Genomic DNA, 119,714 nt, shown 5'->3' with positions numbered 1-119,714 from the left:
ACAAATGTAGTGAAGCTCCTCATGAAGATGGACTTCAGGGCTATTGACATCTTTGCTCTGATACCTCCTTTTGGGACCTCCACCTTTGATATCAGCTTTGGTCGGCCGGAGGGCTTGGAGCTCTTTTGGTCGAATTATGAGCTGATAAAGGAGGAGCCCGGCTGACGAGGGTTTGCCATGGAGGCAATTTCTCGCCAAAGTGGGCCGAAGAAAGTGACCGTTTTAACATGTAATGAGTCTCTTTCTGGCATCGACATAATGACCTGGTTGAGCCGGTACGGCGAGGTTGTGGAGGTCCCTAAGAAGAACCGGGACGATTTTGGCATCTGGGTCAGGAGGCTGGACCTTCATGGCAAAGTTGAAGCGTTCAGGGGGCACTGTCACCCACATCCCTTCCAAAGCTTTCCTGGCAAGGGATTGGATTTTGGTCTTCTATCAGGGGCAGCCGAAGGTCTGACACAGGTGCGGTGATCCTCGCCACTTCAGCGCGGGCTGCAAGGTGCAGAAATGTGCCTTGTGTGGCGAGGTGGATCACCTCGCCGCATCTCGTGGTGTCATTCGATGTCACCTGTGTGGTGATCTAGGTCACCCATTCAGCCGCTGCCCTCGTTCCTTCTCTAATGCCATGGCCGGCAGGGCGGAGGGGAGGGAAGCCGCAAGGAAGTTCTTGGCGGTGCAACCTCTGCAGAGGTTGGAGGTGGCAGTGGGGGAGGAGCTGAGGGGCCGATAAGGAATTGCAGGGATAGGGGCCCCTCTTACCAGCGGAGGCAGGCAAGGCGTCAGGAGGGCAGGGGGCAGGAAGAGCCTCGGGAAACTGGGGTAATGGCTGCCCCCTCCTCTGAGGCGACGGCCCATGTCACTGAGGCCCCGGGGGGGAGGAAGCGGTGAATGAGGAGATCAGACAGATGGAGAATAAGGAGGTGGCTGATCTCTCAGATGCCTCCCAATATGAAAGTTTTGATGAGGATGGAGGGGAACAGCCAAAAGAAAAGGGTGACAAGGGTACAAAGAGTGCTAAAAGTAAAAAAAAGAAGAAAAAGAAGGGAGATGGAAAATCTCCCTCCCTGACCAGATGCCTAAGGAAGGTCCCACCGACTCCCCTCTGATCCCCCTGTCTAACCGGTTACAAGCCCTTGATGACCCTGCTGAGACGGGGGTGAGGTTCTGGAGGTAACATCGGGAGGGTCTTTGGGAGGGGGCGAAGTCCCTTCTCCAGAGGGTGTGTCTTCTTCAGGAGGTGGGGCCAACCCTGGGTCCGGAGATGAGAAAGAGGTGGTAGGGATGGATACCGCTGTCTCTCTGAAAAGAGGGGGGCTTCATCGTCCGGAGATAAACGGGCTAGTAAAATGGGTGGGGGGAAGAAAAAGACCATCTAACTCAATCACTCATGATGGCAGCACCCACCCCGTTGACTCTGGCGACCATTAATGTCGCTAGTATAAAGTCTGATGTGGCTAGATTTGCAGCCTTTGATTTTCTCACCCGATTTAAGGCTGACATTTTGTTTTTGCAGGAGACCAGACTTACGGATGTGGGGGCCCTACGCAAGGCGGAGAGCGAGTGGAAGTGCGGGTCCTCGTACTGGTCTCTTGCGGCTGAGCCGTATAGTGGGGTGGCAGTCCTATTTAAGACTGCATCGGTTGAATGCCGGAGAGTTATCGAGGTAGAAATGAGGAGGAGCCTGGTCTAAAGGTACTGTCACACTTAGCGATGCACCAGCGATCCCGACCAGCAATATGATGCGGTCAGGATCGCTGGTGCATCGCTAAGTGGTCGGTAGTGAGCTGCCACACAGGCAGATCTCACCAGCGACATAGCAGCGGTCGGGGTCGCTACTTACCTGTCAGACGAGGCGATCCTGATGTCCTCCCGCCCTCGTCCACGCGTCGCTCGTCGGCGCCACAGGAAGCCCAGCAGGAAGCTGACGACGAGTAACGGCCCAGGACGTTCTCGCGCGATCAGCGATAACCAGCGGGGGAGGCGGTTGGAGGTAAGTATCCCACATACCGATATCGCTAGCAATATCGCTATAACGTCACAAAATCCACTGACGTTATAGCAATATTGCTAGCGACATCGCTTAGTGTGACAGGCCCTTTAGACATCTTCATGAGGGGACTCATTAACATCAATTGTCCACAGTCAAAGTGGGACCATAAATGTCTCTTCCTGAAGATAGGGCTTAATCTTTTTACGAGCCGGCAGGTGGTCTTTGGAGGTGACTTTAATACTGTCACAAGGCTTCGTGATAGGGGAGGCTCCATTGACCGGCTGGCTTATGATAGTAATACTCTTAATAGCATAGCCAGTGACGCTTGCCTGATGGATGTCCACATCCGGCACACCCCCAGGTAACAGTGGTTTCACCTCTCATAGAGGTAGCTGCAGGTCTAGGATAGACAGGTGTTTTTTTTGAAGGAGGAAGCCATCTCTTCAGCAGTGCCTGTTGTTGAGGTGGAGTTCTCCGATCACTGACTGATTTCTTTTTCTCTGAATGTTTCAGAAACCCCTCGGATAGGAAAAGGACTATGGAAGCTGAATTCGTCCCTCTTGGAAAAAGCAGAGATAAGACAATCCTTTAAGGACTTTCTTTAGAGCCAGGTACCGCTTTTGGATCTCTGTAACGATAAGTGGGAGATGTTCAAGGAACGGGTTGCGAGTTTCTTCCGCCAGCTCTCGAGCCTCAGGAGCCTGAGCAGGTACCGCCTGTATCAGGAACTGAGGAGGAAACTCGAAAAGCTCGTCTCGACTGGGGATGACCGTGAGGAAATCTTCAGAGTGAAGTCTTTACTCAAGAGGTGTCAGTACGATGGGCACACAATCTTTGGTTTTTGAGAGGGATTTCGGGAGGTACTGCTCGCCCGACCCCTACAGAAACTGTAAGATGTCAGTGTGTTGTAAGGTGGTGACAGGTTTGGTCGACAGTAAGAGTTCCCTGAACAGATGCAAATCAGGGATCCTGGAGGTTATCAGATCTTTCTACTCACACCTCTTGGGGAAGAGGGATCTGGATCGGAACGTGATGTCGGCTTTCCTGGCTGAAGCCATCCCTGAGCCAGGGGATGTCCCCTCGCTTCACGTTTTGACAGAGGCAATCAGGGAAGAGGAAGTGTGACTGGCCATTGATGGGCTTCGGCCTAAGAAATCGCCAGGTCTGGATGGCTTAACATCCGAGTTTTATAAGACCTTCAGGGACTCCTTGGTCGCCCTCTTGACTGAGGTGTTTAACGAGTGTCTCTCCTCGGGCACTCTTTCCCGGTCAATGAGGCAGTCGGCCCTGATTATCCTGTCAAAGGGTAAGGACTCGTCCCGTATTGAGAATTGGCGTCCCATAGCGCTTCTTAATATGTACCAGAAGGTTCTGGCAAAGGTGCTGTTCAAACGGCTGGTGAAGTTTTCACCCCGGCTCCTTTCGGGGCCCCAGCATTGCTCTGTTCCAGGCCGCAGCACTTTTAGTGCTGTGCTCGGTGTCCGAGAGTTAGTGGAGCAGGGTAAGGCGGGTCACTGGAAGGGGTATTTGCTGTCTTTAGACCAAGTGACGGCTTTTGATCGGGTGAATCATGAGTACCTCTGGTCCGTCCTTCTGAGGTACGGTCTGTCTGGGGGGTCTGTGAATTGGCTAAAGATCGTGTATGAAGGGGCAGAGACCTTCCGGCTCGTGAATGGTTGGTCTGGCCGCCCTTTTGAGGTTGGGTCTGGGGTCCGCCAGGGCTGTCTGTTGAACCCGCTGTTATACGTGTTCGCGATAGATGCCCTTTTAAGGAGGATTGAGCGCGGGCCGTTGGCGGGAGTCAGGATGGACCAGGCGGCCCCATAAGCTACTCTGAGCGTGGTAGCGTATGCCGATGACGTCTCCATTTTCGTGTCCTCGGGTGAGGAGCCGGAGTGGGTCATGTCTGAGGTTGGTTGCTACTCGGAGGGTTCTGGGTCCAGAATCAATCAGGAAAAGTGTGAGTCTCTGGCTGGGAGGGGGAGACCCTAGTTTTGGTCTCCCGGACACTCTTCCAGAGCCCCAGGCATCGGCAAAAATTCTAGGCATCAAATTTGACCCGGGGGACTACCCCCAGCAAAAATGGGAGGGCAGACTTAAGATCGCCGCCCAGAAGATGGACCAATGGAAGGGTTGGTCTTTGACCCTGAGGGAAAGGGTTAGCCTGGTTAAGGGTTTTTTGCTTCCATTGTTAATATACCTGGGCAGTGTTTGCATGTTGCCAGAGCCGCTCTGGACATGGGTCTACAGCCTGTTTTTCCAGATGTTATGGGGAAATAGGCTGAACCTAGTCAAGCGGGAGGTCACATATCGCACAAGGAGACTAGGAGGGTTGGGTATGGTCAACCCAGTGGTGTTTTTAGTAAACACTTTTGTCAAGACTAACATCGCCAACCTCTGGTCAGAGAGGGCTCCTCCATGGGTATTCTCCTGCAGGGGATGGCTTTGGTCCTTCTTCCAGGAATGGGAGGTAGGAGGGCATGTGAAGGACCTACGCACACCGCATGGACATCTCCCGGCTTACGCTACCCCGGTTCTGAAGGTAGTCCGCCGGTGGGGTCTGGGAATGTGGGAGATCAGGACCATGTTGAGGAAATTCCTTGACAGGAGGGTCCTGTTGACCCATTTCCAGAAGCCTCTGGTGCTCAAAGTTTGCCCAAGTCGGGATCTGGAGGGCGGGCTGAGGTTATTGAATTCTACACGGGTCCCCTTGAAGTTTTGGGACTTGGCTTGGCGCTGCTTCTGAGGGAAACTGTATGTAAGGGACAATCTGAAGTGTAGGAACTCCGTAGATCGGGGTTGTCCCCGTGAGGAGTGTTGCCACACGCTGGAAAGCATGGAGCACTTCCTCCTTCAGTGTCCTTTTAATACAGGGGTCTGCAACAGGTTGGGTGCTTCCATAGGTTGGCCTCGGCTGGCACACCTTTCCTATGCGGAGTGGGCGTATGGGCCATTCAGATCCTTGGGTGGCCGAGATCGGGGCACTTTATTTTTAGTCAGTTTAGTCATCAGGTTTTACACGTGGAACACACGGTGCTTAGTGTCAACTCAGCAGAAAATCCTCCCCCCGGGACGAGGTTGTTAGGAGCATTCTGGGTGGCCAGGTGAAGGTGCGCTCTCTGGAGTATGACAGGCTGGGTGCAGCGAGGGCCTCTCTTCTCTGGAGAGGGTTCTCATTTAATGTACCCTAGGGCTTAGATAAGCAGGTAAGTGGTAGGGACAGGCAGATAGCTTCAGTAGGGACAGGGACAGCCGAGGGACAATTAGGTAGGCACATGGTGAGTTAGGTAGGCAGTAGGGTCAGGGAGGGAGAGACAGGGAAAGGTGGGTAGATAAATAGGGGCAGATGTCTAGACAGGTACAGACAGCTGGTAGAGTAAGGATTGTTAGGATAGAAGCCTGTCATCTCCGGTTTCCTGGTGGCGGGCTGAGGGCTTTTCACTATCAGGTTTTTGTTTTGCAGAAGTGAAATACTGATATAGGGCTTACAGGCACCAATCCTGGCTCTGGGTAAGTGTTGTAATATAGAGAGTGATGTAGCATTGTATTGTAGGGTGATGATCCTGTGGCTTACAGGGTTAATGCACCTGTCTTGTAAGCAGGAGGTCAAGAGTTCCTCAGTGAGCTTATTTTTGTATTGTGTGTTGTTTTTTTTTTTGTTTATGGTAGGGGGGGTTGGTGGTGGATTTGTTATAGTTGTATTTGCTGTGTTAAAAAAAAAATTAAACAAACAAAAACAAAACAAAAAAAATGTGTGGTTTATGGTTTAGATAGATGTGTTTTCAGCCAGGTGGCTTTTATGTTTCTTTTTGGGTGATGGACCAGTTTTCTTTGTCAGGTTTGGTGTGAAGTGTGTGTGTGCGCGCATGTATTAATAGAATGTTTCTTCTCTCCTTGGGTGATTTAACCTGGGGAGGAGGAGATCTGGAGGAATCAAAAAGTGAAAAGACGAGTAAAGTACAGAAAACAGCATAAGAGAGAAAGATGATGGAGGAAGCTTCTCTGAGAAAGAAGACAGAGTTTGATTTTTGTTTGTTTTTGGGAGGGTTGTTTTGGCTGGGGGCAGTTATGCTGGACTCAGACTTTGCTTTGGACTGGGGGGGTAACGTTGGACTCGGACGGTTGCTTTTGCTGGGGTTTGATTTTTGCTATTTATTGATTGCAAGTTTTGTATTTTTATAATAAAAGAGTTCACTACATACAGATTTATACAGCCACCACTAGAGGGGGCTCACTACATACAGATTTATACAGCCACCACTAGAGGGAGTGTATTACATACAGATTTATACAGTCACCACTAGAGGGAGCTCACTACATACAGATTTATACAGTCACCACTAGAGGGAGCTCACTACATACAGATTTATACAGTCACCACTAGAGGGAGCTCACTACATACAGATTTATACAGTCACCACTAGAGGGAGCTCACTACATACAGATTTATACAGTCACCACTAGGGGGAGCTCACTGCATACAGATTTATACAGCCACCACTAGAGGGAGCACACTACATAGAGATTTATACAGTCACCACTAGAGGGAGCTCACTACATACAGATTTATACCGCAACCATTAGAGGGAGCTCACTACATACAGATTTAAACAATCACAAATATAGAGAAATCACTAAATATTTATTTATACAGCCGCCACTAGAGGGAGCTCACTACATATAGATTTATACAGCCACCACTAGAAAGAGCTCACTACATACAGATTTATACATTGACCACTAGATGGAGCTCACTACATACAGATTTATACAGCTGTGAAGTACAGTATTCAGATGTACGGGATATCTTGTTCTTCAGACTCCATTTTTGTGCTTGCGACGCCATTTTGTTGTTTACAAGATACATTTTGTAATTAGGTGAAAGTTCGCAGCTGTTATGAAACTAGACTGTTCTAGCTTGTACAAGATATGAGATATGAGACCCTAAAAGAATGTGCTATTGTTCTATTCTCTACGTCACGTAACTAGGGACATATTTCGGTTTTCTTGCAATATTATTGGCTTACAAAGGGAAATGAAGTTATTGGTAGTTGAGAACTTTGCATAATTAAGCAAAATATTATAGAAAGTGACTAAAATAAAGGGGCTCAGTGATCTGCCTGGATCCTCTGGTACAGAGACCCTCGTCTCCATGTGGTCATTCCCAGTTGCTAGCAACGCCCTATGAACTAATTTGGAAATCACTGGATCAACCGTGAAGGGTTAATTTAGCCCTCCCTAAACAGCTTGGCGCCCAACGGGGGGCCCCCGAATGGGGACGCCTCTGCCCCGGAGGACAACAAGACAAAGGACCCTCGGAGTGGACACGGGTGCTGGAAAATTGGGACTGATCATGCCCCACGACAACTACGGTAGGTTGGCAGTTATACTGTTCAGACTGACCGTTGGTGTGGTTTTCCTGTGCTTGTTGCTGCAAAGAGGATCTGAGGTTTGTCCCCGTGGTGGGGTGATTCATGGGTGGAATCATATAGAGGTGCAGACCCGTTGGGGGCTCAGTGCTCGAACCGTACCTCATAAGGGACGGACACCCCGGATTGACCAGTGATTGTGGCTCTCTTTATAGTCAAAATATTCTGAAATCCTGAATTCACTGTTAGTAATAAGGCGTGGTGAAGTGATCGAAGACTGGGTAGGATACGTAACTCAGGTATGTGTGTATATATATATATATATATATATATATATATATATATATATATATATATATATATATAACCAGAGGGGTCTGGAGGGATAGTCTGTGACGCCCTCCTCCTTTCACTGAGTACCGCGAATTTTGGGCTTCCCAGAGGGGGTTGACCCGGTGGAACAAACTGAGACGGCCGCTCCAGTATTGTGCACAACTGAAGCAAGGATATTTAGCTCTAAATGAGAGAATCCGTGGAAGGAAAAGAAGAATTTTGTGGCTTGGCACATGAATTGTGTGACGAAGGTGTTAGGAAGAACAGAGGAAGTGAATTCTGATTGTTTCTCTTACTGCTATGTTGAAAAAGAAAAAATTGTCTATTATGACAGGGACGGGATGTATTGTGGTAGAAGAAAGTGACTGTGGTGTGAGGAAGTGATTGATTAAGAAGGAACTAAGATTGATACTAATGTGTCAGGCAGACAAATAGTTAAAAGTGATGATTTGACAGAAGAGGTCTCCCTGCTAGATGACAATTGTACAAGGAGACCGAGAGTCGCAGCCCCCACCTTTTCTTTGTTAAATGCTCACGGTATCTATTATCAGCCACCGCTGCCAGCCTCAGTCCCCGCAATGCCTAAAATTGCTAGTGGTTATGAGTATCCAGAGAGGAAAAAAAAAGTTTTCAGAATAATTTAACCCATCTTTTCAGCAGAGCGAGGAAAAAAAAAACAAAAACCTAGTAGCTGCTCCAGCCCCCACCATCGCGCTCAGTGCGGCTGCGAGCACACACTTTGTCCCTTATCAGTGTGCCCTTCAGCCCATACAGAAAACTCTGGCCCCCCCCTCAGACTTCAGCTCCTAACCCTATGATTGAGAACCTTACTCCTCAGCCCCTCCCTGCCAATGCTGGCGCTGTGCCAGACTCAGATACTTTCAGAGAGTTTGTCATACAGGCCGCTGTTTTAATCGGGGTAGATGGCAGACCCAATTGATATACTTTTACAAAACCCCATTCAACCCTTCCCCGAGGTTACTGTTCAGTTCGTAATTTCTCCCATATGTCCAGTAAATTTACTAGGGGCAGATTTATTATCACAGTTCCGCTCCAGAATACAATTCCAAGATGATGGTCAGATGGTTCTTATGTTATATAATCCCTATGTAGATGAAGATGAAGACAGTGAGGAAATCTGTATTTTGCATGCCTTTCCCAGTTATGCCACAAGGGGCACAAAACAGTCCCAACCAGTTTGCAAAAAAAAATAAAACTATGAGCGAGTGTCTTTTGCCATTGCTGCCATTGTTAGCCTCCTTAAGTATCTGGCAGCACTGAACTGTCAGGTTTCGGCCTCGAGACTTCGGTTCTGACTTGGTCAAGTGATATTCTTGGGTCACTGTCTCCTTCAGGGTGCCAGACACCTCGCAGAAGAAAGAAAAATAGCTGTCAGCTCCCTTCCTTTCCCAAAAGATGAAACTGAACTCCAGCGTTTTCTTATGCACTTTTTGTTGTCAGTGGATACCGGATGCATCCCGCATAATGCAACCCCTTTACAACGCCTTGAAAGATGTATAATGAATTATAAGGAAAGATGGCAGTGATGAGGATTACCTCCAATATGATTGTTCCCAACTTCTGACTGAAGAAACAGCTACTCCACCAAATGTCAGTAGTGAGAATCCACTCTCAAATCCTGATCTGGTGTTATACACGGATGGTTCAAGATATGCTGACGAGTTTGGTAGATTCCACACGGGATATGCCGTTACCACAGAGGACACTGTAGTGCATGCAGCTGCGCTCCCGCCCTCACAGTCAGCACAAGAAGCAGAACTTCAGGCTCTGTCTACTGCATGTACTTTGGCCAAGAACAGACGGGCTAATATATACACGGACTCACGGTATGCATTTGGTATTGCTCACGATTTTGGGGCTCTATGGGCCAATCGAGGGTTTATTACTACTGCCGGAACTCCAATGAAAAATGCTGAAGCTGTTAAAACCCTCATTGACTCGATCAAATTACCTACTCAGGTGGCCATTATCAAAGTTAAGGTGCACGGTCCTAGGACCAGTCCACAGACTGTTGGCAACACATTTGCGGATATGCAAGCAAAAGCTGCCGCTCTCTTACCCGTTGAACCAACCATACCAACTATGGTGACCACACGCTCTCAGCGTAAACAGTTACAAGAAGCACTGACCCTACAAGAACCTGATGATCTACAACAGACTGAAGTTTTCTGTCGGACCCCGCGAGACCGCTTAATGACGATGCAGAGAATGTCTCCAAAGGAAGAGGTGAAGCAATGGAAGATTGATGGGGCACGTATGGATAATGGTCTCTGGAAAAAGGACCAACTTGTGTGTCTCCCTAAGCGGATGTACCCTGCTATTGCCACATGGGCACATGGACCTACACAGAGGAAAAAAATCAGGCCCTCGCACTGGTGCAAAAATTCTACTGGGCCCCGGGAATTTCCACAGTTTTGACAGCGCTCAACCTTTCCTGTAATATCTGTCAAACTTGTAATCCCGGTCAACTTCAATGTGTACCCCCGAAGCGTCTTGCTAAGCCGACTATCCTTTCCAAAGGTTCCAGGTGGACCATATCACGTTGCCTAAGCGCTGGAAGGTATGAATACTGTTTGGTTGTTGTTGACATGTTCTCCAGTAGGCCAGAAGCATTCCCTGTTACCAACATGACTGAAAGAACCACAGCGAAGAAAACTGGTGATGGAAGTTATATGCAGATATGGGGTTCCAGAAGTTGTTGAAAGTGATCAAGGCCCGGCCTTTTCTTCTCATGTGTACCAAGAAGTTCTGACAATGCTTGGATCCACTGTAGCCCTCCATACTCCGTACCACCCACAATCCAGTGGGGAAGTTGAGAGGCTGAACGGCACAAAGAAGGGACAATTGACCAAAATGATGCAGGAGACTACGGCTCCATGGCCAGAGCTCCTACCCATTGTACTATACCACATTCGTACTACCCCTATTGTAAAGCATGGCCTGTCCCCATATGAGATATTGTTTGGTGCTAGGACCCCAGTTGCAAATTTCCAGCCCCAGCAGTTATCAGAAGAAACTGATCGTGTTGTTCAATGTGTTATTCAGCTTAGTGAAAATCTTGCTAACACCCATGCTCTAGTTTCCTTTTCTTTTTCAGATTCAGCAGAAACCGACTCCTGTTATAATCTGAAGCCTGGTGATTTGGTAGTCGTGAAAAGGCATGTCAGGAAGCACGGACTAGAACCCTTGCATGACGGTCCCTATCAAGTTCTCCTCATCACCCAACCAGCCAATAGCAAATAAAGGGGGCATAATGTTTTGGTTTTTCGCATTTTCCATATTATTATTGGTATAAGTTAAAGTTAGAAGATATTCAAAGACTCAGAGATCAATATGATAAAGACAATGATCGTAATAAGGACAGTTGGTGGTCAGACACCTTCTCCTTTCTCAATCCAGCCAACTGGTTTAAGGGAATTGGGGGCTGGATAGCTGGGATCTTACAGAGCTTGTTACACATTACTGCCTGTATCCTTGCTGTATATGTGATACTAAAACTTGTTCTTTGGTGTATTTCTGTATGTATTAGGAAATTCTGCACTAAGACAGCTAATGATGACACCAAAGGCGTCGTTGCCCCTGCTCTTCTCTGCACCGATCTCAAAAGGCTACTTGATGAAGATGTTGAAGCCAAGCACATGGCTACCTACAAAAGATCTCCACCACCGTTATCAAAAATTGTTATTAGTGAACTGCAGTATACAGGGGGAATGGGTGCGCCGCGACAGCCATAACTGATAACACGGCATCAGTCATGTGAAGACCAGTACCCCTCGAGCTTATGGCTTGGGATAGCACCTCTGATGCTGCATATGTGTTAACAAAATTTATCTAGGGGGATTGTGAAGTACAGTATTCAGATGTACGGGATATCTTGTTCTTCAGACTCCATTTTTGTGCTTGCGACGCCATTTTGTTGTTTACAAGATAAATTTTGTAATTAGGTGAAAGTGCACAGCTGTTATGAAACTAGACTGTTCTAGCTTGTACAAGATATGAGATATGAGACCCTAAAAGAATGTGCTATTGTTCTATTCTCTACGTCACGTAACTAGGGACATATTCCGGTTTTCTTGCAATATTATTGGCTTACAAAGGGAAATGAAGTTATTGGTAGTTGAGAACTTTGCATTATTATGCAAAATACTATAAAAAGTGACTAAAATAAAGGGGCTCAGTGATCTGCCTGGATCCTCCTGTACAGAGACCCTCGTCTCCGTGTGGTCATTGCCAGTTGCTAGCAACGCCCTATGAACAAATTTGGAAATCACTGGATCAACCGTGAAGGGTTAATTTAGCCCTCCCTAAATATCTCCCTCAACACAGCCACCACTAGAGGGAGCTCACTAAATATAGATTTATACAGTCGCCAAGAGCGAACTCACTAAATATATATTTATACAGCCACCACTAGAGGGAGCTCACTACATACAGATTTATGCAGTCACCACTAGGGGGAGCTCATTACATACAGATTTTTATACAGTCACCACTAGAGGGAGCTCATTACATATAATAGATTTATACAGTCGCCAAGAGAGAGCTCACTAAATATATATTTATACAGCCAACACTAGAGGGAGCTCATTCAAAATATATTTATACAGCCGCCAATAGAGAGAGCTCACTATATACAGATTTATACATTGACCACTAGAGGGAGCACACTATATAAAGATTTATACAGCCACCATGAGAGGGAGCTCACTCCATACAGATTTATACAGTTCTTAGATTATACCACAAATAAAAAAAACATAAGTAGTTTGATATATATTCACCTTTTGCAGAACTACAACTCCCAGCATGCCTTTTCAGGACACCATTCACCTACAGCTCCTGTGATCCAATCTTCCTTTCTTTTGATTAGAGGATATTTCTTCTCCACATTTGTGGACCTTCTTTCAATCCTGGAGTCCGCAGGCTGTGGTTGGATTCCGTGACTTCCTGTCTTGGTGATTACTATGCGACTGCATAAAGTGTCATGTATGGAAGTACTCACAGGAAGTTACTGTACAACAGACTGCCTTCTCCATCCTGCACAGACTTCTTCCTTTCAACAATGTACAATGATGGAGGATAGAAACAAAGCTCCAATTCCCCCAAAGTCCATAGACTGAATGGAGCAGCAGGTGAAAAACCAGTAATCACTTCACAGCTATAATAAGCATTTTATTTCCATAGCGCCAACGTATTCCGCAGCACTGTACATTTTAGAGGGGACTTGTGCAGACAATAAGGACATTACAGAATAACAATGACATAACTCATATCAAGAGGCGTGAAGGTCCGGCTGCTGCAAGCTGTAATCTATGAGGGACTACATACACGGAAGGTGGATGGTAACAATTGCTTTCATTGTACAGTGCAGTCATCAATGTAATAGGGGATTCACATTACGCTGCATGAACCAGTCACCGGCCAGTGTGCGTACACAGGGGTACTAAGTGCATTGGGGATGTGAGAACAGAGGATACAGGGGTCCTGATTTAGAAAAACTTTTTGTATGAGCAAGCAGAGATAGTCAGATAAGTATGTTGAGGCAATCGGCCAGTCTGAATAAATGCATTTTTAGGCAAAGTTTAATACTGTGGATATTAGGGATTAATCGAATTGTCCGGGGTAGTGTATTCCAGAGAATTGGCGCAGCACGTAAGAAGTCTTGGAGACGGGAGGTTCTGATTATTGAGGATGTTAATCTTAGGTGATTAGCAGAATGAGACCACGGGTAGGGTGGTAGACTGAGACGAGGAGATGTAGGATGGAGCTCTTTGTGGGTGAGAGTGATAAGTTTATATTGAATGCTGCAGTGGATGGGTAACCAGTGCAACAGCTGGCACATAGTGGAGGCATCGGTGTAATGGTTGGTGAGGAATATGATCCTGGCTATAGCATTCAGGACGGATTGGAGAGGGGAGAGTTTAGTAAGGAGACCGATTAGTAAAGAGTTACAATAGTCCAGATGAGAATGAATACGAATTACTGTAAGAGTTTTTGCAGAGTCAAAGTAAGAAAAGGTCAAATTCTACAAATGTTTTTGAGGTGTAGATAACAAGAATGAGCCAGCGATCGGAGGTGACACCTAGAGATGAATTATGAAAGAACCATGCTTCTCAGGGTTAAGTGTCTTATCTTCCTCTAGAAGTCATCCCCGTTTGGACCTCCCACTAGGAAGTTATGACCCATCCTAGATATTGGGAATTATTTCAGCTAGGAGTTCATGGGAGATTTCAGTCCAACCCAGAGGGGCGGTGAGAAATATGGGAGGGGGCGAGCTAGGGGTAAAAAGCTAGCTACACACATTTAGCCAGTGTCATTATTCTGCCAAACGGAAGTTGCGTCATGTCATGCGTGGAGACGGACTCAAAACTAAGAAAGTACCTGTGGACCTGAGCACTTCCCTGGGGTCCACATGCTATAAGAAACGGTAACGTGACATACAGCTTACTGCTATCCCATACCTGTATCTGTACTTCTCGCTGTAATATCTGTATATTACTCTGTATATATTTGTAGTATCTAGTGCGCCTTTCGGCAATTAAAATATCAGTTAATTTTGGGCTGCTCTTTTATCTCGAAACCCGATTTCCCACATCCGTGAGTCAGGCTAGTACTTATACTCTACCTAGGGTTGGTTTCTGACCCAATTTAAGCTTGATAACAGGTCAGGCTTATATCTAACTAGGACCTAAAGGAGGATACCGTTCTGGTGTTTTTGGGGGATCTTGGCAATGACGGACCAGAGGTTTATATATACTGTTAGGTCCATATATATTTGGACAATAACAGAGAACATTTTTCTAATTTTGGTTCTAGACATTACCACAATGAATTTTAAACAAAACAATTCAGATGCAGTTGAAGTTCAGACTTTCAGCTTTCATTTGAGGGTATCCACATTAAAATTGGATGAAGGGTTTAGGAGTTTCAGCTCCTTAGCATGTGCCACACTGTTTTTAAAGGGACCAAAAGTAATTGGACAGATTAAATAATTGTAAATAAAATGTTCATTTCTAGTACTTAGCTGAAAACCCTTTGTTGTCAATGACTGCCTGAAGTCTTGAACTCATGGACATCACCAGACGCTGTGTTTCCTCCTTTTTGATGCTCTGTCAGGCCTTCACTGCGGTGGTTTTCAGTTGCTGTTTGGTTGTGGGCCTTTCTGTCTGAAGTTTAGTCTTTAACAAGTGAAATGCATGCTCAATTGGGTTGAGATCAGGAGACTGACTTGGCCATTCAAGAATATTCCACTTCTTTGCTTTAATAAACTCCTGGGTTGCTTTGGCTTTATGTTTTGGGTCATTGTCCATCTGTAGTATGAAACGACGACCGATCAGTTTGGCTGCATTTGGCTGGATCTGAGCACACAGTATGGCTCTGAATAGCTCAGAATTCATTCGGCTGCTTCTGTCCTGTGTCACATCATCAATAAACACTAGTTACCCAGTGCCACTGGCCGCCATGCATGCCCAAGCCATCACACTGCCTCCGCCATGTTTTACAGATGATGTGGTATGATTTGGATCATGAGCTGTACCACGCCTTCGCCATACTTTTTTCTTTCCATCATTCTGGTAGAGGTTGATCTTGGTTTCATCTGTCCATAGAATGTCCTTCCAGAACTGTGCTGGCTTTTTTAGATGTTTTTTAGCAAAGTCCAGTCTAGCCTTTTGATTCTTGATGCTTATGAGTGGCTTGCACCGTGCAGTGACCCCTCTGTATTTACTTTCATGCAGTCTTCTCTTTATGGTAGATTTGGATATTGATACGCCTGCCTCCTGGAGAGTGTTGGTCACTTGGTTGGCTGTTGTGAAGGGGTTTCTCTTCACCATGGAGATTATTCTGCGATCATCCACCACTGTTGTCTTCCGTGGGCGCCCAGGTCTTTTTGCATTGATGAGGTCACCAGTGCTTGCTTTCTTTCTTTCTCAGGATGTACCAAACTGTAGATTTTGCGGCTCCTAATGTTGTAGCAATTTCTCGGATGGGTTTTTTCTGTTTTTGCAGCTTAAGGATGGCTTGTTTCACCTGCATGGAGAGCTCCTTTGACCGCTTGTTTCCTTCACAGCAAAACCTTCCAAATGCCAGCACCACACCTCAAATCAACTCCAGGCCTTTTATCTGCTTAATTGAGAATGACATAACGAAGGGATTGCCCACACCTGTCCATGAAACAGTCTTGGAGTCAATTGTCCAATTACTTTTGGTCCCTTTAAAAACAGGGTGGCACATGTTAAGGAGCTGAAACTCCTAAACCCTTCATCCAATGTTAATGTGGATACCCTCAAATGAAAGCTGAAAGTCTGAACTTCAACTGCATCTGAATTGTTTTGCTTAAAATTCATTGTGGTAATGTCTAGAACCAAAATTAGAAAAATGTTGTCTCTGTCCAAATATATATGGACCCAACTGTATTCTTCCACCACATTGGATTTTCTCAACATACGTTGAGCAAATCTGGAACACCGCTGTAGAAAATGTGTTTGCAGCGTGTGCAAGGGTTGTCGCCATCTGTGCAGAGTTGTTCTATGTGTAGGAGGTGCAGCTTCATCCACGGCACTTTGCAGTATTTCATTATGATGTTTCAGTGTAGTCAGGACATGAGAGGGAGGCGATTATGGCCAATGAGGACTGCAAATTATTCATAAGTTTCTGCGTGCTAACAGCGCATATAGTCCTATAACTGTAGAAAGGAGGTGTCACGAGTGGGGGTGACAGTCACTGACAGCGGAGGAGGCGACTTAGTGAAGTCACACACAGAGCAGAGCGGGAAGAAGATCAAGTCCAGAGTATTTTCATCTTCACGAGTAGGGAGTTAGTAAGTGGTAAAAGGCCGAAGGAGGAGAGATAAAAGGTGAGGGGAAGAGGGGATCACCAATGGGGATGTTACTTTGTATGTAGTGAGCTCCCTCTAGTGGTGGCTGTATAAATCAGTATATATTGACCTACCCCTAGTGGTGGCTGTATAGTATTGCACTTCCTCTTTTGGTGGCTGTATAAATCTGTATGTAGTGAGCTCACCCTAGTGGTGGTTGTATAAATCTACTGTATATGTATGCAACCACCACTAGAAGCTCACTACATTTATATGGAGTGAACTCCCTCTAGTGGAGGCTGTATAAATCTGTATGCAGTGAGCTCCCTCTAGTGGTGGCTGTATAAATCTGTAGGTAGTGCTCTCCCTCTAGTGGTTGCGGTATAAATCTGTAGGTAGTGCTTTCCCTCTAGTGGTGGCTGTATAAATCTGTAAGTAGTGATGTCCCCCTAGTTTTGGGTGCAGGCAGTGTTTTTTAGCACATAATTCTACAATTATTTCCATACTACTATTACTCTGTATGAAAGGTGCCAAAAACTATCCCCAATACAATCAGAACAGAATTCAATGTGTCTTCCTATATAACTATATTCCTGGTCATCCTACAGGCAGCACACAAGGGGTTAAAGATTAGCTTCAGCACTATTGGACAAACGATAATTTGGTAAAATAATGAAATGATAATGTCTCAGTAATACATGAAATAAGTCCAGCGCTCCCCCGAGGCCGCTGATTCCTCAGATTTTAATTCTTGGGGTATGTTCACACTGCGTCTTCTATTTTGACGTTTTCCAGCCTTGCAAGAAATAGCCGGCGTCGGTCTCTAATGGCACCGGCGAAATTCCGCTGTCAATCGCGCTCCATTTATACCATTAAAGGAGACCACAATCTACACAATATACAGCAATCCTGAGAGACTGCGGTATACAAAAAAACTGGACGATCACAAGTTCAAATCCCCCAAGGTGACGAACAACATAAAAAGAAAAAAAGTTGTTAAAAAAATATATAATATATATAAAAATATTTTCCCCAGTAAAAATAAAGCAAAATAATAAATGTGTCTGGTGTCCTGCATCCAGAAAAGTCCAATATTTAAAATATAAAAGTAATTCACCTGATTGGTAACTGGCTAACTGCCATAAGAAAAAAAAAAAAAAATAAAAACAGAATTTTTTTTTTAGTCACCTCAATGATGCTAAATAATGAAACATAAGCGATAAAGAATATAACAAGGAAATAAACACAAAAACATGAAAAATTGCCTGATCCTGAAGGTTTTTAGAATGGCAGAGACGCAGTGTGAACGTACCCCAAGTCTAAACGCTAAATCTCCTTTTTATATCTGACTCCGTGCAGATCAGCAGGCGACGCGTCCTCCGGTGACTTTACACCGGATCCTGAGGACAGATCATCTAAGTTGCAGAAAGCAGCCAAGCAGACCGGTGAGACATAACGCCAGGTTACACAAGAAGGGTTGTTCTACTTCCCAGAGAAAAAGGGAAATTGCTGCCAGATCGTCCTGTCCTGAACAAGACGGCTCGAACGCATTGGCGTAGACTCAATACAGTGGATGCAGGCGCGAGATTTAAAGCTCGAACAAGAAGAAACACACAAATGGGATAGATCTGCGGACTGGTCACCAAGTCAAAAGTGGCCACATCTAGCACTTATATTATTCCCGCTGCTCCCCCCCAAATATTCCATTTTTTTTTTTTTAAATCCACTATGTTTCCAGAGATATGGGCCTTTTTTTAATTAAGTGCTATGTTTTACAGGCTGTACATGGGGGTGTGGCTAACATAGTAATTATGCAGAAGTCTAAAGTCCCGCCCCCGAGGAACCTTGTGAGTGCTGACCCCTTTAAAGGTCTTCAACTCTGGAACCATATAGTAGAAAAAAAGGAGGAGGAATAGTCAGGGGAGCAGCAGGAACAAATTAAAAGAAAAAACTGGCCACTTTATAAAACCTCTACTAAAATAGTCTGATTATTAGTTATTTCGCATCAGCCGCTTTTTCTTCATAGGTCCTTGAGAACACAAAGGTTTGGCCTTTTCTGAAGTAAAAAGAAAAACATTTTTTTAAAACCCTTTATGACAAAAGTTTTTGCATTTTCCTTCCCCATCGTCCAAGAGCCGTTGTAACATTCTTGTTTTGTATTTTCCCGCTGACAAAAGCAAAAATAAAAAATAAATTTACATATATATTACGTTGATACCAAATATATGAGAAAGAGTTAACAATACATTTATTTTTTTTTAAAACGCCTACTCAACCTTTTACCTGTTAGTCTGCTTAGGGGAATTGAACCTGCCCGTGCTGTGTACCAGGGTATCGCTGTATAGAGGATAAATCACCGTCTTCCATGATGTGCGGCCACAGACTTGTCATAACGGAGACCATGTGAGAGGAACGGGGGTCAATGGGTGTCATACAAACCCATCAGCTCTCTGCGATTGCTTTGCGGAGAAGCCCATGGCCAAATCACAATTGACAGCAGCAGGTTTAACATCAAACTTGGAGAAACGCACTTCGTCAGATTCTTGGCCATAGTCTTTAAGCAAGGGGATATTGGATAAAATTCATTTTAATTCCTTGAGAAATATTATTTCCGAATGTTCTTTTCCCCATTGGTCCAGGACCTTCACCCTACAAATTGACTCTGGATTCGGTCCTTCTGAATCAGAGGGATATAGGGGTGAACTCTTGTGTATTTCCAGGCTTGTGGTGGACCCAATCATTCAGAAGAGTCAAAATGGAGTCGATAAACTCCATAACTACCTTTCTCACAGATCAAGCCTTCATAGCTACGACACAATGGAGGAATCCATATTCCCATTCTCGAGTGCTCCGGAAATTCTTAGGGATAGCAGTGAATCGGTAGCTCACTACCAGCCCTCATTTCTCACCCGTCGGCCTGTCAGCTCCCAGAAAGTGATTGTGATTCTCTCTGTATACAAGGCGATTTTCACAGATCCTCTCCCTCTGAATTTCTCATGAATCACGGGTTTGTAATATATTCATTGAGAATTAACATTCTTGGGTTTCATCACAGACTCCAGAAAGAACCCAAAAAGCTGAAATCAGAGCTGAGAAACACGCTTCAACGTCTTCGCCTTGCAGTCCGGTCTGCAAAGGAGGTGTTGGAACTGTTTACCTCCTCAGTAGACGCTGTCCCTTAAGCTCTGCAGTCAGGGATTTTGTGTCGCTGGTGAAGATGCCTCCTTCGCGGTTTGGATCAATGGATGTGCCAAAGATCTCTCATGGTGGCCGAGCTGAAAGTTGATTTTTGTGGCCGGAGTCTGCAATTCTGGGCTCTGAGGGTCCCCACATCGGATACATTCAGGGTTGAACTACCCTCATAGACATTCCAGTTCATTGCTTAGAAAATTCGGGAGGAGAGTCCATGATGTCTTTCCCGACCGTCTTCTTCTGGAGACGATTCACCGGCCATATCCCGCTCACCTTCTTATTGTGCTTTGTTTTCAGAGAGGATGAATCTTCAGGTTATTTCTACCATTCTGCTTTTATTTTATTCTCGCTGCTCCTCCTGAAGATTCCGCTTTTTCCTTTTTTAAATCCACCATTTTCATTCAGCGCAAATTTGTAGGCATCGTGTGTGTGAACGGCAATGACGGATGTCAGGGATTGACTGCAGCATGTCATCTGCAGTGTTCGGAGCTGTAACAGGCAGATATCGGCTGCTGATCACAACTACATATATACATCGGACCTGACGTACTTCTACGGCCGGATGTTTAATGCTGCAGATTCAGTGTCCCTATGACAACACTTCCTTCCCTATCCACTGCTTTTGATCCAGATACTTCTGATACTGCTGGGTTTTCATATCAGGGGGCATTTTTAGTACAGAGACTCCAGACAAGTCGAAAGGAGAGAAAACTATTTATACAACAGTCAGTAGTCACAGAAAGAAGAAAGGGGAGTCCCCAGGATTGACTAAAAAAAACAAAGTCCCAGACGATTCATGTCCTGCGTTGACCGCGTGGCCTCCCATCACCCACACTAGGAGCGTTCAGTCCAGACACCGGCGCTAATACTTGTGCAAAGCTGGTAGGGATGTATTGGACCCATCACAAAAGGGATCCTTCTACTGTAGGAAAAGGAAGTGCATCCATGATCTCGTCGCCGGCCACCCTCGCTCCGGCCACGAGGGGCATCCTGGGACGGGGGGGCTTCCATTATAAAAAGTCACTTCTGCGAAATCCGCAAATCTGTCGGGGTCAGGAATCTTGCAGAATAATTACGGTTCACTATGGAGCGTTTTTTTTTTTTTTTTTGCAATGACAGCCCCCTCCCTCGCCCGCCGTCCAGTGAGGGCACTATCTAACAGAAAGCTCTGCCCAAAGCAGGTGGCAGAGGGTGGTAAGAGGAGAAAGATAACCAGTTTATGGGGCTAAAACCAAAAAAATAAAACATCTATGATGCTAGCTGACCTCCTGCTTCACCTCAATGGTGGGCAAAGGGAATCCGGGGGTGAAAGTCAAAGTGGCTGGGCAAGGAGGGCAGGGCGGGCACAGTCCAGGGACTCGCTTTCTGGTACAGTTTGTGCAGATGTAATCCTCGTTCTCGGCCATTTCGGAAGATACACCGACACAGACCTGGTGAAACCACTCGTCACAGCCGCCGTCGCACTGCACCCAGTCCACCTGCGGGACAGAGAAGGACACTTCGTTGTAAAAACAGCAACCCAAAAGGCAGGACGCGCGTCGGGAGCTCAGGATCCATCCTTAGGAGGATAGTCCAGAGACCGGGCCAAGATGGCAACACTGAAGACATTGGAACTCAGCATAGACTGGGTCTGTACATCCTGTACGTATATATGTGACCGATGCAGCCAATCACTAACTGCAGTAGTGACAGCAAGCGATTGGCTGCAGCTATGATATGGCTAAAAGAGGGAGTACAGAGGCAGGTGGAGCAGCAGGAGGAGAGATCTTTTGCTACATGCTGGACTTTTTTTTTTCCTTCTTCTTGCATTTAAAAATGCTTTCCAACTTTTTGAAACATTTTCAATTTATTCTTCACTATTTTCAAGATCTCTCTTTGCTGCCAGTGAATGGAAAAATTCTTGTGTTCAGGGGCTGAAATCCTATCTGGACTTAAAGGGGTCTCTGACGCCACTCACCTGAGCATTGAGATACGTCTGCTAAGAGATGGGCAGGACCGGGTGCTGTCCCGCCAAGTAATCCCGATGCACAAGTGGGTGGTGGCGGAGATCCCATTTAATACTTCACACACTTGAGAGTTTGTTCAAGTTGTATCCAGACTGATACATTGAAACGAACCCTCCGGACTCATAAGCGGTAGAACATATCTCTTCTGTCCTGAGGATGGTTTCTGTCAGAACTCAGTCTTGTTTCTATTCTCTGACAACTAGCAGAGGATCAGAGCAACAAAATGCTGCAAAATTGGAAGTTCTCGATCAAACCCCCCCCCTGCCCGGATGCAGAGCACGTCCGCCCTCACCTTGTCCTTGCAGGGGCGCTGACAGTTCTGAGCGGCACATATGGCGTTCTCGTCATCCGAGTCTTCAGCTCCTGACCAGTCGTACTTGGAGGGGATGTCCAGCACCTTCTTCTCTCGCTTCTTCTCGGTGATCTCTTTGCCGAGCTCCACTTTGGCAGCCGCAGCCTTCTCCTTCTTCCTCTTGCGCTCCTCCTCCTTGGCCAGCCTCTTGGCGAGCTTGCTAAGTTCCTTGGCCTTGTCGTGTCCCAGCTTCAGCTTCTTCTTTTTGGTCTTGTCCAGTTTCTTCAGCTCCTTGGACCGTTGCTTTCCCTCGAACAGCAGCTCTGCCCGCTCCAACTTCCGTTTGCGCTTCTTCTCAGAAGAATCCCGACTTTTCAGTTTCAGCGGCTTCTCATCCAGGCTGTCATCCTGTGGAAGACGCAACAGTAAAGATTAAGGTCCGAACCGGGAATGGTGGCGAGGGCTGGACAGTGTGAAGTCTTACCTCCATGACATGCAGGAAGCGTTCCTCTGATGGTGGATGTGTTGCCTGTAGTATTCGCCAGATATGCTGCGTCTCATCCAGAGAAACTTCCAGAAGATCTCCCAACATCATTAGGTCCTCCAGCTGACACTTTGCACCAGGGGACAGCTCCAGTACAGGGGGCTCCAGGCTACGAGGCACCAGAGGGGTCTTCCTCGGTTGCTTTCGAGGAGCTCCTGAAGCTAATGGACAAGAAAAAGCAAAATCAAAGTGGGGCCAGCGGAAGGGAGGGCCGCGAGGAGCCGTCGAAAGGAAGGGAGGGCCGCGAGGGACCGTGGAAAGGAAGGGAGGGCCGCGAGGGACTGTTGAAAGGAAGGGAGGGCCGCGAGGGACTGTTGAAAGGAAGGGAGGGCCGCGAGGGACCGTTGAAAGGAAGGGAGGGCCGCGAGGGACCGTGGAAAGGAAGGGAGGGGCGAGAGGGACCGTGGAAAAGAAGGGAGCGCCACGAGGGGCTGACGAAAGGAAGGGAGGGTGCGAGGGACCGTCGAAAAGAAGAGAGGGAGGGAGCAAGGGACCGTCGAAAGGAAGGGAGGGAGGGCGCGAGGGGCCCGTTGTAAGGAGTAGGGTGCAAGGGGCCGTTGTAAAGAGGAGGGCGGAAGGGGCTGTCGTAAAGAGGAGGATACAAAGGGCCGTCATAAGGAGGAGCATGCGAAGGGCCTGTGAAGGGCACAAAGGGCCAGTGAAGGGGGTGTTACAATGAAACAAACCCTCTGCTGTGCTAGGAGCCAGAGGAATATGGCAGCTGCCACCCACTGCTGTTTCTGACAGGGCTGGGGTATGACTTGGGTCACCACAGTACAACCTGTGTCTGCCTGGACCCTCCTTACTTTGCATGCAGCTCTTGGAGGCGAAGGAGTACGCGTGCTCCGCGCAGAAGGACGGGGTGGTCCACATGTGACTGACGACTTCTTCTGACTTGATGGGGATCTCCTCGTCACAGAACAGGTTGGGTTCTAAACTGCTGGACGACTTCACACTGCCGGTGTCCTGGGGAGCAGGAGAGAGGATCAGGGCCCTGATAAATCCACCATCCTAAACATGAGCGCCGTCTGCAATGTTCAAAAATCTGTCACCCCAGGACACAGTGACGGTCGGCGTGCCAATACTATATAATCCTTGTCTGAACGTAGAGTGGAAATATAAAGCTAAACATACAGTAGACACTCCACAAAGAAGAGCAGGAATATTCCACGAAGCCACGCTGCCGGCTATAGTCCCACCCCAGACCATTACTCACATACAATGCTGCGTCGCCCCAAACTGCAGTCCGCGCATAAAATATTTCTCCAGGGGACTTGGCCCCTAGAAAAAGTGACATCAGTAATGGATATTTAGTGTTGCAGTTGCACAAAAATTCCCTTTTAATCCATATACCAGTGTGGATGCGGCACACTCTGATGCCTCCACGTGCATGGCCAGTGTGGATGCGGCACGCTCCGATGCCACCACGTGCGTGGCCAGTGTGGATGCGGCACGCTCCGATGCCACCACGTGCGTGGCCAGTGTGGATGCGGCACGCTCCGATGCCACGTGCGTGGCCAGTGTGGATGCGGCACGCTCCGATGCCTCCACGTGCGTGGCCAGTGTGGATGCGGCACGCTCCGATGCCTCCACGTGCGTGGCCAGTGTGGATGCGGCACGCTCCGATGCCTCCACGTGCGTGGCCAGTGTGGATGCGGCACGCTCCGATGCCTCCACGTGCGTGGCCAGTGTGGATGCGGCACGCTCCGATGCCTCCACGTGCGTGGCCAGTGTGGATGCGGCACGCTCCGATGCCTCCACGTGCGTGGCCAGTGTGGATGCGGCACGCTCCGATGCCTCCACGTGCGTGGCCAGTGTGGATGCGGCACGCTCCGATGCCTCCACGTGCGTGGCCAGTGTGGATGCGGCACGCTCCAATGCCTCCACGTGCGTGGCCAGTGTGGATGCGGCATGCTCCAATGCCTCCACGTGCGTGGCCAGTGTGGATGCGGCATACTCCAATGCCTCCACGTGCGTGGCCAGTGTGGATGCGTCACGCGCCAATGCCTCCACATGCGTGGCCAGTGTTGATGTGTCACGCGCCAATGCCTCCACGTGTGTGGCCAGTGTGGATGCGGCACGCTCCAATGCCTCCACGTGTGTGGCCAGTATGGATGCGGCACGCTCCAATGCCTCCACGTGTGTGGCCAGTATGGATGCGGCACGCTCCAATGCCTCCACGTGTGTGGCCAGTGTGGATGCGGCACGCTCCAATGCCTCCACGTGTGTGGCCAGTATGGATGCGGCACGCTCCAATGCCTCCACGTGTGTGGCCAGTGTGGATGCGGCACGCTCCAATGCCTCCACGTGTGTGGCCAGTATGGATGCGGCACGCTCCAATGCCTCCACGTGTGTGGCCAGTATGGATGCGGCACGCTCTGATCGCCCTATTGACACGGCGTTTTTTTTTGTTTTTGCACTTTTTATCTTTTTTTCCTCTCCATACAAGAGCCACAACTTTTTTTTACTTTTAATTTTCTACCGACAGTCATATGACACTTTCATTTTCGTGGGACGGGTTGTGGTTCTGACACCGTTCACTTTACCAGATAATGTGCTAGAAAAAGAGAAAAAAAAATCCCAAGTGCAGAAAAATAGTGAAAAAAAAACAAAACTATTTTGTCATTTTGGGTTTTCATTGTACAACGTTCTTTGTGTGACTCTCCAGCTCGGTGGCGATTGCACTGAATCCAAATTTAGAGTGCTTTTTTTTTTTTTTTTTTTTTAAAGTGGCAAAAAAGAAAAAACAGACATTTAGAAAAAAAATAAATAAATAGAAAAAAAAATATATTGGCACTGGGTCAGGAAGAGGTTAAGCGTGATGTCCAAAATTTTTAATAAGCAAAAAAATGGAAAATATTAACGGTAAATCTCCTGCAGTTCCTCTGATCCCGTCGGTCTTTGTGAACAGTGTCAACAAAGAGCCCGTAACCGCAGCAGCCGATCTCTGGTGTTAGCAGCGATGGTCGCACAGTTGGCACCTAAATATTGAAGCCAGTGACTGGGTGCAGCGGTACACAAGATCGGCATGTGATCACTGCAGGATTGCCATAGAGACAGGGATTTACTTTAATACATTGTGCCCATTAAAAACAAAAACAAAAAATCTTAAAAAACCCTTTAAATAGTAGAGGATTCTGGGAAAGGTGAAATCAGAGGCCGGGGTGAGCGGCGCTAGTGACGTGCCGGCTGCGCACAGGACGTGTCTACAGCACCAGCTGATGGCACGTACCCGTGCCGCTCACCCCCAGAAGCATACGCGCTGGACAACCCCTTTAAGTCACGGCATTTCCTTCAGTCATTACCATGCTGCTCGCTACCTTTACATCATAACCGTACGTCTCCCTGATGTCCTCGTCGGAGTCTGTCTCCTCATCGTCGTAGTCTAGAGGAGGTTGTGGAGACGAGGCCATGCTGGACATCCCCCGACTGAAGGAGCCTTGCTGGAATATGGGCAGGTGACCCTGAAAGGGCGAAAGAAAGATGCCAGAGAAGCTGCTGACCGCCCCGACTGGTGGCAGCGGTGTTACTAGTGCTCACCTGAAGGTCGGGATTGGCAGCAGCTTTCTGCAGCTCGGCACTGATGATCTTCTCCGTCTTCTCCCGTGCCGCCTGCTCCACCATCCTCTGGCTCAGTACGGATAGTTTGGCCAGGGCACAAGACAATTCTTGTGTGGCCAGCGCTTGCCGTGCCCGGTCCTGCCAGCTCATGGCGCGTTCCGTCAGGCACTGCAATGCTTCGCCCTCCGGCAACCGCACCGGCAGTTTCTGTAGTGACACCAGAAGCGACAGGATGGTCTCCAGCCGCGGCCGGCGGGATCGCATGCACTGCGTGCACAGGAACTTCACCTCCTTGGATTGCCAGTTGGCGCCTTTTTTCTGGGAGCTGGTTTTGGGCAGGGGCACGCATGTGCTGTGGAACCAGTCCTTGCACAGCTCGCACTGCAGCATGAAACCGCTGGCGGCTTTGCGGCATATGCAGAACCGAACCTCCTCAATACGATCCACCATTGCCATCTTGGCCAAATTACTGGCCCGCAAGGAGCGCATGGAATCCACCTCCTTGTGCTCCAGATCCTTAAATAACGCGACCTGTGCGAGAAGGAAAATCAGGGTCACGTCGACGGCTTCTTTTACCGCCCCCCAGTGCCGACATGTAAGGGTTAATGGGTGCTCATTATACGCGATCATTAATATTGGACGTCAGGATGGTCCCGACACCATAATATCTAGATCCCATTACCACAGAGGCCGCGTCCCGAGCGTCTTCCTGCAACTCCTCCAGTTCGCTCAGAGACTCCAGGTCCAGGTCCTTCTCCTCCAGCAGTGCCTTCACCTTCTTCCTTTTATTCCGCCCGCTGCCGTAAACGCCGATGTCACTGCGGGGGCTGAGGACCTGTGGGGGACAAGAGCGGGGAGCCCAGTCAGTCAACAGGGGCCGCAACATAATTTATAATGTCATCCACATGACAGTACACACTTACTCAAAATGAAAAAGAAAAAAAAAAAATGCACAAGAAAATGCAAAAATGAAAAAAAACAACCCCAAATGTATACCTGTAAAATCACAATACACACATACACAAAAAAGTTTTAAAAAAAAAGAACACGTATAATAAGATGTAACAAACACATATAAACACCCCACACAAAATATAAAACATACAAAATGGCTAAATAAAGCCAAATAAAAAATTTACACAAGAACCATAAAACACACACACAAAACACAATTTATACATGAAAAAATATCACACAAAACAAACATGTAGATAAAAATATACATACAGCCCCCACACAAAATTTATACATTCAAAATCGCAAAAAAACCCAAACATACATACAATAGAAAACATACATATAAAACACAGAAAAAAAAAATACAAAAACATACCTACGCACAAAACACAATAAGAACCACACACAACATACAAAAATCTCCAAAAAAACAACACACAGAAAATGAAAACACAAAAAACCTAGACGAACTCAGACAAAAACACAGATAAACCCACAAGAAAAATACAAAAGAAAGGCAGAAAAAAAACAAAACTAAAGAAAAAACTGTAAAACAAAAACACACAAAATTAAACAAAAATCCACAGAAAAACATATAACGTGTAAAATAAATAAAAAAGTAGAAAGAAATCACCAGGACATGGGGATGTCTGCCACAGGAACAGAATACAGCCCCCTCCCACTTGTGTGACTTGTCATATGGGGGGGGGGGGGGTCTCCGCTCACTCCCACATTGGGAGGCGGATGTTGATGATCAGGTGACTCCAGCAGGAGCGGGCCGGGACCCTCGCAGAGAACATGTCCTGTCCGACTCCTGCCGATCTCCAGAAGCAGATGTGGGGGTCTCCTGGGCAGTAGGGGGGCTGCTATATGAGCAGTAATGTGCAGCTGGCCCCAATCACTGACAGACACAACGTGGAGGTGATCCACCGATCATAATGCGGCGGTGTACCCAGACAAACATGACAAGATGGATACACGCTGTGAACTCTATGGAGGGTCCTCACCTGCAGTAAGGTGTAGCTGGAGTTCTTCTTCAGGAAGGTCCGGCCAGTGCGTTCCCTCCAGGCTCGCGATGCTGCGACCTGGGATTCCAGCTGCGGGAGGGCATCTAGGCGCACAGGGATCGGCCGGCCCTTGCTCAGCAGGCACTCCAGGTGCTCCAGGTAGGCGTAGTGACTGCCGCTCTGGAGACAGAAGAAGATGACGCATTATTAGGTCTATGACTGCCAGCACGGACGGCACTAGAATACACGGCAGGAAGACACTACCTGAATGGCTTCCACTTTGGAGGTCCAGTCCTTGGCTCTCTGCAGAGCCTCCTTCAGAGCCAGCACGTTGGGCAGATAGGCCTGGATGTTCTTTGCCTCGGCTAGGATGCCCTCGAGGCTGGGCACACTGTGATGCGGCCTAGGACGCATGGGGAGATCATTATACATCAACTGTCCTGAATCTAAAATGAGCAAGACGTAAAGCGCAGCTGCCATGAATAGACGCCACCAGTCACCTACCTCGCCTGCAGACAGGCTTTCGCTTTCTCTTCCCACCTCTCGGACACTGTCAGTAACTCCTGAAGTTCGGCCATTGCTTTCTCTACGGCGTGGTGAGGAGCCAGTCCCACCCCCGAATCGATCGACTTCTTCATCACATCCAGAGTGACTTTATGGGGGTCGGAGAGAGTCTGGCGCACCTCATCCAGCCACCGTGCCTGCAGCAACTCTTGTTTCAGTCGCGGCAGCTCCGGGAGCTCTACGTACAGGTTGGATCCCATGTCTATGAGAGCTTGTAGCTTGCTAGAGTCTGGGATTTCGTCAGACATGGCCTCCTGGGCACGCTCGTGGAATTCCTCCACGTCATCCAGCAGGTTCTGGGGACACAGATGTGGACAGGATGGATGTAAAGGCCATAATGGGGGAAGGTGCTGCAGGAGGAGAGTGCTGGAAGCCAGAATCAGTCCTCCTGCACACTTCTGCTAATGTTCATGCTGCTGACCCATGCTGTCAATCAACACGAGCGCACTGCCCACGAGGAGCCGGAAGACAGAGCAGTGGCTGCTGAGCAGGCGATGGGCCCAGAGGTACACAGAAGTGCTTACCTTCACCTGCCGGGCCTGGGTGATGATGCACGGCAGGCTGAACAGCTGCTGGACGAAGACCTTCAGCTCCTCCGTCGTGAGCTTGGTGCGAGTTTTCCCAGAGTCTTGGCTCAGCTTACTGGAAAAGCAAAACAGATGTCAGACACATTACCTTTATCTGCTAACTACAACTCCCAGCATGCCCTGACCGCAACAGAGGCTGTAGTTTTGCAACAGATGGAAAGCAACTCTTTGCAGATCACTGGCCAGTGATCGGCTGCATTGGTCACAAATACCAACATGATGTCAGACATGCAGCAAAGACCAGCAGGACTAGAGGTTAGTACTGCTATTTATGTGGCGCTGCCCCGTGCGGCCGCTCACCTGTGCTTCTGCTTTTTGGCTAGGAGCAGCTGAGCCACAGAGGCGCAGGTCTCGGCCTCTTTCACGGCGTCTCGGAGCCTTCGATAAAGATCATTCTCTGGGAACTTCCTGTCCTCAGCGTCTTCCAACATAACCTTCAACTCGATGATGTCTGCAGAGGAGACGATAATCACCAATCACTTCCGTGAGCAGCAATAAAACCCCACAGAGCATGAGTGTAAGATCACAGAGACTCGCCTTTCTTGTGGTTCAGGCTGGCGGTCAGCGCGTCCGTCACCCGGCCGACCCATGTGTCGTAGGACTGAGCACGCATCTTCACCCCATACAGCAGAGCCGGGAAATCCTGAAGAGAATATCGGTACCTGGGATCAAGAACACAGGAGGTCAAATACGTCACCACTGATCTCTGATGATCGATAGAAGGCATTCTCAGCGATGTCACCGCTGATCTCTAGTAACGGATAAGAGGCATTCTCAGTGATGTCACGTCATCTCTGGTGACGGATAGGAGGCATTCTCAGCGATGTCACCGCTGATCTCTGGTGACGGATAGGAGGCATTCTCCAGTGATGTCACCTCTGATCTCTAGTGATGATAGGAGACATTCTCCGTGATGTCACTGCTATCTCTAGTGATGGATAGGAGACATTCTCAGTGATGTCACCGCTGATCTCTGGTGATGGATAGGAGGCATTCTCAGTGATGTCACCGCTGATCTCTGGTGATGGATCGGAGGCATTCTCAGTGATGTCACCTCTGATCTCTGGTGATGATAGGAGACATTCTCAGTGATGTCACCGCTGATCTCTGGTGACAGATAGGAGGCATTCTCAGCGATGTCACCGCTGATTTCTAGTAACGGATAAGAGGCATTCTCAGCGATGTCACCGCTGATCTCTGGTGATGGAATGGTGGCATTTATTGATCAGCAAGTATACTCGTTGCTCGGGTGGTCTCCGAGTATTTTGGCATGCTCAGAGATTTCGTCACCTCAGCTGCAGGATTTGCGACTGCTAGACAGGTTGAATACATGTGTGGAATGCCTGTTTGTTAGGGAATTCCTACATGTATTAAGCCTGTCTACAAGTCGCAAATCATGCAGCTGAGACGAGGAAAACTAAATCTCCAAGCACGCCAAAATACTCGGAGATAACCCGAGCATACTCGGGGAGACCCGAGCAACGATGCTACTCGCCCATCACTAGTGGCATTCTCAGCGATGTCACCGCTGATCTCGGATGAGTACCCTCGTTCCTCCTCACCTGAGACACTTGCTCTGCACAGGGCAGGCACAGAGCTCCTCCACATGGTGCAGGCAGACGAGCCGGTCAGAGCTGCAGCTGCAGGTTAGGGCAGACAGGAAGCAGGTTGTCCTGCAGGAGGAGCACTGCCGCTCGTCGTCTGGAACAAGCTCGAACACTTCTTCTTCTGACTGCTCGATCCCCTGTGAGACACAGCGACAGCTCTCAGATCTGCAGACCATCCGATCCCCATGCAGGCAGACGCCGGCCCTTACCATCTGCACGGCCTTGTCCCGCATCCTGCTCTCATCCTCAATCATCACCGCCATCTCCTTGCACACGGTGGCTGCCAGGCCGACATCCAAGCACTCGGGGTCTGCGGCCATCTTGAATATGAGCTCCTCGTGAGAAAACACGCAGTGCCGTCTCAGCCTGCGGTAATGATTCACACATTGACGACCAATGGGAAGCTGCATTAAAAAAAAATAAATAAGTTTTGGGGTGACATATGGAGAAATATCAGTAATAACGCCGTCCGGTGAGCGCACCCAGTCCGCTGTGCAGAAATTCACTGCCTCCGCAAAATTGTATCCTTGGTTGAAGCCAGAGTGATACGCTCGGGGGAAGGTGACCACAAACTCCCCCGCACATTGGTTCGTCCTGTAAACCTGGGGACAAAAGTATAAATCCCAGTCAGTCTCATGGCAGAATATGGGGGGGGGTCAGGAGTGGGTTCTAATGGTGCAGTGGGTGTGCCCATCTCTGGCGGCCAGTAAGGGTACATGATGGGGGACCCCGGGGGCCCAGCGCTGCACTCACCGGCACACCATGCTCCATCAGGATGTTGGGGTTCATGATGGTGACCAGTTGGTGTAAAAGGTCAGGCTGCGTCTCGAACAGTTCAGGCGCCAGTTCCCTCATGACGTCCTCCAGCTGCTCGGCAGCGTGAGAGGGGACCCCATACCATGTCTTAGGTTCTCCCCTAAGGACAGAGAACAATAACTTGTCACACAAGCCGAACCAACCGTCGCCGTACACCTTCCCAAACCCAAGGGGACACATGAAACCCACCAGTGCAGGTAATTAATGGAGTAACTCCAGTGGTCCTCGATGTGCCAGCAGAATGAGGAAAAGCACATGCCCACGTAGAGCCAGGGCACCTTCATGCCGGAGATGTCCACATTGATGTGGGTGAGGACCGACTGATCCAGGACCGGCATGTTATTCAGGTTCCAGCCGCACTGTGCGTAATCCTGCCAAGGGAGAAACGACGGGTTAACAGACATCCCACCGGCAGAACAGCGAGTGCAGCTCTGGGGTAATCTCACCTCTTCATCGGGTGTCAGTTTCCGCCGACCATCGAGTGTTGGGAAGCCGCTCCCAAAATCTCTGGAGGAAATGTCGGCTCCGTACTCCACAATCACGTCCTCCTCTATGGAGCTCACCAGGCGCCAGAACTCCTTCTCCACCAGCTCGGTGGGCACCATCTGCCGAGGATGTAAAGTTACGGCCCACATTTGACTCACAAAATCTGACACATAACAGAGAGGGGTCTACACTCACGTGCACCGGCATATTGAAGTAGTCAGACTTGAAATTGTCGGCCATCTCTCCGAAGCTCTGCAGTGTATATTCCCTGACTGCCTGCTCAAATCCGAAGGCTTCCCGGGGCTTGCTGCACTCCTGTGCAGAAAAGGAAAAGAAAAATACAATCTGCAGGAACCTAAGACGTTAAATGGTCACAATCTGCAGCCGATTACAGAGAGGACCATCAGTACATTATCGGAGCTGTTTAATTCTGCCTCCCGCTTGCGGTGGGTGTTGCAGAGAATCTGGGACCTCACAAAACGGGAAGTGAAGGTACAGAATTACCTCTGCGATGCATTTTGGGCAGCGCCAATCTCCTTTGGGGACCTCTGGGAGCGGTGGGATGAGGCAGAAAGTGTGATAACTATCGTCACAGCCGTCACACAGCAGCAACTTCTCCTCACAGTCTCCCCGGCCGCAGAACAGGCAGATGTAGAGGTCCACCTGCAGGGGGCGCACAAATAGAAACACATTACAAAAGGCAAAAGTTGGGGTTACTCCATGGCAGCTGGAGTGGCGTCCTGCACACATCCTCCACCAGAACTGGGTGCTGGTGTACAGGGGCCTCTGAGGTCTGCAAGGTGCAACGCACATCATAACATTGTGGGAGGGACAACAGTCACAAGACCAGAAAGATGGCAAGACCTTGGTACAGCCGACATGGAGTAAAGATGTGGACGCCGGACCAGGGTGGTCATCTCTAGTAACGAGGGCGTAGTCTGTGTGCAGGATACTTACGAAATTGACGGACAGAGCCCCCTTCCGCTGCCTCATCTGCATCCCGAAAGCGTCCAGCTTTGAAGTCTTCCTCTTCTTCAAAAGTTCATCTAAAACAGCGAGAGGCAAAGAAAGAAAAAAAAAAAATTATTATATATATATATATATATATATATATATATATATATATATATATATATACATACATACACACACACGAATATATATATACACATACACACACACACATATACACACACACAAACATATATAACACACACACATATATATTATATACACACACACACACACACGTCAAGACAACTAGCACGAGTGACCATGAAACGTGGCATATACCAAGGTGATGCACTGTCCTGCTGTTCTGCATAGGCTTGAACCCCCTCAGTCAGATAATTATAGAGTCTGGCTATGGATACAAGTTCAAGGGTGGAAGCGCCATCAGCCGCCTCCCCTACATGGATGACATAAAGCTGTATGCGAAAAACCAACGAGACATCAATTCACTGATCCACCTGACAAGGATCTACAGTGAAGACATCGGGATGTCCTTTGGACTGGAGAAGTGCGGCCGGTTGGCAATAAAGAGAGGCAAGGTAGTCAAGACCAATGGAGTGGAATTGCCAACAGGGCATATAGCAGATGTACAGACATGCTACAAATACCTCAGCATCCCACAGGGATACAGTAACCATGATGAGGAGGCACAGGTCCTGAAGAGCAAGCTCAATGGGAAGAATAAAATCCGCGCCATCAATACATATGCCCTACCAGTTCACAGATACCCTGCTGGCATAGTGTGCAGGCCAAAAGAAGAGATGGAAGCTGCAGATGTGAAGACACGAAAGCTCCTCACAATGCATGGAGGTCTCCACCCTAAGTCTAGCACCCAAAGATTGTATACCAACAGAAAGGAGGGTGGTCGAGGCTTGAGAAGCAGCCAAGCCACCATCATGGATGAAACAAGGAGTATCCAGGAATACATCAGAAGAATGGCGCCAGAAGATGAGATGCTGAGAGAAAGCCTAATGCAGCAACAACAACAGATCTGGAAGGAAGAACAGGAACATGAAGCGCCATGGCAAGACAAGCCGCTGCATGGGAAGTAACATGGACAGATAATGGAGGTGGCTGACCTGGAGAAATCCTACCAATGGCTGGAGAAAGCTGGACTCCGAGACAGCACAGAGGCGCTAATCATAGCGGCACAAGAGCAAGCACTAAGTACCAGATCCATAGAAGCAGTAGTCTACCACACAAGACAAGACCCAAGGTGCAGACTATGCAAAGAAAACGTCCAACACACAGTGGCAGGATGCAAAATGCAAGAACAGTGTATACCGAACGCCACAACCAAGTAGCGGGAATTGTATACAGGAACATCTGCACTGCATATGGGCCAAGCCCCCCTAAGTCCAGGTGGGAGACCCCAGAGAAAGTGATGGAGAATGAAGGGGCAAGAATACTGTGGGACTTCCAAGATCCAGACGGATAAGTAGGTGTTGGCTAACCAACCAGACATTGTGATAGTAGACGAGGATCAGAAGACAGCAATCACTGGTCAACACAAAAAAATCATCAGCAAAGGTAATCTGTTTTATGGAGTTTGATGTGCTGGTTCCAAAAATAGGCTTAGTTCTGCTCTATGACACAAAGTTTCTAAGACAGAAGTATTTTTGCTATTACGTTATTTCTACATTTTCAATGTATGTGGTTTTTCCTCTGTTATTCCCATTTCTTTGCTTGTCTTACTTAATTGTGAATTTTCTATGTGTGGTTCTTTTACACCAAAAGGACAAGCATGTTCCATCACTCATGATATTATAAAGATGTACCAGATGTAGTTTAAGTGTCCACTTGGTGATCGAGACGAAAGCTGGGCCCCTCATGTGATCTGCTCAAGATGTTCAAACGGTCTTCGTGACTGGTTGAATATGAGGACAGTGACTATGCCATTTGCTGTTCCCATGAATTGGAGAGAACCCAAAAACCACAGTGATGGCTGCTACTTTTGTTTTGTCAAACTGAAGGGCTTTTCCACAAAGTACAAACATAAGATGAATCACCCTGAATTTGAATCTGCGATAAGGCCAGTTCCCCATGATGATACCTTGCCAGTTCCTGAAGTAGAATATGAAGACTATGGAGCTGAAGCTACTGGCGAAGACACGGAGACCTCAAGTCAAGATGAGTATGTACCTGATGGAGCAGCCGGAACGCTTTACTCAACATGAATTAAATGATCTCATCAGAGACCTTACACTGTCAAAAGACAAAGCTGAACTTCTTGCATCTAGGTTGAAACAGAACAATCTTCTTCATGAAGATGTCAAAGTGTTATTACTGAAAGACGTAACACTTTAACACAAGCATTGACCTCTAAGTTGTAAGAATGGCTACAACAGATCCCAGGTGCAACATCTGAGCTCTCTGTCCAGAAAAGTGCAATGCTGGGAACAAGGAAGATCCTGCGCAGAACTCTCAAACGCCCAGGCCTCTGGTAGAGGACCCAAGAATGCGGAAGGACAACAAAGACCATCCCAGTGGGGGGTGAGAAGGAAGTGTGTGATCTATGTGATTATTGTTATGCTGTAATGTTTATTGTCCGTACAAATCCCCTCTGAAATGTAAAGTGCTGCGGAATATGTCAGCGCTATAGAAATACAATTTATTATTATTATTATTAGTAAGTGTGTATATATATATATATATATATATATATATATATATATATATATATATATATAAAATCTGGGACACCAGGGCTGTTGAGTAAAGTGATAGCAAGTGTAAGCAAACTCAGCCTTGTGAGAGACACAGACCCCCGCAGCCCTCATTACCTTCATCATACTCCAGCATCACAATAAAGGGAAGAGCTCCCTCTGCTGGACACTGTGCCTCACTACACTACAGCAATGCTCCAGACCTGATCCATCCCATTCCCTTCAGTGATTGGACAGACATCTTATTTTGTACCCCGCTGTATTCTGCACGGTGTGGGCGCCATCCTACCAGCTCTGTCTTTAACGCTGTCGCCAACTCCGATCACCCTGGGAGCCGCCCCGAAGGCATGAAGCTTCTTCACCTCCGGACTTTTACTGATCTCCACCGACTCCTGAAATACAATAATACGGCTTCAGCAAAGGGTTCAACGAAGCGTTACACCGTGACCTGCAGACCAATAACAGGTGAAATTCTGCACTTCCAGGAGCTGTAACTTTATCATTTTCCAGTCCCCATGTTTGGTCTCGGTTTATGTGAGACGAGTTGTGCATATGACGACGGTGTTCACTTCACAAAAAAATGGAGTAAAAAAGTAAAAACTGGGGAAAAAAATTTCTGAGTGAGGTGACAAAAAAAAAAAAAAAGTTTAATTTCATTGCATTGATGGTCGGCTCAAGGTCAGGACTAACGAAGAGGCAGAAAACAGGCAACTGCAAAGGCAACATGGCTCCTCTGTGACAAGAGATGAAAACCTCGGTAAGATTAAAGACACAAATGTCGGCACCTCAGACTTGATTCGCTTTGACCTCTTCAGGGGCACATTCGTCTTCTCGGTCCTCGCGGAGTCTTTGGTGTCCTCACAAGGTTCTGCCACCTCCACCTTTTCCTCAACTTTCAAGCTTGGTTTCTGGATGCCCTGAGGGGACAAGGGGTGAAGTCCACGGTCAAAGGAGGTTGGAGGAACAGGAGAAGGCGCTTTAAGGGGTCCAAGTGTGACTTACCATGAGGCTGATCCCTGACTGGAAGAGCTCGTAGGGGTAGAGGATCCGCTCATAGTGCGTCTTTAGGAGAGACCCCGTGCCCTTCCCGGACACGTACCCCAGGCGACTGCCCACTTTTGACCATTTCTTCTCCTTGCTGATGATGTCGAAGCCCCCTTCACTGGAGACCACCTGCAGCGACGGAGAAGAGAAGGGACAAGAGAGATCACTCAAGACTGATCATATTACAAATGCAGTGCTTTCCACCATACAACAGCGGATTGGGGGCCTGGGACCATATACACACAGTTAATTTCGGAGCTGTCCTCACCTTGCTCAGTGCATACAGATCCAACAGCCGGCGATCCACCACTGGGATCCGGAGCGTGGATCCCTGCAGCTCCCAGAACTTGGCCAACTGATCTAGGAAGTCGAGCTTCACGCGGGTCATGGCCTGGGGACGAAGACGTGAAAGAGTGACTACAGGGGAAAGTGCAGAGAAGACGACACAAGACCGGACCCCCGGTGGGCCCTCACCTCCAGCTCGTTCAGACGTTGCACCCGGGGAGTGAAACCGAAGCTTTTCACATCGCAGGCGAATGGCGGCTGCCAGTCCTGGAAAGAGATGAAAAAGTCAGCAACACCGATGACGCCCCGATCCCCAGAGAGGAAAAAGTCAGCAACGCCGATGACGCCCCGATCTCCAGAGGAAAAAAAGTCAGCAACGCCGATGACACCCCGATCTCCAGAGAAAAAGTCAGCAACGCCGATGACGCCCCGATCTCCAGAGAAAAAGTCAGCAACGCCGATGACGCCCCGATCTCCAGAGAAAAATAGTCAGCAACGCCGATGACGCCCCGATCTCCAGAGAAAAAAGTCAGCAACGCCGATGACACCTCGATCTCCAGAGAGGAAAAAGTCAGCAACGCCGATGACACCCCGATCTCCCGAGAAAAAAGTCAGCAACGCCGATGACACCCCGATCTCCAGAGAAAAAAAGTCAGCAACGCCGATGACACCCCGATCTCCAGAGAAAAAAAGTCAGCAACGCAGATGACACCACGATCTCCAGAGAAAAAAGTCAGCAATGCCGATGACGCCCCGATCTCCAGAGAAAAAAAAAAAGCCAGCAATGCCGATGACACCCCGATCTCCAGAGAAAAAAAGCCAGCAACGCCGATGACACCCCGATCTCCAGAGAAAAAAAGCCAGCAACGCCGATGACACCCCGATCTCCAGAGAAAAAAAGCCAGCAACGCCGATGACACCCCGATCTCCAGAGAAAAAAAGCCAGCAACGCCGATGACACCCCGATCTCCAGAGAAAAAAAGCCAGCAACGCCGATGACACCCCGATCTCCAGAGAAAAAAAGCCAGCAACGCCGATGACACCCCGATCTCCAGAGAAAAAAAGCCAGCAACGCCGATGACACCCCGATCTCCAGAGAAAAAAAGCCAGCAACGCCGATGACACCCCGATCTCCAGAGAAAAAAAGCCAGCAACGCCGATGACACCCCGATCGCCAGAGAAAAAAAGCCAGCAACGCCGATGACACCCCGATCTCTAGAGAAAAAATGCCAGCAACGCCGATGACACCCCGATCTCCAGAGAAAAAAAGCCAGCAACGCCGATGACACCCTGATCTCCAGAGAAAAAAAAAGTCTGCAACGCCGATGACACCCCGATCTCCAGAGAAAAAAAAGTCAGCAACGCCAATGACACCCCGATCTCCAGAGAAAAATAGTCAGCAACGCCGATGACACCCCGATCTCCAGAGAAAAAAAAGTCAGCAACGCCGATGACGCCCCGATCCCGATCTCCAGAGAAAAAAAGTCAGCAACGCCGATGACACCCCGATCTCCAGAGAAAAAAAAGTCAGCAACGCCGATGACACCCCGATCTCCAGAGAAAAATAGTCAGCAACGCAGATGACACCCCGATCTCCAGAGAAAAAAAAGTCAGCAACGCCGATGACGCCCCGATCCCGATCTCCAGAGAGGAAAAAAGCCAGCAAGGCCGATGACACCCCGATCCCGATCTCCAGAGAGGAAAAAAGCCAGCAACGCCGATGACACCCCGATCTCCAGGACGCGAATGTGGGCAGCAGGCATAAAGTGCCTGAGATTAAGAGAGATCCAATCACAGCGATCACATGGCCGCCGGCCCTTTATACAGGTGAGGGGCAAGATGTATAAAAAGGGACACAACCCAAAAGTGCAGGAGCAGCTGCTATCAGTCACACATGGATGTAATGATTAATGGGGTCTCTACACTTCCTGTCATTGGAGTTTATGAAGGGTCACTACACTTAGTATCATCAGATCCCCCCGATGTCAGTAGGACGGAGCGACATCTCCTCCACAACCTGGAGACCATTCTGCTCATCCAGCGCTCGTCCGGTCCCCACAATAAGTCCACAGATTTAAGGGACAAACGTTCCCCCGATACTTCAGCTTTTCTGTTACATTTCAGCCTGGTTTTAGGTTTTCCTCCAGCTTTTATTTTGCCAAATTGTCACAACCTTCCTGGACTGTGAGCAGCTGATACAACGTGTCCGGGGGTCTCGGGAAATATTTACATTTCTTGTATTTTATGACGATGTTTCTGAACCAAACGTCACAGATCCGATCAGATCCTCTGGGCTTATTCCGTAATGGACATTTTATTCATATTTTCTTTCTTTTCTCTCGTCCACGTTCCCGTTCCCTCGCTGTTTGCTCCTCGCTTTATATGTCGTCCATGTTTCTTCCTTTATGTAACTGTTTGGCTTCGCAGGTGACGACATTTTTATTCCTTTTTTGCAGATATTTTCCGTGCAGTTTACACCCGGAGGACACGTTTCTAGGGATGATTTCTGGTTGGGGAGATTATAGACCGGGGGGGGGATGGAGGGGGATTTGGTTGGGTCTCTCGGGGTTAATCCTGCGCCGTCGCTGAGCCTGATGCAAATGCTTCACCTGCTACACAAATGTGCGGGACAGGAGGTGGGGGGCTGCGCGCCTCTTACCTTGGGGGGGCGGATTTTGCATATTCCCGTCCTCTCAGCGATGGATCGGATGCGTCCGATGAAGCTCAGGGGGTCGGAGAATTCCTCCCAGCTCGGCTCAAACACCGGGCACTCCGGAGGGGGCACAAACTCGCTGTACGCAGCCATGTCGGGGGCAACACAGACGCGCGGGATGATGCCGGGCCTGAACCCTGGGATTAACCCCTCATCCCCGAGCAGGAGAAACCCGGAAACGTAGGGGAAGGGTCGCACCCACAATAGTTTGTGACACCCCAAAGTCAATGTCCCCACCACATTAATCTTCTGTCACCCGGAGACACTACAAGCAGCTAATCTGACAACCAGGACATCGCGAGATCACGCCTGACAACCAGAACACACCCAGGTCCCTGCCTCAATCAGCACTGACAACCAGGTGATCTCTAATAACGAGACCGCTGGATACATTAAGGCATTAGTCCTGACAGCCGGGGCACCAAAAAACTGACAACCGGGGGAACAATATCCTATCCTGACAACCGGGGGAACAATAACGTACGTAATGACCCATCGTGACAACCCGCAGACTGAGATCACCACAAGGAACCCTCCAACATATGTCCTGACAACCAGAGAAAAAATAACTGGAAAAAACTGACAACCAGAGAACAGAGGCCGAGTCCTGACAACCAGGGCACAGAGGCCGAGTCCTGACAACCAGGGCACAGAGGCCGAGTCCTGACAACCAGGGCACAGAGGCCGAGTCCTGACAACCAGGGCACAGAGGCCGAGTCCTGACAACCAGGGCACAGAGGCCGAGTCCTGACAACCAGGGCACAGAGGCCGAGTCCTGACAACCAGAGAACAGAGGCCGAGTCCTGACAACCAGAGAACAGAGGCCGAGTCCTGACAACCAGGGCACAGAGGCCGAGTCCTGACAACCAGGGCACAGAGGCCGAGTCCTGACAACCAGGGCACAGAGGCCGAGTCCTGACAACCAGAGAACAGAGGCCGAGTCCTGACAACCAGAGAACAGAGGCCGAGTCCTGACAACCAGGGCACAGAGGCCGAGTCCTGACAACCAGGGCACAGAGGCCGAGTCCTGACAACCAGAGAACAGAGGCCGAGTCCTGACAACCAGAGAACAGAGGCCGAGTCCTGACAACCAGAGAACAGAGGCCGAGTCCTGACAACCAGAGAACAGAGGCCGAATCCTGACAACCAGAGAACAGAGGCCGAGTCCTGACAACCAGAGAACAGAGGCCGAGTCCTGACAACCAGAGAACAGAGGCCGAGTCCTGACAACCAGAGAACAGAGGCCGAGTCCTGACAACCAGAGAACAGAGGCCGAGTCCTGACAACCAGAGAACAGAGGCCGAGTCCTGACAACCAGGACACAGAGGCCGAGTCCTGACAACCAGGGCACAGAGGCCGAGTCCTGACAACCAGGGCACAGAGGCCGAGTCCTGACAACCAGGGCACAGAGGCCGAGTCCTGACAACCAGGACACAGAGGCCGAGTCCTGACAACCAGGGAACAGACGATCCCTCCTGACAACCAGGTGCCCCCGGGGCTCCGCTCCTGGCCGCAGGGCCCCTCCAGGCCTCCTCTTCTCCCCGGGGCCCGGCTCCTGGGGCCCCTCCTACCCCGGTGCCGCCGTGCGGATCCCCCGGGGCCCGGTACGTTCCGCCCTCGCCTCCCCGGAGCTCCGGGAGTGATGACCGGCGGTCACAGCAGCCTCCGCACCTCCTGGCCTGATGCCTCCGTCTCCGGGCTACATACACCGGTTTGTTTTGCTCTCAGTCCTAGGCCGGAAGTTCGGGTCACCGGAAACCGGAACTGTCCACCTCCGCCAGTCGGGGGCAGGTAGTGCGCGGCGGATGTGATGGCGGCTGAGCCCGGTGATGAGATTCGTGCAGATTTCAGACGGCGCCGGGGAAGATTCTCACACAGCGATAACGATGCTTCACCGGGCGGAGGGATCTGCGGTGTGATATCCCTCCGCGTCATCCTGCACTGTACTACCAGATGTGACCAGCAGATGGCGGCGGTATCAATCAGTGTCAACCTGCGCTGCCATACCAGATGTGACCAGTAGAGGGCGGACGGTATCACTCTGCGTCATTCTAAAATGCAGTGCCAGATGTGACCAGCAGATGGCGGGGGTATCACTCCCTGTCAACCTGCGCTGAAATACCAGATGTGACCAGCAGAGGTCGGTAATACTGTGCGTCATCCTAAACTGTAGTATCAGATGAACCAGCAGAGGGAGCCGGTATCACATCTTGGACGCCTGTGGCAACCTCGTATCCAGCAGAGGATGGGAGGATGGAGGATGGCACCACAGAGGATGAGAGAATGGTACCACAGAGGATGGGAGGATGGCACCGCAGAGGATGAGAGAATGGCACCTCAGAGGATGAGAGGATGGTACCACAGAGGATGAGAGAATGGTACCACAGAGGATGAGAGAATGGTACCACAGAGGATGAGAGAATGGTACCACAGAGGATGAGAGAATGGTACCACAGAGGATGGGAGGATGGCACCGCAGAGGATGAGAGAATGGCACCTCAGAGGATGAGAGAATGGCACCGCAGAGGATGAGAGGATGGTACCACAGAGGATGAGAGAATGGTACCACAGAGGATGAGAGAATGGTACCACAGAGGATGAGAGAATGGTACCACAGAGGATGAGAGAATGGTACCACAGAGGATGGGAGGATGGCACCGCAGAGGATGAGAGAATGGCACCTCAGAGGATGAGAGAATGGCACCGCAGAGGATGAGAGGATGGTACCACAGAGGATGAGAGAATGGTACCACAGAGGATGAGAGAATGGTACCACAGAGGATGAGAGAATGGTACCACAGAGGATGAGAGAATGGTACCGCAGAGGATGAGAGGATGGCACCGCAGAGGATGAGAGAATGGCACCGCAGAGGATGGGAGGATGGCACCGCAGAGGATGAGAGAATGGCACCGCAGAGGATGAGAGAATGGCACCGCAGAGGATGGGAGGATGGCACCACAGAGGATGAGAGAATGGCACCGCAGAGGATGGTACCACAGAGGATGGGAGGATGGCACCACAGAGGATGGGAGGATGGCACCGCAGAGGATGAGAGAATGGCACCGCAGAGGATGAGAGGATGGCACCGCAGAGGATGAGAGAATGGCACCGCAGAGGATGGTACCACAGAGGATGGGAGGATGGCACCACAGAGGATGGGAGGATGGCACCGCAGAGGATGAGAGAATGGCAACGCAGAGGATGAGAGAATGGCACCACAGAGGATGAGAGGATGGGACCGTAGAGGATGAGAGAATGGCACCGCAGAGGATGGTACCACAGAGGATGGGAGGATGTCACCGCAGAGGATGCGAGAATGGCACCGCAGAGGATGGTACCACAGAGGATGGGAGGATGGCACCGCAGAGGATGAGAGGATGGCACCGCAGAGGATGAGAGAATGGCACCGCAGAGGATGGTACCACAGAGGATGGGAGGATGGCACCGCAGAGGATGAGAGGATGGCACCGCAGAGGATGGTACCACAGAGGATGGGAGGATGGAACCGCAGAGGATGAGAGGATGGCACCGCAGAGGATGGTACCACAGAGGATGGGAGGATGGCACCTCAGAGGATGGCACCGCAGAGGATGAGAGAATGGCACCGCAGAGGATGAGAGGATGGCACCGCAGAGGATGAGAGGATGGCACCGCAGAGGATGAGAGGATGGCACCGCAGAGGATGGGAGGATGGCACCACAGAGGATGGCACCCCAGAGGATGGGAGGATGGCACCGCAGAGGATGGGAGGTTGGCACCGCAGAGGATGAGAGGATGGCACCACAGAGGATGGGAGGATGGCACCACAGAGGATGGTACCACAGAGGATGAGAGGATGGCACCGCAGAGGATGGGAGGATGGCACCGCAGAGGATGGTACCACAGAGGATGGGAGGATGGCACCACAGAGGATGGGAGGATGGTACCACAGAGGATGGGAGGATGGCACCACAGAGGATGAGAGAATGGCACCGCAGAGGATGGGAGGATGGCACCGCAGAGGATGGGAGGATGGCACCGCAGAGGATGGGAGGATGGCACCACAGAGGATGGGAGGATGGATGGCACCACAGAGGATGGGAGGATGGCACCGCAGAGGATGAGAGAATGGCACCGCAGAGGATGAGAGAATGGTACCGCAGAGGATGAGAGAATGGCACCGCAGAGGATGGCACCGCAGAGGATGAGAGAATGGCACCGCAGAGGATGGTACCACAGAGGATGGCACCACAGAGGATGGGAGGATGGCACCGCAGAGGATGAGAGAATGGCAACGCAGAGGATGAGGGAATGGCACCACAGAGGATGAGAGGATGGCACCGCAGAGGATGAGAGAATGGCACCGCAGAGGATGGTACCACAGAGGATGGGAGGATGGCACCGCAGAGGATGAGAGAATGGCACCGCAGAGGATGGTACCACAGAGGATGGGAGGATGGCACCGCAGAGGATGAGAGGATGGCACCGCAGAGGATGAGAGGATGGCACCGCAGAGGATGAGAGAGTGGCACCGCAGAGGATGGTACCACAGAGGATGGGAGGATGGCACCGCAGAGGATGAGAGGATGGCACCGCAGAGGATGGTACCACAGAGGATGGGAGGATGGCACCGCAGAGGATGAGAGGATGGCACCAGAGAGGATGGTACCACAGAGGATGGGAGGATGGCACCTCAGAGGATGGCACCGCAGAGGATGAGAGGATGGCACCGCAGAGGATGAGAGGATGGCACCGCAGAGGATGAGAGGATGGCACCGCAGAGGATGAGAGGATGGCACCGCAGAGGATGAGAGGATGGCATCGCAGAGGATGGGAGGATGGCACCACAGAGGATGGCACCCCAGAGGATGGGAGGATGGCACCGCAGAAGATGGGAGGTTGGCACCGCAGAGGATGAGAGGATGGCACCGCAGAGGATGGGAGGATGGCACCACAGAGGATGGTACCACAGAGGATGAGAGGATGGCACCGCAGAGGATGGGAGGATGGCACCGCAGAGGATGGTACCACAGAGGATGGTAGGATGGCACCACAGAGGATGGCACCGCAGAGGATGGGAGGATGGCACCGCAGAGGATGGTACCACAGAGGATGGGAGGATGGCACCGCAGAGGATGAGAGGATGGCACCGCAGAGGATGAGAGGATGGCACCGCAGAGGATGAGAGGATGGCACCGCAGAGGATGACAGGATGGCACCGCAGAGGATGGGAGGTTGGCACCGCAGAGGATGAGAGGATGGCACCACAGAGGATGGCACCCCAGAGGATGGGAGGATGGCACTGCAGAGGATGAGAGAATGGCACCTCAGAGGATGAGAGAATGGCACCGCAGAGGATGGGAGGATGGCACCACAGAGGATGGGAGGATGGATGGCACCACAGAGGATGGGAGGATGGCACCGCAGAGGATGAGAGAATGGCACCGCAGAGGATGGCACCACAGAGGATGAGAGGATGGCACCGCAGAGGATGGTACCACAGAGGATGGCACCACAGAGGATGGGAGGATGGCACCGCAGAGGATGAGAGAATGGCACCGCAGAGGATGAGAGAATGGCACCACAGAGGATGGGAGGATGGCACCACAGAGGATGGGAGGATGGCACCACAGAGGATGGGAGGATGGCACCACAGAGGATGAGAGAATGGCACCGCAGAGGATGGGAGGATGGCACCACAGAGGATGGGAGGATGGATGGCACCACAGAGGATGGGAGGATGGCACCGCAGAGGATGAGAGAATGGCACCGCAGAGGATGGCACCGCAGAGGATGAGAGGATGGCACCGCAGAGGATGAGAGAATGGCACCGCAGAGGATGGTACCACAGAGGATGGGAGGATGGCACCACAGAGGATGGCACCGCAGAGGATGAGAGAATGGCACCGCAGAGGATGAGAGAATGGCACCACAGAGGATGAGAGGATGGGACCGCAGAGGATGAGAGAATGGCACCGCAGAGGATGGTACCACAGAGGATGGGAGGATGGCACCGCAGAGGATGAGAATGGCACCGCAGAGCATGAGAGGATGGCACCGCAGAGGATGGCACCGCAGAGGATGAGAGGATGGCACCACAGAGGATGAGAGAATGGCACCGCAGAGGATGGTACCACAGAAGATGGGAGGATGGCACCACAGAGGATGGGAGTATGGCACCGCAGAGGATGAGAGAATGGCACCGCAGAGGATGAGAGAATGGCACCGCAGAGGATGGCACCGCAGAGGATGAGAGGATGGCACCGCAGAGGATGAGAGAATGGCACTGCAGAGGATGGTACCACAGAGGATGGCACCGCAGAGGATGAGAGAATGGCACCACAGAGGATGGGAGGATGGCACCACAGAGGATGGGAGGATGGCACCACAGAGGATGGCACCACAGAGGATGGGAGGATGGCACCACAGAGGATGAGAGAATGGCACCGCAGAGGATGGGAGGATGGCACCGCAGAGGATGGGAGGATGGCACCGCAGAGGATGGGAGGATGGCACTGCAGAGGATGGGAGGATGGATGGCACCACAGAGGATGGGAGGATGGCACCGCAGAGGATGAGAGAATGGCACCGCAGAGGATGAGAGAATGGTACCGCAGAGGATGAGAGAATGGCACCGCAGAGGATGGCACCGCAGAGGATGAGAGAATGGCACCGCAGAGGATGGTACCACAGAGGATGGGAGGATGGCACCGCAGAGGATGAGAGAATGGCAACGCAGAGGATGAGAGAATGGCACCACAGAGGATGAGAGGATGGGACCGCAAAGGATGAGAGAATGGCACCGCAGAGGATGGTACCACAGAGGATGGGAGGATGGCACCGCAGAGGATGAGAATGGCACCGCAGAGGATGAGAGGATGGCACCCCAGAGGATGGGAGGATGGCACCCCAGAGGATGGAAGGATGGCACCGCAGAGGATGGCACCGCAGAGGATGAGAGGATGGCACCGCAGAGGATTAGAGAATGGCACCGCAGAGGATGGTACCACAGAGGTTGAGAGGATGGCACCACAGAGGATGGGAGTATGGCACCGCAGAGAATGAGAGAATGGCACCGCAGAGGATGAGAGAATGGCACCGCAGAGGATGAGAGAATGGCACCGCAGAGGATGAGAGGATGGCACCACAGAGGATGAGAGAATGGCACCACAGAGAATGGCACCGCAGAGGATGGCACCACAGAGGATAATAATAATAATAAATTTTATTTTTATAGCTCCGACATATTCCGCAGCACTTTACATTTCAGAGGGGATTTGTACAGACAATAGACATTACAGCATAACAATAATCACATACAGTAGATTATAACAAATACCAAGAGGAGTGAGGGCCCTGCTCGCAAGCTTACAGTCTATGAGGAAAGAGGGAGACACGAAAGGTGGGTGGTAACAGTTGCTCTGATTGTATGGACCAGCCATAATGTTAAGTGTGTAACAGTACAGACACAGAGGGCTGATGGATGCATAAAGCATGTGGGAACATGATGCTGGGAACCTGGTTATGGTAAAACTTTTGGCTCTGCCACACAGGGATAGGTTAGGTTAATGTGTTGAGGCGATAGGCCAGTCTGAATAAATGCATTTTCAGGACACGCTTAAAATTGTGGGGATTGGGGACTAATCGTATTGACCTGGGAAGTGCATTCCAAAGAATTGGCGCGGCACGTGTAAAGTCTTAGAGACGGGAGTGGGAGGTTCTGACTATTGAGGATACTAACCTCAGGTCATCAGCAGAACGGAGGGCGTGGGTAGGGTGGTATACTGAAACAAGGGAGGAGATGTAGGGTGGTGCTGAGCCATGGAGGGCTTTGTGGGTGAGGGTAATAAGTTTATACTGAATTCTGGAGTGGATGGGTAGCCAGTGTAATGACTGGCACAAGGTAGAGGCATCGGTGTAACGATTGGTGAGGAATATGATCCTGGCTGCAGCATTCAAGACAGATTGGAGAGGGGAGAGTTTGGTAAGAGGGAGACCGATTAGAAGAGAGTTACAATAGTCGAGACGAGAATGAATAAGAGAAACAGTAAGAGTTTTTGCAGAGTCAAAAGTAAGAAAAGGTCGAATTCTAGAAATGTTTTTGAGGTGCAGATGACAAGAGCGAGCCAGTGATCGAATGTGGGGGGGCAAAGGAAAGCTCGGAATCAAGTATGACCCCAAGACAGCGGGCATGTAGCTGGGGAGTAATAGTGGAACCACACACAGAAAAAGCAATGTCGGGTATAGGTACATTAGTAGAGGGAGGAAACACAAGGAGTTCAGTCATTGACAGGTTCAGTTTCAGATATAGTGAGGACATGATATTAGACACAGCGTTTAGACAATCGCCGGTGTTTTCTAGAAAGGCTGGTGTGATGTCAGGAGAAGAAGCGTATAATTGGGTGTCATCAGCATAGAGATGGTACTGGAAACCAAATCTACTGATTGTTTGACCAATAGGGGCAGTGTACAAGGAGAAGAGAAGGGGGCCTAGAACCGATCCTTGGGGGACCCCAACAGTAAGGGGAAGGTGAGAGGAGGAGGAACCGGCAAAAGATACAGTAAAGGAGCGGTCGGAGAGATAGGAGGAGAACCAGGAGAGAACGGTGTCCTTGAGGCCAATGGAACGGAGCATAGTGAGGAGGAGCTGATGATCCACAGTGTCGAATGCTGCAGAGCAATCCAAGAGAATTAGCATGGAGTAATGACCATTTGATTTAGCTGTTAGTAGATCATTAGAGACTTTAGTGAGGGCAGTTTCAGTAGAGTGTAAAGAGCGGAAACCGGATTGGAGAGGGTCGAGAAGAGTTTTCTGAGAGATAGCGGATAAGACGGGAGTGGACCAGGCGTTCCAGGAGTTTAGAGATGAAGGGAAGATTAGAGACAGGTCTATAGTTAGCGGCACAGTTTTGGTCGAGGGATGGTTTTTTAAGTAGTGGATGTATGATGGCATGCTTAAATGAGGAGGGAAAAATACCAGAAGAGAGAGAGAGGTTAAATATTTTAGTTAGGTGAGGGGTGACAGCAGGGGAAAGGGACTGGAGGAGATGTGACGGAAATGGGTCACTGGTGCAAGTAGTTGGGCGAGAAGATGCAAGGAGCCTGCTTACTTCTTCTTCTGTGACTGGTTCAAAATCAGAGAGTGAGTTAGATGCAGTGGGGGAGGGAGGACAGTGCATGGTATGAGGGGATTTGGAGATAATTTCCTGTCGGATCTGGTCAATTTTTTCTTTGAAGTAATTGGCCAGATCGTCAGCTCGGAGCTCCGTGGTTGGGGCCTGTACTCTTGGATTGAGTAGAGAATGAAAAGTGTCAAAGAGACGTTTCGGGTTATTGGACAGTGAGGTGATGAGGGTGTTGAAATAGGTTTGTTTGGAGAGGTGAAGGGCAGTGTTGTATGTTCTAAGCATAAACTTAAAATGGATGAAATCTTCGTGTAGATTGGATTTTCTCCACAGACGTTCGGCGCACCTGGAGCACCGCTGCAGGAAACGTGTTTGCACCGTGTGCCAGGGTTGTCGCCGTCTGTGTTGTGGTGTTCTATTTATAGGGGGTGCAAATTCATCCAGGGCACTTTGAAGTGTTTCATTGTAATGCTTCAATGCAGAATCAGGACATGAGAGGGAGGAGATAGGGGCCAATGAAGACTGCAAGTTCTTCAGAAGTTTCTGGGTGTTATTGGCCTGTATGTTTCTATAAGTCTGGACAGTGGGGGTGACCTGAGCAGCCTGGCAGTTCTTTATAGAGAATGAAAGAAGATTGTGGTCAGAGAGCGGGAGAGGGGAGTTTGCAAAATCATCCACTGCACAAAGCCGAGAGAAGACCAAGTCGAGGGAGTTTCCGTCTTCATGCGTTGGAGAATTAGTAAGCTGCGAAAGGCCAAATGAGGAGGTTAGAGATAAAAGGTGAGTAGCAGATGGGGAGAGGGGAAGAGCAATGGGGATGTTGAAATCTCCCATGATGAGGGTAGGGATGTCACAGGAGAGAAAATGTGGAAGCCAAGTGGCAAAATGATCCAGGAACTGATGGGAGGGGCCGGGAGGACGATACACCACCGCCACTCGCATGGAGAAGGGGGTGTAGAGTCTGACGGCATGGACCTCAAAAGAAGGGAAGACAAGTGCGGGTACTTGAGGGATAACCTGAAAGGTACATTTTGGTGATAGGAGCAGACCAACGCCTCCACCAGCTCTATTGTCTGATCTTGGGGTATGAGAGAAGTGTAGCCCCCCGTATGAAAGAGCAGCAGCAGCGGTAGTATCTGACTGCTGGATCCAGGTTTCAGTAAGAGCCAGGAGGTTAAGAGAATTAGAAAGGAAGAAGTCATGAATGAAGGAGAGTTTGTTACACACTGAGCGAGAATTCCAAAGTGCACAATTAAGAGAGACAGATGGCATGCAGGGAATATTGATAAGATTAGAGGGGTTTCTGAGTGTAGCAGTTGGGGGGTTTGACTTTCTATAACATGGGGGACCAGGGTTGGGAGCAATGTCTCCTGCAACTAGGAGAAGGAGGATAGAAAGAGTGAGCAGATGGTTAAGTGATTTGTGAGAGCGTCTCTGATGTTGAATGGTGGGACTGACTGGATCTGTGCAGTTTAACAACGTGAAAAGAGCGTGAGTGCTATACATAGGAGAGGAAAGGAGCGAGGGGCCAATATGGATGGAGTGTAGAGAGTTAATGCCAGGGCGGTGGATGTGTGTGAATGCAGCGGCCAGGATATAAATTACACAAATGCATATGGTATATATTTGTTGTACTCCAAATGTACAGAGAGTAGATGTATATAAATGTCTTACCTGTCTCCTGCCCTGTCTAACTGCCATGTTATAACTGCCAGAAGTACTTTGATAAACTGTACTTGGATAAAGTGTGCATAAATGCCCCCTGCATAAATGCTCCCCCTAGCTAGGTCTGAATATATAGGAGGTTAAGGCTAAGTTTTGTTTTTTTTTGTTTTTTTTTGGCTCTCTCTTCTCGTTAATCAATCACACTAAATTGAGACACCAGGACCCAATAAAATGTTGTGGTCAAATAAACACATGTCCAGCACTACATGGATGATACCACAGAGGATGGGAGAATGGCACCACAGAGGATGAGAGGATGGCACCACAGAGGATGGGAGGATGGCACCACAGAGGATGAGAGAATGGCACCACAGAGGATGGGACCACAGAGGATGGGAGGATGGCACCACAGAGGATGAGAGGATGGCACCACAGAGGATGGGAGAATGGCACCACAGAGGATGGGACCACGGAGGATGGCACCACAGAGGATGAGAGGATGGCACCACAGAGGATGGGAGAATGGCACCGCAGAGGATGAGAGAATGGCACCACAGAGGATGGGAGAATGGCACCGCAGAGGATGAGAGAATGGCACCACAGAGGATGGGACCACAGAGGATGATACCACAGAGGATGGGACCACAGAGGATGAGAGAATGGCACAACAGAGGATGGTACCACAGAGGATGAGAGAATGGCACCGCAGAGGATGGGACCACAGAGGATGAGAGAATGGCACAACAGAGGATGGTACCACAGAGGATGAGAGAATGGCACCGCAGAGGATGAGAGAATGGCACCGCAGAGGATGGGACCACAGAGAATGGCACCACAGAGGATGAGAGAATGGCACCGCAGAGGATGAGAGAATGGCACAACAGAGGATGAGAGAATGGCACCGCAGAGGATGAGAGAATGGCACCACAGAGGATGAGAGAATGGCACAACAGAGGATGAGAGAATGGCACCGCAGAGGATGAGAGAATGGCACCACAGAGGATGAGAGAATGGTACCACAGAGGATGAGAGAATGGCACCGCAGAAGATGGAAGGATGGTACCGCAGAGGATGAGAGAATGGCACCACAGAGGATGAGAGAATGGCACCGCAGAGGATGGGAGGATGGTACCGCAGAGGATGGGAGGATGGCACCACAGAGGATGAGAGGATGGCACCACAGAGGATGGTACCACAGAGGATGGGAGGATGGCACTACAGACGATGATATCACAGAGGGTGGGACCACAGAGGATGAGAGGATGGCAACAGAGAGGATGGGAGGATGGCACCACAGAGGATGAGAGGATGGCAACACAGAGGATGGGAGGATGGCACCACAGAGGATGATACCACAAAGGATGTGAAGATGGCACCGCAGAGGATAGTACCACAAAGGATGAAAGGATGGCACCACAGAGGATGAGAGAATGGCACCGCAGAGGATGAGAGAATGGCACCACAGAGGATGGTACCACAGAGGATGGGAGGATGGCACCACAGAAGATGAGAGAATGGCACCGCAGAGGATGAGAGAATGGCACCACAGAGGATGGTACCACAGAGGATGGGAGGATGGCACCACAGAAGATGAGAGAATGGCACCGCAGAGGATGAGAGAATGGCACCACAGAGGATGGTACCACAGAGGATGGGAGGATGGCACCACAGAAGATGAGAGAATGGCACCGCAGAGGATGGGACCACAGAGGATGAGAACATCGAGTATTTCATACAAAGCGCAAAAAATGTACCTTTTCATTGAGACCTGAGGGGGCACGTGGCACAATAGATGACCTGAGGGGGCCGTTGTATGAGGGGACATGTGGCACAATAGATGACCTGAGGGGGCCGTTGTATGAGGGGACATGTGGCACAATAGATGACCTGAGGGGGCCGTTGTATGAGGGGACATGTGGCACAATAGATGACCTGAGGGGGCCGTTGTATGAGGGGGCACGTGGCACAATAGATGACCTGAGGGGGCCGTTGTATGAGGGGGCACGTGGCACAATAGATGACCTGAGGGTGCCGTTGTATGAGGGGGCACGTGGCACAATAGATGACCTGAGGGTGCCGTTGTATGAGGGGACATGTGGCACAATAGATGACCTGAGGGGGCCGTTGTATGAGGGGACATGTGGCACAATAGATGACCTGAGGGGGCCGTTGTATGAGGGGACACGTGGCACAATAGATGACTTGAGGGGGCCGTTGTATGAGGGGGCACGTGGCACAATAGATGACCTGAGGGGGCCGTTGTATGAGCGGACACGTGGCACAATAGATGACTTGAGGGGACACGTGGCACAATAGATGACTTGAGGGGACACGTGGCACAATAGATGACCTGAGAGGGCCGTTGTATGAGGGGCACGTGGCACAATAGATGACTTGAGGGGACACGTGGCACAATAGATGACCTGAGAGGGCCGTTGTATGAGGGGCACGTGGCACAATAGATGACCTGAGGGGGCCATTGTATGAGGGGACACGTGGCACAATAGATGACCTGAGGGGGCCATTGTATGAGGGGACACGTGGCACAATAGATGACCTGAGGGGGCTGTTCTATGAGGGGACACGTGGCACAATAGATGACCTGAGGGGGCCGTTGTGAGGAGACACATGGCACAATAGATTACCTGACTTTTGATGTGGCGGCTTTGTTTTCCGGCTTTCGGTTTCTCGTTGTTCTTTCCTTCTATTCGTCCTTTTTCATTTTATGGCAATTGGAGACGACTTATCAGGATTCATCTTCAGGACTCGGATCCGATCAGAGGATTTCTTGACTCTGGACGTTCTTTCCCCTATTAAACGTGGACGGAGCTCACTGCCGGGCTATATTGGGTTTTATTTTTCATTTTTTATTTCTGATGTTTATTGTTCTCTCACTTTTGTATCACAATTTATTTCTCATCATTTTATATTATCTCATCAGATCTGGTGCGTTATCAGATATCGTCACATTTTTCCTCTTTATTATTCTATACTTTTATCTAATTCTCTTTCTGTCTCACATCTCATGACGTGTCATGGCCCCTCTTTGGTTCCATCCTCTGTGGTGCCATCCTCCGTGGTGCCATCCTCCGTGGTACCAACCTCTGTGGTGCCATCCTCCATGGTGCCATCCTCTGTGGTACCATCCTCTGTGGTGCCATCCTCCGTGGTACATCCTCTGTGGTGCCATCCTCCATTGTACCATCCTCCGTGGTGCCATCCTCTGTGGTACCATCCTCTGTGATACCATCCTCTGTGATACCATCCTCCGTGGTGCCATCCTCTGTGGTGCCTTCCTATGTGGTGCCATCCTCCGTGGTACCATCCTCCGTGGTACCATCCTCTGTGGTGCCATCCTCTGTGTTACCATCCTCCGTGGTACCATCCTCTGTGGTGCCATCCTCTGTGCTGCCATCCTCCGTGGTACTATCCTCTGTGGTGCCATCCTCTGTGCTGCCATCCTCCGTGGTACATCCTCTGTGGCGCCATCCTCCATTGTACCATCCTCCGTGGTGCCATCCTGTGTGGTACCATCCTCTGTGGTGCCATCCTCCGTGGTGACATCCTCCATGGTGCCATCCTCCATTGTACCATCCTCCGTGGTGCCATCCTCTGTGGTACCATCCTCTGTGATACCATCCTCCGTGGTGCCATCCTCTGTGGTGCCATCCTCCATTGTACCATCCTCTGTGGTACCATCCTCCATGGTACTATCCTCTGTGGTGCCATCCTCTGTGTTATCATCCTCTGTGGTGCCATCCTCTGTGGTGCCATCCTCCGTGGTACATCCTCTGTGGTGCCATCCTCCATTGTACCATCCTCCGTGGTGCCATCCTCTGTGGTACCATCCTCCGTGGTGCCATCCTCTGTGGTGCCATCCTATGTGGTGCCTTCCTATGTGGTGCCATCCTCTGTGGTACCAACCTCTGGTGCCATCCTCCGTGGTACCATCCTCCGTGGTACCATCTGTGGTGCCATCCTCTGGTACCATCCTCCATGGTACCATCCTCCGTGGTGCCATCCTCCGTGGTACCATCCTCTGTGGTGCCATCCTCTGTGGTACATCCTCTGTGGTGCCATCCTCCGTGGTGACATCCTCCGAGGTGCCATCCTCCATTGTACCATCCTCTGTGGTACCATCCTCCGTGGTACCATCCTCTGTGGTGCCATCCTCCGTGGTGCCATCCTCTGTGATACCATCCTCTGTGGTGCCATCCTCTGTAGTGCCATCCTATGCGGTGCTATCCTATGCGGTGCTATCCTTTGCTTGGCACATGGCTGCATGGGTGTCCATATATCTATGATTGGCCCTTCCGGGCCTCCATCCCCCTCTATGATGCGCTGTTCTTACCATTACATACTTTTCTGCTTCATTGTCACAAGTTGATAAACTTTTAGGAATTACTGGGGTTCCACTTTTTACTGGGGTTTCAACGTTTTGGATCTGGATGAATATTTTACAATAACTTTTTTTTTAATAAGTATTTTTGAATTTTTAACAATCCTCCTCTGATGATCGTGCTTTACTCCACTGTCTCTAGTGTATAATACTAGATGTAACCAGCAGAGGGCGGCGATATCACTGTCATCCTACGCTGTAGTACCAGATAGTACCAGCAGAGGGCGGCGATATCACTGTCATCCTAGGCTGTAGTACCAGATAATACCAGCAGTGGGCGGCGATATCACTGTCATCCTACGCTGTAGTACCAGCTATTACCAGCAGAGGACGGCGATATCACTGTCATCAATCGCTGCAATACCAGAAAATACCAGCAGAGTGCGGCGATATCACTGTGTCATCCTCCTCTGTAGTACCAGATAATACCAGCAGAGAGCGGCGATGTCATTGTGTCATCGTACGCTGTAGTACCAGATAATACCAGCAGAGAGCGGCGATATCACTGTGTCATCGTACTCTGTAGTACCAGATAATACCAGCAGAGGGCGGCGATATCACTGTCATCCTACGCTGTAGTACCAGATAAAACCAGCAGAGGGCAGCGATATCACTGTCATCATACGCTGTAATATCAGATAATACCAGCAGAGGGCGGCGATATCACTGTCATCCTACGCTGTAGTACCAGATAATACCAGCAGAGGGCGGCGATATCACTGTCATCCTACGCTGTAGTACCAGATAAAACCAGCAGAGGGCGGCGATATTACTGTCATCGTACGCTGTAATATCAGATAATACCAGCAGAGGGCGCCGATATCACTGTCATCATACGCTGTAGTACCAGATAAAACCAGCAGAGGGCGGCGATATCACAGTCATCATACGCTGTAATCCCAGATAATGCCAGCAGAGGGCGGCGATATCACTGTGTCATCATACGCTGTAATCCCAGATAATGCCAGCAGAGGGCGGCGATATCATTGTGCCATCGTACGCTGTAGTACCAAATAAATCCAGCAGAGGGCGGCGATATCACTGTGTCATCGTATGCTGTAGTACCAGATAATGCCAGCAGAGAGCAGTGATATCACTGTGTCATCATACGCTGTAGTATCAGATAATGCCAGCAGAGGGTGGCGATGTCACTGTGTCATTGTACGCTGTAGTATCAGATAATGCCAGCAGAGGGCGGCGATGTCACTGTGTCATTGTACGCTGTAGTATCAGATAATGCCAGCAGAGGGCGGCGATATCACTGTCATCGTACGCTGTAGTACCAGATAAAACCAGCCGAGGGCGGCGATATCACTGTGTCATTGTACGCTGTAGTACCAAATAAATCCAGCAGAGGGCGGAGATATCACTGTGTCATCGTACGCTGTAGTACCAGATAATGCCAGCAGAGAGCAGTGATATCACTGTGTCATCGTACGCTGTAGTATCAGATAATGCCAGCAGAGGGCGGCGATGTCACTGTGTCATTGTACGCTGTAGTATCAGATAATGCCAGCAGAGGGCGACGATATCACTGTGTCATCGTACGCTGTAGTACCAGATAAAACCAGCCGAGGGCGGCGATATCACTGTGTCATTGTACGCTGTAGTACCAGATAATACCAGCAGAGGGCGGCGATATCACTGTGTCATCGTACGCTGTAGTACCAGATAATACCAGCAGAGAGCGGTGATATCACTGTGTCATCATACGCTGTAGTACCAGATAATACCAGCAGAGAGCGGTGATATCACTGTGTCATCATACGCTGTAGTACCAGATAATACCAGCAGAGAGCGGTGATATCACTGTGTCATCATACGCTGTAGTACCAGATAAAACCAGCCGAGGGCGGTGAAATCACTGTGTCATCATACGCTGTAGTACCAGATAAAACCAGCCGAGGGCACCGATATCACTGACATCGTACGCTGTAGTGCCAGATAATACCAGCAGAGGGCACAGATATCACTGACATCGTACGCTGTAGTACCGGATAAAACCAGCCGAGGGCACCGATATCACTGTCATCGTACGCTGTAGTACCAGATAATGCCAGCAGAGGGCGGCGATATCACTGTGTCATCCTACGCTGTAGTATCAGATAATGCCAGCAGAGGGCGGCGATATCACTGTGTCATCGTACGCTGTAGTACCAGATAATACCAGCAGAGGGCGGCGATATCACTGTGTCATCATACGCTGTAGTACCAGATAATACCAGCAAAGAGCGGTGAAATCACTGTGTCATCACACGCTATAGTACCAGATAAAACCAGCCGAGGGCACCGATATCACTGTGTCATCATACGCTGTAGTACCAGCTAATGACAGCAGAGTGCGCCGATATCACTGTGTCATCATGCGCTGTAGTACCAGATAATACCAGCAGAGAGCGGCGATATCACTGTCATCGTACGCTGCAGTACCAGATAATGCCAGCAGAGGGCACCGATATCACTGTGTCATCGTACGCTGTAGTACCAGATAAAACCAGCCGAGGGCACCGATATCACTGTCATCGTACGCTGTAGTACCAGATAATACCAGCAGAGGGCGGCGATATCACTGACATCGTACGCTGTAGTACAAGATAATGCCAGCAGAGAGCGGTGATATCACTGTGTCATCATACGCTGTAGTACCAGATAATGCCAGCAGAGGGCGCCGATATCACTGTGTCATTATACGCTGTAGTACCAAATAATGCCAGCAGAGAGCGGTGAAATCAGTGTCATCATACGCTGTAGTACCAGATAAAACCAGCCGAGGGCACCGATATCACTGTCATCGTACGCTGTAGTACCAGATAATGCCAGCAGAGGGCACCGATATCACTGTCATCGTACGCTGTAGTACCAGATAAAACCAGCCGAGGGCACCACCGATATCAGTCATCGTACGCTGTAGTACCAGATAATGCCAGCAGAGGGCGGCGATATCACTGTCATTAAACGCTGTAGTACCAGATAATACCAGCAGAGGGCGGCGATATCACTGTGTCATCGTACTCTGTAATACCAGATAATACCAGCAGAGGGTGGCGATATCACTGTGTCATTGTACTCTGTAATACCAGATAATACCAGCAGAGGACGGCGATATCACTGTCATCATACGCTGTAGTACCAGATAATACCTGCAGAGGGCAGCGATACCACTGTGTCATCATACGCTGTAGTACCAGATAATACCAGCAGAGAGCGGCGTTATCACTGTGTCATACTGATTGAAAGACAGGTGAGCGGGCACCAACCAAATGATTGCTCATGCAGGGATCACCACATGCAAGTATAATGAGTAAATATACAAAAAAAGAGAAAAGACTATGCATGTATGTGGGATCACCACGCCAGAAACCAAATATTTAAAAAAGTATAATTTTATTATAGAATACACAAAAAACAGCAGCAAGAAAGCGGCAAAAAACACCACACATAAAAACAATTAAAACAATCTAATCGGCATGTAGACCGCTGGCTGCAAAATATAAAGGCACCAATTGAAAGCAATAACAATCTCAATATCAAAACATATAATACAGACAATGAGATGGGGACACACAAACGACTGGATAATATAATGAGACCCTATACCAACATGCAAGGTGTGTAGCACATGACAGAAAGTATCAATCAATACATCCTGAAAAAACCCCTACAATGTTAGAAAAATATCTAATATAAGGGGTATAAATGACAAATATAACTCCCCATAGACTGAGAACAATAGCCCAAAAGAGTCACTGGTGCTGCCAAAAAGGATAAAGGCTAGTAGAGTATGGCAGTAAAAGACCCCAAGCGGGAGTATGATACATCGCCCAAAGATAAAACAGTCCGTAAGTCCAGTCAGAGGTCGCCCCAGCGTCTGTATATGGTGCCAGCAGCCACCGCGGGATACAAGGACCCACGCATTCCGACACCGCTAGGTGTCTTTCTCAAGGTGAGTGATAATGCAGCCCCTAAGCGCTGTTTATTTAAATCAAAAAAATCACACATAAATCCAAACAAAAAAGAAAACATCATGGGAAAGGGGGAGAAAGGGAATTAATTCCGAGGACTGCATTACAATGTGTTTTCCTTATATCCTTGGGACTCTCTGTCTCTGTTATTGTAACGTTGTTTGGTCTTTTTGTTGTTCTAGATCTACTCTAATGCGCCTTATACTTTTTTTGCTCGGCATGTTATCTTGGTGTGGCGTTTGCGACCACTACCTTTTTGTATGTACAGACTTGGGGGAACAACAATGAGACCCCATGTGTGTGGGGGTACCTATTTGACCCAATTTAATAATAAAATTTTGGCTCTTGTTACATCAAATTAACAGGTATTTACATATTTGATCCCATTTTTATCCATCATCATGTGAACACCTGAGCTATCTGTTTTTGGGCCGTTAAATTGGATCACTTTAGATGCATGTGTTGTATGAGGGGTCTAAGGGAAAAATATTTTCTTTAGATTAAACGCCGCCTCTCTGACACAGTCGCATCGGTAAACTATATGTGGTCCTTTGGATACCCTGTTCTAGGGCTAATTAGGATAGATATCCTGATTAGCGCTCTGTTATTATGACTCATGTTGGCTATAAAATAGTTTAGTCCACATTATATTGTGGACCTGTTTGTTGGGACAGTTTCTGTCTTCACTTTTTTGTTATATTTTTTCGTGGGGTCTGCGCATGCGGATGATCTACTAGACAGGGGTGGATACCTGTTTACTAATAAATTGATGTTATACCTACAAACTCCAATATCCATAAACAACTAATTTTGTGTCCATTGAGCTGCAGTGTGCATTTGTGGGATATGCATTCCCCACAGGCTCTGAGTGTGCATTATCTTAATATTTATTTATTATGCTGGGAGGCTGTTTACGCATCTGTATGTCTGACATTATGCCCGCCCTCTTGCCATGGCCACCTGAGGGTTGAATTGCGCATGCGTGTGACTCGTTAATCACATGAGAGGTTGATCCTTGATGGACGCTGACAGCGCTCATAAGATTGCTTGTGGTTACCCGTTCGGCCGCTCTGCACAGGCGCGGGATATTCTAGTCTCACGAGACTTCAACCTATGTGTTTTTGGTTGCTGTGCGACGGCGCCTGCGCAATTGATATCCGCTAAGCTGTGAGGTCACATCCGCTTCTACGATACTCCCTGTACGCCGCCAGCCGTCACCTGGTTTGGATTTATGTGTGATTTTTTTTATTTAAATAAACAGCGCTTAGGGGCTGCATTAGCACTCACCTTGAGAAAGACACCTAGCGGTGTCGGAATGCGTGGGTCCTTGTATCCCGCGGTGGCTGCTGGCACCATATACAGACGCTGGGGCGACCTCTGACTGGACTTACGGACTGTTTTATCTTTGGGTGATGTATCATACTCCCGCTTGGGGTCTTTTACTGCCATACTCTACTAGCCTTTATCCTTTTTGGCAGCACCAGTGACTCTTTTGGGCTATTGTTCTCAGTCTATGGGGAGTTATATTTGTCATTTATACCCCTTATATTAGATATTTTTCTAACATTGTAGGGGTTTTTTCAGGATGTATTGATTGATACTTTCTGTCATGTGCTACACACCTTGCATGTTGGTATAGGGTCTCATTATATTATCCAGTCGTTTGTGTGTCCCCATCTCATTGTCTGTATTATATGTTTTGATATTGAGATTGTTATTGCTTTCAATTGGTGCCTTTATATTTTGCAGCCAGCGGTCTACATGCCGATTAGATTGTTTTAATTGTTTTTATGTGTGGTGTTTTTTGCCGCTTTCTTGCTGCTGTTTTTTGTGTATTCTATAATAAAATTATACTTTTTTAAATATTTGGTTTCTGGCGTGGTGATCCCACATACATGCATAGTCTTTTCTCTTTTTTTGTATAATCACTGTGTCATACTACGCTGTAGTACCAGATAAAACCAGCAGAGAGCGGCGATATCACTGTCATCCTACACTGTAGTACCAGATAATACCAGCAGAAGGCGGCGATATCACTGTGTCATCGAACGCTGTATTACCAGATAAAACCAGCAGAGGGCGGCGATATCACTGTGTCATCGTATGCTGTAACACCAGATAACAACAGCAGAGGGCGGCGATATCACTGTGTCATCCTACACTGTAGTACCAGATAATACCAGCAGAGGGCGGCGATATCACTGTATCATCATGCGCTGTAATACCAGAAAGTACCAGCAGAGGGCGGCGATATCACTTTGTCATTGTACGCTGTAATACCTGATAAATCCAGGAGAGGGCACCAATATCACTGTCATCATATGCTGTAGTACCAGATAACACCAGCAGAGGGCGACGATATCACTGTTATCCTACGCTGTAGTACCAAATAATACCAGCAGAGGGCGGCGATATCACTGTGTCGTCCTGCGCTGTTGTACCAGATAAAACCAGCAGAGGGCAGCGATATCATTGTGTCATCCTACGCTGTTGTACCAGATAAACCAGCAGAGGGTACCGATATCACTGTTATCATACGCTGTAATACCAGATAATAGCAGCAGAGGGCAGCGATATTACTGTGTCATCGTACTCTGTAATACCAGATAAAGCCAGCAGAGGGCACCGATATCACTGTCATCATACGCTGTAATACCAGATAAAACCAGCAGAGGGCAGAGATATCACTGTGTCATCGTACGCTGTAATACCAGCAGAGGGCAGCGATATCACTGTGTCATCATATGCTGTAGTACCAGATAATACCAGCAGAGGGCGGCGATACCACTGTGTCATCCTATGCTGTAGTCACAGATAATACTAGCAGAGGTCGGCGATATCGATATCACTGTGTCACCGTACGCTGTAGTACCAGATAAATCCAGCAGAGGGCGGCGATATCACTGTGTTATCGTACGCTGTAATACCAGATAATACCAGCAGAGAGCGGCGATATCGATATCACTGTGTCACCGTACGCTGTAGTACAAGATAAATCCAGCAGAGGGCGGCGATGTCACTGTGTCATCGTACACTGTAGTACCAGATAATGCCAGCAGAGGGCGGCTATATCACTGTGTCATCATGCGCTGTAATACCAGAGAATACCAGCAGAGGGCAGTGATATCACTGTGTCTTCCTACGCTGTAGTACCAGATAATGCCAGCAGAGGGCGGCGATATCACTGTGTCATCATGCGACGTAATACCAGAGAATACCAGCAGAGGGCGGCAATATGACTGTGTCATCCTACGCTGTAGTACCAGATAAATCGAGCAGAGGGGGCGATGTCACTGTGTCATCGTACGCTGTTGTACCAGATAATACCGGCAGAGGGCAGCGATATCACTGTGTCATCATACGCTGTAGTACCATATAATACCAGCAGAGGGCGGCGATATCACTGTCATCATGCGCTGTAATACCAGAAAATACCAGCAGAGGGCGGCGATATCACTGTGTCATCCTACGCTGTAGTCACAGATAATACCAGCAGAGGGCGGCGATGTCGATATCACTGTGTCACCGTACGCTGTAGTACCAGATAAATCCAGCAGAGGGCGGCGATATCACTGTGTCATCCTACGCTGTAATACCAGATAATACCAGCAGAGAGCGGCGATATCGATCACTGTGTCACCGTACGCTGTAGTACCAGATAAATCCAGCAGAGGGCGCCGATATCACTGTGTCATCGTACGGTGTAGTACAAGATAAATCCAGCAGAGGGCGGCGATGTCACTGTATCATCATGCGCTGTAATACCAGAGAATACCAGCAGAGGGCGGTGAGATCACTGTCTTCCTACGCTGTAGTACCAGATAATGCCAGCAGAGGGCGGCGATATCACTGTGTCATCATGCGCCGTAATACCAGAGAATACCAGCAGAGGGCGGCGATATGACTGTGTCATCCTACGCTGTAGTACCAGATAAATCCAGCAGAGGGGGCGATATGACTGTGTCATCCTACGCTGTAGTACCAGATAAATCCAGCAGAGGGGGCGATATGACTGTGTCATCCTACGCTGTTGTACCAGATAATGCCAGCAGAGGGTGGCGATATCACTGTGTCATCGTTCGCTGTCATATCAGATAATACCAGCAGAGGGCGGCGTTATCACTGTCATCTTAGGCTGCAATCCCAGATAATACCAGCAGAGGGCGGCGATATCACTGTGTCATCATACGCTGTAATACCAGATAATACCAGCAGAGTGCGGCGATATCACTGTGCCATGATACGCTGTAGTACCAGCTATTACCAGCAGAGGGCGGCGATATCACTGTCATCAATCGCTGCAATACCAGAAAATACCAGCAGAGGGTGGCGATATCACTGTGTCATTGTACGCTGTAGTACCAGATAATACCAGCAGAGGGCGGCGATATCACTGTCATCATACGCTGTAGTACCAGATATTACCAGCAGAGGGCGGCGTTATCACTGTGTCATCATATGCTTTAGTATCAGATATTACCAGCAGAGGGCGAAGATATCACTGTCATCATTCACTGTAGTACCAGATAATACCAGCAGAGGGCGGCGATATCACTGTATCATCATATGCTGTAATACCAGATAATACCAGCAGAGAGCGGCGATATCACTGTCATCATACGCTGTAGTACCAGATATTACCAGCAGAGGGTGGCGATATCACTGTGTCATTGTACCCTGTAGTACCAGATTGTACCAGCAGAGGGCGGCGATGTCACTGTGTCATCGTACGCTGTAATACCAGATAATGCCAGCAGAGGGCGGCGATATCACTGTGTCATTGTACGCTTTAGTACCAGATAATACCAGCAGAGGGCGGCGATGTCACTGTGTCATCGTACGCTGTAGTACCAGATAATGCCAGCAGAGGGCGGCGATATCGCTGTGTCATCATGCGCTGTAATACCAGATAATACTGTGTCATCCTACGCTGTAGTACCAGATAATGCCAGCAGAGGGAGGCGATATCACTGTGTCATCCTAGGCTGTAGTACCAGATAATGCCAGCCGAGGGCGGCGATATCACTGTGTCATCATGCCATGTAATAACAGAGAATACCAGCAGAGGGGGGCGATATGACTGTGTTATCCTACGCTGTAGTACCAGATAAATCCAGCAGAGGGGGCGATGTCACTGTGTCATCATACGCTGTAGTAACAGATAATACCAGCAAAGGGCGGCGATATCACTGTCATCATGCGCTGTAATACCAGCAGAGGGCGGCGATATCACTGTCATCATACGCTGTAATACCAGATAAAACCACCAGAGGGCAGCGATAACACTGTGTCATCATACGCTGTAGTACCAGAAAATACTTGCAGAGGGCGGCGATATCACTGTCATCGTGCGCTGTAATACCAGAAAATACCAGCAGAGGGCGGCGATATCACTGTATCATCATGTGCTGTAATACTAGATAAAACCAGCAGAGGGCAGCGATATCACTTTGTCATCATACGCTGTAGTACCAGATAATACCAGCAGAGGGCGGCGATATCACTGTGTCATCCTACGCTGTATTACCTGATAATACCAGCAGAGAGCGGCGATATCACTGTGTCATCATGTGCTGTAATACCAGATAAAACCAGCAGAGGGCAGCGATATCACTGTGTCATCATAGGCTGTAGTACCAGATAATACCAGCAGAGGGCAGCGATATCTCTGTGTCATCATGCGCTGTAAGGCTGAGTTCACACGTGGCGTTTTTTTCGCGTTTCCGCGGCGGTTTTAACCGCGCGATTTTGCCGCGAAAACGCGAAAAATAAGCATCCCATGCATTCCTATGGGATTCCGCAATGCTGTGCTAATGTTGCGGTTTTTACCGTGGCGGAATCGCTTCGCGGTAAAAAACGCAGCATGCTCATTAATTTGCGGCATCGCGGCGATCCCGCACCCATAGGAATGCATTGTTCCGCTTACTTCCCGCATGTGGCTGTGCACACCATGCGGAAAGTAAGCAGAACATTTGCGGATGGTACCCACGGTCCGGAGGAGAGGAGACTGTCCTCCGGGCTTTGGGTACCATATCCCTGTTAAAAATAGAATTTAAAATAAAAAATATTGTATTCTCACCCTCCAGCGTCCCGCGCAGCCTTCCCGCTTCTCTTCACGCTCTCGTTCCCAGTAGTCCTTTGCGAAAATGCCCGCGATGGCGTCCGTTCTCGCGGGATCGCGAAGTCTCACGGTCATTCGCGCGACGTCATCGCGAATCACCGCGAGACGTCGCGATCCCGCGAGAACTGACGTCATCGCGGGCATTTTCGCAAAGGACTACTGGGAACGGCTGCGCGGGACGTCGGAGGGTGAGAATAACACCGTTTTTTATTTTTTTTTACATTCTATCTTTTACTACTGATGCTGCATAGGCGGCCTCAGTAGTAAAAAGTTGGTCACACTCGTCAAACACTATGTTTGACGAGTGTGACCAACCTATCAATCAGTTCTCCAAGCGATGCTACTGATCGCTTGGAAAACGCTAGTTTTTCCGCGGGAAAATCGCGGGAATTTAAAATGCGATTTTCCCGCGGACTGGAATTCCGGAATTCTCGCGGTAATTTCCGCGAGAGTTCCGGTACGTGTGCACTTAGCCTAATACCAGAAAATACCAGCAGAGGGCGGCGATATCACAGCGTCATCGTACGCTGTAGTACTAGATAATGCAAGCAGAGGGCGGCGATATCACGTGTCATCCTACGCTGTAGTACCAGATAATGCCAGCAGAGGGCGGCGATATCACTGTGTCATCCTACGCTGTAGTACCAGATAATGCCAGCAGAGGGCGGCGATATCACTGTGTCATCCTACGCTGTAATACCAGATAAAACCAGCAGAGGGCGGAGATATCACTGTGTCATCATGCGTTGTAATACCAGATAAAACCAGCAGAGGGCGGAGATATCACTGTGTCATCATGCGCTGCAATACCAGATAATACCGGCAGAGGGCAGCGATATCACTGTGTCATCCTGCGCTGTAATACCAGATAAAACCAGCAGAGGGCGGAGATATCACTGTGTCATCATGCGCTGCAATACCAGATAATACCGGCAGAGGGCAGCGATATTACTGTGTCATCCTGCGCTGTAATACCAGATAAAACCAGCAGAGGGCGGCGATATCACGTGTCATCATTCGCTGCAATACCAGATAAAACCAGCAGAGGGCGGAGATATCACTGTGTCATCATGCGCTGTAATACCAGATAATACCGGCAGAGGGCAGCGATATCACTGTGTCATCCTGCGCTGTAATACCAGATAAAACCAGCAGAGGGCGGAGATATCACTGTGTCATCATGCGCTGCAATACCAGATAATACCGGCAGAGGGCAGCGATATTACTGTGTCATCCTGCGCTGTAATACCAGATAAAACCAGCAGAGGGCGGCGATATCACTGTGTCATCCTGCGCTGTAATACCAGATAAAACCAGCAGAGGACGGCAATATCACTGTGTCATCATGCCATGTAATACCAGAGAATATCAGCAGAGGGCGGTGATATGACTGTGTCATCCTACGCTGTAGAACCAGATAAATCCAGCAGAGGGCGGCGATATCACTGTCATCATACGCTGCAGTACCAGATATTACCAGCAGAGGGCGGCGATATCACTGTCATCATTCGCTGCAATACCAGATAAAACCAGCAGAGGGCGGAGATATCACTGTGTCATCATGCGCTGTAATACCAGATAATACCGGCAGAGGGCAGCGATATCACTGTGTCATCCTGCGCTGTAATACCAGATAAAACCAGCAGAGGGCGGAGATATCACTGTGTCATCATGCGCTGCAATACCAGATAATACCGGCAGAGGGCAGCGATATTACTGTGTCATCCTGCGCTGTAATACCAGATAAAACCAGCAGAGGGCGGCGATATCACTGTGTCATCCTGCGCTGTAATACCAGATAAAACCAGCAGAGGACGGCAATATCACTGTGTCATCATGCCATGTAATACCAGAGAATACCAGCAGAGGGCGGTGATATGACTGTGTCATCCTACGCTGTAGAACCAGATAAATCCAGCAGAGGGCGGCGATATCACTGTCATCATACGCTGCAGTACCAGATATTACCAGCAGAGGGCGGCGATATCACTGTCATCATTCGCTGCAATACCAGAAAATACCAGCAAAGAGTGGCGATATCACTGTGTCATTGTACGCTGTAGTACCTGATTATACCAACAGAGAGCGGCAATATCACTGTGTCATCATATGCTGTAATACCAGATAATACCAGCAGAGAGCGGCGATATCACTGTCATTGTACGCTGTAGTACCAGATAATACCAGCAGAGGGCGGCGATATCACTGTGTCATTATACGCTGTAATACCAGATAATACCAGCAGAGAGCGGCGATATCACTGTGTCATTGTACGCTGAAATACCAGATAATACCAGCAGAGGGCGGCGATATCACTGTTATCATACGCTGTAGTACCAGATATTTCCAGCAGAGGGCGGCAATATCACTGTCATCATACGCTGTAGTACCAGATATTACCAGCAGAGGGCGGCGATATCACTGTGTCATTGTACGCTGTGGTACCAGATAATACCAGCAGAGGGCGGTGATTTCACTTTGTCATCGTGCGCTGTAGTACCAGATAATACCAGCAGAGGGCGGTGATTTCACTTTGTCATCGTGCGCTGTAGTACCAGATAATGCCAGCAGAGGGTGGCGATATCACTGTGTCATAATGCGCTGTAATACCAGAGAATACCAGCAGAGGTCGGCGATATCACTGTGAAGAGGAGGATGAATGAACTCATGGAGATCAACATCCGACACTGCGGAGACACCGTCACATGTTTCTCAACGCAGTGATTCTAGAGCACTGCCCCCATCCCTTATGGGAAATATGTAAAACATGCAAAACAGAAGCTGCGGAGACACCATCACGTGTTTCTCAACACAAGCAATGACTAGCCAGGTCTTTGCCCGGGAAGGAACAACCACGGGAAGGGCAGTCTCCAATGAAGGAAACCACCTATGCCAAAACATGGTATCCATCCACATACTGTGTCATCCTACGCTGTAGTACCAGATTATACCAGCAGAGAGGGGCGATATCACTGTGTCATCATGCGCTGTTGTACCAGATAATGCCAGCAGAGGGGGCAATGTCACTGTGTCATCGTACGCTGTTGTACCAGATAATGCCAGCAGAGAGCGGCGATATCACTGTCATCATACGCTGTAGTACCAGATATTACCAGCAGAGGGCGGCGATATCACTGTGTCATTGTACTCTGTAGTACCAGATAATACCAGCAGAGAGCGGTGATATCACTGTGACATCCTGCTCTGTAGTACCAGATAGTGCCAGCAGAGGGCGGTGATATCACTGTGTCATCCTACGCTGTAGTACCAGATAATGCCAGCAGAGGGCGGTGATATCACTGTCATCGTAGGCTATAGTACCAGATAATGCCAGCAGAGGGCGGCGATATCACTGTGTCATCATGCGCTGTAATACCAGAGAATACCAGCAGAGGGCGGCGATATGACTGTCATCCTACGCTGTAGTACCAGATAAATCCAGCAGAGGGGGCGATGTCACTCTCATCGTACGCTGTTGTACCAGATAATGCCAGCAGAGGGCGGCGATATCACTGTGTCATCGTTCGCTATAATACCAGCAGAGGGCGGCGTTATCACTGTCATCATATGCTGCAATCCCAGATAATACCAGCAGAGGGCGGCGATATCACTGTGTCATCATACCCTGTGTTACCAGATAATACCAGCAGAGAGCGGCGATATCACTGTCAGCATTCGCTGTAGTACCAGATATTACCAGCAGAGGGCGGCGATATCACTGTGACATTGTACGCTGTAGTACCAGATTATACCAGCAGAGAGCGGCGATATCACTGTCTCATTGTTTGCTGTAGTGCCAGATTATACCAGCAGAGAGCGGCGATATGACTGTCATCCTACGCTGTAGTACCAGATAAATCCAGCAGAGGGGGCGATGTCACTGTGTCATCATACGCTGTTGTTCCAGATAATGCCAGTAGAGGGCAGCGATATCACTGTGTCATCGTTCGCTGTAGTACCAGATAATACCAGCAGAGGGCGGCGATATAACTGTCATCATACGCTGTAGTACCAGATATTACCAGCAGAGGGCGGCGATATCACTGTGTCATTGTACGCTCTAGTACCAGATTATACCAGCAGAGAGGGGCGATATCACTGTGTCATCATGCGCTGTAATACCAGAGAATACCAGCAGAGGGTGGCGATATCACTGTCATTCTACGCTGTAGTACCAGATAATGCCAGCAGAGGGCGGCGATATCACTGTGTCATCGTACGCTGTAGTACCAGATAATACCAGCAGAGGGCGGCGATATAACTGTCATCATACGCTGTAGTACCAGATATTACCAGCAGAGGGCGGCGATATCACTGTGTCATTGTACGCTCTAGTACCAGATTATACCAGCAGAGAGGGGCGATATCACTGTGTCATCATGCGCTGTAATACCAGAGAATACCAGCAGAGGGTGGCGATATCACTGTCATTCTACGCTGTAGTACCAGATAATGCCAGCAGAGGGCGGCGATATCACTGTGTCATCGTACGCTGTAGTACCAGATAATACCAGCAGAGGGCGGCGATATAACTGTCATCATACGCTGTAGTACCAGATATTACCAGCAGAGGGCGGCGATATCACTGTGTCATTGTACGCTCTAGTACCAGATTATACCAGCAGAGAGGGGCGATATCACTGTGTCATCATGCGCTGTAATACCAGAGAATACCAGCAGAGGGTGGCGATATCACTGTCATTCTACGCTGTAGTACCAGATAATGCCAGCAGAGGGCGGCGATATCACTGTGTCATCGTACGCTGTAGTACCAGATAATACCAGCAGAGGGCGGCGATGTCACTGTGTCATCGTACGCTGTAGTACCAGAAAATGCCAGCAGAGGGCGGCGATATCACTGTGTCATCATGCGCTGTAATACCAGAGAATACCAGCAGAGGGCGGCGATATCACTGTGTCATCCTACGCTGTAGTACCAGATAATGCCAGCAGAGGGCGGCGATATTACTGTGTCATCATGCGCTGTAATACCAGAGAATACCAGCAGAGGGCGGCGACATGACTGTCATCTTAGGCTGTAGTACCAGATTAATCCAGCAGAGGGGGCGATGTCACTGTGTCATCGTTCGCTGTAATACCAGATAATATCAGCAGAGGGCGGCGTTATCACTGTCATCATATGCTGCAATCCCAGATAATACCAGCAGAGGGCGGCGATATCACTGTGTCATCATACGCTGTATTACCAGATAATATCAGCAGAGAGCGGCGATATCACTGTCATCATACGCTGTAGTACCAGATATTACCAGCAGAGGGCGGCGATATCACTGTGTCATCATGCGCTGTAATACCAGAGAATACCAGCAGAGGGCGGAGATATCACTGTCATTCTACGCTGTAGTACCAGATAATGCCAGCAGAGGGCGGCGATATCACTGTGTCATCGTACGCTGTAGTACCAGATAAATAAAGCAGAGGGCGGCGATATCACTGTCATCATACTCTGTAGTACCAGATAATGCCAGCAGAGGGCGGCGATATCACTGTGTCATTGTACGCTGTAGTACCAGATAATACCAGCAGAGGGCGGCGATATCACTGTGTCATCATACGCTGCAATACCAGAAAATACCAGCAGAGGGCGGCGATATCACTGTGTCATTATACGCTGTAGTACCAGATAATACCAGCAGAGAGCGGCGATATCACTGTGTCATTGTACGCTGTAGTACCAGATAAAACCAGCAGAGAGCGGCGATATCACTGTGTCATCATGCGCTGTAATACCAGAGAATACCAGCAGAGGGCGGCGATATCACTGTGTCATCCTACGCTGTAGTACCAGATAATGCCAGCAGAGGGCGGCGATATTACTGTGTCATCATGCGCTGTAATACCAGAGAATACCAGCAGAGGGCGGCGACATGACTGTCATCTTAGGCTGTAGTACCAGATTAATCCAGCAGAGGGGGCGATGTCACTGTGTCATCGTTCGCTGTAATACCAGATAATATCAGCAGAGGGCGGCGTTATCACTGTCATCATATGCTGCAATCCCAGATAATACCAGCAGAGGGCGGCGATATCACTGTGTCATCATACGCTGTATTACCAGATAATATCAGCAGAGAGCGGCGATATCACTGTCATCATACGCTGTAGTACCAGATATTACCAGCAGAGGGCGGCGATATCACTGTGTCATCATGCGCTGTAATACCAGAGAATACCAGCAGAGGGCGGAGATATCACTGTCATTCTACGCTGTAGTACCAGATAATGCCAGCAGAGGGCGGCGATATCACTGTGTCATCGTACGCTGTAGTACCAGATAAATAAAGCAGAGGGCGGCGATATCACTGTCATCATACTCTGTAGTACCAGATAATGCCAGCAGAGGGCGGCGATATCACTGTGTCATTGTACGCTGTAGTACCAGATAAAACCAGCAGAGGGCGGCGATATCACTGTGTCATCATACGCTGCAATACCAGAAAATACCAGCAGAGGGCGGCGATATCACTGTGTCATTATACGCTGTAGTACCAGATAATACCAGCAGAGAGCGGCGATATCACTGTGTCATTGTACGCTGTAGTACCAGATAAAACCAGCAGAGAGCGGCGATATCACTGTGTCATCGTAGGCTGTAGTACCAGATAATACCAGCAGAGAGCGGCGATGTCACTGTGTCATCGTACGCTGTAATCCCAGATAATACCAGCAGAGAGCGGCGATATCACTGTGTCATTATACGCTGTAGTACCTGTGACGAACAGCCCACCGCCGTTCGTCCACTTACGGGCGACACTAACGGGAGTCCCGCTGCCACCAAAACGCGACGGACAGCGGACCCTGTGTCACCACTATGTCACAGTCCCACCACTGACACGGGTGTATCAGCGGACGGAGGGGCGTGACACAATGCCGGCACACGGCTATCACAGGCGCAGTGGGGCTTATCTTAGTTATCCCAACACTGGCACCATGTGACCAAAAATATCCAGCAAGCTAATCTCGCTCTACAATTTGCCGCAGGGGGAGTTTAATTTGGATGCCCCACCACTGCTATCAATCTTCCAAGTACTGCGGGGATTTATGTATATCCCACTTTCTCAGTTCCACTTTGGAACTCGCAGCTCTCCGGCGCCCCCATTACCCTCAGGTCAGTCAGGGAACTGCACCTAGGATAATTAGTCGCCGGACGGGCTGCCTGTTGTGAACCGGCAATTAGGCTTCTGCAGTAAGGGAATTATCAATGCTGTGGATGAAGCCCCTTACTCAGCAATATAAGACCCTTCTAGACTGCCAGCAAGCCGTAATAGCCGTACACAACGCGCTGCCACCAGTCACGGTTACTTAATTCACAGTGTTAAATTAAGAGGGTCCGTGGCAAACCCCTTGAATTAGTAGCGATTATCTATCAAAGGCGTATAGTTCGATTCTTAGAGCATGGAGACAGATCTAAATAATTTCATTTATTTTCCGAAAGAGGACAGTGATTACAGATAAAAGTTGCTATAAAATTGAGACATAAAATAGGTACAGTACAGGTATAAAATAAAAGTGGAGAAAGCAAAGAGATTACACTCACAGTTCCATATTGTTCCTTAGGCAGACCATGCGGCTAAGGTGGGTGGAGGCGGAGCTGCACTTCTCCGCTCATTGGGGTCCTTCTAGCACGACGACTTGAGCTGTTCTGAGCTGGTTTGCCCAGGAAATGCCTTATAGACTTTCCTATGTGACATCACAGAGAGGTGCATTCTGGGTTGATCCCACCTCTCTTATCCAAGTTATGTTTTGGCTACAAAACTTAGATTAGCTATAACTTTATGGGAGAAGCTGGTATGGACTCATCAGTGGTATCATGTTTCCCAGCGTAATGAGCCCATCAAGAAAACATCAAACATCTATGCGATATGACCGTCCATTTGGGCGCAAATCCTATCTCATGTTCTGGACAGGGTAGAACTTCGAAACATACGCGGTCTCGAAGCTGGGACCGCTCAGGTTACAAAAATATGATTTTCATATCTCTAGGGTATTTGGTTCTTATGGTATAGTCTCTCATAGTTTTATTCGTTTCAAACAAAGAAGTTTTTCCCGCTCTGAAGAGGAGAGAAGGCAAATGGTGTGAGGAAGATGGTCTAGCTAATTAACATTCCTGCTCTTCCAGAGGAAGTGGCAGGGTTGATAAAACCTGGGGGGAAGGAATTCCTACTACTGAGAGTTTACAATGTCCTAGGATGGAGGATTTGTTAGCACATTGCAACAGAAAACATATCTTGCAGACATGGTACATCACACCTCCCCCCTTAAGAGGGCGCTAAGGAGGCATTACCTCTCGGTAATCGGCCATGCGCACCTCAGCGGGTTCGCCCCGGCGGGACAACCCATCGGCATTGCCGTTTTCACTGCCCTTCCTGTGTTTTACAGTAAAATCGTACTGTTGAAGGGCAAGGCTCCAGCGGAGCAATCTTCCATTGGTTCCGGACACTGTGTGCAACCAGCTCAGAGGGTTGTGGTCGGTTACCACCGTGAAGGCGCGCCCGTACAGGTAGGGCTGCAAACGTTGCAGTGCCCACACCATGGCCAGACACTCCTTCTCGATGGTCGAGTATGCCACTTCCCTCGGCAGAAGTTTCCGGCTCAGGTACAACACGGGGTGCTCTTGGTTCCCCGAGTCGACCTGGCTAAGCACAGCACCGAGGCCAAACTCGCTGGCGTCGGTCTGTACCAGAAACGGGCGACTGCTGTCGACTGCTCTCAACACTGGAGAGTTGCACAGGGCTGCTTTCAAAGCTTGGAAAGCCGCCTCACAGTCATCTGTCCAGTTGACTGTTTGGGGTAGCCTCTGCTTGGTGAGGTCAGTCAAGGGTTTGGCAAGGGCGCTATAGTCCTGTACGAACTGCCTATAGTACCCTGCAGTGCCCAAGAAGGACTTCACCTGTTTCTTGGTCCTGGGGGTGGGCCAGGACACGATTGCGTCCACTTTTTCTGGCTCCGGACTCATGGAACCCCCGCCTACCCGGTGCCCCAGGTAGTGGACCTCGCGCATGCCTATCTGGCACTTCCTCGGCTTGATGGTCAGGCCTGCCTGGTGAAGACGCTTGAGCACCTCCTGGAGGTGCTGAAGGTGTTCCTCCCAGGTGGAACTGAAGACGGCAATATCCTCTAAGTACGCCACTGCGTACTCCTCCAGTCCCCGAAGCAGGTGGTTGACCATCCGCTGGAAAGTGGCAGGGGCATTCTTCATGCCGAAGGGCATGACCGTGGACTCGTACAGTCCAAAGGGGGTGATAAAGGCGGATTTCTCCTGCGCCTCAGGGCTCAGGGGAATCTGCCAGTATCCCCGACTCAAATCCATGATGGATATGTAGTTGGCGTTTGTCAACCGCTCGAGCAGATCCTCGATGCGCGGCATCGGGTGGGCATCAGAGGTTGTGATGGCGTTGAGCCCCCTGTAGTCCACGCAGAACCGGGTGGTTCGATCCTTTTTAGGCACGAGGACTACAGGTGAAGCCCACGCACCTTTTGACCGTCGAATCACTCCCAGCCTTAACATCTCATCGACCTCTTGGCGCATGACTTGTTGCACCGTTTCAGAGATCCGATAAGGTGTTCGCCGTAATGGGGCATGATTCCCGGTGTCCACCTCATGAACCGCTAACTCCGTCCTCCCAGGACGGTTGGTGAACACGGGCCGGAAGAGTTCCAGGGTGGCCATCAACTGCAACCGCTGGGACACGGTGAGCGAACCACTTATCTCCATGTCCTCAATGGACCCATTGGCCTTGGCCTGGGCCAGCATGTCCAGGAGGGAATCTTCCTCCCCATCCTCTGGCAGATTGCAGACCGGTAGGATGCAAGCTTCACGTTCGTAGTGCGCCTTCAGCATGTTGACGTGAAAGGCCTTGCGCCTACCCCGAGCATGGTCAAGCGTGACCACGTAGGTGACCGGGTTGAGCTGTTGGTGGACGACGTACGGGCCTTCCCAGGCTGCCTGAAGCTTATCCGTTGGTACCGGGACCAACACCCACACCTTTTGACCCACCTGGTAGGTCCGCTCCCGGGCGTTCTGGTCGTACCAGCGCTTCTGGTCAGCCTGAGCCTGCATCATGTTGTCATGCACCAACTGCGTCAAGGTCTGCATCTTGTCACGGAAGCGCATGACATAATCCACGATGGACACTTCTGTGGGGTTTGGCTCATCTTCCCAGGATTCTCTTATCAACCCAAGGGGTCCCCGGACTCGCCTGCCATACAGGAGCTCGAAGGGGGAGAACCCGGTCGAGGCCTGCGGAACTTCTCTGTAAGCGAACAGCAGGTGTGGGAGGTACCGCTCCCAGTCGCGCCCTTGGGTCTCAACCAGTATGCGGAGCATCTGTTTGAGGGTACCGTTGAAACGTTCACACAAACCATTAGTCTGTGGGTGATACGGACTCGATACCAGCTGCGTCACCTGCATTTTCTCACAGAGAGCCTCCATTAGGCGAGACATGAATTGGGGCCCTTGATCGGTAAGCATCTCCCTGGGAAATCCTACTCTTGAAAAGATGGTCACCAGTGCGTCAGCCACCTTATCTGCCCTGGTTGAAGACAGAGCTACTGCCTCTGGGTACCGGGTAGCGTAGTCTACCACGGTGAGAATGTATCGCTTTCCGGAGCTGCTGGGGACGGACAGCGGTCCTACAATGTCCACCGCGATTCTCTGGAAAGGCTCCTCTATCACCGGCAAAGGAATAAGGGGAGCCTTAAGAGCAGGCCCCGCCTTACCCACTTTTTGACAGGTGGCACAGGAGCGGCAGTAGTGTGTTACATCTGTCCCCATCTTGGGCCAATAGAAGTGTTGAGACAGCCGTGCCTTTGTTTTGCTGATCCCCAAGTGTCCAGCGAGTGGAATCTCATGGGCAATCCGCAACAACTCAGTTCTGAACTGATAGGGGACGACCAGCTGTCTTTCCCTCAACCACTCCTTTTTAGGATCTCCGGGTACTGTCTCCCGGTACAACCTTCCTCGTTCCCAGAACACCCTCTCCTTATAAGACTTGGAGGTGGGCGTCTCGGCGAGACCTCTCAATTTCTCCAGGCTGGCATCTGAGTGCAGAGCAGCCTGGAACTCCATGCTGGAGGCTGCCAGAAGTGACGTCAGGGTCCCCTCTTTACTGGGACCCTCTGGAACCGGCTCTGGGTTCACCTCTGGTTCAGTCTCTCCTGTAGCAGCAGAGGGTCCAGAAGACAGTGCGTTACCTGCGATCTGGGCACTCTGACTGCGTGTGACAGCTGCTATGTATGCTGTCTCCCTGGGGATTTCTGCAGACCCACCAGCCGGTGCTGGCTTGGGCTCTACCTCCCCATCCACCCCCAACACTTCAGGAGCAGTGCTACTTATGGGCCAGTTACCTTCCTCGGTGGCACTGGTCAGCTGCATGGCATTACCTTCCTCATGGTCCCCATGCACCTCCCCATCCTCTTGAGCACCGTTGCTTGCTCCTGCCAGGGGTTCCTCAGCCGTCTCACTCCGCAGAGTGACGGGGCTGAGCACTTCGGTACCTGTGGACACATCTACCGCTTCAAAGAAAGGGTTAACGGGTTCAGTCGGCACAGATACATCAACATCATCATCATCCTTCCTAGGAGAAGAATGGTTATCAGTTTGCTTTGGTACATTCACATCAGCATCAGCATCGTACCTGGGGAAAGAATGGTTGTTAGTTGCATCATTACTCATCAAGGCATTAGCAGGTAACACATTCAGTTTCCCATCATCAACATCATCAGGGTTAACGTTACCCTTATTATCAGTTTGGGGAAGGGTGTCAGGGACATAGTATGCAACCATCCTCCCCAAGTCAGTCCCCAATAAAACATCAGTGGGCAAATTTTCAGACACTCCCACCTCCCTCAACCCGCTCCCGGCACCCCAGTCAAGAAAAACTCGTGCCACTGGCAAGGGACAACGGGTGCCTCCAATCCCGGTGACAGTCAGGGTTTTCCCCTCAACAAACTCTTCAGGGGCCGCCAGTCCAGGACGGATGAGGGTTCGTTCAGCCCCGGTGTCCTTGAGGCCTGTAGCAAGACGGGCCCCCACCTGAACAGGTTGAACGTTGTCGTCAGCCCTCCCAACCACACCTCCCACCAAAAGAACAGAGGCGTTGGGCCCGGGGGCCTTGGCTGGGGGGTTCTTCGGCCTGTTCGGACAGGTGTAAAAGAAGTGACCAGGCCGCTGGCAGTGGTGACACAGGCGACTGTCAGTAGCCGGCCTGTTGTTGGCAACAGGGACAGGGCCTCCGGAGGGACGGCTAGCTGGGGCATTGGGGTTGGTTGCTGGCTTACCCCCTTTCCAGCTGGTGGCGACTGGCCTCCGCGTCTCGGGCTTCCGGTTGGCCTCGTGGTTGTCGGCGATCTGCGCCGCTTTGTCCGCGTTCGTTGGTTCGCGGTCCAGGATGAACTGTCGGACCTCAGCTGGGCAGAGATGCAGGAACTGGTCTTTGATCATCAGGTCCCGTAGCTGCTCAAAGGTTTCAACGGACAGTCCATGGATCCACTGGTCAAAGTGGGTCCTGAGTCCTTGCACCACATCACTGTAGCTATCGTGTGGGCCACGTTGGAGGTGTCGGAACTTCTTTCGGTATACCTCAGGTGTCAGCCGGTATTTGGCGATCAGCGCCTGCTTTATGGCGTCATAGTCATCATCGGCTTCTGGCGGAAGAGAAGCAAATGCCTCCAGGGCTTTGCCTTTTAGCCCTGGGGTCAAGTACCTTGCCCATTGGTCTCTAGGCAGCTGGTACTGTCTGCAGGCTTTCTCAAAGGCTCGCAGAAATGTGTCCAAGTCCCCGTCCTTTTCCATCACGGGAAAATGCTCTGGCCGGGGTTTAGGAGTCTGGACGCTGCTGGGCTCACGGCTTCGGGCTGTGAGGGCATTCCCACCCCGCTGGAGTACCTCCAGTTCATGGGCCCTCTGCGCCTGGCGCTCGGCTCTCTCAGCCTCAGCTTGGCGCTCAGCTCTCTCCGCCTGGCGCTCGGCTCGCTGCTCTGCTCTCTCTCGAGCTTGCTGGATCAGCCTCACCCGCCCATCACTGTCTTCGGCGGGGAGTTCGTCCAAGGCCATTTGCAGATAGGGGTCCACCCCGTTCTGGTTGAATGTGGGGCCAGCGCTCAGGAGTGGAGCCTCTGCTGCAGCCCCATTGCAACTTGGGCCAACTTCTGCGCTCGCTGGATTCTGGTCGTTGTCCAGCTGCACTAGAGCCGCGATCATTTGAGCTCTGTTTTTGTTCGTGGCGTCAAGGCCTTGGTACGTGCATAACGCAGCAAGAACTTCCTTTGTCTGCCGGGTGTACCAAGGTTCTCCTTTTGCCGCCATGGTTGCCAAATAAAAGATAGAAAAAGAAAAACGAAGAAACGGGAGGGGGATACTTGCAAGTACACACTAATGTCTCAGGACTAGTAACCACTGAGTCTGTTCTCCAAAACCTATGATGCAGGATTCCCGCAGGAACCGTGCAGGTTTTTAGTGAGAGGAATGATTGCTCAAACCAAATCACTAATGCTCTAGGATTATCCCACCGCGCTGCCACCAATATGTGACGAACAGCCCACCGCCGTTCGTCCACTTACGGGCGACACTAACGGGAGTCCCGCTGCCACCAAAACGCGACGGACAGCGGACCCTGTGTCACCACTATGTCACAGTCCCACCACTGACACGGGTGTATCAGCGGACGGAGGGGCGTGACACAATGCCGGCACACGGCTATCACAGGCGCAGTGGGGCTTATCTTAGTTATCCCAACACTGGCACCATGTGACCAAAAATATCCAGCAAGCTAATCTCGCTCTACAATTTGCCGCAGGGGGAGTTTAATTTGGATGCCCCACCACTGCTATCAATCTTCCAAGTACTGCGGGGATTTATGTATATCCCACTTTCTCAGTTCCACTTTGGAACTCGCAGCTCTCCGGCGCCCCCCTTACCCTCAGGTCAGTCAGGGAACTGCACCTAGGATAATTAGTCGCCGGACGGGCTGCCTGTTGTGAACCGGCAATTAGGCTTCTGCAGTAAGGGAATTATCAATGCTGTGGCTGAAGCCCCTTACTCAGCAATATAAGACCCTTCTAGACTGCCAGCAAGCCGTAATAGCCGTACACAACGCGCTGCCACCAGTCACGGTTACTTAATTCACAGTGTTAAATTAAGAGGGTCCATGGCAAACCCCTTGAATTAGTAGCGATTATCTATCAAAGGCGTATAGTTCGATTCTTAGAGCATGGAGACAGATCTAAATAATTTCATTTATTTTCCGAAAGAGGACAGTGATTACAGATAAAAGTTGCTATAAAATTGAGACATAAAATAGGTACAGTACAGGTATAAAATAAAAGTGGAGAAAACAAAGAGATTACACTCACAGTTCCATATTGTTCCTTAGGCAGACCATGCGGCTAAGGTGGGTGGAGGCGGAGCTGCACTTCTCCGCTCATTGGGGTCCTTCTAGCACGACGACTTGAGCTGTTCTGAGCTGGTTTGCCCAGGAAATGCCTTATAGACTTTCCTATGTGACATCACAGAGAGGTGCATTCTGGGTTGATCCCACCTCTCTTATCCAAGTTATGTTTTGGCTACAAAACTTAGATTAGCTATAACTTTATGGGAGAAGCTGGTATGGACTCATCAGTGGTATCATGTTTCCCAGCGTAATGAGCCCATCAAGAAAACATCAAACATCTATGCGATATGACCGTCCATTTGGGCGCAAATCCTATCTCATGTTCTGGACAGGGTAGAACTTCGAAACATACGCGGTCTCGAAGCTGGGACCGCTCAGGTTACAAAAATATGATTTTCATATCTCTAGGGTATTTGGTTCTTATGGTATAGTCTCTCATAGTTTTATTCGTTTCAAACAAAGAAGTTTTTCCCGCTCTGAAGAGGAGAGAAGGCAAATGGTGTGAGGAAGATGGTCTAGCTAATTAACATTCCTGCTCTTCCAGAGGAAGTGGCAGGGTTGATAAAACCTGGGGGGAAGGAATTCCTACTACTGAGAGTTTACAATGTCCTAGGATGGAGGATTTGTTAGCACATTGCAACAGAAAACATATCTTGCAGACATGGTACATCACAGTACCAGATAATACCAGCAGAGAGCGGCGATATCACTGTGTCATTGTACGCTGTAGTACCAGATAAAACCAGCAGAGTGCGGCGATATCACTGTGTCATCGTAGGCTGTAGTACCAGATAAAACCAGCAGAGGGCGGCGATATCACTGTGTCATCGTAGGCTGTAGTACCAGATAATACCAGCAGACAGCGGCGATATCACTGTGTCATTATACGCTGTAGTACCAGATAATACCAGCAGAGAGCGGCGATATCACTGTCATTATACACTGTAGTACCAGATAATACCAGCAGAGGGCGGCGATATCACTGTGTCATTGTACGCTGTAGTACCAGATAGTGCCAGCAGAGGGCGGCGATATCACTGTGTCATTATACACTGTAGTACCAGATAATACCAGCAGAGAGCGGCGATATCACTGTGTCATTGTACGCTGTAGTACCAGATAATACCAGCAGAGAGCGGCGATATCACTGTGTCATCCTACGCTGTAGTACCAGATAATACCAGCAGAGGGCGGCGATATCACCGTGTCATCATACGCTGTAGTACCAGATAATGCCAGCTGAGGGCGGCGATATCACCGTGTCATCCTACGCTGTAGTACCAGATAATACCAGCAGAGGGCGGCGATATCACTGTGTCATCATACGCTGTAGTACCAGATAATACCAGCAGAGGGCGGCGATATCACCGTGTCATCATACGCTGTAGTACCAGATAGTACCTGCAGAGGGTACCGATATCACTTTGTCATCATACGCTGTAGTACCAGATAATACCAGCAGAGGGCGGCGATATCACCGTGTCATCATACGCTGTAGTACCAGATAATACCAGCAGAGAGCGGCGATATCACTGTGTCATCATACGCTGTAGTACCAGATAATGCCAGCAGAGGGCGGCGATATCACCGTGTCATCATACGCTGTAGTACCAGATAATGCCAGCAGAGGGCGGCGATATCACCGTGTCATCCTACGCTGTAGTACCAGATAATACCAGCAGAGGGCGGCGATATCACTGTGTCATCCTACGCTGTAGTACCAGATAATGCCAGCAGAGGGCGGCGATATCACTGTGTCATCCTACGCTGTAGTACCAGATAATACCAGCAGAGGGCGGCGATATCACCGTGTCATCATACGCTGTAGTACCAGATAATGCCAGCAGAGGGCGGCGATATCACCGTGTCATCATACGCTGTAGTACCAGATAATGCCAGCAGAGGGCGGCGATATAACCGTGTCATCCTACGCTGTAGTACCAGATAATACCAGCAGAGGGCGGCGATATCACCGTGTCATCCTACGCTGTAGTACCAGATAATACCAGCAGAGGGCGGCGATATCACCGTGTCATCATACGCTGTAGTACCAGATAATTCCAGCAGAGGGCGGCGATATCACCGTGTCATCCTACGCTGTAGTACCAGATAATACCAGCAGAGGGCGGCGATATCACCGTGTCATCATACGCTGTAGTACCAGATAATGCCAGCAGAGGGCGGCGATATCACCGTGTCATCCTACGCTGCAGTACCAGATAATACCAGCAGAGGGCGGCGATATCACTGTGTCATCATACGCTGTAGTACCAGATAATACCAGCAGAGGGCGGCGATATCACCGTGTCATCATACGCTGTAGTACCAGATAGTACCTGCAGAGGGTACCGATATCACTTTGTCATCATACGCTGTAGTACCAGATAATACCAGCAGAGGGCGGCGATATCACCGTGTCATCATACGCTGTAGTACCAGATAATACCAGCAGAGAGCGGCGATATCACCGTGTCATCATACGCTGTAGTACCAGATAATGCCAGCAGAGGGCGGCGATATCACCGTGTCATCATACGCTGTAGTACCAGATAATGCCAGCAGAGGGCGGCGATATCACCGTGTCATCCTACGCTGTAGTACCAGATAATACCAGCAGAGGGCGGCGATATCACCGTGTCATCCTACGCTGTAGTACCAGATAATGCCAGCAGAGGGCGGCGATATCACCGTGTCATCCTACGCTGTAGTACCAGATAATACCAGCAGAGGGCGGCGATATCACCGTGTCATCATACGCTGTAGTACCAGATAATGCCAGCAGAGGGCGGCGATATCACCGTGTCATCATACGCTGTAGTACCAGATAATGCCAGCAGAGGGCGGCGATATAACCGTGTCATCCTACGCTGTAGTACCAGATAATACCAGCAGAGGGCGGCGATATCACCGTGTCATCCTACGCTGTAGTACCAGATAATACCAGCAGAGGGCGGCGATATCACCGTGTCATCATACGCTGTAGTACCAGATAATTCCAGCAGAGGGCGGCGATATCACCGTGTCATCCTACGCTGTAGTACCAGATAATACCAGCAGAGGGCGGCGATATCACCGTGTCATCATACGCTGTAGTACCAGATAATGCCAGCAGAGGGCGGCGATATCACCGTGTCATCCTACGCTGCAGTACCAGATAATACCAGCAGAGGGCGGCGATATCACCGTTTCATCATACGCTGTAGTACCAGATAAATCCAGCAGAGGGCGGCGATATCACTGTGTCATCATACGCTGTAGTACGAGATAATGCCAGCAGAGGGCGGCGATATCACTGTCATCCTACGCTGTAGTACCAGATAAATCGAACAGAGAGCGGCGATATCACTGTGTCATCCTGCTCTGTAGTACCAGATAAAACCAGGAGAGGGCACCGATATCACTGTCATTGTAGGCTGTAGTACCAGATAATACCAGCCGAGGGCGGCGATATCACTGTGTCATCGTACGCTGTAGTACCAGATAATACCAGCAGAGGGCGGCGATATCACTGTGTCATTATACGCTGTAGTACCAGATAACACCAGCAGAGGGCGGCAATATCACTGTGTCATCGTACGCTGTAGTACCAGATAATACCAGCAGAGGGAGGCGATGTCACTGTCATCGTACGCTGTAGTACCAGATAATACCAGCAGAGGGAGGCGATATCACTGTGTCATCGTACACTGTAGTATGGGATAAAACCAGCAGAGGGCGGGGATATCACTGTCATCATACTCTGTAATACCAGATAATTCCAGCAGAGGGCGGCGATATCACTGTCATCTTGTCCTGCAGTACCAATTAAAACCAGCAGAGAGCGGCAGTAGACGTTCGCGTCCTATAGCGCTGCAGTACCAAATGATCCCAGCAGAGGGTGGCGGTATCGCCGTGTCATACAACCCTACAGTACCAGATAAAACCAGCAGCAGGCGCCGCGATACCACGCTGCATCTTAGTTCGCCACAATACCAGATATGACCTGCAGAGGGCAAATTGTAATACCAGATGTGATCGGTAGAGGGCGGGAGATATGCTGCGCCGCAATACTATTATATACAAAGCCTGTAAGAACCACAAAACTACATTTCCCGGCGCGCACCGCGCGGTCATATGCAAAGACTCTGCTTCTGATTGGCTGAGGCTTGAAGCTGCTTTGGGATTGGCTGTGACTCTGTCAGCGGCTTGTTCGGATTTTTAGTTTGTGCTGTGGAGCTGAGGCGGCTGCAGACCCGCGGAGAGCAGCGGGAGCGGAGGACGTGAGGTGCCCGCGCTGTACCGGGGATATACGGGCTCCTGAGGCGGCTGCCCGGTGCCGTACCGGGGATATACGGGCTCCTGAGGCGGCTGCCCGGCGCCGTACCGGGGATATACGGGCTCCTGAGGCGGCTGCCCGGCGCCGTACCGGGGATATACGGGCTCCTGAGGCGGCTGCCCGGCGCCGTACCGGGGATATACGGGCTCCTGAGGCGGCTGCCCGGCGCCGTACCGGGGATATACGGGCTCCTGAGGCGGCTGCCCGGCGCTGTACCGGGGATAGACAGGCTCCTGAGGCGGCTGCCCGGCGCTGTACCGGGGATATACGGGCTCCTGAGGCGGCTGCCCGGCGCTGTACCGGGGATAGACGGGCTCCTGAGGCGGCTGCCCGGTGCCGTACCGGGGATATACGGGCTCCTGAGGCGGCTGCCCGGCGCCGTACCGGGGATAGACGGGCTCCTGAGGCGGCTGCCCGGCGCCGTACCGGGGATAGACGGGCTCCTGAGGCGGCTGCCCGGCGCTGTACCGGGGATATACGGGCTCCTGAGGCGGCTGCCCGGCGCCGTACCGGGGCTACGCGGGCTCCTGAGGCGGCTGCTCGACGCTGTTACCGGGGATACGCGGGCTCCTGAGGCGGCTGCCCTGCGCTGTTACCGGGGCTACGCAGGCTCCTGAGGCGGCTGCCCTGCGGGGTTACCGGGGATACGCAGGCTCCTGAGGCGGCTGCTCGGCGCTGTTACCAGGGATACGCGGGCTCCTGAGGCGGCTGCTCGGTGCTGTTACCGGGGCTACGCAGGCTCCTGAGGCGTTATATGCAGGTACAGCTGTGACCGCTGACTGTGGGGGGGGCACTGTGTGCAGTCTCCGCTCTCTGTGACGCTCCGATCGCTGTTATTCTGAGGATACCAGTGATTGTTCGCTAAACGTTTTTCCATATATTCTTATTTTTCTTCCCGTCGTCATCTCTTGTGTTACACGCCTGCGACTCGGCTACACAGATGGCGGCGGCGGAGACCACCAGCACAATCCATCATAAAGTTGTTTCTCTTCCTGGGGAGGGAAGGGGTTAATTATTTATCCCTTTCACTATAAACCTGTTGTGACTTCATTACATTTTTTCTTTTTGCAGATTTTGTACTTATTACCAACATGGCGCTGTCACCACCCCGAGACCCCCGAGATAACAGGTGAGGGGGTGATGCGGGGTCACAGTGTCGGCTGCACAGATCCGGTCTGGGGTTTCACTCTTCTCCTCCTCAGGCACAGGATCCCCCGCACTCCGGACTCGTCCGTTTCCTACAGCTTCACCCCGCAGCCGGTGGACTCAACCCCGCTGCCCCCCATTATCGAGCGCCTGGCGTACCTGCGTCCGTCCCGTGAGCTGCTGGAATATTACCGCAGGAAGATCGCAGAGTTTGACGAGGAGCATGAAGATCTGGTGACAAGGCTGGAGCAGTATAAAGCTACGTATGAGGAGCAGGTGACGTGAGCGTCTGATTGGTTTGGCAGCTGGGAACCTCCTGATAGCCCCCGTCACTGCCATTTTGGTACTCCTTCATAGGAGATAGGGATTGGTGCTATATACACTGCTCAACAAAAATAAAGGGAACACCAAGATACCACATCGAAGATATCACTGAAATATCGCAGCTGCAAATCTTTATTCATTACATAGCGGCATGCGTTGAGAACAAGGAAACATCATAATGATCAATGTAAATCAAAATATCTCATGGAGGTCTGGATTTGGAAGGATATCCAAAATCAAAGCGGTGCACCCCAGGCGGCGTGTGTGGAGGCGGCGCAGCAGCAATTCCTCTCTGTGGGAGAAGCGCGGAGGCACAGTGCAGCAGCCAGCACGACCTGTCTGTGTGTCTCCACCGTGGGCGTGGCAGCGCACTTCCTGCCCGGCGAACACTGCTGATGGCAGCTACCAATAGATTTGTCCTGGGTCGAGGCCGGGGGGGCCATCGATCAGGGCACCGGATCCACCCGGTTTTTGGTAAGAGGGCACAGGAGTGCCTGCCTGACTGTGTACGTACATCCATTGTGTGCATCATGTCACATTGGCGTCTATGTGGGTGTGTGGTGTGGCACTGGTGCGGGGTGAGCTCTGTGCTGCTGACCCGGGCTGATGGGCACATCTGGCTACAAGGAATGAATAGTCTTACGGAATGGCCACCAGGATTCTGGACTATGTTCCTGGGCAGGGACTGTAGATGTGTATGTGCCCACTGGGCACTGCCCAGAGATCTCTGCCCACCTGGTCCTGGGGTGTCACTGTAGATGTATATGCACCCAGAGATCTCTGCCCACCTGGTGTCACTGTAGATGTATATAAAAAGCCATTAGGTCTTCATCCAGCATCATCAAGCTAATACATACATATATATAGAGAACTGCAAGAAGATGAAAGTCTAGAAATTTAGAAATAACAGCAGAGTTAGTAGCAGACTAAAAATTAGATCTTTGAGTGTAGTGTGGGATCTTCGGATGCTTCCGGATTATCAACGACCAAAGGGGTGGCAAATTTTTCGACCGCCCCGGGCGCCACAAACATTTGCTACGCCACTGTGTTGCAGTCAGCAGATCGCTCTCCACGGTGTCTCCAGACTGTCACGTCTGTCACATGTGCTCAGTGTAAACCTTCATCTGTGAAGAACACAGGGCTCCAGTGGCGAATTTGCCAATCCTGGTGCTCTGTGGCAAATGCTAAGCGTCCTGCACGGTGTTGGGCTGTGAGCACAACCCCCAACTGTGGACGTCGGGCCCTCAGACCATCCTCATGGAGTCGGTTTCTAACCGTTTGTGCAGACACATGCACATTTGTGGCCTGCTGGAGGTCATTTTGCAGGTCTCTGGCAGTGCTCCTCTTGTTGCTACTTGCACAAAAGCGGAGGTAGCTGTCCTGCTGATGGGTTGTTGCCCTCCTACGGCCCCCTCCACATCTCCAGGTGTACTGGCCTGTCTCCTGGTATCTCCTCCAGCCTCTGGACACTACGCTGACAGACACAGCAAACCTTCTTGCCACAGCTTGCATTGATGTGCCATCCTGGATGAGCTGCACTACATGAGCCACTTGTGTGGGTTGTAGAGTCCGTCTCTTGCTACCACGAGTGTGAAAGCACAACCAACATTCAAGTGACCAAAGCATCAGCCAGAAAGCACTGGTACTGAGATGTGGTCCCCACCTGCAGAACCAATCCTTTATTGAGGGAGTCTTGATAATTGCCAATAATTTCCATTTGTTGTCTATTCCATTTGCACAACAGCATGTGAAATTGATTGTCAGTGTTGCTTCCTAAGTGGACAGTTTGATTTCACAGAAGTTTGATTTACTTGGAGTTATATTCTGTTTACGTGTTCCCTTTATTTTTTTGAGCAGTGTACTTCAACATTAGAACTACAGTCGCACAATCACCTGACAGGTTCCTTTTAATAAAAGGGTTGAAAAAGTGACACTAATTAAAATCAGCAGGAGGGATAATTTGCAACTAAGTCACATGACTGTGTGTATGTGTATATATATATATATATATATATAAAAATGGGCAAGTTAGAGAGGCAGAGTCTCTGCAGCAAAGATGGTCGGAGGTCACCGCTCTGTGAACTGCTGCGTCTTAAAATTGTGGAACAATTTCAGAAAAACGTTCAATGTAAAATTGCAAATATCCTCGATCTATAGCTGAAAATATCAGAAGATTCTGGAGAAATCCATGTGCACGAGGGACAAGGCTGGTGGTCAGTGTGGGACCCTGCGGGCACGAAGGCGGGCACGGCCTGGGGAACTACTTTTTTTTTTTAAGATATGTTGCTGCCAACAATTTCTAAATGATCACTGTCCGACCTTGTGATCTGAGTTCTTAGTGATAAGATCTGGTGATAAGGTTCACAGATCATTGTCTGCACGTTTTGCGCAGGGTCGGGTTGTGTTCTCTGCAGAGGGGAAAAAAAACAACTAAAAAATCGTTTCCATTGTTACAAAAACACAAATGTTATTGAAATTATGAAAATCGGTGTCGGGATCCCGGGGTGTTCTGTGAGTGTTCCTCTTGACTTTGTTCTCGGCAGCACAAGCTCCAGTGGGAAATGCGGCAGCGCGAGGAGGAGATCTCCGAGCTGCAGAAGGCGCTGAGCGACATGCAGGTTTACCTCTTCCAGGAGCGGGAGCACGTGCTGCGGCTGTACTCCGAAAATGACCGGCTGAAGATCAGGTGAGGAGCGCGTGCTGAGCGGGGCCCGTACCGCTGCGATCCATCACATGCGCAACACTATTATCTATCACTAGTAACTTTTTTCCATCCACAACATCGGGACGATCGCTCTCATCGTTCTGTGCTGCAGCTTTATCTCGTGTTTTATTGTAGAGAACTGGAGGACAGGAAGAAAATCCAGCAACTTCTCGCCTTGGTGGCCACCAGCGGGGGGGAAATCACTTATTTTCACAAGGAGCCACCAAATAAGGTGAAATTAAAGGGTCAGGTGTCATTTCAATGGATATAAGATAAAAGGGATCATCCATCCTGTAATTATCCAGTTTCAAGATCTCTGCTTTCTGGCAGTCCAGTCTCGTTTAATATTTTGTGTAGTACCTGATATAGACTGTAGGTGTCGCTGTTATTACACTGTATTGCTTGTATTTAGCTCCTGTCTCTCTTATAGGTCACCGTACCCCAGAGGTCCATCCAGACGGGGGACCCCCATGAACGCAAAGAGCGGCGTCCAGGCCGGATAGGAGCAGGTGAAGGTGCAACATGGCAGGTGTCAGGAAATGCCATCCAAACTGTACCCCATCCCCCAAACTCTCGACATCGGACCTTGTAATCATACGACACCCCTTCTCCACAGCTGCAAAACAAGGTCAAATCGGATCGTCCAGGAAGAACGACCCAATGGCCTCACAAGAAAAGCCGGACGACCAAACACTTCTTCTCCAGGTGAGGACGCAACGTAATAGAAGAGGAGCAGGTGACACAGATGCAGGTAACGCTGATCTCTCCATCATCCTCGCCCAGGTGGAGGCGCTGCAAGCACAACTGGAGGAGCAAACCCGGCTCTCCAAGGAGCAAGTGGAGGCCCTGATGGACGACAGAAGGATCCGCATGGAGGAGGCTCAGGTGCAGCATCAACGAGACCAGGCCAAGATTAAAGAGACGACCGAGAAGTACGACTCCAATTCTTACATTCATGTGACCTCAGCAGTCAGAATAGTAGTTAAATTCCTGTACATAGGGGCAGTATTATAGTAGTTAAATTCTTGTACATAGGCGCAGTATTATAGTAGTTAAATTCTTGTACATAGGCGCAGTATTATAGTAGTTATATTCTTGTACATAGGCGCAGTATTATAGTAGTTATATTCTTGTACATAGGGGCAGTATTATAGTAATATTCTTGTACATAGGGGCAGTATTATAGTAGTTATATTCTTGTACATAGGAGCAGTATTATAGTAGTTATATTCTTGTACATAGGAGCAGTATTATAGTAGTTATATTCTTGTACATAGGCGCAGTATTATAGTAGTTATATTCTTGTACATAGGGGCAGTATTATAGTAGTTATATTCTTGTACATAGGGGCAGTATTATAGTAGTTATAAATAATAATAATCTTTATTTATATAGCGCCAACATATTCCGCAGCGCTTTACAGTTGAACAGTTTCAAACACAACAGTCATAAGTAACAACGTTAACAATACAATAATTAAAGCGAAATAAGACGACCCTGCTCGTGGAGCTTACAATCTACAATGAGGTGGGGGGGATACAAAGCACAGGTTTGTATTTACAATGATGTATTTACAATGACGGTCCAGCCATCTTCAGGGGGTGGGGGTTAGATGGAGATAGTGAATGGGCTACACACACACAAACATGACTTTGATTACTGAATGTGATAGGCCGCTCTGAACAAATGTGTTTTGAGCGAGCGCCTAAAACTATGCAAATTGTGGATGGTCCTAATATTTTGGGGTAGAGCATTCCAGAGGATTGGCGCAGCACGGGAGAAGTCTTGGAGTCGGGAGTGGGAGGTACGGATTAGGGCAGAGGTTAGTCGAAAGTCATTTGCAGAGCGCAGCGGTCGGTTAGGCTGATAGACAGAAATGAGGGAGGAGATGTAAGGGGGTGCCGCACTGTGGAGAGCTTTGTGGGTGAGAACAAGTACTTTGAATTGTACCCTGTAATGAATTGGCAGCCAGTGTAACGACTGGCGAAGAGCGGACGCGTCTGAGAAACGATTAGCCAGATGGACAACCCTGGCTGCTGCATTAAGGATAGACTGGAGAGGGGAGAGTCGAGTGAGAGGGAGGCCAATTAATAGAGCATTACAGTAGTCTAGGCGGGAGTGGATCAGGGCGACAGTGAGAGTTTTTGTTGTTTCCATGGTGAGAAAAGGGCGGATTCTAGAGATGTTCTTTAGGTGTAAGCGGCATGAGCGGGCAAGAGATTGTATATGGGAGGTGAAGGAGAGATCGGAGTCGAACATAACACCCAGACAGCGCACCTGCTGTCGGGGTGTTATTATGGTGCCACCCACAGAGAGGGAAATGTCAGATTTAGGGAGGTTAGTAGATGGTGGGAGCAGAAGAAGTTCAGTTTTGGAGAGGTTGAGTTTCAGATAGAGAGCAGACATGATATTGGAGACTGCAGACAGACAGTCACTGGCGTTCTGTAGTACAGCGGAGGTAAGGTCAGGGGATGATGTGTACAGTTGTGTGTCATCAGCATAAAGATGGTACTGAAAGCCAAATCTGCTGATGGTCTGTCCAATTGGGGCCGTGTAGAGAGAGAAGAGAAGGGGGCCAAGGACTGAGCCCTGAGGTACCCCAACAGTGAGAGGAAGAGGAGATGAAGTGGAGCCAGAAAACAGAACACTGAAGGAGCGGTCGGAAAGATAGGAGGAGAACCAGGAAAGAGCAGTGTCCTTAATGCCTAGTGACTGGAGCCTAGAGAGTAGGAGAGGATGGTCAACAGTGTCGAAAGCTGCAGAAAGGTCGAGAAGAATGAGCAGAGAATGGTCACCATTACGTTTTGCTGTCAGAAGGTCATTGGTCACTTTGATGAGTGCAGTTTCTGTCGAATGTAGGGGGCGGAAACCGGACTGTGAAGGGTCTAGGAGGGAGTGAGTGGAGAGGTAACGGGTAAGGCGTGAGTATATCAGGCGCTCCAAGAGTTTAGAGATGAAGGGGAGATTGGAGACTGGTCTGTAGTTGTTTGTGCAGGATGGGTCAAGGGTGGGTTTCTTTAGTAATGGAGTAATGATAGAGTGTTTGAAGGAGGAGGGGAAAATGCCAGAGGAGAGGGAGAGATTAAAGATTGTAGTTAGGTGAGTTGTGACGACTGGGGAGAGAGACTGGAGGAGATGTGAGGGAATGGGGTCGGTTGTGCATGTAGTTGGACGAGAAGAGGAGAGGAGCCTGGAGACTTCTTCTTCTGTGATGGGAGCAAATGTGGAGAGTGAGCCAGGGGAAATGCAGGGAGGGATGGGAGTCACTGAACTTGGTGATTGGGAGCGGATTTCCTGACGGATATTGTCTATTTTCTCTATAAAGTGGGAGGCCAGGTCATCAGCGCAAATGTCTGTGATAGGGGCTTGTGCTTTTGGCCTGAGGAGGGAGTGAAAGGTGTCAAAAAGTTTCTTGGGGTTGTTGGATAGTGAGGAGATCAGGGTGGTGAAGTAGGTCTGTTTGGCGAGGTGAAGGGCAGAGTTATATGTCCTTAACATAAATTTGAAGTGTATGAAGTCTTCTGGTGTGTGTGTTTTCCTCCATAAGCGTTCAGCACACCTAGAGCATCGCTGGAGAAATCGGGTTTGCGATGTGAGCCAGGGCTGTTTCACTCTGTGTTTGGAGGTTCTGAGGGTGAGGGGAGCTACTTGGTCAAGGGTGCTTCTAAGAATGTCATTGTAGTGATGTACAGCCAGATCAGGACAGGACAAAGAAGAGATTGGGGACAATGATGAGTGTAGGGAGTCTGAAAGTGTATGAGGGTTAATGGCTTGTAGATTTCTGACTGAATGGTAGGTAGGAGGGTGCTGGGGTGAGCGAGGATTTGTGAGTGTAAAGGAGAGAATGTTGTGGTCAGAGAGGGGAAGCGGTGAGTTATCTAGGTAGGAGATTGAGCAGAGCCGGGCGAAAACCAGGTCCAGGGTGTTAGTCTTTGTGTGTTTCAGAGGTTGAGAGCTGAGAGAAGTCTAGAGAAGTGGTTAGTGATAGAAGCTGGGATGCAGATGTGGAAGTGGGGCTGTTAATGGGGATGTTGAAGTCTCCCAGGATAAGGGTTGGTAGTTCTGAGGACATGAAGTGCGGCAGCCAGGCAGAGAAATGGTCCAGGAAGTGGGTGGGTGAGCCTGGGGGCCGTTATATGACCGCTACTCTGAGGGAGAGGGGACGAAAGAGCCTGATGGTGTGGACTTCAAAAGAAGGGAATGAGAGTGATGGAACTGAGGGGATGACCTGGAAAGTGCATTGTGGGGACAGGAGTATGCCGACTCCACCACCAGGTCTATTTGTCGGTCTCGGGGAATGGGAGAATTGTAAGCCACCATGGGAAATGGCAGCAGGAGAGACAGTGTCAGAATCCTGAATCCAGGTTTCCGTGAGGGCCAACAAATTCAGAGAGTTTTTCAGAAAGTAATTGTGTAGGAAAGGAAGCTTGTTGCATACAGACCGTGGATTCCAAAGGGCACAATTGAAAGAAGGAGATGAAGGAGTGCAAGTGATATTAGTAAGATTATTAAGGTTTCGATGTGAGGTAGGGTAGGGGTTGAGGTTGGGGGATGGTGGACTGGGGTTGGGGGAGATGTCCCCTGAAATCAGTAGGAGCAGGAAGATAAAGAGCAAGTAGTTTTTGGAATTGTATGAAGATTTTATGTGCAGTGTGTTTGGGCAAGATGGGCTGAGGCTTTTTAAGAAGGTGAGAAGTGCATGGGAGCTGTACATGGGAGAAGCAAAGAGAGAGGAGCTGATGTATATGAGTCGTGATGGAGGGGGGATTGGTCGGTGAAAGTGGATTGCAAGAGAACATAGGAGGATAGGAATAAAGCACATGGTTAAAAGGGACAGCAGAGTGAGGGTTACCTGACTCCTGTCCTGACTAACTGCCATGTAATAACTGCTGTATCCCGACGCTTATCTTCGTGACGTAGTAGTTATATTCTTGTACATAGGAGCAGTATTATAGTAGTTATATTCTTGTTCATAGAGGCAGTATTATAGTAGTTATATTCTTGTACATAGGGGGCAGTATTATAGTTATATTCTTGTACATAGGGGGCAGTATTATAGTAGTTATATTCTTGTACATAGGGGGCAGTATTATAGTAGTTATATTCTTGTACATAGGGGGCAGTATTATAGTAGTTATATTCTTGTACATAGGGGCAGTATTATAGTAGTTATATTCTTGTATATAGGAGCAGTATTATAGTAGTTATATTCTTGTATATAGGGGGCAATATTATAGTAGTTATTTCTTGTACATAGGAGGCAGTATTATAGTAGTTATATTCTTGTACATAGGGGGCAGTATTATAGTAGTTATATTCTTGTACATAGGGGGCAGTATTATAGTAGTTATATTCTTGTACATAGGGGCAGTATTATAGTAGTTATATTCTTGTACATAGGGGCAGTATTATAGTAGTTATATTCTTGTACATAGGGGCAGTATTATAGTAGTTATATTCTTGTACATAGGAGCAGTATTATAGTAGTTATATTCTTGTTCATAGAGGCAGTATTATAGTAGTTATATTCTTGTTCATAGAGGCAGTATTATAGTAGTTATATTCTTGTACATAGGGGGCAGTATTATAGTAGTTATATTCTTGTACATAGGGGGCAGTATTATAGTAGTTATATTCTTGTACATAGGGGGCAGTATTATAGTAGTTATATTCTTGTACATAGGGGGCAGTATTATAGTAGTTATATTCTTGTACATAGGGGGCAGTATTATAGTAGTTATATTCTTGTATATAGGGGGCAGTATTATAGTAGTTATATTCTTGTATATAGGGGGCAGTATTATAGTAGTTATTTCTTGTACATAGGGGGCAGTATTATAGTAGTTATTTCTTGTACATAGGAGGCAGTATTATAGTAGTTATATTCTTGTTCATAGAGGCAGTATTATAGTAGTTATATTCTTGTACATAGGGGGCAGTATTATAGTAGTTATATTCTTGTACATAGGGGGCAGTATTATAGTAGTTATATTCTTGTACATAGGGGGCAGTATTATAGTAGTTATATTCTTGTACATAGGGGGCAGTATTATAGTAGTTATATTCTTGTACATAGGGGGCAGTATTATAGTAGTTATATTCTTGTACATAGGGGGCAGTATTATAGTAGTTATATTCTTGTATATAGGGGGCAGTATTATAGTAGTTATATTCTTGTATATAGGGGGCAGTATTATAGTAGTTATTTCTTGTACATAGGAGGCAGTATTATAGTAGTTATATTCTTGTACATAGTGGCAGTATTATAGTAGTTATATTCTTGTACATAGTGGCAGTATTATAGTAGTTATATTCTTGTACATAGTGGCAGTATTATAGTAGTTATATTCTTGTACATAGGGGCAGTATTATAGTAGTTATATTCTTGTACACAGGAGCAGTATTATAGTAGTTATATTCTTGTACATAGGGGGCAGTATTATAGTAGTTATATTCTTGTACATAGGGGGCAGTATTATAGTAGTTATATTCTTGTACATAGGGGCAGTATTATAGTAGTTATATTCTTGTACATAGAGGGCAGTATTATAGTAGTTATATTCTTGTACATAGGAGCAGTATTATAGTAGTTATATCCTTGTACATAGGGGCAGTATTATAGTAGTTATATTCTTGTACATAGGAGCAGTATTATAGTAGTTATATTCTTGTACATAGGAGCAGTATTATAGTAGTTATATTCTTGTACATAGGAGCAGTATTATAGTAGTTATATTCTTGTACATAGGAGCAGTATTATAGTAGTTATATTCTTGTACATAGGGGGCAGTATTATAGTAGTTATATTCTTGTACATAGGAGGCAGTATTATAGTAGTTATATTCTTGTACATAGGGGGCAGTATTATAGTAGTTATATTCTTGTACATAGGGGGCAGTATTACAGTTGTTGCCGCCTCCTAGTTTCTTATCACTTTATCTTTCCTTCAGATTACACAAGACACAGAAGCTCCTATATGAGAGCACTAGAGATTTCTTGCAGCTGAAGTTCGAGGGTCGGGCCAATGAGAAGTCTTGGATGGCGGAGAAGGATCAGTTGTTGCAGGAATTGGACCGGCGTCAGGAGCAGCTGGTGAAGAGTCGCGATCCTGACCGGGACAGAGAGCAGGAGATGGAGATCCTGAAACTGTCACAAGCAGAGAGAGCGGCGCGCTCTTCCCGTACTGAGGAAGTGAAGGTGGTTACACTCGGACGCTGCTGTGATGGTGACGTCTCTTCACGTCGTCCATGCTGTTAACCCTTTGTCCCATTTCTCTGTGCAGAATCTGACAGAACAGCTGGCTCAGGCCCACCGGCTGTCCGACATGTACCGGGAGCAGTGTGTGGCCCTGGAGGACGAGCTGGCCAAAATCCGGGAGGAAGGAGATGTGGGACGAGAAATCTTCAAGGTGAGACCACCATCTCTCACAAGTCTCTTAAAGGGGATGTCGTGATTCTTATGTTGCACTTAGGCGTCTGACATCCGTGAGTTCGGGGAAAACTGAGGCAAAGATACTGATCGGAAACATTTGCATTGATTTTCAGAGCCCAATCTGAGGTCTGACATTTACCTTCCCCATCACCTGCTGCTTTCCTGTAGTGGATGGAGTGGCTAATACTCCTGTGCACCGCCAAAATAAATAGTGCAGGGAGCTGTTGTGACGACGCCACACTTTGCACCCATTTTACCACCAGTGTGGCCTGTTACTGGCATATGATGCCACCAGCTGACGGGCAGCACAATGTCGGATGTTACCAGGCGACTGCATGAGTCTAAGTCATGAACGTCAGCAACGCTGTCTGGGAAATGTCTTGTCAGTTTCTGGTGCACAGACGTTGATGTCCCTTAGGGCTAGTGAGGATTGGCAATAACTTATTGATCTCTCAGACCCCTATTAAGCCCAAGAAATGGGTGCTGAACGTCTTGCACACAGACAGGCCGATAATCTGAGCACAGTTCCCCCCAATCTCCAGCAACGAGTGGCGCCTGTTACCCAGTTCTGTACATGAGAAGATGTTACATACAAAATACAAGTATAAATTATAGAGCACAAACTAAGCCTGACAAACAGGTACGGAGAGGAGAGGACCCTGCACTCACAGGGTTACAGCATACAGGACAATGGGGAACCAGACAGTTGTTTGGTGATGTGGCAGCTCTGCTGCTGGTGGCTGTGAGGTGGTAGCTCTGCTGGTGTGATGTGGCAGCTCTGCTGGTGGCGGTGAATTGGCAGCTGCGCTGGTGGTGGTGAGGTGTGAGCTTTTTGAGTTGGAGGTGGTCGGGGATTGGATTTTCGCTTTGTAGGAGAGAGAGTTGAGAGTTGGTTTGAGACGGAGAATTTCTGGTACTGCAGAGAGGGTGGTGTCTTTAATTTTGATAGAATCCTAGAATGTTAGAGTTGGAAGGGTCGTCCAGAGTCTTTGTGCCCAACCCCTCGCTCGATGCAGGAGTCACTAAACAATCTCAGACAGTTGTCTGTCCTGCCTCTGTTTGTAGACTTCCATTGAAGGAGAACTCACAACCTCTCGTGGCCGCCTGTTACACTCATTCCTCACCCTCACTGTCAAAAAGTTTGTTTCTAAGGCCGGTTTCACACTAGCGCATTTTCAGCGCGCGCACGGCCGGGGGTAGCTCCGCCCCCGAGCCGGCTCTCTGCCCGGCGTGCCCGCCCCTTCCTTGTAGCGCCGCCTCCTAGCGGACAGCGGCGCCTGCGATCGGCGCACCCTATCTTTAGCATAGGGTGCGCCGATCGTGCGCAGGCCGTGCGCTAGTTGCGCTTTGACCTGCGCTGCGCACTTTTGACGGTGCGCCGTGCGCGCCAAAATCAAACTTTTCGGATTTTGGCGCGCACGGCGCACCGTCAAAAGTGCGCAGCGCAGGTCAAAGCGCAACTAGCGCACGGCCTGCGCACGATCGGCGCACCCTATGCTAAAGATAGGGTGCGCCGATCGCAGGCGCCGCTGTCCGCTAGGAGGCGGCGCTACAAGGAAGGGGCGGGCACGCCGGGCAGAGAGCCGGCTCGGGGGCGGAGCTACCCCCGGCCGTGCGCGCGCTGAAAATGCGCTAGTGTGAAACCGGCCTAATCTGTATCTTCTCCCTTTCAGTTTCATCCCATTGCTTCTCATGTTTCCATGTGTAGATGAGAATAATGATGATCCCTCTACACTGTGACAGCCCTTCAGATATTTGTAGACAGCTTTTAAGTCTCCTCTCAGTCTTCTTTTTTGTAAGCTAAACATTCCCAGATCCTTTAATCGTTCCTCGTAGGATAGATTGGATGGGGGTTAGGTGAGATGGAGGAAAGATGAGGAGTTCAGTTTAGTCCACGTTGAGCTTTAGCAGGTGAGTGGTGAAGGAGGAGGACATGTCTGATGGACACTCTTGGATTCTGGACAGAGAGATGACGTCTGGGACGGAGAGGTGGATCTGAGTGTCATCAACGTATAAGTGGTACTGGAAGCTGAGGGACTTCATCAGTTGTCCAAAGCCAAGGGTATAGATGGAGAGGAGTACTGGTCCCACAACAGAGCCCTGAGGGTCACCGACATGGAGAATGTGGGATGAGGAGGTCGTGTGGCAGTGGGAGATGCTAAGTGTGCGTTTAGAGAGGTATTCGGAGATCCAGGAGAGGGCGAGGTCTGGGATTCCGAGGGAAGAGAGGATCTGTAGTAGAATGGAGTGGTCGACTATGGCGAAGGCAGAGGACAGGTCTAGGAAGAGTATGGAAAATTGTATTTTATCTTTGGCAGTAAGTTGTTCTTCAGGATAGGTGTGATTGTGGCATGTTTGGAAGCAGAAGGGAAGATACCAGAGGTTAGCGATCGGTAGAAGAGATGGGTTAGGGCTATGATAAATGTGGTGGTGAGGTTGTGGAGGAGATGGGATGGGGTGAGGTGCGTTTTGGCGAGGAGATGAGTAAGCTCTCCTTCAGTGATGGTGGGGTGGAAGGTCGTAGGGGAGGGTCAGGGGTCTGTTATACGTAGGGATTGTGGTGGGTGGCCAGCAAAGACATGCGGCGACGTCTTTTTCAGAGATGGGGGAAGGAGGTAAAAGTGTTGGGGTTGTGGAGTAAGCCGTCTTGTTTAGCAGGGGTGATGGCCGATTTGAATTTGCTTGTTTAAATGCGGTGACGTCGTCTTGCGAGTGCGTTTTCTTCAAGCGCCGCTCCACAACCCCGGACACTTGCCAAAGCTTTTTAGTGAGGTTGTCTATTGATTCGTCACGATCTGCCGTGCACTTGAGGGGCGACCGCGGCAATAGCTGATGCGAATGTGGCGCCTTGTATATAATGGACAAGTCAAGAGGAGGTGGGAGAAACACGCAAGAGGAGGTCGAAGAAGATCGAGAGGGAGGGGTAGAGTAGGTGGGAGAAAGAGAGTGAGGTGGTGGAGAGGGAGGGCGACAAGGTGGGAGAAGATCAGAAAGACAGGGGAGAGGAGGTGGGAGAGAGGGTGAGAAGTAGAGAGGAGGTGGGAGAGAGGAGTGTCCGGCTTGCTTTGTGTTTCAGTAGGAGGGGTGTGAGGTTGCAGAGCAGGTCTGCTGATGAGGTGAGAAAGTTATTTGTTTGGGGAGTGCTGGTATTTGGGGACAGCGAAGGAGAGGAAGGATTAGTGGAGCACAGGCTGTAAGGGAGGATGTAAGCATGGTGAGAGAGGAGATGTGGGGAGATGGAGGTCAGCACAGATGGTGAATTGTTGCGGCTCTTACCTTCTGGTCACTTCTGGTATATTTCTATTGTGCACTTCAGGATCTTTGGGGTCTCAGTAGTTGATCCCCCAGCAATTGGCAAGTAATTACCAGGTGCTAACTTCCTAAAATGGGATTAACCCTTTGATAATTGTATTGCTATGACAGATCCACTAGGGTGTTACACCACAGCAGTTTTGTTTTCTGTAATTTGGTGCATCCCTACTTAATGGTGAGATTTTTCAGAATTTTTAAAAGTTGCCAAGGACCATGACTTTTATAAAGAAAAATTAAATTGTAAATGTTGTTTTCTATATAGCACACACTTTTGGCAGATAAGTCGGGGCCTAAACTTTCAGCTCGGAGCTTTTTTTTCTTTAGCACCATCACTGGGCAAATACAAAACAACTTTGTAATGTAAAATGTCTGTAAGGTAGAACTTTCTAGAATCCTCAGTTCTTTCCAGAAAATTGCCTTGTCACACAGCAGCATCCCCCCTCCTTATCAGCTCTGTGCTTACTGGTAACATGAAACTGTCCATTTCCTCTCGCAGCCTTCACCCCCTGCAAGGGAAAGCATTGCTTTGTTCTGAAATCATGAAGCTTGAATACAGGTATCGGAAATATTAAAAGAAGCCTAGCGCGCACTTCGCTTGTGACAGAGATATGAAACTCACATTTCTGCAAAGGGCACAAAGCCAGCTTTCTAAACCCCTAAGTTTCACGATTCTCGGACTTTCAGAAATTGAGATATGGATTGCTCCCAAATGGAGTGTCCTATCTAGTGCATTCTTGATGTTTTCTTGTTGGGTTCGTTACACTGGGAAACACGATACCCTTGGTGAGTTCATACGAGCTTCCCCCATTAAGATATGGTTATCATAACCTTTTTAGTTAAGTTATAACGGAGAGAGAATGGGGGTTGGACCTCACCTGACTGCCCATTTTGTGAGGTCACAGACCCTGTATTCCCTACCAAATTCCAGTCAGTTCAGCTGGAGTGCTCCTGCCAGAGAGACGTGCCGATGAGTGGGGACGTTTGGTTAAGCGCCCCTCCCCCAGCCACATGGTCTGCCTAATACCAACTACGCACATGTGAGTGTTACTTTCTGCTCTTTCATCTACTTTGTTTTATATTTGTACATATTTAATGTCTCAACTTTATAGCAACTTTTATCTATGTAATCACTGCCCGGCATTCTTTTGGGAATAAATGATAAAATCTATTAGCTCTGTCTCCATGCTCTAAGAAATGAACTATGCGCCTTTTTTAGATAATCGTTACTAATTTCAGGGGTTTGCCGCGGACCCTCTTAATTATCTCTTTGATTAAGTAAAGCGTGGCTGGTGGCAGAGTGGTGTGCGCGGCTGGCGAGGCTAGCTGGCAGTACAGAAGGGTCTTATATTGCTGAATGAGTGGTTGAGGCCACAGCATTGATAATTCCCTTACTGCAGTAATCTAATTGCCCGTGCACAACAAGCAGCCCGCCCGGCGACTAATTATCCTAGGTGCAGTTCCCTGACTGACCTGAGGGTAAGGGGGGTGCCGGAGAGCTGCGAGATCCAAAGTGGAACTGAGAAAGTGAGATATCCATAAATCCCCGCAGTTCTTGGAAGGTAGTTAGCAGTGGTGGGGCATCCAAAATACCCCCCTGCGATAAATTGTTAGAGCGAGATTAGCTTGCTGTATTTTTGTCTCGTGGTGCCGGTGGTGGGATAACTAAGATAAGCCCCCACTGTGCCTGTGATAGCCGTGTGCCGGCAGTGCGTCACATCCCTCCGTCCGCTGACAAACCCGTGTCGGTGGTGGGATCGTGACCTAGTGGTGGCACAGGGTCCGCTGTCCGTCACAATTTGGTGGCAGCGGTCCGCCCGTTCTTCACATATTGGCGGCAGCGGTGGGCTGTTCCTCACAAACTTTCTTAACTTGAAAATTAAGATAAAAGTTGTGAGAAGTTCCCATGCTTATAAGTCGCACTTCCAGTTCTGGTAGTTACGTCTTTTCTTCACATGTCAGCGCCGCTCTGAAGTTTATGGGACAATTGAAGCTTTAAAAGATGCTAAACCTAGTAGGTAATGTTTGTAACAGGATCTCCTCATGACATAATAAATCCCATTGACGGATTGGAGGTAGGGCCTGCGTCTATGGATTTGTAATGGGTTCTGTGTCTTTGTAACATGGATCCTGAATACCATCATGTGAATGAGGTCTGATTGCATTGCATTTCAGGCAAGAGGCAGAATTAAGTGCCGAGGGAAGAAATTCCCTTTCCCCCCTAGATGGTTGATTAGCATGTTGTCATTCCAGGAGCGCTCCGATAAAGTGGCCAAGCGGCTGCAGCTCATGACTCAGCGGTACGAAGCGCTGGAGAAGCGGCGCAACATGGAGGTGGAGGGCTTCAAAACGGACATCAAGCTGCTGAGACAGAGACTGCGGGATGTGGAGAAGCAGCTGTATAAGGTGAGCGAGGGGCGACCGGCTGATACTTCACATGTTATCTCAGCTCGTATGGGGCTTTTGACCCCTCGTTATGGGGAGGGAACATCATTAAATTCTGCATTCATGGGCTGCAACTCTTCCCTTTTTTCAGGTCACCCTGAATATAGGACCGGATCAGGATCTCGCCATCCTCGGTGCCGTGCGGCAGGGGAACAAGCGAACCCACAAAATACAAGAAGAATTGCGGAACTTGAAATCCAAGATCTACGGCCTGGAGAACGAGCTGCGGGTGGGATGAGCGGCGGCGGCAGCTCTCCAGCTTCTCTTCAGGACTCTGTTATTTTTTAGTACAGCGCTCTAAGGGCACAGCGTTACTAACGTGAATTACAAAGGACAGAAATCTGCCGCTGTGAACGTGTGATCCCTCATTTATAAGATTCTCTTAATTTATTTCTGCGGGTTTTCTAGAAGCACAAACTTTGATTAAAGGGTTTCTTATTTTAAATGTCTGAGGCGCTAGAATGAATGTTTTGTCAGGTCCTGCAGAGGGAGTAAATGTAGCATTTTGCCCCGTGCAGGGAGGGTGTGCTCTGTGGGACGGACCTTCAGAAGTCAGTGCTATGATCCACTCCCGAGTCAGTGCAGGATCAGTAATGTATGTACACAGTGACTGCACCAGCAGAATAGTGAGTGCAGCTCTGGGGTATAATACAGGATGTAACTCCGGATCAGTAATGTAATGTATGTACACAGTGACTGCACCAGCAGAATAGTGAGTGCAGCTCTGGGGTATAATACAGGATGTAACTCCGGATCAGTAATGTATGTACACAGTGACTGCATCAGCAGAATAGTGAGTGCAGCTCTGAGGTATAATACAGGAAGTAACTCAGGATCAGTAATGTATGTACACAGTGGCTGCACCAGCAGAATAGTGAGTGCAGCTCTGGGGTATAATACAGGATGTAACTCAGGATCAGTAATGTATGTACACAGTGACTGCACCAGCAGAATAGTGAGTGCAGCTCTGGGGTATAATACAGGAAGTAACTCAGGATCAGTAATGTGTGTACACAGTGACTGCACCAGCAGAATAGTGAGCACAGCTCTGGAGTATAATACAGGCTGTAACTCAGGATCAGTCATGTAATGTATGTACACAGTGGCTGCACCAGCAGAATAGTGAGTGCAGCTCTGGGGTATAATACAGGATGTAACTCAGGATCAGTAATGTATGTACACAGTGACTGCACCAGCAGAATAGTGAGTGCAGCTCTGGGGTATAATACAGGATGTAACTCAGGATCAGTAATGTATGTACACAGTGACTGCACCAGCAGAATAGTGAGTGCAGCTCTGGAGTATAATGCAGGAAGTAACTCAGGATCAGTAATGTAATGTGTGTACACAGTGACTGCACCAGCAGAATAGTGAGTGCAGCTCTGGAGTATAATACAGGCTGTAACTCAGGATCAGTCATGTAATGTATGTACACAGTGACTGCACCAGCAGAATAGTGAGTGCAGCTCTGGGGTATAATACAGGAAGTAACTCAGGATCAGTAATGTATGTACACAGTGACTGCATCAGCAGAATAGTGAGTGCAGCTCTGGGGTATAATACAGGAAGTAACTCAGGATCAGTAATGTATGTACACAGTGGCTGCACCAGCAGAATAGTGAGTGCAGGTCTGGGGTATAATACAGGATGTAACTCAGGATCAGTAATGTATGTACAGAGTGACTGCACCAGCAGAATAGTGAGTGCAGCTCTGGGGTATAATACAGGAAGTAACTCAGGATCAGTAATGTGTGTACACAGTGACTGCACCAGCAGAATAGTGAGCGCAGCTCTGGAGTATAATACAGGCTGTAACTCAGGATCAGTCATGTAATGTATGTACACAGTGGCTGCACCAGCAGAATAGTGAGTGCAGCTCTGGGGTATAATACAGGATGTAACTCAGGATCAGTAATGTATGTACACAGTGACTGCACCAGCAGAATAGTGAGTGCAGCTCTGGGGTATAATACAGGAGGTAACTCAGGATCAGTAATGTATGTACACAGTGACTGCACCAGCAGAATAGTGAGTGCAGCTCTGGGGTATAATACAGGAGGTAACTCAGGATCAGTAATGTATGTACACAGTGACTGCACCAGCAGAATAGTGAGTGCAGCTCTGGGGTATAATAAAGGATGTAACTCAGGATCAGTAATGTACAGTCATATGTTAAAGTTTGGGCACCCCTATTAATGTTAACCTTTTTTCTTTATAACAATTTTGGTTTTTGCAACAGCTATTTCAGTTTTTATATATCTAATAACTGATGGACTCAGTTATATTTCTGGATTCAAATGAGGTTTATTGTACTAACAGAAAATGTGCAATCTGCATTTAAACAAAATTTGAACAGTGCAAAAGTATGGGCACCCTTATTTTCCTGATTTGAACACTCCTAACTACTTTTTACTGACTTCCTGAAGCACTAAATTGGTTTTGTAACCTCATTGAGCTTTGAACTTCATAGCCAGGTGTATCAAATCATGAGAAAAGGTATTTAAGGTGGCCACTTGCAAGTAGTTCTCCTATTTGATTCTCCTATGAAGAGTGGCATCATGGGATCCTCAAAACAACTCTCAAATGATCTGAAAACAAAGATTATTCAACATAGCTTTTCAGGGGAAGGATACAAAAAGTTGTCTCAGAGATTTAACCTGTCAGTTTCCACTGTGAAGAACATAGTAAGGAAATGGAAGAACACAGGTACAGTTCTTGTTAAGCCCAGAAGTGGCAGGCCAAGAAAAATATCAGAAAGGCAGAGAAGAAGAATGGTGAGAACAGTCAAGGAAAATCCACAGACCACCTCCAAAGACCGGCAGCATCATCTTGCTGCAGATGGTGTCACTGTGCATCGGTCAACAATACAGCGCACTTTACACAAGGAGACGCTGTATGGGAGAGTGATGCGAAAGAAGCCATTTCTGCAAGCACGCCACAAACAGAGTCGCCTGAGGTATGCAAAAGCACATTTGGACAAGCCAGTTACATTTTGGAAGAAGGTCCTGTGGACTGATGAAACAAAGATTGAGTTGTTTGGTCATACAAAAAGGCGTTATGCATGGAGGCTAAAAAACACAGCATTCCAAGAAAAACACTTGCTACCCACAGTAAAATTTGGTAGAGGTTCCATCATGCTTTGGGGCTGTGTGGCCAATGCCGGCACCGGGAATCTTGTTAACGTTGAGGGTTGCATGGATTCAACTCAGTATCAGCAGATTCTTGACAATAATGTGCAAGAATCAGTGACGAAGTTGAAGTTACGCAGGGGATGGATATTTCAGAAAGACAATGATCCAAAACACCGCTCCAAATCTACTCAGGCATTCATGCAGAGGAACAATTACAATGTTCTGGAATGGCCATCCCAGTCCCCAGACCTGAATATCATTGAACATCTGTGGGATGATTTGAAGCGGGCTGTCCATGCTTGGCGACCATCAAACTTAACTGAACTGGAATTGTTTTGTAAACAGGAATGGTCACAAATACCTTCATCCAGGATCCAGGAACTCATTAATAGCTACAAGAAGCGACTAGAGGCTGTTATTTTTGCAAAAGGAGGATCTACGAAATATGTCACTTTTATGTTGAGGTGCCCATACTTTTGCATCGGTCAAATTTTGTTTAAATGCAGATTGCACATTTTCTGTTAGTACAATAAACCTCATTTGAATCCAGAAATATAACTGAGTCCATCAGTTATTAGATATATGAAACTGAAATAGCTGCTGCAAAAACCAAAATTGTTATAAAGAAAAAAGGTTAACATTAATAGGGGTGCCCAAACTTTAACAGATGACTGTAGTGTATGTACACAGTGACTGCACCAGCAGAATAGTGATTGCAGCTCTGGGGTATAATACAGGAGGTAACTCAGGATCAGTAATGTATGTACACAGTGACTGTACCAGCAGAATAGTAAGTGCAGCTCTGGAGTATAATACAAGATGTAACTCAGGATCAGTAATGTATGTACACAGTGACTGCACCAGCAGAATAGTGAGTGCAGCTCTGGGGTATAATACAGGAGGTAACTCAGGATCAGTAATGTATGTACACAGTGACTGTACCAGCAGAATAGTGAGTGCAGCTCTGGAGTATAATACAAGATGTAACTCAGGATCAGTAATGTATGTACACAGTGACTGCACCAGCAGAATAGTGAGTGCAGCTCTGGGGTATAATACAGGATATAACTCAGGATCAGTAATGTATGTACACTGTGACTGCACCAGCAGAATAGTGAGTGCAGCTCTGGGGTATAATACAGGAGGTAACTCTGGGTCAGTAATGTATGTACACAGTGACTGCACCAGCAGAATAGTGAGTGCAGCTCTGGGGTATAATACAGGATGTAACTCAGGATCAGTTATGTAATGTATGTACACAGTGACTGCACCAGCAGAATAGTGAGTGCAGCTCTGGAGTATAATACAGGAGGTAACTTGGGATCAGTAATGTATGTACAGTGACTCGGAGATGGGTCATTTACTGAATACATCTGTACATGTTTTCTGGGAATGTTTCTTGTAACTTTTTGGGTTTGCTCTCTTTGGTTTATAAATCAAAGTGCATTCAGACCAATGTTATTCTATGTAACGGTGCAGATTTGCGGATTATTTCTCCTCTGTGATTTAACTCTGAAAAGGGTGCGAGAAGATAATCCCAGTTCGTCGTCCGGAACCTCGGTGTAAGATCCCGATCATCACCGATATGTCACGCGGGGCCTCGGTGTAAGATCCGATCATCACCGATACGTCACGCGGGGCCTCGGTGTAAGATCCCGATCGTCTCCGATACGTCACGCGGGGCCTCAGCGTAAGATCCGATCATCACCGATACATCACGCGGGGCCTCGGTGTAAGATCCCGATCATCACCGTCACGTCACGCGGGACCTCGGTGTAAGATCCCGATCATCACCGTCACGTCACGCGGGGCCTCGGTGTAAGATCCCGATCATCACCGTGACGTCACGCGGGGCCTCGGTGTAAGATCCCGATCATCACCGTCACGTCACGCGGGGCCTCGGTGTAAGATCCCGATCATCACCGATACGTCACGCGGGGCCTCGGTGTAAGATCCTGATCATCACCGATACGTCACGCGGGACCACGGCGTAAGATCCGATCATCACCGATACGTGACGCGGGGCCTCGGTGTAAGATCCTGATTATCACCGATACGTCACGCGGGGCCTCGGTGTAAGATCCCGGTTATCACTGACACGTCAGGCGGGCCTCGGCGTAAGATCCGATCACCGATGCGTCACGCGGGGCCTCGGTGTAAGACCTCGATCATCACGGACACGTCACGCGGGGCCTCGGTGTAAGACTCCGATCATCACCGACACGTCACGCGGGGCCTCGGTGTAAGACTCCGATCATCACCGACACGTCACGCGGGGCCTCGGTGTAAGACTCCGATCATCACCGACACGTCACGCGGGGCCTCGGTGTAAGATCCGATCATCACCGATACGTCACGCGTGGCCTCGGTGTAAGATCCGATCATCACCGATACGTCACGTGGGGCCTCGGTGTAAGATCCGATCATCACCGATACGTCACGCGGGGCCTCGGTGTAAGATCCGATCATCACCGATACGTCACGCGTGGCCTCGGTGTAAGATCCGATCATCACCGATACGTCACGTGGGGCCTCGGTGTAAGATCCCATCACCGATACGTCACGCGGGGCCTCGGTGTAAGATCCCGATCATCACCGATACGTCACACGGGGCCTCGGTGTAAGATCCAGATCATCACCGATACGTCACGCGGGGCCTCGGTGTAAGATCCGATCATCACCGATACGTCACGTGGGGCCTCGGTGTAAGATCCCGATCATCACCGACACGTCACGCGGGGCCTCGGTGTAAGATCCCGATCATCACCGATACGTCACGCGGGGCCTCGGTGTAAGATCCGATCATCACCGATACGTCACGTGGGGCCTCGGTATAAGATCCCGATCATCACCGACACGTCACGCGGGGCCTCGGTGTAAGATCCCGATCATCACCGATACGTCACGCGGGGCCTCGGTGTAAGATCCCGATCATCACCGATACGTCACGCGGGGCCTCGGTGTAAGATCCCGATCATCACCGATACGTCACGCGGGGCCTCGGTGTAAGATCCCGATCATCACCGATACGTCACGCGGGGCCTCGGTGTAAGATCCTGATACGTCTCAGTTCTGGAGCAGGAAACTGATTAATAACTGAGAAGGAAACGGACTGTACTTGAAGGACAAGTGAGAAAACCTCGTCCCCTGTCCTGGTGGAATCGGCATCGGTTCTTGTTGATTTTCATACACCAGTGGGAGCGACACCTGAGAGATTAGTGGCTGTAATATAACATTGGGTAATGGCCGGGTATATAATTACTATCGGTGATGTCACAGATACGGATTATTCGTCTCTATTTCCAGGTTGTACTTTGTTCCCGGCTTCTCTGTGATTTTTATCAGCTTCGTTTCCTCCATTAAAAATTGTTAGGGGCTTTAATGGGGTTCAGCAGCTCGCTGGGGTGAGTACAGGGCAGAAGTATGAGAGCCGCATGGTGCCCCCCCGAAAGAACCTGCGCCCCTATATCAAAACATGTGCCTGTGCCCCAATAATGGAAACTGCTAGTATACCCCAATAACTACTAGCTGGAGGCCCCCATAATACTTCCCCAATACCAGGGTACCTGCTCCCGGGCCCCCATAATACTTCCCCAATACCGGGGTACCTGCTCCTGGGTCCCCATAATACTTCCCCAATACCGGGGTACCTGCTCCTGGGCCCCCATAATACTCCCCCAATACCGGGGTACCTGCTCCCGGGCCCCCATAATACTTCCCCAATACCAGGGTACCTGCTCCCGAGCCCCCATAATACTTCCCCAATACCAGGGTACCTGCTCCCGGGTCCCCATAATACTTCCCCAATAACAGGGTACCTGCTCCTGGGTCCCCATAATACTTCCCCAATAACTGGGTACCTGCTCCTGGGTCCCCATAATACTTCCCCAATAACAGGGTACCTGCTCCTGTGCCCCCATAATACTTCCCTAATACCAGGGTACCTGCTCCTGGGTCCCCACCATACTTCCCCAATACCAGGGTACCTGCTCCTGGGCCCCCATAATACTTCCCCAATACCAGGGTACCTGCTCCTGGGTCCCCACCATACTTCCCTAATACCAGGGTACCTGCTCCTGTGCCCCCATAATACTTCCCTAATACCAGGGTACCTGCTCCTGGGTCCCCACCATACTTCCCCAATACCGGGGTACCTGCTCCTGGGCCCCCATAATACTTCCCCAATACCGGGGTACCTGCTCCTGGGCCCCCATAATACTTCCCCAATACCAGGGTACCTGCTCCTGGGTCCCCATAATACTTCCCCAATACCAGGGTACCTGCTCCTTGGCCCCACTATACTTCCCCAATTCCAGGGTACCTGCTCCTGGGTCCCCATAATACTTCCCCAATACCGGGTTACCTGCTCCTGGGTCCTCATAATACTTCCCCAATACCGGGGTACCTGCTCCTGGGCCCCCATAATACTTCCCCAATACCAGGGTACCTGCTCCTGGGCCCCACTATACTTCCCCAATACCAGGGTACCTGCTCCTGGGCCCCACAATACTTCCCCAATACCAGGGTACCTGCTCCTGGGTCCTCATAATACTTCCCCAATACCGGGGTACCTGCTCCTGGGCCCCACAATACTTCCCCAATACCGGGGTACCTGCTCCTGGGCCCCCATAATACTTCCCCAATACCAGGGTACCTGCTCCTGGGCCCCCATAATACTTCCCCAGTACCTGCTCCCGGGCCCCCATAATACTTCCCCAATACCAGGGTACCTGCTCCCGGGCCCCCATAATACTTCCCCAATACCAGGGTACCTGCTCCTGGGTCCCCATAATACTTCCCCAATACCAGGGTACCTGCTCTTGGGCCCACATAATACTTCCCCAATACCAGGGTACCTGCTCCTGGGTCCCCACCATACTTCCCCCATAATACTTCCCCAATACCGGGGTACCTGCTCCCGGGCCCCCATAATACTTCCCCAATACCGGGGTACCTGCTCCTGGGCCCCCATAATACTTCCCCAATATCGGGGTACCTGCTCCTGGGGCCCCATAATACTTCCCCAATACCAGGGTACCTGCTCCTGGGCCCCACAATACTTCCCCAATACCGGGGTACCTGCTCCCGGGCCCCCATAATACTTCCCCAATACCGGGGTACCTGCTCCTGGGCCCCCATAATACTTCCCCAATACCGGGGTACCTGCTCCTGGTCCCCCATAATACTTCCCCGATACCGGGGTACCTGCTCCTGGGCCCCCATAATACTTCCCCAATACCGGGGTACCTGCTCCTGGGTCCCCATAATACTTCCCCAATACCAGGGTACCTGCTCCTGGGCCCCCATAATACTTCCCCAATACCAGGGTACCTGCTCCTGGGTCCCCATAATACTTCCCCAATACCAGGGTACCTGCTCCTGGGTCCCCATAATACTTCCCCAATACCAGGATACCTGCTCCTGTGCCCCCATAATACTTCCTCAATACCAGGGTACCTGCTCCTGGGTCCCCATAATACTTCCCCAATACCAGGGTACCTGTTCCTGGGTCCCCACCATACTTCCCTAATACCAGGGTACCTGCTCCTGTGCCCCCATAATACTTCCCCAATACCAGGGTACCTGCTCCTGGGCCCCCATAATACTTCCCCAATACCAGGGTACCTGCTCCTGGGTCCCCATAATACTTCCCCAATACCAGGGTACCTGTTCCTGGGTCCCCACCATACTTCCCTAATACCAGGGTACCTGCTCCTGGGTCCCCACCATACTTCCCTAATACCGGGGTAAATGCTCCTGGGCCCCCATAATACTTCCCCAATACCAGGATACCTGCTCCTGGGCCCCCACAATACTTCCCCAATACCAGGGTACCTGCTCCTGGGTCCCCATAATACTTCCCCAATACCAGGATACCTGCTCCCGGGCCCCCATAATACTTCCCCAATACCGGGGTACCTGCTCCCGGGCCCCCATAATACTTCCCCAATACCAGGGTACCTGCTCCCGGGCCCCCATAATACTTCCCCAATACCAGGGTACCTGCTCCTGGGTCCCCATAATACTTCCCCAATACCAGGATACCTGCTCCTGGGCCCCCATAATACTTCCCCAATACCAGGGTACCTGCTCCCGGGCCCCCATAATACTTCCCCAATACCAGGGTACCTGCTCCTGGGTCCCCATAATACTTCCCCAATACCAGGGTACCTGCTCCTGGGTCCCCATAATACTTCCCCAATACCAGGATACCTGCTCCTGGGCCCCCATAATACTTCCCCAATACCAGGGTACCTGCTCCCGGGCCCCCATAATACTTCCCCAATACCAGGGTACCTGCTCCCGGGTCCCCATAATACTTCCCCAATACCAGGGTACCTGCTCCCGGGTCCCCATAATACTTCCCCAATACCAGGGTACCTGCTCCTGGGCCCCCATAATACTTCCCCAATACCAGGGTACCTGCTCCCGGGCCCCCATAATACTTCCCCAATACCAGGATACCTGCTCCCGGGCCCCCATAATACTTCCCCAATACCAGGATACCTGCTCCTGGGCCCCCATAATACTTCCCCAATACCAGGGTACCTGCTCCTGGGCCCCCATAATACTTCCCCAATACCAGGGTACCTGCTCCCGGGCCCCCATAATACTTCCTCAATACCAGGGTACCTGCTCCCGGGCCCCCATAATACTTCCCCAATACCAGGGTACCTGCTCCCGGGCCCCCATAATACTTCCTCAATACCAGGGTACCTGCTCCTGGGCCCCCATAATACTTCCCCAATACCAGGGTACCTGCTCCTGGGTCCCCATAATACTTCCCCAATACCAGGATACCTGCTCCCGGGCCCCCATAATACTTCCCCAATACCAGGATACCTGCTCCCGGGCCCCCATAATACTTCCCCAATACCAGGGTACCTGCTCCTGGGCCCCCATAATACTTCCTTATAAACAGGGAGGAAATGGTTGAGGTAAAAGTGGCTGGAACCCTAGGAGGTAGCGACCATGCTATTTTAGAATTTTGGATAACTAGAGGCGGAAGACCTGTGAAGACTCAGACGTCAAGGTTAAATTTCAGAAAGGCAGATTTTAAGGGATTCAGAAAGATAATTGGAGGGATCCAATGGCTGGATATCCTTAAAGACAAAAATGTCCAGGAAGGATGGGAAATCTTGAAAAATGAAATTCTCAAAGCACAGTTGTTAACAATTCCGAAAAGAGGGAAGAATAGGAAGCATTTAAGGAAACCAGGATGGGTGAACACAGAACTTAAGCACATGCTAAAAAGGAAGAAAAAAATGTTTATAAAATGGAAAGAGGGAGGCATATCTAAAGAAGAATATAATGCTGTCTGCAGAATCTGCAGGGCACAAATCAGATTAGCTAAAGCTGAAAATGAATTGAGGCTTGCAAGAGATGTCAAAAGCAATAATAAAGGATTTTGGGGATATGTCAAAAGTAAAAGAAAAGTCAAAGATGCTATAGGATTTTTACAGGATGAAAATGATGAAATGGTAAGACAGGATGTTGAGAAGGCTGAACTTTTAAATTCCTATTTTGCATCTGTTTTCTCTCAGAAAGGAAATGTAACACCAACTGTTATTCACTGTCCTATTAAGGGAATAGAAGAATCCAGGATATCTATAAACAGAAAGATAGTGAGGAAACACTTAGCTAACCTAAATGAATTCAAGTCTCCAGGTCCAGATGAATTACACCCCAGAGTACTGAAGGAGATAGCAGAAGAAATTTCTGAACCACTCTCCATAATCTTTGAAAATTCTTGGAGAACAGGAGAAGTGCCAGAAGACTGGAGAAGAGCAAATGTTGTTCCTATCTTCAAAAAGGGGAAGAAGGTGGACCCAGGCAACTATAGGCCGGTGAGTCTGACTTCTATACCAGGAAAGATCTTTGAACAAATTATTAAACAACATGTAAGTCAATACCTGGATAAGAATGAAGTGATCAAACAGAGTCAGCATGGGTTTGTAACTAATAAGTCATGTCAGACTAACTTAATTTCCTTCTATGACGGTATCACTGATTGGGTGGATCAAGGAAATGCTGTAGATATAGTATATCTTGACTTCAGCAAAGCATTTGACAAAGTCTCTCATACTATCCTTATTGAAAAAATGACTAAGTATGGAATGGACAAGGCAACTGTTAGGTGGATTCATAGCTGGCTTAGTGATCGGACCCAAAGAGTGGTCGTAAATGGCTGCACATCCAGTTGGAAGAATGTCTCAAGTGGGGTACCACAGGGCTCTGTCCTGGGCCCTGTATTGTTCAACATCTTTATCAACGATTTAGATGAAGGAATTGAGGGTAAACTGATTAAATTTGCTGATGACACAAAGCTAGGAGGGATAGCTAATACTAGAGAAGAGAGAGAGAGGATTCAAAAAGATTTAAATAAACTGGAGAAGTGGGCAGCAACTAACAGAATGGTTTTTAACAGGGAGAAATGCAAAGTACTACATCTGGGCAATAAAAATGAAAAAAGCATATATAGAATGGGAGGAATAGGGCTAAGTGACAGCACATGTGAAAAAGACTTGGGTATACTAATAGATCACAGACTGAATATGAGTCAACAGTGTGATGCAGCAGCAAAAAAGGCAAATGCAGTTCTAGGATGTATTAACAGAAGCATACAGTCTAGATCACATGAAGTCATTATTTCCCTCTACTCCTCTTTGGTCAGACCTCATCTGGAATATTGTGTCCAGTTTTGGGCACCACATTTTAAAAAAGACATCAACAAACTGGAGCAAGTTCAGAAAAGAGCGACCAGAATGGTGACCGGTCTGCAAACCCTGTCTTATGAGGAAAGGTTGCAGGATTTGGGAATGTTTAGTTTGCAAAAGAGAAGACTGAGAGGAGACTTAATTGCTGTCTACAAATATCTAAAGGGCTGTCACATTGTAGAAGGATCAACTTTATTCTCATTTGCACAAGGAAAGACTAGAAGCAATGGGATGAAACTGAATGGGAGGAGACACAGATTAGATATTAGAAAAAACTTTTTGACAGAGTGATCAATGAGTGGAACAGGCTGCCACGAGAAGTGGTGAGTTCTCCTTCAATGGAAGTCTTCAAACAGAGGCTGGACAGACATCTGACTGGGATGATTTAGCGAATCCTGCTTTGAGCAGGGGGTTGGACCAGATGGCCCAGGAGGTCCCTTCCAACTCTACGATTCTATGATTCTATGATTCCCCAATACCAGGGTACCTGCTGCCGGGCCCCCATAATACTTCCCCAATACCAGGGTACCTGCTCCTGGGCCCCCATAATACTTCCCCAATACCAGGGTACCTGCTCCCGGGTCCCCATAATACTTCCCCAATACCGGGGTACCTGCTCCCGGGTCCCCATAATACTTCCCCAATACCAGGGTACCTGCTCCTGTTCCCCCATAATACTTCCCCAATACCAGGGTACCTGCTCCTGTGCCCCCATAATACTTCCCCAATACCAGGATACCTGCTCCTGGGCCCCCATAATACTTCCCCAATACCAGGGTACCTGCTCCTGGGCCCCCATAATACTTCCCCAATACCAGGGTACCTGCTCCTGGGCCCCCATAATACTTCCCCAATACCAGGGTACCTGCTCCCGGGCCCCCATAATACTTCCCCAATACCAGGGTACCTGCTCCCGGGCCCCCATAATACTTCCTCAATACCAGGGTACCTGCTCCTGGGCCCCCATAATACTTCCCCAATACCAGGGTACCTGCTCCTGGGTCCCCATAATACTTCCCCAATACCAGGATACCTGCTCCCGGGCCCCCATAATACTTCCCCAATACCAGGGTACCTGCTCCTGGGCCCCCATAATACTTCCCCAATACCAGGATACCTGCTCCTGGGCCCCCATAATACTTCCCCAATACCAGGGTACCTGCTCCTGGGCCCCCATAATACTTCCCCAATACCAGGGTACCTGCTCCTGGGCCCCCATAATACTTCCCCAATACCAGGGTACCTGCTCCCGGGCCCCCATAATACTTCCCCAATACCAGGGTACCTGCTCCCGGGCCCCCATAATACTTCCTCAATACCAGGGTACCTGCTCCTGGGCCCCCATAATACTTCCCCAATACCAGGGTACCTGCTACTGGGTCCCCATAATACTTCCCCAATACCAGGATACCTGCTCCCGGCCGGGCCCCCATAATACTTCCCCAATACCAGGATACCTGCTCCCGGGCCCCCATAATACTTCCCCAATACCAGGATACCTGCTCCTGGGCCCCCATAATACTTCCCCAATACCAGGGTACCTGCTCCTGTGCCCCCATAATACTTCCCCAATACCAGGATACCTGCTCCCGGGCCCCCATAATACTTCCTCAATACCAGGGTACCTGCTCCCGGGCCCCCATAATACTTCCCCAATACCAGGGTACCTGCTCCCGGGCCCCCATAATACTTCCTCAATACCAGGGTACCTGCTCCTGGGCCCCCATAATACTTCCCCAATACCAGGATACCTGCTCCCGGGCCCCCATAATACTTCCCCAATACCAGGGTACCTGCTCCTGGGCCCCCATAATACTTCCCCAATACCAGGGTACCTGCTACTGGGTCCCCATAATACTTCCCCAATACCAGGATACCTGCTCCCGGCCGGGCCCCCATAATACTTCCCCAATACCAGGATACCTGCTCCCGGGCCCCCATAATACTTCCCCAATACCAGGATACCTGCTCCTGGGCCCCCATAATACTTCCCCAATACCAGGGTACCTGCTCCTGTGCCCCCATAATACTTCCCCAATACCAGGATACCTGCTCCCGGGCCCCCATAATACTTCCTCAATACCAGGGTACCTGCTCCTGTGCCCCCATAATACTTCCCCAATACCAGGGTACCTGCTCCCGGGCCCCCATAATACTTCCCCAATACCAGGGTACCTGCTCCTGGGCCCCCATAATACTTCCCTAATACCAGGGTACCTGCTCCTGGGCCCCCATAATACTTCCCCAATACCAGGGTACCTGCTCCTGGGCCCCCATAATACTTCCCCAATACCAGGATACCTGCTCCCGGGCCCCCATAATACTTCCCCAATACCAGGATACCTGCTCCTGTGCCCCCATAATACTTCCCCAATACCAGGGTACCTGCTCCCGGGCCCCCATAATACTTCCCCAATACCAGGGTACCTGCTCCCGGGCCCCCATAATACTTCCCCAATACCAGGGTACCTGCTCCTGGGCCCCCATAATACTTCCCCAATACCAGGATACCTGCTCCTGGGCCCCCATAATACTTCCCCAATACCAGGGTACCTGCTCCTGGGCCCCCATAATACTTCCCCAATACCAGGATACCTGCTCCTGGGCCCCCATAATACTTCCCCAATACCAGGGTACCTGCTCCCGGGCCCCCATAATACTTCCCCAATACCAGGGTACCTGCTCCTGGGCCCCCATAATACTTCCCCAATACCAGGGTACCTGCTCCTGGGCCCCCATAATACTTCCCCAATACCAGGGTACCTGCTCCTGTGCCCCCATAATACTTCCCCAATACCAGGGTACCTGCTCCTGGGCCCCCATAATACTTCCCCAATACCAGGGTACCTGCTCCTGGGCCTCCATCATGTGTCCCCGACAGACAGCACTCAGGAATGGTGAGATCGGGCCTCACCTGAGCTCCCAGGTCAGAGCAGGTGCAGGCAGGTGACCCGGGGGTGAGTGACAGGTGCCCGCCCGTTGTCGCAGGCCGTGATCTGGCAGGGAGGGGCCGGGGCTCGGAGCTCCCCCTCCCCAGGTGCGATGTGCAGGTCCCGGGAGTGGCGATGCCACCAAGATAACGACACGAGAGGGAGGGAAGCAGCAGGTTGCAGGGAGGGGAGAGTCGCCCGCAGAGACACAGGTGAGATCAGGAAGGACCCGGGCTGAGCACAAAGGAGCGCGGCGACACCAGAGAGCGGCAGGAAAGGTGACACCGCCTGCAGCGGAGAGCCGCGAGCACACCCCGGGACCTGTCACCGGCCGCCGCACCCCGGACACCTGACAGCCCGATCCTTCTACAGCTGGAAATCTTCTAATGGAGGGACAGTGCGGATGAGCCCCCGGAGCTGCACCGGCGGGAGTGCGGCGGCCAGGATGCGGGGTCACCGCCCGCTGCCTCTCAAGAAGTTGCAAAGAAACTTTTGGCTGCTGCTGCTGTTCGCCGTCCTGCTGCTGGCGGTCTGCACGGTGTATCTGCAGCGGGAGGCGCATTCCAGCGGGAGCCCCATCAACCGCAGTAAGTGGCGACGATCCCCGGCACTGCGCGCGGCTGTCAGGCAGAAGCTCAATGGCCGCTGCCATTCCCGGCCCCGTCTGTAACGCACAGGAGGTCCAGAACCCGAGGAAGAAGGAGGCCATCACCCAGTCTCTGCCCGCAAGGAAGGAGAAGTATAGCTAGCACCCTCCCATCCCTAACACTGGAGGACTACAACTCCCAACATGACCAGACCTCTGATAAGGGCGTACAGCAGCAATTATATACAGGAGAAGCCCAGGTTATACCGGCTGTACATATATAATTATATACAGGAGATACCCAGGTTATACCGGCTGTACATGTATAATTATATACAGGAGATGCCCAGGTTATACCAGCTGTACATATATAATTATATACAGGAGAAGCCCAGGTTATACCAGCTGTACATATATAATTATATACAGGAGAAGCCCAGGTTATACCAGCTGTACATATATAATTATATACAGGAGATGCCCAGGTTATACCAGCTGTACATATATAATTATATACAGGAGATGCCCAGGTTATACCGGCTGTACATATATAATTATATACAGGAGATACCCAGGTTATACCGGCTGTACATGTATAATTATATACAGGAGATGCCCAGGTTATACCAGCTGTACATATATAATTATATACAGGAGAAGCCCAGGTTATACCAGCTGTACATATATAATTATATACAGGAGAAGCCCAGGTTATACCAGCTGTACATATATAATTATATACAGGAGATGCCCAGGTTATACCAGCTGTACATATATAATTATATACAGGAGATGCCCAGGTTATACCGGCTGTACATATATAATTATACACAGGAGATGCCCAGGTTATACCAGCTGTACATATATAATTATATACAGGAGATGCCCAGGTTATACCAGCTGTACATATATAATTATATACAGGAGATGCCCAGGTTATACCAGCTGTACATATATAATTATATACAGGAGATACCCAGGTTATACAAGCTGTACATATATAATTATATACAGGAGATGCCCAGGTTATACCAGCTGTACATATATAATTATATACAGGAGATGCCCAGGTTATACCAGCGGTAGATATATAATTATATACAGGAGATACCCAGGTTATACAAGCTGTACATATATAATTATATACAGGAGAAGCCCAGGTTATACCAGCTGTAGATATATAATTATATACAGGAGATGCCCAGGTTATACCAGCTGTACATATATAATTATATATAGGAGATGCCCAGGTTATACCAGCTGTACATATATAATTATATACAGGAGATGCCCAGGTTATACCAGCTGTACATATATAATTATATACAGGAGATGCCCAGGTTATACCAGCTGTACATATAGAATTATATATAGGAGATGCCCAGGTTATACCAGCTGTACATATATAATTATATACAGGAGATGTCCAGGTTATACCAGCTGTACATATATAATTATATACAGGAGATACCCAGGTTATACCAGCTGTACATATATAATTATATACAGGAGATGCCCAGGTTATACCGGCTGTACATATATAATTATATACAGGAGATGCCCAGGTTATACCAGCTGTACATATATCATTATATACAGGAAATGCCCAGGTTATACCAGCTGTTCATATATAATTATATACAGGAGATACCCAGGTTATACCGGGTTCTAGCCCTGTGTTTTTCCTCCTTGTTTCTGCTGGTTCCAGCAGGTTGTTTACCAGTGTGCGGCCGGGTCCCGGGGTCAGGGGTGGTTCTGGCAGCAGCTGTGTCAGGTATAACATGAGCACTGGAGCATCCTCCCCTGCGCCTCCTGGACCAGCTGCTCTTATAATTAATCCCTTTGAGCTTTGTATAATGGGAGGAAACATCACAGTCCGGGAACTGACAGCGAGCGGCCGCCATAAACGTAGTAATGATAATCTTTATTTTTATATAGCGCCGTTAATTCCACAGCGCTTTACACACATTATCATCACTGTCCCCGACGGGGTTCACAATCTAAATTCCCTATCAGTATGGCTTTCGAATGTGGGAGGAAACTGGAGATCCCGGAGGAAACCCACGCAAACACAGGGAGAACATACAAATTCTTTGCAGATGTTGTTCTTGGTGGGATTTGAACCCAGGAGCCCAGCGCTGCAAGGCTCCAGTGCTAACCACTGAGCCACCATACAGTGCTATCCACTGAGCCACCATACATTGCTAACCACTGAGACACCATACAGTGCTAACCACTGAGCCACCATACAGTGCTAAACACTGAGCCACCATACAGTGCTAAACACTGAGCCACCATACAGTGCTATCCACTGAGCCACCATACAGTGCTAACCACTGAGCCACCATACAGTGCTATCCACTGAGCCACCATACAGTGCTAACCACTGAGCCACCATACAGTGCTAACCACTGAGCCACCATACAGTGCTAACCACTGAGCCACCATACAGTGCTATCCACTGAGCCACCATACAGTGCTAACCACTGAACCACCATACAGTGCTATCCACTGAGCCTCCATACAGTGCTAACCACTGAGCCACCATACAGTGCTATCCACTGAGCCACCATACAGTGCTAACCACTGAGCCACCATACAGTGCTATCCACTGAGCCACCATACAGTGCTAACCACTGAGCCACCATACAGTGCTATCCACTGAGCCACCATACAGTGCTAACCACTGAGCCACCATACAGTGCTATCCACTGAGCCACCATACAGTGCTAACCACTGAGCCACCATACAGTGCTAACCACTGAGCCACCATACAGTGCTAACCACTGAGCCTCCATACAGTGCTAACCACTGAGCCACCATACAGTGTTAACCACTGAGCCACCATACAGTGCTATCCACTGAGCCACCATACAGTGCTAACCACTGAGCCACCATACAGTGCTATCCACTGAGCCTCCATACAGTGCTAACCACTGAGCCACCATACAGTGCTAACTACTGAGCCACCATACAGTGTTAACCACTGAGCCACCATACAGTGCTATCCACTGAGCCACCATACAGTGCTATCCACTGAGCCTCCATACAGTGCTAACCACTGAGCCTCCATACAGTGCTATCCACTGAGCCTCCATACAGTGCTATCCACTGAGCCACCATACAGTGCTATCCACTGAGCCACCA

The 119,714-nt window shown here is 49.4% G+C and overlaps 3 protein-coding genes across 11 annotated transcripts in view; 2 read left to right on the top strand and 1 right to left on the bottom strand.

Moving 5' to 3' along the window:
• Positions 1-20,418: 20,418 nt before the first annotated feature.
• KDM5A (lysine demethylase 5A) lies at positions 20,419-40,537 on the bottom strand. 4 transcript variants are annotated; one of them, XM_073544183.1, is made up of 28 exons: positions 39,813-40,535; positions 37,343-37,420; positions 37,137-37,259; positions 36,827-36,997; positions 36,610-36,741; positions 36,114-36,216; positions 33,105-33,193; positions 32,652-32,810; positions 32,343-32,462; positions 32,108-32,266; positions 31,851-32,032; positions 31,599-31,761; positions 31,328-31,447; positions 31,055-31,249; positions 30,801-30,982; positions 29,776-29,900; positions 29,539-29,689; positions 29,176-29,293; positions 28,592-28,947; positions 28,352-28,490; positions 28,088-28,267; positions 26,806-26,958; positions 26,103-26,654; positions 25,868-26,026; positions 23,369-23,528; positions 22,503-22,723; positions 22,019-22,426; positions 20,419-21,198 (listed from the first exon to the last, which is right to left on the bottom strand). In XM_073544183.1, the coding sequence occupies exons 1-28, from the start codon at positions 39,957-39,959 to the stop codon at positions 20,977-20,979; spliced, it is 5,067 nt and encodes a 1,688-aa protein (XP_073400284.1). In that variant the 5' UTR covers positions 39,960-40,535; the 3' UTR covers positions 20,419-20,976. The 4 variants fall into 4 exon arrangements, with proteins under 4 accessions (XP_073400284.1, XP_073400285.1, XP_073400282.1 ...); XM_073544184.1 differs by having other exon boundaries at positions 25,883-26,026; XM_073544181.1 differs by having other exon boundaries at positions 31,851-32,266; positions 39,813-40,537.
• A 1,050-nt stretch (positions 40,538-41,587) lies between these two features.
• On the top strand, positions 41,588-101,652 carry CCDC77 (coiled-coil domain containing 77). 6 transcript variants are annotated; one of them, XM_073544189.1, is made up of 12 exons: positions 41,588-42,006; positions 84,916-84,973; positions 85,047-85,266; positions 87,858-88,000; positions 88,154-88,250; positions 88,449-88,533; positions 88,635-88,723; positions 88,802-88,950; positions 94,969-95,215; positions 95,301-95,426; positions 101,012-101,164; positions 101,295-101,652. In XM_073544189.1, exons 2-12 carry the CDS (start codon positions 84,936-84,938, stop codon positions 101,439-101,441), a joined length of 1,494 nt encoding a protein of 497 aa, XP_073400290.1. In that variant the 5' UTR covers positions 41,588-42,006; positions 84,916-84,935; the 3' UTR covers positions 101,442-101,652. The 6 variants fall into 6 exon arrangements, with proteins under 6 accessions (XP_073400290.1, XP_073400291.1, XP_073400287.1 ...); XM_073544190.1 differs by lacking the exon at positions 41,588-42,006 and adding an exon at positions 58,956-58,978; XM_073544186.1 differs by lacking the exon at positions 41,588-42,006 and adding an exon at positions 83,548-83,596 and having other exon boundaries at positions 88,449-88,527.
• A 14,456-nt stretch (positions 101,653-116,108) lies between these two features.
• Positions 116,109-119,714, top strand: part of B4GALNT3 (beta-1,4-N-acetyl-galactosaminyltransferase 3) — a 62,902-nt gene continuing 59,296 nt past the window's right edge. Inside the window, exon 1 of the mRNA XM_073544178.1 lies at positions 116,109-116,568. Coding sequence (XP_073400279.1) covers positions 116,385-116,568 — 184 coding nt within the window. The 5' untranslated portion in view covers positions 116,109-116,384. The remainder of the gene's footprint in view (positions 116,569-119,714) is intronic.

This window comes from Dendrobates tinctorius, unplaced genomic scaffold, assembly GCF_039654945.1.
Source record: "Dendrobates tinctorius isolate UK_male_01 unplaced genomic scaffold, ASM3965494v1 ptg000136l, whole genome shotgun sequence".
Lineage (NCBI taxonomy): Eukaryota > Metazoa > Chordata > Amphibia > Anura > Dendrobatidae > Dendrobates > Dendrobates tinctorius.
Note: the sequence above shows the minus strand (reverse complement) of the source record. Positions and strands in the feature narration are given on the sequence as shown.

Bases quoted from the DNA above. Each gene is read 5' to 3' on its own strand.
- KDM5A (XM_073544181.1), bottom strand. From the start codon at position 39,959: ATGGCTGCGTACAGCGAGTTTGTGCCCCCTCCGGAGTGCCCGGTGTTT. The intron at 30,983-31,054 runs GTAAGGGCCGGC...TGTGTCTCACAG, and splicing joins GGGACAAGGCCGTGCAGATG to GGGATCGAGCAGTCAGAAGA. The intron at 26,655-26,805 runs GTAATGGGATCT...CTTCTCGCACAG, and splicing joins CTCGGGACGCGGCCTCTGTG to GTCGCGTTATTTAAGGATCT.
- CCDC77 (XM_073544185.1), top strand. From the start codon at position 83,563: ATGCTGCGCCGCAATACTATTATATACAAAGCCT. The intron at 95,427-101,011 runs GTGAGACCACCA...TTGTCATTCCAG, and splicing joins TGGGACGAGAAATCTTCAAG to GAGCGCTCCGATAAAGTGGC. The intron at 101,165-101,294 runs GTGAGCGAGGGG...CCCTTTTTTCAG, and splicing joins TGGAGAAGCAGCTGTATAAG to GTCACCCTGAATATAGGACC.